Raw genomic sequence first — 131430 nt, 5'->3', positions numbered from 1 at the left:
CCTGGCCAGTGGGCAACGCTGGCTTGAGGAGGTTTAGTTTCCAACCTCACTTGGAGGGCTGAGGTCTTCCTCCACTTCCCCACAGGTATGCTGTTTTGAATAATGACGGAGACAGCTGCATCTGTTGGATTTCTGCCTGCCGCACAGGTGTTCACAGCTGCCTGGCGTCCTCCTTTCTCTTTTGCTGCTAGGTCTCCTGTCCACCCTTTGTCCTAACAACATTTATTGAGCCCTAGTCAGTGTGGCCAATTATCTGAGGTTGATGGGAGTTGTATTCCAGCAAGTTCCCCATCCCCGCTGCATAGGATCTGGGCTGAGAGATCCTAGCTGGGCTGAAGCAGCTACTCATTATCTCAGGAAAGGTAAAATTTGAAGTTGGAGCTCCCTGGCTCACAGCTCAGTCTTTTCAGCCATTTTCACTATACAGACTCTCCTTGGTTGACCAGGGCCACTTTCTGCCTAGCGTTGGGAGTGATGGAGAAAGCTGCAACTGCTGGTTTTCTGCCTGTTGTTGCAATTATCAAAGTCATAGGTGGCCTATCGGGAAATTGCTGCATTAGGGTTTTGGGGGGGGGGTTGAACACCAGGAATCCAGTGCAGTTTAGACCCCCAAATCAAGCTCTTCCAGCTGAAATGACTTAATTGTTTGTTTCCCAAGGCACATCTTTTAAGTAAACATTGCTTAGGGTTACAACAGTGCACCTCAGTTAGTGCTCAGATTGCAGGGAGGGGGCAGCAGTCTTGGCTGCTGTTTTTAGAAGGCTGGAGGCATCAGGGTTGTGTAATATTTGATTAACACCTCCATGTACCTTTCACTCCACAATTCAAGCAATGAGCCCAGTCACATTAATGTTTGTGAACCTGTGCATTAGAGTGGTGAAAGCCCACACTGCAAGGACCCCTGGGAACATGCCCCATCTCCCAAGCATTGCTTTTACTCACTACATTGCTAAGGGAGGAGAGGAGAGGAGGTAGATCTAGGATCTACTGGTGATTTGCAGTAGATCTGCAGGCATTTACCATACTAAACACAGTGAGAGAGACTCTCCCTGCTTTGCATGCAGAATGTCACAGCAGGCAGGATAGTCAGGGCAGCAGCCCTAGTAGGCCTTGTCAGGATATGCCGACCCCTGCAAATGCCCCAGCATGCATGGTGCAGATTCTGAGCCTGGAATGGAGTCTCTGTTTTGCATGCAGAAGCTCCCGGGTTCAATGCACAACATTTCCAGTTAGAAAAATTAGGCAGCAGGTGAAATCTTGGAGAGCTGCTGCTGCTGCTGCCAGTCAGGGTGGACAGAACCAGCCTGGGTAGCCAAATGGCTTGAACTGGTATTAGGTAGCTTCCTAGGAAGAGGGTCTTTAAAACGGGCCTCATCAAGAGGCTTGGCAGCTGTCTGTGCCAGTGGCCTTATCGAGCATTCTTGGCTGATGCAAATCACCAAAAGTTTCCACTTAGGAACAGGGCCCTGGCACGCCCTGTTACTCTGCGATTTCCGGGGAGGCTGTTCTGCCCTCTCAGAGATCCAGACTGGGCCAGACAGGACTTGAAGCAAGATGCTGGAGATGGTTCCAGGAGGCAGGAGCATTGTGCAATCCCCGTCCTGTTGCAAAAAGCGGTCGGAGCTGGACCAGTGCATAGCCTCAGGTAATAGTTAGACCTTGGGTTAAACAAGGTGAGGTCTGCAGATTTTTCTAAAGAAGAGGTCCATTAAAGAACCACCTGTGCGGCTGGGGATGCCCCTTCCCCCTCTTTTTCGCAGCCCCTCCCCTCCACCTCTTTCCCCTTGTTTCCCTAGGGCCACCTGCATGCCTGTGTAACAGATCTTTTGCCACTGAGCAAATTTGCCAAGGGCTGCAGCAATTCCCCTATTATACAGTGGGACAGACCCCAAAGAATCCTGGGACCTGTAGTTTGTTAAGGGTGGTGAGATTTGTTAGGAGACCCCTATTCCCTTCACAGATCTACAGTTCCCAGAGTGGTTTAAAGAGTCAATCCCTCTTCCCAGGGAATTCTGGGAATTGTAGCTTTGCGAGGAGAACAGGGGTCTCCTAACAGCTCTCAGCACCATTAAGAAACTACACTTCCCAGGATTCTTAGGGGGGGAATCCATGTCTGTTTAAAGTGGTATGATTCTGCTTTAAATATGTCATGCAGATGGGCCTGTACTTAAGAGCATTCATTCTTGTTGCATTTAATATCCCCCAAATAACCAGAGACATAGGAATAAGCACAGATGGTTTGAAATGCAGCGTGGAACACTTCCCTAAATAGCACTCGATCTTTCCCAGCTTCATGAGGGAAAACAGGCACAGCCAAAAACCCTCTCATGCAGAAATCTGATCTTCCTATTCCGGCTTTGTGCAGGTCGGCGTCACCTTCGCACTGATACAATCACAGAGGTAATGAAGCTTTCCAAGAACTGAATTTGCTACATCAAAGCAGGCGGTTTTGCATAAAAGCTCCTCTGGAAGTTGAAGTATCCATATTAGTCTGTTGCAACAAAACCAACAAGGCGTGTTGTGAAGCCTTAAGGGCAAAGTGGTCTATTATGTCATACACATTCACGGACTACAATCCCCTTTATCAGATACATAAAGTGTTGTAAACACACAGAGGCCTCCTGGGTGCAGAAGGAAGGAAATGAAAACAGTGAAGTCAGATGGCAATGAAACATAAAGCGTCATCTGTGATAAAGCAACTAAACCTTAACAGTGAGCCAATGCGAATAAGCCTTGCAAAAAGCTCACTTGAATGTTATCTAATCCTGTCACACCTTCTATATTACTGCTGTTGTAGGACACAGCTAGCATTTTGCAGCTATAAAATCAACACATACCTGGTGGGCACTGGGAATCACCCAGTCTGTGGCAACCCTAAGCAAAGCTTAAATGTCTACAATTTAAGTAACCATTTACAGCACCAGTAATGGGCAATGACAACAGCATTCTTAAGCTTTGCTTGGTTAACTAAAGCCCCTGATGCGGGAGAGGAAGCCATTGTCTCCATTCAGGTCTAAACAAATAGAATCAAACTTCTGAAGTCCCTTTGCTGAAGAAAAGGTGACTTTCAGGTCAACAGCAGAGAATGAAGTAAGATACATGGGATTACCTTCCAGCGATCTGCTGCTGCCGCCTATATAGGATAAACTTGTATGTCTGGACAGAAAAGAAGAAACAGGCACAAGTCTGACATGGAAAAACTGGAAACGTTCAGAAACCAGTGGGAGAAAGCTCCAACAAGCACATGCACAGAAATACGTTTCTAGTCCATAAGATTCCTAGTGTCCCCTCCCCGCTTTCCTGAGTCAGGAGTATTTGTGCATAGAGGTAAACTATTGGACTGGGAGGAGGGGGAATCCTACAGTGCATTGGCACTTAAGGAAGATCTTTTTGAAGTATGGGTCGATGTAACATAGTAATTCAACTAGATAAGGCTGCAATTTGTGTCCCTTGGTTGATTTTGTTGCTTCTGTAAACACTCTGGTGAAATGATAGGCTGCAGAAAATCCAGACCACGAAAAAACTGAATGCAGTTTATGGATGACCTGCTAAGTGCCAACATACAGATCCACCTCTGGGGATCTGTTAAGTCTGGAGAAAATAACCTGTGGTGGCAGGGAACCTCTGGGAGCTGACTATTTTTTTATTTTATTTTTATACCGCTCTCTTCATCCTGCATTTTTCTATCCAGTATTTTTATCTTGTGAACCGCCCTGAGATCACAGCCTGCTGGGCTCTCACCAGGGGGGTGGAAGTACTGTAATAGGAGACAGGAACACTTCCATCATTCTGTCAATTTCCATGCTTTGGTGGGGGAAATCACAAATGGATCTCCCCTCTCATTGGGAACAATATGGGGGGAAATCGAAGAGAGATATTTAGACCAGAACTGACCTAAATCTTGGCCCAGCTCGGGGCCATGTCAGGTAGCTGAGATGCAATCTCTTCTTTTCCAAGCTCTTTACCAGTTGTCTGCACACCTGTTTTGACCTTTACCAAAGGTGGGCTAGGTAGCAGAAGGGAAAGGGGTTGCTGGTATCAGACTTTCCTCTCCAGTATCAGAGTGCTCTCTCTCTCTCTCTCTCTCTCTCTCTCTCTCCCTCCCTCCCTCCCTCCCTCCCTCCCTCCCTCGTTCTTCATCATTGGAGAAGGAACTCCAACCTTTCCAAAGGACCACTGGGATGCCCTCCCAGGGGCTTTCAGACTGTTATCATGAGGATGCTGTGGGAAATTGCACCAAAGTCAAAGAAGCTTTTAAGGCCAGTTTTACAGGAAGACACAAAGTTATATATGAAAAAGGGGCGAATATACAGTAAAGAGCTGGGGATGTGAAGAAGCTTTTATTTCTGATTCCTGTAAGTGTGTGTAGAGCCTTGCACAGTGCTTTAGAACAGTGGAAGGAACTTCAAGCCCATGGGCCAAGTGTGTGTGTGTGTGTGTGTGGGTCCTAGCCACACACACACACACACCTGTCTATCCCTACATCCCTCAGGGCTCTCTCTTCAGGGTATACCCCTTCCAGTGCTGCACCCATCGCTGGTTGTGCTCCCCCTCCTCCTTGGGTGCTTCTGCCTAGCTGAAATGTGTTCCTTGAACTGTGATAAAACACCTCTTCATTGCCCAGATGGGGACAGAGGTGTGCAGAAATCTCCCAATCAGGGCCGTCTTAAGCGTATCTGGCGCCATGGTGCAAAGATCCCTCCGGCGCCCGCCCCGTTTCCGGGTGTCTGGCGGGTGCAGCAGCGCGGTGCCCCCTTGGCGGCCTGGCGCATTGCGCCACCCAGCTTTGCCTTAGAGCCGGCCTGCTCCCAGTGTTACATGGCTTGAATGGAACCCTTCATACCAAGGCAAGCATCTCCTCTGTTGCTCCACCCACTTTTGGGTCCTAGCCACACCCACCACTGGTGTACGGGCCCCTGGGGCATTGCCCTTTGCGGGAACATGGCCCCGGACTGATAAAAGGTTCCCTGCACCCCTGCCTTAAAGCAGTGTTTCCCAAACTTGGGTCTCCAGCTGTTTTGGACTACAATTTCCATCATCCCTGACCGCTGGTCCTGCTAGCTAAGGATGGTGGGAGTTGTAGTCCAAAAACAGTTGGAGACCCAAGTTTGGGAAACCCTGCTTTAAAGAAAGACATGATCAGAGAAGGAGGGGGGATGACAGTTGCAGCTGGACGTGGATCTCATCTCAGAAACAGCGGACGCTGTTAGGATTGATGGTCTCAGAACAGCCTGTCCCTCCAGGGCGGTGGCTGCTTCTTGGATCGCCTTCCTTCACCTCTGTATTGTGTGTATAGATCAGCATATAAACAGCTGAGGTGGGGAAACCAAGCCCAGAACACACTGTACCTGATGTACATACAAATGAACCCCTTGGCAGAGGAGCTAGGGCTGTCTGTGCATGCCTGCAGAGAGCATCTTAAGTGTTTGGCCTGGGCACAGCTGCCAGGTCCTGATATCTCTAGTCTAGAGACCTGCAGGGAACATCAGCTTTACTTGCCAATTAGAATGGCATGGAGGCAGGCAGATTCACGCCCCCCCCCCCTGCTGAGTCCTGGAAAGAAACTGGCTAATAATGCTTACCTTTGGGGCTACCATGCCTCCTTCCTCTGGATTTGTTCCTAGCTGCTGATCCATCACTCCCCATAAGCTCCATGGAGATGGTGCTGCTGGTTCTCACCAGTCCAACTTGCGAAAATATAACCAAATACAGTGGTACCTTGGTTCTCAAACGCCTTGGTACTCAAACAACTTGGAACCCAAACACTGCAAACCCGGTAAGTGTTCTGGTTTGAGAACTTTTTTCGGAAGACTAATGTGCTCTGTTTTGAGTGTTACACTCGTGATTTGAGTGCCACACTTCTGTTTTGAGTGTTACGCTGAGGTCTGTTTTTGCTATTTATTTTGTGTTTTTGTTTTTGCAGATCTTTTTGTTTTGTTTTTGTGACTATGCAGAACCCAGTTCGGCTACTGATTGATTGATTGATTGATTGTGTGACTGCAGTACATTGTTTATTGCTTTCATGTTATGGATCAATGGTCTTGTTAAATAGTAAAATTCATGTTAAATTGCTGTTTTAGGGGTTGTTTTTAAAAGTCTGGAACTGCTTAATCCATTTTGCATTACTTTCTATGGGAAAGCGCACCTTCGCTTTGGAACGCTTTGGTTTTGGAAAGTACTTCCGGAACGGATTAAGTTTGAGAGCCAAGGTACCACAGTATCATAAAGACACCATGGTCTCCAGGGACCTTTGTTCCAATAAAAGAAATCCCTAGGTAAGTGCTGGAACCCCTGGAGCAGGCTTCCCCAAACTAAGGCCCGGGGGCTGGATGCGGCCCACAAGGCTCTTTTATGTGGCCCCTGGCAACCCCCACTGCCCGCTGCCACCGCCCGCTCTTAACGGCGTGGTGCGGTGCGGCTGCCCACCTCCGGGTTGCCGGAGTGTCAGAAATAGCTTGTGCGCATGTGCAAGCATCATTTCTGGCGCACTTCCATGCTGGAGGAGGCCCATGCGCATGCGCACAAGCTATTTCCGGTGTTCCAGCGACCCAGAAGTGCACCGGAAATCGGCTCCCGCACGCTCCGGCCCGCAGCGCAATCAGCACTGGTGGCACCGGCCCTCGGCGATGTAATTTTGGGGACCCCTGCCGTGGAGTCTCTCACCACTTGGAGACCAGGGTGTGCACAGCAATAGCTAATCAAATAGTCAACCAACAGTTAGGAACAATCTGGGTAGGAAACCTGTGGCAGGGGCAGACTTTGGTTTCAACTTTCAGTGGCGCCTTGTGCACGTCCAAAATTGGGCACACCCCTCTCACCTCTTTGCGTTCCTTCCCTTCCCTGCTTCATAGTTGCAACCTTTTGTTTATCAATACTCTTCTATGCTGTTTCAAAACGTGTTTTCTGCAAACATATTTGTTTCAGTAACACATGTCCTGTTTCATTTCTTGCAACTTTATTTAGTCCATATACATTCCAGCTCAATTTTTAAAAATCCATCTTAATTTCTTATTTGAATTTAATCTGTTTTCTATGTTTAAGAGTCTTGTTCCTTCTGTTCTTGCTCTTCCTCCTCCCTTTCTTCTGGATAGTTCGCCCCATGTGATAGTTCCTCCCCGCCCCCAAGCTCTTTCCTGTATTTCCTCTGAACCTATCTGCTTCTGATAGGTCTCAGCACCTTGGTTTCTTCCCTTTGTACGTAAATGAAATGCCTTCAGGAAGTTGCCATCTGAAAGCATCAGTCAGAAAGTCATAATTGCTCCTTTTCATTAACAATCTCATTGGTATCTCAGGGCTATGATCTTTTGGTCTTCGATCTGGATGTGCTTCTGGTAGTAAAAAAGTAATAAGGTAAGAGACCCCTGGACGGTTAAGTCCAGTCAAAGGTGATTATGGGGTGCAGCACTCATCTCGCTTTTCAGGCCGAAGGAGCTGACGTTTGTCCACAGACAGCTTTCTGGGTCATGTGACCAACATGACTAAACTGCTACTGGTGCACAGAGGACCATGATGAGTGCCAGAGCACACAGAAACACTGTTTACCTTCCCACTGCAGCAGTACCTATTTATCTACTTGCACTGGCTGACCTTCTGATTGGCAAGCCGAAGAGGTTCAGTGGTTTAGACCACAGCGCCACCTGCACTGGTAGTGCATCTACAGTGCTCAGTGCCGTGAAACCAGTCCCATTGCCCTAGCTCCACCCCTCTGAATGTAGCTGAGCTGCAGCTTCCAGTTATCCCTGACCATTGGCCAGGCTGGCTGGGGCTGATGAAAACTGAAGTCCAACAACATCTCTTGGGCCACCACACAGGATTCCCCATCCCAACTCTGTTTCTTTACTTTCTCTGACTCGCGCTAGCTTTTTACGATGTCCGAAGGCGCTTCTTGCTGCAGCTGCTGTTAAACTTTTTTTTTTTTTTACTGCTGTCTCCTGATCACTGTTTGTTCCTTCTATTGGTGGTGTGTGTTTTATTGCCACTGCAGTTTACTGCTTGGTAAGCTGCCTTGAACTACAGGAGAGAAGGCAGGGTATGAACATTCTAAACAAGCAAAATGCTTATGAAGGGCATCTTTCTCGGGTGTTTTGAGTCCTTTCCTGAGTGCTTTGAATGGGAGAGTCATCTGGCCCTGGAGGGAAAGACTAAATGTACGCACCACACAACCAAAGCCCATGGCTTCCTCCAAAGAATCCTGGGAACTGTAGTTTGCCCCTCACAGAGCTGCAACCCTCAGCATTCTTACTGAACTACAGTTCCCATTATTCTTTTGACAAAGACGTGTGTTTTAAATGGATGGTGTAGGTGTGATTATCTTCAGAGGAGGAGGCGTGTTTTTCCATGTGAGAGAAACTCCAGTTTTAAGAGAGAAGGCAGAGCTCTCCCTGATAGGCTGAAAGTATCTTGCAGTGTGCATGGTCCTCTCTGTCTATCTGATATGGTGAGGGAGTGAATTTGCTGCCCACCTAGCAGTTTGAAAGCACGTCAAAGTGCAAGTTGATAAATAGGTACCTTCCAGCGGGAAGGTAAATGGTGTTTCCGTGCGCTGCTCTGGTTCACCAGAAGTGGCTTAGTCATGCTGGCCACATGACCTGGAAGCTGTCTGTGGACAAACACCAGCTCCCTCATCTATAGAGCGAGATGAGCGCCACAACCCCAGAGTCGTCTGCGACTGGACCTAATGGTCAGGGGTACCTTTACCTTTAGGAGCATCAAAGTTGTGTGCCTATGCTGAACCTATGTACTTGTGAATACATTCCAAACTGCCGTAAATCTCCTTCTGGAGGAAGCCAAACCCAATGAGCCCTACCATTCCTGGCTAACACAACCCTCTTTTTATCTTTGTCAATGCTGAAATGGTACCTTTTGAAGGCTCTTTGACACATCTCTTGCAGCAGTGGGGAGTCAACATGGGACCACAAGGGCAGTGCCAGTGGCAGCTGTATTCATGCCGATCAGGCTGGTGTAAGACAAGGCAGCAAATGACGAGCCTCCTCTCTGAAGGGCTATCCAGTCCAAATCTGACCAGAAGATCATAGAGCCCAAGGAGGGAGAATAAGACAGATCTTGAAGTCACCCCTGAGAGTTAGCACAGCACCTGGACAGCAAACATATCACCTGGCCACAGACTTCTGCACCTGTAATGTGATGTATTTCTCTTCGAATCACAGTGATTATTCTAAATTTGCATCCACAAACATAGATTAGCATGTTCAGTTTCCATGCCTAGCAGTGTCCTCTTTCGCCCCTGCCTTAATGAGGCATTCAGTGGTCACCCTGATTCTATGCCAGTAGTTTTCCAAATCAAGCTGTGGGTTGTATCTCAGTGGCAGAGCATCTGCCTTGCAAGCAGAAAGTCCCAGGTTCAATCCCCAGCATCTCCAGGTTGGGCTGGGAAAAGCTCCTTCCCTGGTACCCTGGAGAGCTGCTGCCAGTCCGTGTCTGCAGCACTGAATTAGGTGGACCAGTGATCTGACTTGGCATAAGGCGGTTTCCCATACTCCCAAACCTAGAGGAATTTATTGTATTGTCTCAGGGCGATTCATAGCATAGATTCTCTCTTAGGTGCAGCTCTTAAAGATGCCTTTGGGCAGGGGCTCAGATCAGCTTCCAACCCGATGGCTCTCCGAGTGCTCTGGATGCCTTTGCTCCTCCTTCACCTTTTGGGGTTTGGCTGTAGCCCAGTGGCAGAGCATGAAGACCTGGGGAGGGGGGGGGTCACAGTGGCCTCTGGGAGGGTGCCTGCCTGCTATCCCCCCCCCCCCGAGCTTCCCTTCGCTCTGTCATTTCCGCTGACTTGAAATTCACCAGTGACCCCGGCACTTCTGAGAACAACCCCAGGCCCCTTTCTCGGCTGCTCCGGGCACAGACGGGACATTGTTACGGAGCTCGATGGAGAACAAGCGTTCCATTGACTCGGATGTGAGAACGGCAGCCCCGGAGGGAGGGCAAGGGGGCTTGGCCTTTTGTTCCGGCTCCAGATGAGGCACTAGGAGCCAGCAACAAAAAAACTCCCCAGAAAAGACAGGGTGGGGGTGGCACGGAGCCTTAGGACTGCTCCCCCTCCCCGTCAATCCCTACTTGGGTGTGCGTTGACTGGGGGATGCAGCAGCCACCATGCCTAATGAGAGCCGTGTTGTCTGGGTGGCTTTCAAGAAGGACTGAGAGAAAAGAAAGGGGGGGTGTTCTGTGTTCCAGGGTGGGGAGATGAGTCTTCTTCAGATCTGGGGGAGAAGGAAGGAGCAACGCCAGTTTGGAGGAAAGCAAGGGGATTTGGCATTGCCTGGTGTTGTCCCCGAGTCACACACAGACCCTCGGAAGGGTAGGGGGTGTCTTTGCATCTCCAGCCTTGGAGAATGGGGTGATTCAACTGGTGTTTTCTTGAGCCAGCGCAGCTGCATCATGCGGTTGAGCCAGAGCAACGACCTGTGATGCTCCCCCCTTGGCAGTGTGCCAGTTCCTGCGGGGCCTTTTGCACAGATGTCAGCGAGAGTTCAGCAGGGTGGCATGCTCCAGGAAGCAGGATGCCTCCCCCCCCACCCTTTGCAACCCTGCCTTTTATAACCAAGTCAGACCATTGGTCCCTCTTTTGGCCATATTTGACTGGCAGTGGCTCTCCTGAGTTTTCAACTCCCAGCCCTGTCTGGAGAAGCCGGGGATTGAACCTGATTCTGCACACACAGCAGCAGATCCTCTGCCACCGAGCTACAGCTGGGAGCCTGACACAGCCCTCTTTCATCTTTTTAAAAGGCTATGGCAGTATTTTCACAGCACAGCTAAAAATGTGTGGCAATAGGCTGTGCCACCAACCTTTGACTCATCCCATCTTTTCTTTGGTTGAAAAACATGGATACAGTGGTTTTGTGCCCTAAATAGCTGTTTCCTCTCCTTTCATCTGCTTTGATGCTGGCAGGGGGGCCTCCCAGGTTGATTTCTGCTGGGTAGACAAGAGATGTTCAAGGTGGCTTGTGTCCATTTGAAAGGAAGCAGTGCTCAAGTGTTTCTTCCTACAAGGAAACCATGGTGATGGTCTGAACCGTTTTGGGGGTTGTATTCCAATGGCACACATATCAATCTTTAAAGTACATAGAAGAGCCTGGGTCTATTTTGAAATTGACGGGGTTTCTCCCTCATGGCAAATCAGTGTTTTCACCACTCCCTTGGCTAGGCTAGAGGTCTCTGGCATGCAATGTGACGTTTGCTACCTGTGCTCAGGGCAGGCACAGAATACCTAGCACAAACTCGGGGCAGCTCTTGTCTGTTTTGAACCCCTCTCACAACATTCCAAGACCTCTAGTGGGATAGGGCTGGACCTACACAGAGAGGTTGAGCCTCTTTGTTATGTGCTTGGCATAGGTTGCAGAATCCCTCCAGACTTTCACATCAAGGGTGACTGGATGTGAAAGAGGAAAGTTGTTAGTGGTGCAGAAGGGGTGTCCACCTCAATTCCCCTCTTGTGCACACAGCTGGTGGAAATACCAGAGTCCTATCCTCTTTTGCACCCACAATATTCTCTGGAGTTTTTTTTTTTATCGTTTCAGAGCCTCTCCAATTGTCCTTTTCATTGTGCATTCATGGTGATTTGTGCTCAATAAAATGGTAGCGGGTTCATTTATACACAAACCCACTTTCAATACTGCAAAAGATTCTGGAGGTGGGTGTACCACTTCATTTCCAATCAGTGCCTGTCTTGTAGTAACTTCCCACTGACATCCTATTAACTTTCTATACTGCTAATGTTCCCAAGTAAATTTCCATCCCACTTTTGTTGCAAGAAGACTGTCCTTTCAGATGGCAATCATGCAATAACACTGGAGAAACACCAGTCTGGGGAGCCCCTTTGAATCCAACCATTGTGATAGCAGGAAGCGGTGCTCTGTGTTCTTCAGCGTTCAATTCCTGCAGCTGAAGCAGGGTGTTGTGTTCTCCCGCAGTAATTCTGCTGCTGTCTGAGAGCAAATCTCAGGGGGGTTGTTCGTGCAAAGTATTTCTGGAGAGCCCAGAGGCGCAGAAAGTGCATGCAGAAATCTTTGGTGCCAGGGGATTTCTGTTCCCAAAGTGTTGGCTGAGGTTTCCTGGACATCATTCCATTAAAACCAAAGCAAGACTCACCCACATGTGCAAAGGAACCCCATCACAAGGAGTAGAAGGGGGAGATAGATGGACCCATGGTCGTAGCCAGGATTTACAGTATGTTGAGGGTGGGCAGTAAATTCACCCGTTATCAACCTCTGTTGGACTCTGTTAAGCAGATTCAGAATGAAATGTCTCAACAACAGTTGCTTTAAATTACTTTCTTTTGACCCCAAGTGGTTAGAAAAACCTGTCTAAATCTTTCTGCAAGTTCTACTTTTACTTAAGTATTCTTATTTACTTACTTGATTGGGAGGGGGGGTAGCTGCCCCCTGCCCACACCCATGGGTGAACCTGATGCAGAGATAGTAGGGATTTTGTAGGGCGCAACAAAGGGGTGCTAGCAGACCTCAGAAGTGCAAATTGTGAATTTGAGATTGCACGACATTTGCCTGCGCTAGGTGTCACCTTTAGAAGCTGCTCTGGAGAAATTCCTCCAGGCACTGCTTTGCCTGTGACAGCTCTGCGATTTGAAAAGCCCTTCTGGTAATGTGTATGTTATAACTCACTTCCTCCAGCTCTGGCACACTGGTGGTTGCATCTAGGCCTTGAACTTCGGCTCCAAAGTGCCCTGCACTGATGGTGATACCTCATACAGCCGTGCAGAAAAATTATTCTTCATGTCGTTTCTATACCGCTTCACAGTATATTTATTTATTTTAATCTCTGGGCAGCAGTTAGGCAATTTGAGGCACTGTATAAGTGATCATCAATACCAAGAAGTCATCATCAAAGCTGGGTGCTACGTTTGGCAGCCCCTGTTTATAAGCCTCATAAGAAGATAAGATAAGAAGCGCTCTTCTGGACTAGGACAAATGTCCACAGAGTCCAACCTTCTGTTTCAACCCATAATGTGCCAGCCAGAGGCCCTGGGAAGCCCACAGCGCGAGCTCCCCAGTCCTGGGACTCCCAAGCTCATCTGGTCGCTGCACCTGCAAGATTCCTGCCTGTCTTAAAGGCACAGCGCTTGGGTCAGCGGGGGGGGGGGGGATATGCGCCTACGACGAGCGAGAGAGCCGGACCCGTCTCTCGCGCTGCAAAGGCCGCCTTTCTGCCTTGGATGGCGCCATAAATCAAGGCAGAGGCGCCCTCTCCGCCTTCCCTTCCCAGGAGAGGAATCCCGGCTCGCTCGCCCACAGCGTCTCCATCTTCCCGTCGCCGATCCTCTCCGGCTCCGCTTTGCTGGGAAGCGGCCCAAGGCACAGTTACGCAACGCGCCGGCAGCCCGGTTCGGGAGCCAAGCGGCTGAGGGACGCCCTCTAGTGGGCAGCGGAGGCGCCGCGCCGCCGTCGGATCTCTTGGGGTGGGGGAGACAGGGCTGCCTGCGCCTGATCTGATGACAGAGCGACACGTGCTCCCCGTGTCCAAGGACTGTGCGGGAGATTAAAAAAACAAACACCTTTCCCCCTTTGGAACTGGCCGCCCTCAAAAGAATCTGCCCAGAACGTGGTGGTAGAATGGCCTGTACTATTTGAGAGCCGGGGAGGGGGCAGAGAGAAAGAAAACTCCTCCCTATATTTTAAGGTAGAGAGGTTTTCAACTTTTCTGGGTCCACGGCCCCCTTGACCAACTGTATTCTTTCTGCGGCACCCCCCGTTGGGGCTCAGGAGCTCAGTTATGTCACCCCTTGCCCGCAGAGCTGGCAGCCTCTCGCCCTTTTTCAAACACCCTCCCAATAAGGGATAGAATGGCAGAGAGGCGCTTTTAAATCCAATGTGCATTTCTGACCACTGCAGGATCAGCATTTGAATTACCGATGCAGGGAAATGCAAAAGCAAAATTGAACTCGGTCTAACCCCACACTGATCTGTCAGTTGTGAAAATGACTTTCAGGATTTCAACCAGGGCTGCAAATGTTTCACCTGCAGCAATTAGAAGGTGAGCTTGTTTAACTTCAGCAGTTAAAAAAACAACAACACAGAAGCACTGGAACAATCCAGGTGAGTCCCCCCCCCTCCCCCAAGCCAGTTGGCAGCTCATTCCATTTGTAGTGTTACACATTAAAACAAAGCAAGAAACCCCTTTGAAAGAGCAGAGGCACTTGGATTTGCTCACCGTTGTCTTCAGATAAGGGCCAAACTACTGTAGATATGACACCATTTGCACAAGTTGCAATTGTTTGTTTTGTTTTCAGGGTTAAAAAAAAACACCAGAGGTAGGCAGTGTAATGCAGATCATGACTCTGGCAAGTAGGGGTACAGGGGCTTTATCATTCTGCTCTTCACTGTAATCCCAACTGGATCAGGGCTGTTATTTAAGTGGATAGGCTACCCAGATTCCAAAAAACACATCCCACCAATACCTGCTTAGATATATTTTTTAAAAAGCATCATCAGCATGGTTGCTAATTGCTTGGATGGTATTGCATCAAGTTTGGCTCCAAAGAGATTGTGTAAACCAGGGGTGGGGGCATTTTTCAGGGCTGCATTCCCTTCTGGGCAGACTTCTGCAGGACACAAGCCAGTGGAGGGCAGAGCAACAAAAAAACCAAACACTTAAGGAATATGTGAAGCAGGGCTGGTGAAATGTTTGGCCCAGGAAGAGCGTGTGCGGCTTGGTTGGAGTCCCGAGGGCCTGAGGTCCCCCACCCCTGATGTAAACAATAGCAGGCTTCTATCTCCACTAATGGGCTCTGCCTTCACAGCAGAAATTGGGAGGGTGTCAGCATGTGCGGCAGAAATCCCGTTGGGATGGTGAATTTCAAGATCCACCCCCATCTCTCCATGGGACATGTTCCCAACAAGAACCCTGTCTGGGATTAAAGGCGTTAGCAGAAAATGTTGCAGTAAACGATGGCACTGAGCAGCACTGGCAGAATGGTGGAGGGGGGTGCAGTGCAGCTTCTGGCGGCCAGCCGGAGCCCTGCAGAGAGGAAGAGATGGTTATTATCAATCAGCTTCCCTGTCCAGTTACTGACAGATAATTTGAGGCAAGCCTCACAGGGGAATACTGCTGCATCGCACTTAGAAAGTGCTTCAGAAGGTACAAAGTGTTTCAGGTCCACCCCTAGGTGTACATTTTGACAGGAGTGTTTGACAAATCCAGCTGTGATTTGTTTTAACAGCACTTTAACACCTAGGTTTCTTAACTAACCATAGTTAAAACTAACCAGTTTCCCAAATTTAGATGTCAAAAGAACTATCCAGTTCCAGATTTACATATAAGCTAAACAAGCTATATCTTAGGGTCCCACTCTCTTAGGGCCCCCCAAAAAAATTTAAAGGAAAAAAAACTGGATGTACATTTCCAAAATATAAGATAAAAAACAAATAAAATAAAACCTACATACAGAAACAGGGACCCAGGTGGCGCTGTGGTTAAACCACTGAGCCTAGGGCTTGCTGATCAGAAGGTCGGCGGTTCGAATCCCTGTGACGGGGTGAGCTCCCACTGCTTGGTCCCAGCTCCTGCCAACCTAGCAGTTCGAAAGCACGTCAAAGTGCAAGTAGATAAATAGGAAGGTAAACGGCGTTTCCATGTGCTGCTCTGGTTTGCCAGAAGCGGCTTTGTCATGCTGGCCACATGACCTGGAAGCTATACGCCGGCTCCCTCGGCCAATAATGCAAGATGAGTGTGCAACCCCAGAGTCGGTCACGACTGGACCTAATGGTCAGGGGTCCCTTTACCTTTACCTTACATACAGAAACATTGTTTTGTGTTGTGTAGGCTGATTTTTGTTATGCGCAAATGGCTTTAGATCGGGGTCCCCAAACTTACCCAGCTTTGGGCCGGTGGCCGCAGCGCCGATCGCCCAATGGGCCAGAGGGCGGGGGAGCGCATGTCCATACGTGTGAGCACATGCTATTTCCGGCGCACTTCCGGGTCGGAGGAGCGCCGGAAATAGCTTGTGCGCATGCGCACGGGCCTCCTCTGACCTGGAGGTGTGCCTGAAATGGCATTTGCGCATGTGCACAAGCTATTTCCGGTGCTCCTCCAACCCAGATGTGGGCAGCCGCGCCGCTAAGAGCGGTGGGGGTTATAGCGGGCTGGATAAAAGAGGCCTTCAGGCCGTATCCAGCCCGTGGACCATAGTATGGGGATGTCTGCTTTAGATACCTATTAGGTCCATTAAAACTGTTATAGGAATTTGGGAGTCGGGTGACCCACAACAAACAGGCTCTGATCCAGGAAGAGTCCGAGAACCTGACAAGGAAACCAATTTATGAAGCTCCTTGTCGGAGAAAATGACAGGGACCAAACCAGGACGTCTAGAAAGCAAGGCAGTTTATTTCCAAACAAAAGAAACTGTTGCAACAGGGTCCTTCACCCACGTAGCAGGACGGAGCGAAGAACCCAGAACAAAGGGAGCTTCCAACTTTATATAATATTCCTTCCCAATGTTACTCAATTACAAGAAAAAGGCGGGAGACAGTTGGGTGGAGGATAATCAGGTAAGTACAAAGGTTTGATAGGTTTTTCGATGTGGGGACCTTAGCAGGACAATTGGGGTGATGGTCCTGATAATGAGTATGCATACATTTTATTTGTTCACAGGATGGGATTCCCGGAGGTGCCACTGAGTTGTGTATTGGTGTCGTTATTATTAGACAAGCTAGATGACCCTGTGGTAAACTGTCACAGCGTAGGGAAAACACAGGATCCTGCAAGGATCTTTAACATGGGGAAACTTGGGTGAATGTGAAGATATAATATAGATTAATACACAGGGTTTGATACTTGGTAAAGAAACAATAACATCTAATGGCTACATAAAAGGAATACAGAGATACAATAAGTAGTGACATGGGAAAGGTTACACTTTAGCAATATTAATATATACAGTTTAGAATGACGTTTAAGCAATTTGAAAGTTTGAGTTTTACAGAAGCACATATAGGAGGATACATTTAAAAGAAACCCCTGTTCCCTTAATATAATGAAATAGATAAATTCATACAAGAACATAGCTTTATTCAGACAGAATTAAAGAAGGATTTTAGATTCAGCAAGTCTCCTTCCTGGGAGGAAAAATGCTTGGGGCAGAGATAAAGAAATGCGCAATTGCTGTTGCGCCAGACCTTCCTGAGTTAAGGCATTATTATGTATGTTCCTGGAGGAGTTTGTAAAAGAGCTTAGGCGATAGCTATGCAAAAGAGGCGAGGCGTATTCCGGTGATGGTCTGGGGTCAAGCGGGGATTAATTCACCTATTGCGCAAGGGATAACCCTGTCTTGACCTATGTCTCTGGCAAGGAAAAATGGCTCCTCTTAGGTCAAGGCATCATTCCCCTCTCTGTATATTTGTGACCCATGGTTGTAGTGTATGGTGCACACTCCTCTACAACAATTACCATATAGCATATATTCAACACACACAAAAACAGCAACAATTTGTTGTTGACAAAGGACAGCTGGACATATAAAGGGCCCCATTATTTTCAGTAGCTTAGGGCCTCATCAAACCTAAATCCGGCCCTGACCTTGTCTTTACAACTGAAAGCAACCTATATCAAAGGCTCGGATTTTAAAGTTTTGCATTCACAGTTTGAATGGCAAAATGACAGAGCTGAATATTTGCAAATTTTCTTTTTGGTTCAAGCCACAATGCTGTGCTCTCCTAAGATAGGGTTGTGATATGTCCAGATTTTCCAGACGTACTGCAGTCGGCAGCAGTGTCCAGGCGTAAATTGGCAATATCTTAGGGAAATTCTGGATGTAGGGCAGTCCATGCCGGCAGTGCCTTTTTTGCAAATTTCTCTTTAAAATGCCTCAGAAATGGCAAAAAAGCTATTTTGCAAAAAATAAAAATAAAAATATTGCAATAACTTTGAGGGGGGAAAAAGCTCAACTTTTCTGTCCAGATTTTCACTGTTTGAACGCTATCCTAAGATGTAAGATGAACTCCTGCCACTAATGCACATTGTTAATGCTATGTCTGCTTACAGGAAATGGAAATTGCACATCTGCTGAGTTATTTAAAATCAACATGCTGCATTTCTTTGGCACACAAACACCCCAAAATTATTACTACTAATTCAATGTATTAAATGAAACTTTCTGTTCCTCGTGTTCCTTGCTGAATTAATCTAATTTACAACTTTGGGAAGAAAACAGCAGCACTCCCGCCCTGCCCCGCAGTCATGGGAGAGGCAGAAAGATTCTCTTAGCGTTGTTTTTGAGAACAGTCAATGCCGAGAGGAAAGTGTCTTGCCTTGATCAAGAGAATCATCATATCTCAAGAAAGGGCCAGCTGAGACAATGCCCGATGGAGGCTTCCTTCCAGCAATCGCAGGGCCTGGCTTGTCACAATTCTGAAAGAAAGGGAGGAAATGGAACCTCACTGTTTTGTCTAGAGGATTCTGCATAGGCTAGCTCTGTAGTCTCAGCACTCCCATGGGTACCAAGAAGACAGCCAGGCTAATTTCCCAGCGCATTGCCAGTCCGTTTTCAGTCCAGGTTGATGCAGGTATATCAGGATCATATCTAGATTTTAACACAAGTCAAGACCGCCTGGGTAATTTTCCACCTCTCTGATCTTAATCTCTCTCCAGATGAACCTATGAGGGCTACCACCAGCTCTCAAAGCTGTTGCCTTGGCCTGATCTGGCTCAGAAACCTTGACCCTGCAACATCCTTGGGCAGGCATCCCCAAACTTTGGCCCTCCAGATGTTTTGGACTACAGTTCCCATCTTCCCCGACCACTAGTCCTGTTAGCTAGGGATCATGGGAGTTGTAGGCCAAAACATCTGGAGGGCTGCAGTTTGGGGGTGCCTGTCCTTGGGCAGCTGCCAAGGACCCAGGCTCCAGCAGGTAACCACTGCTGATGCCTGCCCTAGGTACCCCTTTAACCGGCACTCCAAGCTGAGCACTGGAGTTGCTCAAGCTGAGCACTGGAGTCTCTCAGCTGCCATTTAAATGCCCCTGATATTTTCCAGGGAACTATGAGAAACTGACCACCATTTTGATTTCCCACAATACCCCAGAATGACACTATGGTGGAGGCATTATGGGACACTTTAATGGTTCTATAGGAGTGGAAGGAACTCTGCTTCCGCCGCCAGGTAAGTCTACAACACCAGGGCAACCCGTTGGCATGGGAAGGGCCCACTATGCCCCCCCTCAAACCTGGAGCCAGCTTTGTTTGCGGCAGGGGCGAATGAAGGCGTTGTGACACTGGGGCGGGACGTCGCTACGTAGGGCACATGTGCGGCATCGCTACGTATTGGGCACACTGCACATCCGCTGTATATAGTGGTTTGCCAGCGGCGGCGTTCCAGCACCATATAGATGGTGCTGGGATCCTCTGCTCGCGGCTGCAGCCGTGAACGGAGGATCCTCCACATGTGGCTGCGGCGGCACAATGGCTGCTTGTGCCGCAGCGGTGGGGTGAGCCCCTGCGGGGTGCCTTCTTGTCACCCCCCCCCCCAGACATGGCACCCAGGGCGCACTGCCCCCTGCCCCCTATTGCGGCACCCCTGGTTTGCGGTTCCTTCTTCTTTTCCTAACTTACCACGGTGCACCTGGCGGTAAGGAAGCTGCAGAGGCGGATACGACAGTGCAGGTACACCTCCTCCAAATCTGGGATGAAGGCAAAGACACTGAAGGAGAAATTGCCAGTGAGGGACACGGCATCCTTTTCAACTACCACCGTGCCGTCTCGAGGGTTTGGACACCTGCAATGAGAAGGTGACATAGGGCAGGAGATAGAGAGTTGCAGAGGTTTTGACTGAAGCATCAAACGACAACTTGCAGGTGTGAAAGACCCATCACAAAACTTTCATATCCATCCAGGGTCATCACAACGATTTCCCATTAAGACAGTCCTGTTTTTCAGCTAGGAGTCGCTGAGTGTCGACTAATCATCGGATGGGAAATCACATTAGGCTGGTTCACGTAGAGCCGTTTCATACTTGATCTCTGCAACATCAAGGAATGACGGGCAGAGGGGCCCTGCAGATGTTGCATCACAGTTTCTGAGGCCCAGGCCTTAATAAGGAGCATTTTCACCCCTTTCATCCCCTGGGCTGCGTTTTCCTTACCCATAAATATTATACGTGGGAGCCAGAAAGGGATCAAGACCACGACATGGACAGGGAGGAGAGAGTCTTTAACCCTGCGGTCTGAATTGGGGAACTGCAGCTCCCCTTTGCAATGGGAGGGGAGATCTCTGCATTGAAGACACCAGGTGTGTAAGTGTGGAGGGCTCAGTTCTGATCAGGATCATAGTGGGGGCAAGAGTTAAAGACTCCCCCCTCCCTGCCCAGCACCCGGTTTGAGGTCCCTATATCCTCTACTTATATGTTTTGTTTTTAAGAAAAACAGACACACAGGGAGTAAATATATGAATAACATCATTTCTAGTTTGATCCTCAGTTAAGAGAATATTCAAGTTAGGTTCTTGTCTCACTACACTGCAGTCCCTCTACTTCTCCCCTTCTTCATACCTATTCAGCTTGAACGCTGTGGCTTTCTTCTCTAGCTACCCTTTCATGCCGGGTGTCCTGGCCCTCAGTCCATGGTCGATGTCTAAAAGGCATCAACAGCCAAACCCAAGTGTCCTCCTGATTCTCAACCCCTGTTCTATAGTGCTATGAATTTTCTCTTCTCCCTGATCCTGGGTCTTTGCCTGTCTCCTCCAGTTAGTAAGCCCTGTTCCCTTTCGAGCAGACCACGCAAACAGTAAGAGGCAAGCAGCTTACTGGTTGGTGATGATATCCCACCGAATGCTGGAGGAGGCGTCTTTGTCCGGTGTGGCCCAGCACGATGACAAGGTCAGGACAAAGCGGGTGGCGTCTGCCCCTGAAATGCTGATGCCCACATAGGCCCTGTGATTGACAGTGAGTAGGATAGGGCTCTGGGTGAAGGGCCGGCTGTACTGAGGGTCTTGGTACAAAGTCATGGTGGTCTGGTAGCTCGCTTGGCCGGAGGTGAGAGTGGTGTTAATGATGCTATCAAAGGGGTAAAACATAAGAGAGTTACAACGCTTTTGTTTTGGAGCAGGCAACAGAGCAGCACTGCACATTCTTGGGACCAGGAAGAGGACTGATGGGAGATGAAGAGCGAGGAAGAAGAAAGATTTGAAAAGCAGGAGGTTGGAAGGACACAAGAGGAGCATTTTGAGGGTGGGAAAACTCTGCTTGGCCTTTGTTGGAGTCAAGAGTACTGAACTGGGAGGCTTTCAGAAAGTAGATTCTTATGATAGAGGAATGCAAAGGTACCTAAATTTGAAGCGAATAAGGGACAACGTGAGCAAAGGAACAAAGAACTTTGGAGCCAACATGGTGAACATAGGTGAAAGGCCTGGAGTATTTGAAGCCATGTGAGTGGAAGAGGGCACAGGAAAGCCTTCCACAATTGAAGATGCATGCAAGGAAAGATGGGGAGGAGCACAGCGAGAGGATACAAAGACAGGGGACCTCTCTGCAGGGGACCAGGTGCTGCTGGAGCCAACATAGAAAGATGCAAATATTAACGAGGATGTGAAATACTGCATTGGGGCGTTTGGCTTCTCTGTCCTGTCCTTCCAGCCGAACTCACTCCTGGATGGGATGGATGGCAGATGCCATTGAAAGGTTGAGGTTCAGTGGGTAGGCGCAGGAGAAGCGCAGGAAGAGAAAGCGATCCCTGCTGATCACCCCTCCGTAGGTGTTCTCCACACGGCCCTCCACTGAGTTGAAGTAGATGGCATGGGTTGTGTTGATCTGGAAGGAACGCAAGGAAAGAACTTTGTGAGGCCCACTGCAACATAAGCGGACACAGAGGGCAGATTTTCCTTCCTTGCTTTGGCAGCGTCCCTCCTCCCAGTCTCCAGGAGTCTGCAAATAATACCAACATTTCCCTTAGTGTAAGCCAGTTAGGTATCAGAGGCTAAAGGTAAAGTACCCCTGACAGTTAAGTCCAGTCGCAAACGACTCAGGGGTTGCAGCGCTCATCTCACTTTACTGGCTGAGAGAGCCGACGTTTGTCCACAGAGTTTTCTGGGTCATGTGGCCAGCATGACTAAACCGCTTCTGGCGAAACCAGAGCAGCGCATGAAAATGCTATTTACCTTCCCGCCAGAGTGGTACCTATTGATCTACTTGCACTTTGACATGCTTTCGAGCTGCTAGGTTGGCAGGAGCTGGGACCAAGCAACTGGAGCTCACCCCGTCACGGGGATTCGAACTGCCGACCTTCTGATCGGCAATAATAATAATAATAATTTATTATTTATACCCCGCCCATCTGAGTTTCCCCAGCCACTCTGGGCAGCTTCCAACAGAATTTTAAAATACAATAATCTATTAAACAAGCCCTATGCTCAGTGGTTTAGACCACAGCGCCACCCACTAGAATCTTGCTTTTTAGGAGGTCTATTTGAGGCAGGGTCATAGCTCATTGGTACACACAGAAAGTACCAGGGACACAACATCTCTGGTTAAAAGGATCAAATAGCAGGAGATGGTATAGACCAGGGGTCCCCAGACTTACCGCGCAGTGGGCCGGTGCCCGCCGCGCCGACCGCGCGGCGGGCCGGAGGGCAGGAGAGTGCGCGCACAGCGGGCCGGAGGGCGGGGGAGTGCGCGCCTGTGCGCATGCGCACACGCACACGGGCGGGGGAAAAATCGCCGAAAATCGCTTGTGCGCATGCGTATGGGCCTCCCCCGACCCGGAAGTGCATCGGAAATGACCTCTTCTGGGTCGGGAGAGGCCCATACGCATGCGCAAAAAGGATTTTCGGCGATTTTTTGCCGATTTTTCTGATCGTCGCCGCGCCGCGCGCTGTAAGAGCGGGCGGCGGCAGCGGGCGGCGGGGGTCGTCGCGGGCCGGATTGGGAGGCCGATTGGGCCGCATCCGGCCCGGGGGCCGTAGTTTGGGGACCCTGGTATAGACATAGGAAACTGACTTCTGCTTAGTCATATTATTTGCTCATTTCATCTGTCTACTCTGACGGCAAGCAGCTTTCTAGCATCTCAGTCAGGCAGAGATATTTCACATAACCTTGCTGCTGCCTATTTCAGCAGAGAGACTTTTTTTACTGGAGCAGCAGCTGCATGTTGTGATTTGTCAAGTGTTTCTACATGAGTGGGGTAGGGAGAGGGGAGGCTTTATGCTGGATAATTCTCCCCACCTCCATTGTGGTCCCACAGGTCTTCCGCACAGTATCAAAGTAGAAGAGGAGCCTGTCTCCGACAAGCGTGCCAGTGCAGGTGGGATCTGCCAAATGCAGTTCCTCAGCAGGGAATCCATCGGCGAAGAGCAGGCAGCGGGAAAGGGACACAACACTGTTGTTGCCACTGCATGTCAACCGGTAATCTGGAGGGAGAAAAGGGATTTGGCAGCCTGGCCTTGTTTCTGACAGCTGGGTTGTTGCAGGTGACAGCTTGAGACATAGTTACAGGTAGGTAGCCGTGTTGGTCTGAGTCGAAGCAAAATAAAAAAATAAAATAAATAAAAATAAAAATAAAAAAAAATAATAAAAAAAATTCCTCCTGCTACTGAAGGAATTTTTTTATTTAGCTTGAGACATAGTTGCCGGAGCTAGAGGCCCCCCCCCCCCCAGCGTGTGGCAAGACGAGGGCTGCTCTGGGATGGTCAGGACCCACACAGGCAGTTCTCGCTTTGACGGCACTCATCAGGGGAATATGTGAATACCAACATTCTGTAACACGAAGGAAGTCCATGTTTCAAAGGCAAATGAAAAGACAAAAAAGGGAAAGCAGCGGTCCTTGTTTACCATAAGCAGCCTGTTTGGCAGGGCTGTAATCTCTGTGGCAGAAGCAGCCCCATTTCCCATTTTTCTCGCCACACCATTCATTCTCTCCGCATGCCAAGTCAAGGCAGGGGTCCGTTGCGGCTAGAGAAAGAGGAACAGGTTTAGTTGCAGGAATCATTGGTGGCCTTAGATAATCACAGACTCTGAACTTCACACGGAGGGGTCTTTTGGGATCATAGTATGCATTACTTTCCTTGCTTCACAAAGTGGTAAGCCAGACCTGGGTGGATTGGGGGGGGGCAACTTCCTTATACTGCTGAATGGGGCCTTCTACCTTTGCTCCAAAGTCTTCTCCTGATGGTTCCACATACTGAGGAACCCCCTCTATTCCTGTGAGCTTGTGTGTATTGAAGAAGCAGGGGGAGGAGGGCGTTGAAACTACGCAAGCTACAGAGAGGAACATTTCAAATGTTTACAGTTTTTAAAGATACCACACAGAAAGAGTTAACACACACAAACATACCTCTGGCCAGTAATTTAAAAACCATGATGTTTGTTACTGTTTGCAATTGCTGAGGGAGAAAGGCAAGGCAATTCACAGAATACTGATAAACATTCCAGCTTCCGGGGAGGAAGTGAAAGCCAGTTTGGCTGTAGGGGAAATCTCAATAGATCCTAAGGATTAGAATGCAGCCCTCCTTCTGACAATGGTTAGTCCCCCCTGCTCTGAGGAAGTCCGAGACCTCTGGGACACAGAAGTAGGGGAAGTCTGTCAGAAGTAGCACTAACTGAAGAAATTATGAGCCTCACTCACACCAGTACAGACGACTTTCTGAGGATTGGTTTTACCTACGTTTAAATACCCTGTGTGGTCACATATGTTGGTTTTCCATCTCTTTCTAGTTAATAGACTTAGAGTGCTTCAAAAAAAAAACCACCTCTCTAACAAGTATTGATCCTGTTTTGTTTGAAGGGAGATCACACAATGTTCACCATTTATTCATTCATTCATTCAGCATTCAGATTTGTTTGTGGGGAGGTTAGATGAAGTTGCATCAAAGCAAGTCTTATCCCACACCTTCCAGTGCATTTTCCCATCACTTTTCTTGTTGCAAGAAGTCTGAACATTTGGAATGTGGATAAGGCTTCCCAATCCACTATAATTATAATAGTGAGAATCTGGGAGCCCCTTTAACCCCAGTTGCCCCAAGATGGACAGGCAGCTGATGAAATTGGAACTCACGGCACTGGGCAGCTGCTCTCCAGCCACTGCCATGGACCCCATGAAGAAGACACAGTTCCTCGTAAGCGCTGAGGGCCATACACAGCATGCCATTAGCCACCCCATAGTGGCACAAGTCATATAAGCAGGACAAATAAAAAGAGGAAGGGTCCACATGCCAGTGGCATTCAGCAAATGGTCCTGATTGGTTAACCAGGGCCCCACAGACCTCTTCATATTCCTGGGGATCTTTGCATGGCTCTTGTGCTACAGTGTCATCCAAGCACCTGAAAAGTAAAGACAGGAGGTTTTAGTTGCAGCAGGCGCCTTTCTGTGGCCACCAGCCAGAGTTGGGCATGAAAAGGAAAGAGCCTGGGCAAACCTTGGGCTTGCATGTAAATTACATTGGCATTGTGGGATAACCATGTCGGTTCTATGAGGCTGGTTAAGTTTAATTAATGCACGAAGGGGTTAACACCATAGAGGAAGCTGTCCTGCCAGGCTTAGCTAAGTCACTTCCCTTACTTTGGGAGGAAATAGATAATCAAGCTCAGTGTGTGAAGGGTTTTGAGCTAGTTGCTCCAGCTCAGCCACATGGCTCTCACTAGCCACTTTTGAGTTTCTATACCAATAATTTAGGAACTTTCACCACTTTGGAACTAAGCTAAGTTTTACTGCCTATGGAACTTTTTTTGAACGCTCTATAGAAAAGCACATGAACCTGACCTTTGGAGAGTTTGTAAGTAAACAATTTTTAACTTACCAAATGTGTGGTCTTTTCCTATGCTGGAGGAAGTGGAAAACTTTGAAAGGAATTTTTAAATGCACATTTTCTATGCTTTATTTTGCTGGATATTTTGTGTTTTTAAATCCCTGCTGAAGTCTTCTCCCCAAAAAGTACTTGCCCCAAACTTGGACTTTGACAACCAGGAATCCTCTCTCTCTCTCTCTCTCTCTCTCTCTCTCTCTCTTGCCCCAACATACATTATGTTGTTCTGTTCATTTCAGTGCAAAGGGAATACAATGCAAATAGGGGTGATGTAATCAATTACGTATTACTTGACTTAAAGCAGCAGTTTTAATGTATTTTTAATCTTTGTTGGAAGCCACCCAGAGCAGCTGGGGAAACACAGCCAGATTGGCGGAGTATGTATGTATGTATGTATGTATGTATGTATAAATATTAATACCAATCATATTCGCCAGGTAGATTTTCATTCTGCACTTGGGACAACTAAGCCAACACTGGCCATTTCCACTTATGTTTCCATTTCCACTAGAATTCTCAGACATCTTTACTTCAGTGTGACCAAGAGAAAAGCTTTGTTAGGATTCATTTTATTTCCTACTAATCTTGTTCAGAGGTCATGGTTTAAAACAGATTCTAGCTAAATAAGCCGTCTCTGCTACATGTGATTTAAAGTTGGCTTGTTTTGAAACTGACTTGAGAAACGCTGGATGTGCTGAAACATTTGGTGGCTTGAGAAGAAGAAGAGGAGGAGGAGGAGGAGGAGGAGGAGGAGGAGGAGGAGGAGTTTGGATGTGATATCTCACTATACTTTATCACTACACTAAGGGGTCTCAAAGCGGTTAACATTCTCCTTTCCCTTCCTCCTCCACAACAAACACTCTGTGAGGTGAGTGGGGCTGAGAGACTTCAGAGAAGTGTGACTAGCCCAAGGTCACCCAGCAGCTGCATGTGGCGGAGTGGAGACACGAACCCAGTTCACCAGATTACGAATCTACCGCTCTTAACCACTACACCACACTGGCTTGAGCTGAATGCTGAGGATGTGCTCAGTGCAGCTCACCTGAACGCTCTTATTGCCTGTGCCTTACGCCACACCACCCCTTGCTGAGCAGAGAGGAAATGGATGGGAAGAGATATTCTTTACATTGCTCCACTCGCACCAAGGCATCAGCGTTCATCGGACTGTAAAGATGATGCCAGGAAAGACCAACAAAGCTTTATAAGTGTTAAACGCTGCAATGTCAGCCCCTCTTACCCTGCTGGGCTTGTAACTGTTTTCCAGGCATTCCCAAACTGCGAGTCATTCTGGGCTCTGTTTCCATCAGGCAGGACTTTATCGTCCCTACGGATGCCATTGAAATTCCCACACATTCCACAGAGTTTCCCCTGGTATTCTGGTCCCACATGGATAAAGAGTGTGTGGCGGCTGTTGTATTGGATCTCCACACCGGCTACTGTTTTTATTGTCACCATGTTTTTGACCTTGGAAATAGCACCCAGAACTCCCAGGCTGTGGGGTAGTTGCACTCTTTCCTGGTTGACCTGTGATTGGGGCAGTAAGCATATCAGATGTGGTTTGTGGCCATCTGTGATCATTTCACAACAGAGTACAGATTTTTGTCATCCAGTGAATTGTTTTCCAGGACCTCATTATAATTGTGATTGACTAAAGCAAGCTTCTTTCCCAGCTTTCCATCTGATAAATGCCTAAGGTAGCTGACAACAGAAGTGTAGCTAAAAAAGAAAATTAACCCGTAACTATTTGAATTTCTTAATTTTTTTAAAAAAAACCTACACAAAATGCAATTGCAAGGGCAATTAAAGCAAAATTCAAGAGGGGCACTTAATAAAATACCAAATCTGACTAAGCAGATAAATAAAATGGTGCCAGCATAAAGTAGCCTTAAGGAGGTGGTGGAAAACCAACAAGGAAAGGGTGAGATGGTCAGGAATTGCCACCTAAGTAATTCTGTTAACATTGTGCAATTGCTGTTCCCGATACCAAACTCAGACATCATTTTTATTGCATTTTCTTAAGCAGTTTTGAGAGCCTCTTGAGGATATAAAGCAGGATAAAAAGCATTACAAAAACCCCAACCCACAAATAACTATGTACCATATCCAGAAATCTTCCACATACCTCTGCTGTTTGGCCACTCCCTAGGATTATATGAAAGCTCAGCATTTCACTCTTCAGCCAGACTTCCACTCGGCTCACAAAAGACACCCGGGGGTTTGCCTGGTGCCTGTTCTCTGCAACGACCCGGTAGAAGAAGGGAGGGGAGGGGTGGCAAGTCCTGGAGATCTCATAAGCACAAGTGCCCTGGAAATGCGCCACAGCCCCATCAAAGGTGAAGTAGTGAGGGTCCCCAGTGACTGTGCAGGTTCCCCACTGTGTATGGCAACCCAGCTTCCCATCCTTTGCAGCACACTTCTGGCCGAGGTTACAGCTGGCTGGGACACAGCGGAAGTCGGAAGGGCCATCACAGATGCACCTCTCACGGCAACCAGGGAGCCAGACCCGCTCCCCAATCTGCAAGAATAAAGGGAGGTTGTGAGCTAAAAGACTTGCTACACAGCTTGAAGTGACTGGATGCACACACAGAAATAAAACCCCAACCCTGATTCCTTTTAGAATAAACACTGTCTGGACACTTTTGTTTGATTCAAAACTTTACTTGCAGAACTTTCTTCAAAACAGAACAAAAACATCAAAGTCGTTTTGTACAATACAGTACCTTGATATTCAAATGCCTTGGTTCCCAAACTCCAAAAACCCAGAAGTAAGTGTTCCAGTTTTCGAACGTTTTTTGGAAGCCGAACGTCCAATGCGGCTGTCAGCTATTGTTTCCGGAGCACCAGTACCATTCAGAAGCTGCGCCTTCGTTTTTGAACATTTCAAAAGTCAAACGGACTTCTGGAATGGATTAGGTTCAGCGCTTCAGCGCTTTTGTTTTTGCTATTTATTTTGTGTTTTTATTCTTGAGGCTTTTTTGGTTAATTTGTTTTTGTGACTGTGGGGAACCCAGATCAGCTACTGATTGATTGATTGATTGTGTGATTGTGGAAATGAATAAAAGCTCCCCATCCAAACAATGACCATCATCAGTGCAGGTGAGAAAAAAAATTAATTGTAATTTTTATCATCTACAATACTGTCTTATTTATTTTATAGTACAGTACATTGCTTGTTTTACGGATTAATGCATTTTGCATTACTTTCTATGGGAAAGCGTGCCTTGGTTTCGGAACGGACTTCCGGAACGGACTAAGTGGATTAATCCGTTCCAGACTTTTAAAAACAACCCTAAAACAGCAATTTAACATGAATTTTAGTATCTAATGAGACCATTGATCCATAAAATGAAAGCAATAATCAATGTACTGTACTATAAAATAAACAGACATAGAAGCAGAGGTTCTCTTTCCTAAAGCCTCCATCTTGCCCAGGGCCGTCTTAAGCATATCTGGCGCCCTGGCACCGTGGTGGGACGGATCCCTCCGGGACCCCCCCCCCCGTTTCCCAGTGCGTCGGGCGGGCTCAGTGTGCAGCGTGGCTGCCGCAGGCACTGCTGTGTGGTGGGCAGGCGGGTGGGCTCAGCGCGCTGCGCAGCGGGCGGGCACAGCTGCGTGGCAGATGGGTGGGCAGGCGCAGCTGCGCGGCACTCCCCTGGCAGCCCGGCGCCCTGGCGCCCTGCACCACCCAGCCTGGCCGTAGGGCCGGCCCTGATCTTGCCTGGAGCTGTTTTCTCTCCCTTCAGGAAACTCTTTCACACATCTCTATTTCCACTAAGCCTGAGAACATAGGACTAGAGCCACCACCCTTCCAAGATGGCAAATTTGCATTTCAGTAGCCTCCCATGTTATCTAAAGTTAAACTCTTCCATGATAGCTAGCAGAGAACAACAACAGTTAATTAATTATCAACCCATCAAGGAGCCCAGAGAACTTAGTACACTCCAGTGGAATTTCCCCATGTTAAAACTTTTCAGCAACATACACAGGCATCCTCAATTTCAGTGTCAATTAAACAATTGTACTTAACAACATATGGCCACGGTCAAGCTGTGTCTACTCGGTGAAGAGCCTGCTCCATGGTTGAGGGGGCACTCAGCAGAATGCCCTCTGGTGGGCTTCCTTATTTATGCTGGTGTCCTCCCAGTGGGCTAATGAAGCACCAGTTCTCCTCCAATCAGTGCCAGGCAACTGCCATTTTAATTTACTACAATATCCCAGATATAAGCATCACTCCAGAGCACTGTAGGTAAATGGGAGCCATTTGAGGGTGGTGGATTAAGGGCAGCAGGAAGAGAAAAAGCCCGTTGTGGCTACATCATGGCTACATACATTGGAAAGGTGGGACGTGGGACCCTCACCTTATAATGCAGCCCTTTTTGCACACAGCCACACTGCTCTTCTGGGATGCAGCTGTCTCCGCTGTGCAGGTACCCTCTGTCACAGAAACACCCTTCAATGCACATAGGAAGGCAGTGGGGCTGAATCCAAGCACTGAAGCAGACGTCCTGGCAGGGAGGCCCACAGAGCTCGTAGTGGCTATTGGCAGGGCAGTCAAAGCCTGCTCAGGATAGAAGAGACATGGAGTGAGAAGCCCAGTGCCGTTAAGGGAAGGGAAGGTCCAAAGCACAGGTGGAAACCTCAGGCACAAGGGCAAAATTCAGCCTTTTAGGTCTCTCTCTCTCTCTCTCTCTCTCTCTCTCTCTCTCTCTCTCTCTCTCTCTCTCTCTCTCTCTCTCTCTCTCCCTCTCCCCCCTGGAACTCTCTCCAGGCCTCACCCCTCACCAGCCCTGTTGTGCACCCTCTCCTTGAGTGTTCTTGCCTGGCTGCAATGTGTCTTTGAACTTTTATAGAACCATAAAATCTTAGAGTTGGAAGGGACCCAAGGGTCATCTAGTCCAACCCCCTGCAATGCAGAAATCTCAGCTAAAGCATCATCATGCTTTCATAACACCTTGTGCTTGTTTGGATGGAGGGCAGAAAAAAGAGGTGGTGTTTATCCATATGATGAAGATCACAGGCCCCAGACCAGGGGCTTATTGGCCTGTTTGATATTCTTGCCATGGTCGAGAGCAAATAAAGTGCAGGGGTAAGTTTAGATATTATTGATTGTTTTTCAGTCTTTCTGCAGAGCACCTGCATCACTCTTGTAGAACACCAGTTTACAATTTGAGAACTCTTGGTTTTAAGTCTAATTTGTTACAGGAAAGATATACATCACATAAGCTATGCTGCGGTCCAAACTGTGAGGCAACAGTGGTTCCGGCTTACCACAGAAAGTCTCTGTCCTCCAAGGTGAGATGGTAACATTGGCTCTCTGGCAAGCCATTACGTATGTCTGAATGGACCGGCACAAGGTGTTGTTGTCCCCGACAGAGAGATGAAAGTAAAAGATGCAATCAGTCAGATAAGGCTCTGGATCAACTTGGGAGTGGCAAGAGGCAAATGGCCCATCTGGATTCCGGATGATCCAGCACATAGATTTTGACCGGATGAGATCAAACATGGGGTTAGAGGCACGAGATCCATTGATGCTACCCAAATGCAACGTGCTTTTTGTTGCGGAGCCATTTTTCAACGGGAAATCATCACCAACGGCTCCATTAAAGTTCCCACACAGCCCACAGGTCTGGCCTCGGTATTGAGGGGGAAGTGTGACAAGGAGACCGTGGGCCAGGTCATAGGTCACCATTAGCCCAAAGTCTGCTTTTAAAGTTGTGTAAAAGCCATGCTGATAAATGGCAGTTCCAAGGGCCTGGATTTGCACCGGGAGGTTTAAAGCCACGCCACCAATCTGTATGAAAGGAAATAACAAAAGCAGGTTAGTCCTGCCAACAGAAACCTCAATGGCCAAACTACGCAGAGTGAAGATGGGCCAGGGATTCCCAGTTACCACATCTTTGCTGCAAAGTGGCCACAGAGAAGGGATTTTGCAGCAGAGATACATCCAATGTGGGAATGTGCTTAACCCTTTCCTCACCACCTTTCTACTGTGGCTGCAACCATGCCCCTTGAAACAAGCCACGGCCCTCCTCTGGGCATCTTGGAGCGGAAGAACAAGGGTTGGGGTTCACAGTGGCAAAGAAGCTGAGCAACAAATGGTTTGAATCTCACCTCTGTCACAAACTCATGAGGGAAGCCACTCTCTCTCTCTCTCAGCTTCAGCCATCCCATCTTCCGTAATTAAGACTAGCTAACCGCTGCCCTAATCCAGGCCTAATCTGTCTCCCTCCCCATAGACATTTGTCTCTCCCCACCCCAATTTTGATGGTGGTAGCAAAAAAAGGAAGGGACACTTAGGGAAGACATGGTCTGGGGGTGGGAGGTTCCTAAATCTCTCTGCCCAGCTCAGCCCAGCATCCTAATGAGGACACAAACCATTCCATCCTTGGTCATCAGATTGATCATTTGAGAAGCCTGGAGGGGCCAATCACATCCCCCCCTCCTCTTCTTCCTCCCTCTCTTATAAGAACACTGCCCACTGATAAGGGGAGGCGGTGAGCAGTTTGTGTGCCCAGCATGTCTGTATATTGTGCATATGTCTAGTGTTGTCAAAAGTTGCTGGTCTCCCTGTCGTGCTGATGGAGTGGTCCTCCCATGTCCTTTCTGATTCCTCCTCTGCTACAACCTGATGCCAAGGCTGCAGCCCTATGACAGCCGAAAGGGCCGGGGAAGGAGCCTGGTTTCTCAGCAGAGTTGGTGGTGGACCGTCATCTCTTCTCTCCCCTCCTTCGCACCCTGACTTTTCTGCTCTGCCGAGTCTGGGGATGAGTTTAGGCAGAAGCTCAACACGGGCCCATGCCTTTCTTGTTTAACCTCCAACATGGCTCCTACGTTCTTACCTTGACAGTGCCCTGGCGTTCTCTCTGCAGAGAGATCTGTGTATTATTCACTAGCACGAGCACTTCTGATATCACGGGTAAAGGATTTCCAGCCACATTCTCGCTCTTCACCTCAACTCTAAAAGATGGCAAGGACTCCGGTGCCCCACACAGTTCAACCACGACAGTCGTGGAGGCACCATGGAAACCATAATGCCGCCCATCAAAGGTGATGTAGCTAAGAAACCTGGAAACCCAACAGGTACCGTCTGACAATGGGTGACACCCGTACACCCCATTCTGGCTCCCGCAAAACTGCCCGGGGCCGCACAAGGACCCTGCGCCACCGACGGCATGGACCGATTCGTCACACTGGTATAGCTTATTGCAATTCTCTCCTTCCTTGAAGAATGTTTCCCCTTTTAGGTAGTATCGGCCCTTGTAGCTGCAGCCGCACTGCTCCTGAAGCACGCAGGTGGTGCCACTCAGCACTGAGCCAGGTTCACACAGGCATTCTTCTAAACAGACAGGTGAGACACTCCTGGGCACAGGTGGTTGTGAGCAAGAAGCAGGGGTAGCAGTTCCACAGAGTACGTAATTGCTATTTGATGGGCAGGTCAGCTCTGAAAGACACATCACAGTGCAACACTTCCAGCAATGTTAAAGAAAGATATATAGGAACATATGAAGCTGCGTTCATAGAATCATAGAATCATAGAGTTGGAAGAGACCACAAGGGCCATCCAATCCAACCCCCTGCCAAGCAGGAAACGCTATCAAAGCATTCTTGACATATGGCTGTCAAGCTTCTGCTTAAAGACCTCCAAAGAACCAGACTCCACCACACTCCTTGGTAGCAAATTCCACTGCCGGACAGCTCTTACTGTCAGGAAGTTCTTTCTAATGTTTAGGTGGAATCTTCTTTCTTGTAGTTTGAATCCATTGCTCCGTGTCCGCTTCTCTGGAGCAGCAGAAAACAACCTTTCTCCCTCCTCTATATGACATCCTTTTATATATTTGAACATGGCTACCATATCACCCATTAACCTTCTCTTCTCCAGACTAAACATACCCAACTCCCTAAGCCGTTCCTCATAAGGCATCGTTTCCATGCCTTTGACCATTTTGGTTGCCCTCTTCTGGACACGTTCCAGCTTGTCTGTATCCTTCTTGAACTGTGGTGTCCAGAACTGGACACAGTACTCCAGGTGAGGTCTGACCAGAGCAGAATACAGTGGTACTATTACTTCCCTTGATCTAGATGCTATATTGAGTCAGACCAATGGTCCATCTAATCTCAGTATTATCGACACCGAATGGCAGCAGCAGGATTTTCAGACAGGGGATGCTCTCAGTCCTACCGTGAGATGCTGGAGATTGAATCTGGGACCTTCTGCATGCAAAGCAGATGTTCTGTCACTGAGCTATGGCCCTTCCCCAATTAGGGAATACTCTCCATAAAGGAGAGATGGGGAACATAAGAAAAAATGGGAGGAAACTTCCATTTCAGCTGTTGACGACACAACAAGACACATTCAAATTCTATTTTTTGGAGCCTCACTTACCACAGCCTACAGTCTTCCTCCATGGCTGAATGGTGATGCCATGGGCCTGGCACTGCCAAGCATAACTCTGAAGGGCCAGGCACAGGGTCTTATGGCTGCCCTGAGTGGCACACAGGTCTTTCACACAGGTCTCCATGTGCATTTGAGGATCTGCAAGGTTGTGGCATTCTTTAAAGGGTCCGTCTTGATCGCTAATCATTCCACAGTGGCCTTGAGATCTGAACTGGGCTGCCTCGGTTTCGCTGCATGAGGACGGGACCCCAACCACTGTGCAGTGGAAAGGGGAGTTGGCATCCTTCCAGCTGTCCCCAAAAGCGAGAGCATCCTGAGCCAAGGAGCCATTGGGGGTCCTGAAGTCATCGTGGTGGTTTCCATTGAAATCTCCACCAAGGCCGCAGAGGAACTTGGAATAGGTTTCGGGAACAGAAACGGACACATAGTAAGACCAGTCGTAGGAAATGGAGAGGCCAAAATCAGTCTGGATGATGACGGATGAGCCCCTGAAGTAGGCGTTGATCTTCCCTGATGCAAGAGTGAGGGGCAGGTTTGCCAGGAGGCCATTTACCTAGGACAAAAGGGTGGTGCCAGAAACCTTTAGGAATTACTGAGACCCTCGTGCCAACCACAATTACCCCCATGCTGACTGGTGTGATTTTTAATATACTGAAATCATTGCTCATTTTAGTTTACCATTTTCATATTCATTCCTTAAGCTGCCATTCTACAAGAATGGGCAACCTTTTGGATATTGCCGGGCTTCCTATTCTGATCCGCTTTATTGCTGCATGGAGGGGCATTCCTGAGCCGTAGTGCAATGAAAGAAAAAGACAGCCCGCCCACCCTCTCCCCTGAACATTTATGGTATGAAAAGCGACAGGATTGCAGCAGGCCATTACAGGACATGCACCAATGGAAAAGCAACATACATGACTACTTCTGTTACTTCCAGTTTTGACCTATGCATGACAACTAAGGCTGCAATCTTTTAACGCACTTGCCAGGAATGTGATGGGACTTACTGCTACCGGTAAGTAAGCATGCTTAGCATTCTGCTGCATGTTTGTTGACGAGCAACTCCTTTAATTCTGACCTCCTCTCCATCCCCTCTTGGGACAGGAAGACACCTGAACCGCTTGCTAAATTTAGATGGCGATGATTCCTCAAACATCCCGCAGACTTACGAAAATGGCTGTATAGGCAGAGTGTATTTGTGTACGAACGTGCCAAGCTAGCGACTCTTTGGGGATTCCAGGTTCTCTACTAATCAGTTCTGCAGTGTTCTCTGGGTGTGTGTGTGTGAAGTTCTTCCAAGCTTGCAAAGAGTTCTCCTTACCTGCACTTTGCCCTCTTGCCCTCCTGCTACAGCAATGTGTTCCCCATAGACATCCAGCTCTATCCGTCTCGTCCAAGATGTTGCGATGGAGCCCATGTGTTCATTGGTCACATGGATGGTGAAAGCAGGAAGCTGGCTGGGAGGGCCGCAGTACCTAGTGAGTGTGTACCTGCAGACGCCTCGATAATCAAATGCAACTCCGTCAAACGTGATATAGCGGAGGTAACCGAATGCCCACATGGTGCCATATTTCACAGGGTGACAGCCCCGGATGCTGTCTATGGTTCTGCATCTCTCTAGAGGCCCACAGGTGTGGTCCCAACATTCCATGGGATGGCCGGGCTGCTTGCAGGAGCATTTCCTGCTGCAGGTGTCTGTCAGAATCACCTCTTCGCCCACCTGATAGCTGTGGCCATTCAGCCTGCAGCCACACTGTTCCAAGGGCACGCAGACTCCGGACTTCAAAACATGGCCTTCTCTGCAGAAACAACCTGCCACACACGGCTTGGGGCACCGGGCAGAAGCATTGAGGTTGGTGCAACTGGCAGGGCAGGCTGTGCCACAGAAATCATAGTAAGCATTGGCTGGGCAGGCAGTTTCTAGGGTAAAAGAAAACCAATTATCCCAAAAGAAGAGGACATGACTGCCCTCAAACAAAGAGTCAACCACAATGTTATTTTGCAACCCTGGTTGCAATTTTAAGACAAAATAGATGCAAGGGACCTGTGATTTGGACTTTCCTTCCTCCCCAAACATTTAAAGGCAGCCACAGAAGGCTTTGTAAATAAACACTCATCCATGCTTATTTAAGCTGTTTTCCCTGCAAAAACCTGCTCTTCACAACTGAATCAGAGCAAACGACTATCCGCGGAAAACCCGAATTGCCATTTGCTCTGATTCAGCATTAAAGATGTTTTCTGGGGAAAGCAGCAAGGCAAAACAAAAACACTCTGACCCAGACCAGGAAAACACACATCTGTGCCTAGAAAGCACGGGGCAAAACGTAAGTGTGTAGGAGCCCTAATTTCAACTGATTTAATCTGGATCCACCCCCCCCCTTTTTAATGATATTTTTTTCTGCAAAAAGAATAAGAAAGAGGGAAAATAAGTAATTCAAGCCCCTCCTCCCCCTGCTGTGGGAACAGAACCTTGACCCTAGGGCAGTTCTATTTTGTGTGTGTGTGTGGGGGGGGGGTAATTAGTGAATTATTTGTCCCTTATCCCCTAGGTGAAATACCCCCCCCCCTAAATGTTAGTTCTACAGAGCAAAGCCTTTGAAATTAATGAACATGACTAATGCCCATTAAAGTATGTGCATTTACTCTGGATATTGTCCTAAACATTTAACTAAAGATAGCAGGAAGCTTTGCTGAATAGAAATTACTTGTGAGAGTAAATATTGTGTAGGAAGATATTGTCTATTAGAAAGGGCATTTCTTCATAATACAGCACTGAGGACACAAACCTCTTCAGGCAAATAGGCATACTTAAGAGTTTTGAGTAAGTGCTTTGGGCACCAATCACAAAATGGCTGCCACGGGGATGTGGCACAAAAAAAGGGGCTGCTGTAGGGGTGTGGTGTAACACAAATGCTGTAACCTTTCCTCATAGGGGAGAAAAAGAGACGGTGAGAGATGGAGGGACTGTGTGTGAGAGAGAGGGAGAGGGAGAGAGAGGGAGAGGGAGAGCGAGAGAGCGGTATGCAAGCCTGCAGTGCTGCAAACTCCACCTCTCATTTTTGGCTTTTGCCAAAAATGGCTCTCCCCCTGCCTCCAAGTGCTGGCATGCAGCCCCATACAGATTACCCCTGTCGGAATGTGGCTCACAACAGAAAAGCTCCCCTGAACTAAAGACATAGAAATGAATGTGTGCACATTTGCACATTATAAGTGGTGATGTCATAGATAGCTCAAGAGGAACCATGCTCACCACACTTAAGTTCTTTCCTCCAGTTTGGCACCATCACTCCCAGCGTCTCACACATCTCTTCATAAGCTTCTATGGCTCCACAGAGCATGGAATTGCCTGGTCCGAACCGGCAGAGGTCATAGATGCAGGATTCATAATAAGAAGTTGGGTCCTCATGCCAGTGACACTCTGAGAAAGGCCCAGAGCGATCTCTTAGAATCCCACACATTTGCTCAAACTCTTGCTGCTTTATGCAAGGCTCAAACCCTCCGGTGTCGTTTCTGCACCTGAAAGTGTTAGTAGCGGTTAACTGGAAATACTGTGCATTCAGAAATTCTGTACAAAACTCCATAGATCAACCCAAACAGGCAAGATTTAAGCCACGTTCAAGATTGGGCTCTGGTGAATCTCCAGAGGAGTTTTATGAAATCTCCACAATTCCAAAACTTCCAAGCAGGACAACAGCTCCTTTCCCATATCCAGTAATGCCCAATCCTCCTCAAGTATCTATTTTTGGCTAGAAAAAGAAGATATTGACAGCCATCACTTATACTAATAGCAAGTGGAAGTAAAGAATTATATAAAGGTAAAGGGACCCCTGACTGTTAGGTCCAGACACAGATGACTCTGGGGTTGTGGTGCTCATCTTTGCTTTACTGGCCGAGGGAGCCTCCGGGTCATGTGGCCAGCATGACTAAGCCACTTCTGGTGAACCAGAGCAGCACACGGAAATGCTGTTTACCTTCCCACTGGCACTGGAGCAGTACTTATTTATCTACTTGTACCTTTTGGGGGGGGGCGTGCTTTCAAACTGCTAGGTTGGCAGGAGCAGGGACCGACCAACAGGAGCTCACCCCGTTGCGGGGATTCGAACCACCGACCTTCTGATCGGCAAGCCCTAGGCTCTGTGGTTTACTACACAATGCCACCCACGTCCCATTATGAATTATATAGCTGTAGCCAAAATGCAATGACCGAAAAAGGAGGCACCAGCATACTTAGTGGAACCTCAAGATTTACAGTAGTAGAAAAATTCTGAAGGCAGGCAATCCAATGAGGACTAAGCATGTTCAGGGACCACTTAATGCCTGTTGTGTGAGGAATGGAAAGGGGAATGGAGTATCCAATAAAGGGCATGACTGACTGGCACGCTGAACAAGAGCACTCCACTCTGCAAGGTTCCGTTCCAGGTCCCCATTGTGAACACTAATTCTGAAAAGGTGTGGACCATTCTCCCTGAAACCAATCAAAGAATGCTGTTTCTCAGCAGAGATCTTAGGGCACACACAGACGCACATAAATTTAGTGGTCGGGCTGCTATGGAAACACATTCATCATATTTATAAAAAAGATGCCAAGTGCAAGGGAAAGAGCTTATTTCTGTTTTGTAGCAGATTTGCTTAGAGCTGATTGACTGGCCCATTTATCAGTCATGAAGCCATATCCACACCCTACATGAAATAGTTTTTTTTAAAAGCAAACAAGCAACAGAGCAGAGAATATATATATATATATATATATATATATATATATATATATATATATATAGCCAGACATTTTAAGGAGATAAGCAAGTGAACGCTTACGACCAGCCCAAGACTAATTGCTGCCTGAGGCAAAGGATAATATGACACCTGATCCATGTAGAGAAACTGACCAGGCTTAGGAAGCAGAGAGAGGCCACGTGTCACACAGATCAGTCCTCCAACATTTCCCCATCACTTCCCACCCACCAACATCTGCTGCCTAATGGAAGGATCAGAGGACCAGTGGCGAGGAGGAAAACAAAGCAGACAGTCAGGCTGGAAAATGGGGGCAGGGAGGGATAACAGCCTGCATTTGATTCAGATGCATGAGGAGCAAAGGCAGTTGGAGAGCATGTCTTGCAGCAAAGAAAGCCCTCACCAGCTCCTGTTTCCATGCACGTGTGAATGCACCAGCACCACCATAAATGGCGAAGGAAAGATGAAGGGTATAAACCTACTCTGAGGGGCTTCTGTCCGACATCCAAGCGTTGCCGAACTCTGCATCATTCTTGGCTTTCTTGCCATCAGGCAAGACCTTATCATCCCTGCGGATGCTGTTGAAGTTCCCACACATCCCGCGCAGCTTTCCCCAGTATTCTGGGCCTACACGGACAAACAAAGCATGGCGGCCATTGTACTGGATCTCCAGGTTGGGGGGCGCTCTCAAAGTCACCACGTTCCTCCTTTGCGTGATGTTGGCCAACTGCTTCAGCTCTGTTGGCAAGGGGGTCCGCCTCCCATCAACCTGAAAAGGGCACGGAAGTCCAAATGGGAACCAGGAAATAACTGTAGTGTCCAGAGGGGAAATTGTGGGTTACAACATCACAAAGCAAGGCCCAAGGAGGATGCCTCTCCCATGGTGGGACACACATGCCAGGCTGTTGAAACAGCCGCTGCTTACAATTGCTGGCACCGCTTCTTCCTAGACTTCACCACCACCACCTCCACTCTGAGATCTGGGTGGGAAACGTAGGTGGGCAAAGTTGCCATCTTATCACCACCACAACGGTCCTCAGCAGCTATCAGGATTTGAAGGCAACTTCACAAGAATATAGGCAGGTTCAAAAAGATCTAAAGAAAAGGGCCCCCGGGAATTAACCCTCCACATATTTGAAGAGTATTATCACGTCCCTTTTCAGATTTCTCCTCTCCAGGTTAAGATGTGGGGTGTAACATAAGCAGTCAAGTACAACACTTCCTGTTTGCCCAGAGTGGACACACAGGGGGACGTTACTCCAGGTGGGTGGGTGTGACCCTGTGAGACCCCTGTAAAAGGGCCGTCACACAGCCATCTTCCCTTTACCCTTTTGCTGCTTTCTTCTGATACTGATGTATTTTGCTGTCTGCTGGCTCTCAGCATGGGCTCAAATCCCTACATGGGATGAACCCACTCTCTTTTCTGTAACTACAAGCTAAAAGCCTGACTTCAGGGAACCTACTGTGAACTAAATGTAAGTAAACTTCTTATCATTACTGTGAGGGGGAAAGGGTACAGAGAGCCCCCCCCCATCCTGAGGAGCAGCTCCTCCACCAGCAGTAGCGCCAGCGGGGAGGGGGAAGAGTCCAGTGAGGAAGGAGGAAGGAGGAGACGGGGCTCTAACAGCATAGGAGAGCCCCTGCTGCACGTGGGAGAGGAAGAGAGAGAGGGGGAAGAGGGGGAGAAGGAAAACATGGAAAGGAGACCCTTTTCCCCTCCGGTTCCGGAATTACGCAGGAGGAAACGCGGGAGGAGATTTGGGGTGCCCAGACTCTTATGTTGGAAGAAGACGCGGAGCGTGCCATTCCAGGGTTCTGGGTCAGACTAAGCGGATGTATCCTGTATAGCTCTAGCACTGTAAATAGCCTGCACTTAATAAAAGCATGAAAAGGCAAAGGTCTGGAGAGTCGTTACTCTAGAGTAGTCGCAACGCACCGCCTGTGACAATTACTTTTAAAAGAAGACTGTTGTGTCTTTATTCTTTTTAAGAGGGGTAAAATGGACAAGTACCAGGATCAAGCCCAATCTGGACAAGCCAGATTGGATTGCTCAAGATTGGCCATGCCTGGCTTAAGTAAAGAGATTCAAACGACTCTACCAACTAGCTTCCTGCTATATACTGGGGGGAATGTACTCTGCTACTGACTCACTAGCACGAGTGAGGAAGGATAATATTGAATCAATTTATCCTCTCCTACTATCCACAACATTCTCACATAAGATAGTTCCTTCCACCTTTCCTCATAGGATGTTTTCCTTAAGAATGACTTCTGGTTATGCTGCTCTATAATGTATATTTTCCAATCTGTGTTTGACTCCCACCCCACGGCTTCTTCTTTGAGCCCAACAAGTTCTGCTCACCTGCACACCTTTGCCTTGCTCCAAAACAACATGAGAACGGAACTGCTTGGAGACAAGCCATATTTCCACTCGGTAAAGAAAGGACACCAGGGGACTCAGGAAATTCTTGTTAGCCGCCACCACCCGGAAGGAGAGGTCAGTAGAAGAGCCATCAGTCTTTGAGATCTCATAGGCACACGTGCCCTGGAAATGCGCCACAGCCCCATCAAAAGTAAAGTAATGTGGATCTCCAGACACGGTGCAAGTGGCCAGCCGAGGCTTGCAACCCAGCTTGCCATCCTTGAGGGCACACTGCTGTCCGTGGGCGCAGCTTGCTGGGACACAGCGGAAGGAGGAAGAAGCATCACAACTGCACCTTTGTGTGCAACCAGACAGCCAAATAAGGTCCCCGACCTGATAGGGAAAGCAGCCATGAAGAGAGAAAGAAGGCCATCATGAAAAGATCATGAAAATAATAATAATAATAATAATAATAATAATAATAATAATAATAATAATAATAGCATATCTCTGAAATATGGAACTATATAAACCAGCAAGAGCTCAGTCTTTGCAGAACAAAACCTAGAGAAAATGGAAAGTAGATTAGAGGGCAGACATAAATAGTGCTCTCTGCTGGCCCTTTTCCAAGGCACAAAGGGAAGGAAGAACATAGGAATCACCTCCTTTGTCACATCAGATGATTGTTCCTCTAGGCCAGCATTTTATCTCCCGCTTAGACTGCTGCAATGCACTCTACATGGGGCTACCTTTGAAGGTGACCCGGAAACTACAATTAATCCAGAATGCGGCAGCTAGCCTAGTGACTGGGAGTAGCCGCCGAGACCATATAACACCGGTCTTGAAAGACCTACATTGGCTCCCAATACGTTTCTGAGCAAAAGTGTTAAAGTGTTGGTGCTGACCTTTAAACCCTAAACGGTCTCAGCCCAATATACCTGAAGGAGCTTCTCCACCCCCATCGTTCAGCCCGGACACTGAGGTCCAGTGCCAAGGGCCTTCTGGCGGTTCCCTCCCTGCAAGAAGTGAGGTTACAGGGAACCAGGCAGAGGGCTTATGGTGCCCGCCCTGTGGAACACCATCCCATCAGATGTCAAGGAATTAAACAACTCTCTGACTTTTAGAAGACATCTGAAGGCAGCCATTTTTAGGGAAGTATTTTAATGTTTGATGTATGATCGTGTTTTTTAAATATTTTGTTGGGAGATGCCCAGAGTGGCTGGGGAAACCGAGCTAGATGGGCCGGGCATAAATAAATAAATAAATTTGTCTTCAATCAGTACGCAGCCAGAATCCCAGAAGGGGAGGGGGATGAGTGGCAGAGAGAAGCTGCCCCTGTGAGTATGTCCTGACACATCAGGACTTCCAAGACAAAGGCATTTGCTGAGAGGACAAAATAACAAAGCTCTCATTTTGTGTGCATAACATCCCAGGTTCAATCTCAGTCTCCCCCAGACAAAAAGATGTTGGGAAGCAGAGCTGGGAAGCCTTCTCCCTCAGCTTTTGGAGGGCTGCTATTGATAAAGGGAGCCTAGGGCCAAACCATGGCTCGTCCACACTTCTGCTTGTCCTGCAATTTCTAGGCATGGGTTTTCCTTTTGCCTCATTGCTTTCCCTGGGAAAACCTCAATTTGAACAATAATCAATTAATGAATAATAATAATGAATAATATTAACAAGAAAATAATATAGCATGCATATTCTTGCTGCCTTAGGGTGCATCTTGTGCTTTTAAGGATGCCTCCAGGGACTTAAGAGCAAATTAGGGGATTAAAGTGCTCTGTCCCCCCTAGTGCAACAAATGCACTTTAAAAAGGAAACAGGTTTTCTGTAGTTAGGAAAGAGATGAGGAGATGCATTGAAAATTAACGGGAAGACGAGTTTACACTCTGGAAGCAAATCAGGATGAGTGTTTATTTGTCGTAGAACCTCCCCATAAACAATTCAGGATAAATGCTCAGTGAAGACTGGACATGGTCTAAACACTGCATAAGCTTTGCTTAAGCAAAACAGGAAGAATGCCTAATAAACAGGTCACTTGGAAATGTTCATATTGGCTTTGTATCTAGCAGAGTAATCTTAATTCTCTCTTTAAAAAACAACAACAACACAGCATTGCATGCCAGTATTTTTAACAACATCAAGGAGGGCGAAATCTACTCACATTGTAGTACAGCCCATTGTGTTTACATCCACATTGCTCAGGCTGAACACACTTGTCTCCATTCCACAAGTATCCATCATCACAAGCGCACCCTTCTGAGCACAGGGGGCTGCACAGGTGTTTAAATGTGGAGCTCAAGCACAGATCTTGGCAAGGCGCCTTGCAGAGCTCATAGTGACTATTTGCTGGGCAATCTGCAGCTGAAAAGAAGAGGATAAACAAGGATGAAAAATGGTTTGTTTTTCCACCACCAAAATACAGTAACAGGGATTTTTCAAAACCTGGAGTGGTTGTTTATATTTTTCACTGCTTACAAAAGCCATTGGTCTCACCCATGGTTTTAGGACTCTTAAAAATGTATTATTATTGTGCCACCATCATTGTAATGCAGGATTTACATAACAGTGACTGAGCTTATCAATTAAAAAATTGCCCTAGTGATTATTCTGACAGTGGTGTACTTACAAATTCTCCAATGGTCAGGTTCATGTGTTTTCCCGTACATCAGTCAGAAGGTTGCACAGGCAGTATTTATTATTACTACTACTACTACTACTAATACTACTGCGGGATGTGCCGAGTATCACAAAATGGACCTACCACAGAAAAACTCCGTCCTCCAGGGCCGGAGGGTTACACTGGCTCTTTGGCAGGCCGCTGCATATGTCTGAATGGACCAGCACATGACATTGTTGTCCCCGGCAGAGATGTGCAGGTCAAAAACACATTGCGTCAGATAAGGCTCTGGGTCAACTTGCAAGTGACAAGAGGCAAATGGCCCATCAGGATTCTGTATTATCCAGCACATAGATATAGATTGGACAAGACTTCCCCACCAACCAAATACAGCAGAAGAGGCGCCATGGAGAATGTCTGAGGAATTCCAGTGTAGGGCAGCGTCCAAGGCATGCTTTACTGTAGATCCATTGCGTGTCTCTGAGTCGTTGTCAGCGACCCCATCGAAGTTCCCACACAGCCCACATACCTGGCCATGGTATTGAGGGGAAAGTGTGACGAAGACGCTGTGGGCCAGGTCATAGCTCACTGTTAGCCCAAAGTCTGTCTTTAAAACTGCATAAAACCCATGCTGGTAAATGACAATTCCTTGGTTTTTTAAATGCACTGGGAGGATTGCGACCATGCCATCAATCTGTGTGAGCAAAAGAAGAATGTTTAACCTTTCTTCCCCTAAACCCATCATTCTAGAAAATGGCAGGCAGCTGTATCTAGAGCAGGCATGTCAAACCTGCGGCCCTCCAGATGTTTTGGACTACAGTTCCCATCTTCCCCAACCACTGGTCCTGCTAGCTAGGGATCATGGGAGTTGTAGGCCAAAACATCTGGAGGGCCGCAGGTTTGACATGCCTGATCTAGAGGGTATTTCAATTCGCCACAGTGCATGTGAGAGACAGCAAGTATTAATTGCCAGAGGAAGTGAGGTCTATTTATTTACAGTGCAATCCTACAATGTCCACTTAGGAGCGAGTCACATTGAGTTCAATGGGGTCTGCTGCCAGGTAAATGTGTAGTATTGCAGCAGAAAGTGGGCTTTTTCAGGATCCCAATTTAAAACGCATCTGTTGCTGTTTTAACGGTGCTCAATTTCATTGTGAGCTGAATTGTTTGGGTTGCATCTACCCTGATTTTATGTCAGCCACCTTGAGTTGCAGAAGGTTGTAAACAAGGTAGGAAATCGAAACCGTGATCATTAAATGTTTTAAATGTTATAAGCCGGTGTGGGAAAATGCTGCATTTCAAACAGAGGCCAACACTCACAAAACAAAGTAGCACGAGGCTACTCTGCACCAATGGAATGTCAGCTGCACTCCATCTGCCCAGGCTTTGGGGGTGGTGAAGGAGGAAGGTTTAAGACTTAAGACTGGCAGCTGGACTGGTGACTGGGAGCGGCAGCCGAGACCACATAACATCGGTCCTGAAAGACCTACATTGGCTCCCAGTATGGTTCCGAGCACAATTCAAAGTGTTGGTGCTGACCTTTAAAGCCCTAAACGGCCTCGGCCCAGTATACCACCCCCATCGTTCAGCCCAGACACTGAGGTCCAGCGCCGAGGGCCTTCTGGCAGTTCTCTCACTGTGAGAAGCCAAGTTACAGGGAACCAGGCAGAGGGCCTTCTCGGTAGTGGCATCCACCCTGTGGAATGCCCTCCCACCAGAGGTCAAAGAGAATAACAATTTCCAGACCTTTAGAAGGCATCTCAAGGCAGCCCTGTTTAGGGAAGCTTTTAATGTTTGATGGATTTCTGTATTTTAATATTTTGTTGGAAGCCGCCCAGAGTGGCTGGGGGAACCCAGCCAGATGGGCAGGGTATAAATAATAAATTGTTGTTGTTGTTGTTGTTGTTGTTGTTGTTGTTGTTGTTGTTGTTAGAGTTTAAAATTTTACAAAACAAAGAAAAGAAAAGAAAGTCTTTGCCTTCTTTTTGAGGCAAAGACTTAGTGGATTCAATAGAGACGAGCGTGAGATGTCAGCGACCCCTCAGTCATTAGACCTGTTTTATTATTACACTGCACTGGCTTATATGCAATATCCTGATTCTGATTTTAGTTGTAATTGAAATATAACAGCACTTCGTAAGCACCCTATACAATAAATAAATTAGCCAAGCTGTGAATACGTAAGAATGTTCTTACCTTGACTGTGCCCCTGTGTCCGCTCTGCAGATGTATCTGGGTGTCGTTCACCAGCACAAACACCTTTGATGCGGCAGGTAATGGGCTGCTGGGCTGCTTCTCACTCTTCAGTTCAACTTTAAAAGTTGGTAAAGGCTTGGACACCCCACACAGTTCAGCCAAGACGTATGTGGAAGTGCCCTGAAAGCTATAACGCCACCCATCAAAAGTGACGTAGTGGGAAAACCCAGAAACCTGACAAATACCATCTGACAATGGATGGCACCCATACACCCCCTTCTGGGTACCGCAAAATTGTCCAGGTCTGCACAGGGACCCAACAGCAATGATGGCATAGGTAGGTCCATTACACTGATACATCTTTTGGCAGTTTTCTCCTTTCTGGAAGAATGTTTCCCCTTTCAGGTAATACTGTCCCTTGTAGAAGCAGCCACACTGCTCCAGAGGCACACACTTGATGCCACTCAGCACAAACCCTGCTTTGCACTGGCATCCTTCGACACATGCAGACCAGCTGCAGTTCTTGGGCATAGCTGGTTCGGCACAAGAGGCAGGGCAGGGAGAACCACAGAGTACATCATGGCTATTTGATGGGCAGGTAAAGCCTGGAGAGAAAAAATAATTGCATAGCATATTCATTTATTTCTAGCGAAGACTGAGCCTTTGCACACGCTCCCAGGCATCCAGTTCACCCCCACTGCTAGTTTGGGGATTGGACTATACACAGGAAAAGGGTAAAGGAAGGTAGAGGACCCCTGGAGGGTTAAGTCCAGTCAAAGGCGACTATGGGGTTGTGGCGCTCATCTCGCTTTCAGGCCAAGGGAGCTGGTGTTTGTCCACAGACAGCTTTCCGGGTCATGTGGCCAGCATGACTAAACCACTTCTGGCGCAATTGGATACCATGACGGAAACCAGGGCGCACAGAAACACTGTTTAGCTTCCCACCACAGTGGTACCTATTTATCTACTTGCACTGGCGTGCTTTCAAACTGCTAGGTTGGCAGGAGCTGGGACAGAGCAACCGGAGCTCACCCTGCCGTGGGGATTCAAACCGCCGACCTTCTGATCGGCAAGTCCAAGAGGCTCAGTGGTTTAGACCAGTGCTCTTCAACCTTGGTTCCCCAGATGTTTTTGGACTCAAATACCCATAATCCCCAGTCAGCTTAGCCAATGGTCAGGGAGGGTGGGAGTTGTAGTCCACCAACATCTGGGGACCCAAGGTTGAAGAACGCTGGTTTAGACCACAGCGCCACCACAATGTTAGCCACAACCCATGTCTATTCTGTATCCATCTGGTTGTTTATTTATGAACTGCAGGATTTTTTTGTATCCCCCCCCCCAAAAAAAACCCAGCTACGATCCGAGTTGAGAAAAAAGAATAACTTGATTGCATTTCAAGCTGGTGATGTGCACACAGCCAGATTTTTTTTATAAACTGGTGCAGAAAGAAGCAAAGCCCACCATGTATACCTGAAGGAGCATCTCCACCTCCATCATTCTGCCCAGACACTGAGGTACAGTTCCAAGGGCCTTCTGGTGGTTCCCTCCCTGCGAGAAGTGAGGTTACAGGGAACCAGGCAGAGGGTCTCCTCGGTAGTGGTGCCCACCCTGTGGAACATCCTCCCATCAGATGTCAAGGAAATAATTAAAAAAAACTATCTGACTTTTAGAAGACATTTGAAGGCAATCCTGTTTAGGGGAGTTTTTTTTAGGGGAGTCTGATGTTTTATTGTGCTTTTAATTCTGTTGGGAGCCGCCCAGAGTGGCTGGGGAAACCCAGCCAGATGGGTGGGGTATAAATATATTGTTGTTGTTGTTGTTGTTGTTGTTGTTGTTGTTGTTGTTATTATTATTATTATTGCTTCCTAGACTTCCTCTGAAGAGTTCTACCATACCTTCAACATCAGACTTAACTGGTACCATGCTTGCACAGCAGTTCAAAAGCAAAAGATATTTGCAACCTTATTTAAGGCTCAAGCCACCGTTAATCTGTGCTGAAGCAACATTCCTAGTTTATGCTCCCCTATGGAGCTGTCCATCTTGAACACATCCCAGTCACCAGGAGCAGAACACCTGGAGGGATGGCTAAGGGTAGGCAGATGAATATTGGGAGATTTAAAATCATTCCAACACCACACTAAATGGGAATATTTCAGGATGGAAGCAAGGGGAAACAACACTTTCTCTAGTCCAGAGATCTGCTGCTCATTCTATAGCAATAAAACACTTGCTCTAATTTTTTCCTCCATCTCTAACGCCTTCCATATCTCCCTCTCCCCATCACTCTCTGCATGCCCCAAATGGTGCTACAAGGCTTCTGTTCCAAGCGAACTGGGGACCTGAACCAGAATGTTCCTGGACAGAGGATACAACACTTTGGTGTAGGTCTCAGCTTGTAATGGCTGGATGGCACAGGAGATAATCGCCCACCTTGCTTGTAAAACCGTTTCCCATTATTGTTTTGTCTCTAGGAGGTCCTTTTGAGGACAAACACAATGAAGCCTGCAAGTTGCACTTTGCAATTAGAAAATTAAAAAGCCCTGTCTCAGAAAATGCATTTTCTAGGCCTTCTGCTTTCTGTGATACTCTGTAGGGGCTGAAATGTGAAAATTAAATAAAACTGTCTGACTGCCTTTTAGCTCAAAAGGCTTGTTTGGGTTGGGAAGACAAAAGGAAGTTCTATTCTCTGACATAGCCAAATGTTACAGAAATACTCAGTATTTTTTAGCTTTTCAGAAAGTGGCCAAGTCAGATTTCAGTGTCAAAGAACAAGATCAGGCCATGCTGTATACCGTGTTTCCCCTTTTTTAAGACGTAGTCAGAAAGTAAGCCATGGCAGCATTTTTTAGCATTAGTGAAATCTAAGACACCCCCCGAAAATAAGACATACCTCCATGCGAGACCGCCGAGCGCCCCAGCCAGCCAGAGGGGCCTGGAACCGGCTGCTGTTGCTGCAGCGAACGCATGGAGCGCCCTGCAGCGCCTGGCCTCTTCTTTTTTTCCCTTTTTTGGGGGGCTGCCCGAGGCCTGCCGCCCCGCCACCTGAACCGGCGGCTGCAGAGCGGAGCGCTCCGAAGCGCCGAGCGCTCGGAGCGCCCTGCAGCGCCTGGCTTCTTCTTTTGCGGGGGGGGGGGAGCTGCCCGAGACCTGCCGCCCCGCCGCAGTAACCGGCGGCTGCAGAGCGGAGCGCTCCGAAGCGCCGAGCGCTCGGAGCGCCCTGCAGCGCCTGGCTTCTTCTTTTGCGGGGGGGGGGGAAGAGCTGCCCGAGACCTGCCGCCCCGCCGCAGTAACCGGCGGCTGCAGAGCGGAGCGCTCCGAAGCGCCGAGCGCTCGGAGCGCCCTGCAGCGCCTGGCTTCTTCTTTTGCGGGGGGGGGGGGGGGAGAGAGAGCTGCCCGAGACCTGCCGCCCCGCCGCAGTAACCGGCGGCTGCAGAGCGGAGCGCTCCGAAGCGCCGAGCACTCGGAGCGCCCTGCAGCGCCTGGCTTCTTCTTTTGCGGGGGGGGGAGAGCTGCCCGAGACCTGCCGCCCCGCCGCAGTAACCGGCGGCTGCAGAGCGGAGCGCTCCGAAGCGCCGAGCGCTCGGAGCGCCCTGCAGCGCCTGGCTTCTTCTTTTGCGGGGGGGGGAAGAGCTGCCCGAGACCTGCCGCCCCGCCGCAGTAACCGGCGGCTGCAGAGCGGAGCGCTCCGAAGCGCCGAGCGCTCGGAGCGCCCTGCAGCGCCTGGCTTCTTCTTTTGCGGGGGAGAGCTGCCCGAGGCCTGCCCCCCGCTGCCGGAACCGGCGGTCTGCAGCGCCGAGTGCCTGGAGCGCCCAGCAGCGCTGGGCGGAGCGCCGAGCCAGCAGCCTGCCGTCTCGGTGCCGCGCCGAGCGCCCAGCAGCACCCCGAGCCAAGGAGGCCTTAAGGTACAAGACATCCCCTGAAAATAAGACACCGTGTGTTTTTTTGAGTAAAAAAAGTTATAAGACGGTGTCTTAAAAAAGGGGAAACACGGTATATGCACTCTGTGCTAAAATAATTAAAATTCTGTCCCCCCAAAATGTGACTATTATGACCTTGTACAGTGGAACCTCGGTTTATGAACACCTCGGTTTATGAATTTTCGGTTTATGAACGCCACGGACCCATCTGGAACGGATTAATTCATTTTCCATTACTTTCAATGGGAAAGTTTGCTTCAGTTTATGAACGCTTCAGTTTATGAACAGACTTCCGGAACCAATTACACCCATGCTTCAGTTTATGAACGCTTCAGTTTAAGTACTCTGCGGACCCATCTGGAACGGATTAATCCACTTTCCATTACTTTCAATGGGAAAGTTCGCTTCAGTTTATGAACACTTCAGTTTAAGTACCCCTGGAACAGATTAATCCACTTTCCATTACTTTCAATGGGAAAGTTCGCTTCAGTTTATGAACGCTTCAGTTTATGAACAGACTTCCAGAACCAATTGTGTTCATAAACCGAGGTACCACTGTAGATGGAACCAGCATACATATCCCCCCCTATTTTGCACAAATCATCCTGCATTTTAAATTTATTTTGCCCAATTTATTTATGGTTCAGCTAGTCATGGCAAAAGCCATACACATTTCTAAACACCATCCTTTGACCTCCTAGATCTGATACTTAGTAATTTCCTCTGTTGTGATTTCAGTAAGTATCACCCACAGGCTTTGAAAGCACCCCTTTCTCAGCCATGAGCTCTAGGAGCCTCATTTAAAGAACAACAATAAAAAAGAATAGGAAGCTGAGTCTATGTTGAATCCTGTGCCCAATGGAGCCCACACATTTCCTGCAACCCTGCAGAAAATAAGAGTCTTGTACCCTAAATATATTTTTCTGTACGGGAAAATTGCCTACCACATCCAGGGATCTCTCTCCACGGCTGAATGTTGATGCCTCGAGCTTGGCACTGCTGGGAATAACTCTGCAGCAACTCGCAGAGAGTCTTGTGGCTGTCTTTGCTTGCGCACATGTCCCTCACACAGTTTTCCATGTGGAGCCGAGCATCTTCTGGGCTGTTACAGTGTTTAAACGGCCCGTTCACATCGCTTATAATTCCACAGCGGGCCTTCGATTCGAACTTGGCTACTTCAGTCTCGTTGCACTTAGACAGAGCCCCAACTGCTCTGCAGTAGAACGGAGAGCTCTCATGCACCCAGCTGTTTCCAAACACGCGAGCATTCTTAACCAGAGTACCATTGGGGGTCCTGAAGTCATCGAGGCGGTTCCCGTTGAAATCTCCACCGAGGCCGCAAAGGGAGCCGGAATAAGTCTCGGGGAGAGAAACAGACACGTAGAAAACCCAGTCGTAGGAGAGAGAGAGGCCAAAATCAGTCTCAACGATGACAAAGCGGCCAGAGACGCTGCAATAGGCGTTGAGTTTCCCTGATGCGAGGGTGACAGGCAGGTTCATCAGGTACCCATTTACCTAGGACAAAAATGGGGATGCGAACATTCTGTGACATGTGTATGTCAGGTCAAGGGTTTAAGCTTGCCAGCAATGCATTTGTTATTTATTTATTTATTTATTAACAGCATTTCAAAAGGTTGCCACACAACAGGAATTCTCTGGGCAGTTCTCAATTTCTTTTAAAAAGGTACAATCAAACCATACAAATACAAATACCGCATTAAATTAGGTGGCAGGGAAACAGAGCCTTCCAGGTTAGCCTCATTGAATGAAGATGGTACCCTGGACAATCATCAATAGGCATTAAGTATGTATACAGTCATACCTTGGTTGTTGAACTCCTTGTTACTTAGATGTTTTGGCTCCCGAACACCGCAAACCTGGAAGCAAGTTTGCAAGCATTTTTTGGAAGCTGAACATCCAATGTGGCTTCTGCGGCTTCTGACTGAGTGCAGGAAGCTCTTGCAACCAATCGGAAGTTGCGCCTTGGTTTTCGAACCGTTCCAGGAGTCGAACGGACTCCCAGAACGGATTAAGTTCCACAACCAAGGTACGGCTGTATATTATGTAGAAGGCAGATAGAAATAAGTTCTTCTCCCTCTCTCATAACACTAGAATTTGTAGGCATCCAATGAATGTTGAAAGATTGGGTGCCGACCCAAACTGATAGCCATCACTATATCTTGTCAAAGCAAATCCCAAAGCTTTATCTATGTGCCTTGTGAAGAATACTTACTTTTTGTCTGTCTTGAATGTCCCAGGTTCTAGTATGATGAGCCCTTTGCATCCTACATTTGGGGCAGAAAGGGGCCCAGAGAAGCAAGAGATAACCTAGCAAAGCCATTTTTAGAAGACATCTGAAGGCAGCCCTGTTTAGGGAGGCTTTTAATGTTTAATAGATTATTGTATTGTATTTTTCTGTTGGAAGCTGCCCAGAATGGCTGGGGAAGCCCAGCCAGATGGGCGAGGTATAAATAATAAATTATTATTATTATTATTATTATTATTATTATTATTATTATTATTATTATTATACCACCTGTATTTTGTCTTCCTGTCCTGCTTCTATAATAATTTGCTCCCCATAGATATCGAGCTCCAACTGCTTCACTGTCGTCATCTCAAGGGAGGCCTTGTGCGTATTCAGCACTTTGATTGTGAAACCCGGAAGCTTTCCTGGGGGGCCACAGTAGGTAGTCAGGGTGTATTTGCAGGCACCTTGGAAACCATAAATGTGATTATCATATGTGATGTAGCGAGAATGGCTGTATATCCACATGGTGGCGTTTTTCATGGGGTAACAGCCCCGTTTCTCATCCACAACTCTGCATATTTCCAGAGGCCTGCAAGCATGTTCCTGGCATTCCATGTGGTGCGCAGGCCGCTTGCAGGAACACTTCTTGCTGCAAGTGTCCGTCAGGATCACTTCCTCTCCCAGCTGGTAATAGCGACCATCCAGCATGCAGCCACACATCCTCCGGGGCACACACACCCCGGAGTGAAGAACATAGCCTTCTCGGCAGAAGCAGCCTGCCACACAGGGCTTTGTGCAATGGGAGGGTGCATTGAGGTTGGCACAAGTGGCTGGGCAGGCAGGCCCACAGAAGTCGTAATACTGGTTGAATGGACAGGTAAAACCTGTGGGGGAGAAAAACATGAAATGCTTTGGAAGCGGTCAGGCTCAGACTTAGCATATCAAGGCAAAGTCCTGGTAAGGTCTTTGTTTTTTTGCATTTGTATCAGTCAAACATTTTGGTGCACAGATCATCATGGTTCCTACAGGAGGCAAAGGTAAATTATGTTCAAGAAGTTAGCCACAATACATCACCTTAATTTGCCTAATCTGGTGCCCTCCAGATGTTTGGGAATGCAGGTTCCACCAGCCCCAGTCAGCATGGCCAATAGTCCGGGATGATGGGAGCTGTAGTCCCAAATATATGGTGGGCTGATCTTGATTATGAGACTCTCAGCAGCTTTGACAGAGATATCAAGAATATTACAGAGGTGCCTCGCAAGACGAATGCCCTGTAAGACGAATTTTTCGCTTAACAAAGAGATTTTTCGAGCAGAGGTTGCCTTGCAAGATGAATTCGTTTTGTGAAAAAATCGTCTAGTGAATCGTGGTTTCCCATAGGAATGCATTGGAATTCAATTAATGCGTTCCTATGGGGGAAAGAATTCAGTGCATTTCTATGGGATTCGCTAGACGAATTTTTCGTTATACGAATTGACCTCTGGAACGAATTAAATTCATCTAGCGAGGCACCACTGCACATTGATATGCATACTGCATGCATGTCAGGTGCATATTATTGTTCTATAAACACACAGCTATTAGTAATGATTATTCTTCCCCTCTTTTCTATTTAGTGCACACACAGAATGGTTGAATCTCTGTGTAGGAGAGAACCTGCTTGGGGTCCTTATGACTCACAGCAGTAGCACCAGGAACAACTTAGAAACCATCTTGTATTGTCTACAGGAGGATAAACAATGGGGTGCCCTCCAGATGTGGGCTCTCCTTCCTTGGAGGTTTTTAAGCAGAGGTTGGATGGCCACCTGTCATGGATGCTTTAGCTGAGATTCCTGCACAGCAGAGAATTGGACTAGGTGACTCTTGGGGTCCCTTCCAACTCTATGTTTCTGTGTTGTTGGACTACAACTCCCATCACCACCAACCACTGGTGATGCTAGCTGGGGCTGATACTGGTAGGAGCTGGAGTCCAACAACATCTAGATCAGGCATCCTCAAACTTCGGCCCTCCAGATGTTTTGGACTACAATTCCCATCATCCCTGACCACTGGTGTCTGTTAGCTAGGGATCATGGGAGTTGTAGGCCAAAACATCTGGAGGGCCGCAGTTTGGGGATGCCTGATCTAGATGGAACCACATGCTGCTTAGTGACAGCTGTATGGTGACTGGCAGGAGTTTAGACTGAAATCTTTCCCAGCTGCAGCTGGAGAAACTGGGGCTTTCTGCATGTGGAACATATGCTCCACAATGACTGAGCCTTCCCCCAGCAAAAACCGATGGCAGACTTGAACCAGAGATTCTGGCAAGGTGTCCAGGCATCTTACTGGGGAAGCTCTCAGGCAGAAGTAGTTATTGGTCTAATGTGCGAGCACTTCAACATGAAAGCAAATACCCCTTTTTGCTTACTGCATCCAATCTCCCAACGCCAGTTTGTCACCTTCACACCAATAATGGTGCACATCTCGTCATAGGCTTCAATGGCTCCACATAGCATGCGGTTGGCCTGTCCATACTGGCAGAGGTCATAAACACAGGACTCATAATAAGGGTCGGGGCTTCTGTGCCAATGGCACTCGGAGAAAGGCCCAGGATCGCTGATTAGGATAGCACACTTCCGCTCAAACACATGTTGTTTGGGACATGGATGAAGAAGCCCAGTGTCGTTCTGACACCTAAAAGAATCATGGGAAGAGCAAGGCTGGATCCAGGCACATCCAAGAAGCGTTTCAGTCTAAAGCGTTGTAAATTTAAATAGGGAAAACAGGTAGGGGAAAACAGGACTCCATCTCGCCATCTGGTGGCACAATGTTATATCGCATATACAACGCATATAAATCGCTTTATCAAGAATCGCGCCAAGACTGAAGGAGAACTAGCTGTTTATTAATTGAAATATTTTGCACCACTCTGGTTAAAATGTTAACGGAAAGGTGGTTTATAATGTATGTTACACTGTATATCCATGTGAAACAATCAGGAAAACCAGTTAAACTAATATCACCATTTAAATGACAAATCACAATCATATCAGAAAGTTCTTCTGAACAAAAATGTGCTTGCCCTTGCTAAATATGATGGATACTCTGAAGATATTTGAAATTCACCCTCTTGCCAAATTCTGCCGTTTCACATTTTGAATAATCCACGATATCAAAACATCCTCTGGTGGCCATTGGGGCACGGAGGAACCACAGATGGGAGCTGGATGGGAGCTCACCAGAGGGTTTCTCGATCTTCTCTCATCTTAGGGGAAGACAATACATCAACAGCCTCTCTAGCGGCAATTGGAGGGGGGGGCTGCCTTGTGGGAGAACTGCTTATCTTCTGTCACCTTTGCTGATAAGGTTGGGCAGTTGTGCTTCCCTAAGAAAGGGTTTCATACAAGACTGGCTCCATGTTTTTTGCTGCCTGAGGCAAAAAAAAAAAAAAAGCTCCCCCACAATTCCATGCACAGAATCTCAATGGACTAGTGCAGGCATAGGCGACCTTGGCTCTCCAGATGTTTTGGAACTACAGCTCCCATGATCCCTGACCACTGGCCCTGTTAGCTAGGGATCATGGGAGTTGTAGTTCCAAAACATCTGGAGAGCCAAGGTTGCCTATGCCTGGACTAGTGGTTGAATCTTACTTAAACACGCAGCATCTGAGGCCAGCAGGCTATTTTACAAGGTGAGGAGCAGGCTGTATGAAAACACCATGGCATCTCCTGTCTAAGCTGGTTGATTCAACTCTGCCTTATGGCAGGACCAGCCCTGTTTGCATGGACTATAGGTCACAGGAGAACAGAGCAGGTTCCATTTTAGCTCTGGGAGGAAGAGAATACGCCTACCACTTGGGGCTGGTGTTTGATATCCAGGCATTCCCAAACTCTGCATCACTCAGATCTGTCTCTCCACCGAGCAGGACTTTATCATCAGTGGCATCACCGTTGAAATTTCCACATATTCCGCACAGCTGATGCTGGTACTCTGGGCCCACACGGATGAACAAACTGCTGGCCCCATTGAACTGGATCTCTAAGTTGGCTTTCGTTCTTACGACCACCATGTGCCTCAGTCTGAAGATCAGAGCAATGGATCCAACATGGGCTGGCAACTGGGTCCTTCTGCCGTTAACCTGTATATTAAAGGGGGGAGGGGAAGAAAAGCAGTTTCTGTAGTACTAGCTTTGTTTTTCCTGAAGGGTTGGCTGTGTTGCTAACAGTAAGGCGGGGGTGGGGGGCTTTTCAGTGCTCATTTCTTCTCTTTCCAAAATAGATTTTTATCTAGAACAATTGCAATGGCAGTAATAAAGAGTCCACTTGTGATATACCAGTGTTCAGTGCTCAGACGTCGTTCCGGTAATCTGACGTTTCGTCGCTAAAGAGATTAGTCATCGAGCTTTGTAGTAAATAATATATGTACAAGAAAAGACAGTATGTAAACGACTTAAAGCAGGGATATATCTGTTTCATTCTGTGCGTTTCCATCGGGAGGAGCATAGAAAGAGGACAGTGTCCTTCAGTTTGTTATACCTCCTGTTTAATAGATTTCCAAAATCTTTTTGGGAAAAAGAAGAAATGAGCACCGAACCACTGATATATTACAAGAGAACTCTTTATTTACTGTGTTTGCTATTGTTTAAGATAAAACCTATTTTGGGGGGGGGGAAACTAATTCTGCCATTTTTATGGATGCTTGTTGTTTGTTTACAGATAGTGGCCTTGTGTCAATATTATCTTGTGTCGATTGCAATAGTCATTGTTGTTGTTTAGTCATTTAGTCGTGTCCGACTCTTCGTGACCCCATGGATTGTATCACCACCCTGTTCATTGTTTTATTGCCTGGTAACCAGTCATGTTCAACAGAGGGTAGCTCAGTAGGCACTGCCACACCAACCTCAGCCACCACCACCCCAGCTGCCTACCTTAATTACAACAAGACAATGCCAGCCAACCACCTCTGCTTTAGTCTGTTTTGCTCCGGCTGCACAGCAGGAATCAGGGTGGGGGCCAAACTAGCATTAGTTGTTTCCTCCTATCATTGGTTCTAACTCTGCCTACCATTGTCCGGCCCCCTACCAGTTGCAATGGACCCCAGCCCCCACTGGCCACACACCCTCCAGTTCCAAATCCAACATCAGGTCCATCCATGGCCCTGCCGACTAAATCAACACAAGCTTGCAAGCCTGATAACAATGAGCATCCCGCCTCAACTCACATGGGCAGCTTTGCCTCGCTCTAGGATGATGTGGAAACTCGAGTGGCTGGTGAGGAGCCAGATTTCTACTCGGTAAACAAAGGATATGGTGGGTTTCCAGAAATGCCTGTTGGCAGCCATAACCCGGAAGGAGAAATCCAGGGAAGAGTTGCAAGTGTAAGAGACCTCATAGTCACAGCTGCCCTGGAAGTGCACCACCGCACCGTCAAAGGTGAAGTAGTGAGGGTCCCCCGTCACAACGCAGGTGGTCAGGAAACTCCGGCAGCCCCACTGTCCGTCCCTCAGGGCGCACTGCTGGTCCTGGTTGCATTTAGCTGCGAAACAACGGAAATTGCCCTGGGGGTCACAGATGCATTTTTTAGCACAGCCGGGCAGCCAGATATGGCCTCTAACCTGCATGAGGAAGACAAAGGGAAATGGCCATCATATAGTACTATAACTCCTCCAATATACCCACAGCTGCCCCAAGACATTTTCCTGCCTTAGGCAAAGGCGGCAGGGTAATAACGTGGGTAATATTAGGAAGCAGCCTTAAAGCAGAAGAGACTTCTTTAGCAGTCCTCTAGGATCTCAAGCCCAGGTGTTTCTCACATCCTGCTGCCTGGTCCCTTCCATACAGAAAGCAAGGGCTCCGCTCCTGATCTATAACACCTCCCAAATTACGCATTATTCGGGAAGCTTTTAATGTTTCATGTTTTGCTGTGTTCCTTTATATTTTGTTGGAGGCAGCTGCCCAGAATGGCTGGGGCGAATCAGTCAGATGAGTGGAGTGCAACAGACAAACAAACATTATGTTATAAGAATTTTAAGGTCTCAAATATAGAATAAATATTCATAAATGCACATATCTAAATATATGAACCATGTGTCTGAAATAGTATGGGAGAGCAATCCTGGAGCCATTTTGGCTCTCCCAATGACTTCAAATATTCCTCTGCAGTAAAGGAGGCAAATGGGGAAAGCCTTCCCACTGTCTTTTCACTTGCAAATCCCATGTTAAGGGCATATTTGTGTATGAATAGGGTGAACCTGTGACCTGGGTTCAGGAACTAAAGCAGGCATCCCCAAACTGCGGCCCTCCAGATGTTTTGGCCTACAACTCCCATGATCCCTAGCTAACAGGACCAGTGGTTGGGGAAGATGGGAATTGTAGTCCAAAACATCTGGAGGGCCGAAGTTTGGGGATGCCTGAACTAAAGTATTAACCACCATAAAAGAATGGCCAGGCTGTCCAGGTAATGCAATCAGTGACCATTACCAGGTATCCTGGCAGACAGGATTTCTGCTGTAGACCACCTCCTTCTGTGAGGTATGTAGGATGTTTTGGGGAGGTGGTCTTGGGCTACAGGGTGGGCAATTTCAAAAGCCTATAAAAGGGTTTGTGCACCATTGTTCAGGGTTCTCCTCCCTCCTGTGTGTGGTGAGTGGGGACCCTGTTGCAACAGTTCTTTGAATAAAGATCAGGCTTACTAGCCGCTTTGCTTCTCAATATACTCTGGTTGGCCTCTGTTATTTTCTATTACCGACAGGGAACCCACTTAAGGACTCTATACGGGCTCTGGAATACCTCCATAAGGGAAAGGGAGCAGTTTTTCTTATAACAATTATTATTATTATTATTATTACAACATTGGCTTTGACTGGAGTGGACAACCAGCTCACTTTGTAGTGGCGCCCATCATGCCTGCAGCCACACTGCTCAGGCAGGACGCACTCATTGCCATTCCAATAGTAACCGTCGTCACAGAAGCACCCTTCGGAGCAAGCAGAGGCAGAGACGTTCTGGAGCCAGGTCCCGAAACACAACTGATGCGAAGGACTGCCACAGAGCTTGTAGTGACTGTGTTGTGGGCACTGGAGATCTAGGGGTAAGGAAGAAGAAAATAATTTTCTGGCAAGTTTTGGATTTTTCTTTTTCGACCTCCTCCTGAACCGTTACAGAGGATTTCAGTCCTCCCCTACAGAGTACTTGGCAAAATGGTTTCTGCACTCCTGGCGTTAATGTTGGTTGCAGCTGTGGATCAGTTGCCAGTACGTTTCCGAGCACAATTCAAAGTATTGGTGCTGACCTTTAAAGCCCTAAACGAGCTCGGTCCTATATACCTGAAGGAGCGTCTCCACCCCCATCATTTAGCCCGGACACTTAGATCCAGCGCCGAGGGCCTTCTGGCAGTTCCCTCACTGCGAGAAGCAAAGCTACAGGGAACCAGGCAGAGGGACTTCTCGGTAGTGGCGCCTGCCCTGTGGAACGCCCTCCCATCAGAGGTCAAGGAGATAAACAACTACCTGACATTTAGAAAACACCTAAAGGCAGCCCTGTTTAGGGAAGTTTTTAATCTGTGATATTTTAATGTATTTTAATCTTTGTTGGAAGCTGCCCAGAGTGGTGGGGGAAACGCAGCCAGATGGGCGGGGTATAAATAATAATAAATAATAAATAATAATAATAATCAATTAATATAGAAGAATGTTGTGTGGATAAGCCCACTGCTAATGTACTATTTGTGCATCGGTAACATTTTGCAACACAACAGCAGCAACTACCACCTGCCTGGAGTAGCTCAGAGTTTCAACATTAAATAAACCAAATTTTAACACAAGACAGTTTTCAGAGATAAGGTGTTGGAGAATTTCAACTCCCTCTCCAAGGATATGAGTCCCCATCACACACACACTTTGTCACCCATTCTTTTAATGGAAAGTGTGCGTTAAGATGCACATAGTAGTGAAAATAACATATAAAGTGCACTATATGAGTTGCTTTGCAAAAATGGGTCTATTGGGTAAAATACAGCACAAAAATGTGTATATTGTGGGGAAGTGTGCAATTACATTTTTGCAGGTTTTCATGAGCATTTTTTTCACAAACCATTGCAAAAATGTGGAGAACTGAACTGAAGACTGGGGAAAATGAGGAACGATGAGAAACCAACACCGACAGATTTCTCCGCTTCAAGTGTAACACAGCTCCAAGATACGTACTGCAGAAAGTATCGTTCCTCCAAGCTGAGATTCTCAGGTTTTCTCTCTGGCAGGCTGTGGCGTACTTCTGAATGGACTGGCACAGGACTCTTCTTTCCCCTGGGGAGGCACAGAGGTCAAATATACAATCAGACAGATAGGGCTCAGGGCTAATTTCAGACTGACAAGCAGCAAAGGGCCCAGTGGGGTTCTGGATGATCCAACATTCGCATTTTGCCTGGAGGATCTGCTTCTGCTCCAGGCACTGAGGGTAGGGGTCAGCAGAGCCACCGTCACAGCCCGGCACAGTCTCAGATTTCCAACCCGCCGCGAAGTAGGAGACATTCTTCCCCAAGGAGCCGTCTTGCATCATAAAGTCATCCGCGGCAGCTCCATTGAAGTTGCCACAAAGCCCGCGGGTACGGCCCGTGTATTCGGCAGGGATGGTGACAAAAAGGCTGTGGGCCAGGTCAAAGCTCACTGCCAGGCCAAACTTCGCTCTCAGTGTTGTGTACACTCCATGCTGATAAATGACAGCTTCTCCTTGATTAACACTGGCTGGAAGGTTTGCAGTTATCCCATCAATCTGATTGAAGGAAGCAAAAAGTCAGAGACTGGTTAATCTGAAGGGTTACCTTCTCTTCCGCAACAAGGCTTCTGGGTGGTAAAGTTACTTTGGCCCTTAAGAAACCACTCCTGTTCTCCTTACTTCACAACAAAGTCCAGGAGTTGAGTGTAGAGTTTTCAATGTGCAAATTTGATGCAAATTGGTGCCCCCACTTTTAGTGATGCATTTCATGTGGTGCTTAAGCGGCCACGCTAAGGACAACTCCAAAATCACAATTGTCCGGGAATCTTTACTAATCTGGCCTTGGTGAGATTGGGTAGCTTACCTGGACATCAAGAGACTCATTGATGTGACTTTGCCTTGACTAGGCTTGGTTCCAGGGTCTCTTGTTGACTAGTTTCCTGTTTCATTGAGGTCTCTCCTTGACTTCTGCATGAGTCTCATACCTGCTTTGCTCTGACTCTGCATCTTAGCTCCTGTTGCAAAATAATCCTTGCCTAACTATGAGCCAACCTGATTGCTCCCTCAGTACATTCTTCCCCAACCTGGAGCCCTCCAGCTTCCCCCCCCCCCTTTTTTTTGAGTACAGCTCCCTTCAGCCCCAGCCAGGATGGCCGATGGCTAGAAATGATAGAATTTGCAGCCCAAGATATCTAGAGGGCACCAGGTTGGGCAAGCCTGCCTTAAATGTTCACATGATAACAGAAATCGCTAGTTTAAAGGTGAGTGAAAGTCCAGAGGTAGTATTATTATCAATTTATGATACAATGGAAGGTTCGCAGGCTATGAAGGACTTGCTTACAAATTTATTGACAACTGCACGAATTATTATAGCTAGGAAGTGAAAGGGCAAGCAGAATATAAAGTGGAAGAATAGTGTAGGATAAAGCTATTAACGATAAATTAACATGTGCCATTAAGGTAAGATGGGGAATATGCAGGAGAAATGATTTTGAGGAGATATGGGGGGTGTTTGTAGAATTTGTACTGTTAAAACAGAATGGGGTCAAACCAGGCATCCCCAAACTGCGGCCCTCCAGATGTTTCGGCCTACAACTCCCATGATCCCTAGCTAACAGGACCAGTGCTCGGGGAAGATGGGAATTGTAGTCCAAAACATCTGGAGGGCCAAAGTTTGGAGGTGCCTGGGTCAAACCATCGCAAGAGGTGTTGAAATTTTGGGAGTTTGGATAGTTACAATGGAATGATCTCAGTGGTGGGGTGCACATTTTTATTCTTTTTTATTTGTGATTATTACTTTGTCAAAATAAAATAAAATAAATTCATATGCCCCTGGCTATGTCAGTTCTCTTCTGGCGTTGCCCTGCTTCTTCTTCATCCTTAAAACCCCTCCCCACGCCCCGTTTCTCTGAATTTTGTACCTGCATCTCATCTCGCTACCAATCATAGCCCCAGATTCTTCACAAGAGCGGCTGAACCTTACCTCCACAGTTTGGTGTACATGTGGGCAATCAGTGAGCCACATGTGGCCCTCTTGACCTGCCCTCCTGGGTGGTCCCTCTGCTATCACTATCTTTACCCATTGGGGGGGGGGGCTAACAAATTTGCTGCTCTGCCACAGTATAAGCCATGGAACTTCAGCCACTGCAGGCGATTCTGCAAATATGCCACTAAGACTGCCTCCCAGTGGGGCTGACTGCACCCCCATTGTATTCTTCTGCACCACAGCACGGAGATTCTTTGTAACTGAAAAAAGTTGGCCGTCACCAATGCAACCCTTGCTTTCAAAGGGGATTCTCTCACCCTGCCAACGTGGGGCAGGCACTGGCAGAGGAAGAGGAATGCGGGCAGTGCGCCACATCCCTGGGATGCGCGCAAGCCCTCCCACTGCCTGCTCTCCGCCCCCCCCCCCCCGGTGCCGGAGCATGAAGTTCTGCCACTGGGGGCGGGTCTTCTCCTCCCCTTCCCCCTACATGGCAGGGAAAGCCTGTATGCAGCTCCTTAGTGCAGCCCCACTACTGCCAATGCTGCAGGAGCAAAAAGGCTGCTTGCCCCCCGCTTCAGAGCTTTCCCCCATGCTTTTTACCTTGACAGTTCCCTGGCGTTTGTTCTGCAGATGTATTTGATGGGTGCCCACTTGCACAAACACCTCTGAGGTCACAGACAAAGATCTGTTGTGCAGCTTCTCGTTCTTAACCTCAACCCTGAAGAAGGGTAAAGATGTGTTTGCCGCACACAGCTCTGCAAATATGTACTTGCAGGTGCCCTGGAAGTCATAATGCCGCCCATCAAATGTAGTGTAGTGGAGATGCCCCGAAGCCCAACAAGTTCCACTTAGCAGCTTGTGGCACCCATAAACGCCTTTGCGAATGCCGCAGAACTCTCCAGGACCACAGGATGAGAGGGTGCACGTGACGGCATGGGTGGTGCTATCGCAGCGGCAAAAGCTACTGCACTTTTCTCCTTGCCAGAAGGTTTCCTCAGTCAGGTAGTATCTTCCGCCGTGAGTGCAGCCGCACTGCTGGCGAGGCACACACTCGGTGCCACTCTGCACGAAGCCAGGGTTGCACTGACACCCTTCGACACACCCAGTCCGGCAACTGGAGGGCACAGCTGGGTGGGTGCAAGAAGGAGGGCAGGAAGGTCCACAGAGCTCATAGTGGCTGTTGGCAGGGCAGAGCAACTCTGAAACAAGCACAAACAAAAAGATATTGAGAATGCAAAAGTGCAGCTCCTTCAACACTGTAGAGGAGACGGACTTCCGGGAAGGAGCTAAGCAGGTCAGTCGCAGCTTTCGGAGCTCCCCGAAAGTTGTAATTAAGTGGCGAATAATTATGACAGAGTTATCTGTTGTTCTTATCTCCACGGACAGAGATAACAAGCTGATGAGGGATAGAGAAATCCTTTCAGAAGGATGCATGAACCAGGAGAGAGGTGAAATTACAGCATTTGCTGAAGCACTGCTTATGGCACTGGAGATGAATCTCTAGGGGAAAGACCAGCTCTTATCTTTAATTACATTTGAAACTATTACAAACCACTAAAGTAATTAAAGAAACTATTCTGGTGTCAGTAAATATGTCAAAACTGTAGAGGAGTCGATTGCAATGGGCACCTTGGCAGATACAACTTTTTTGTTTTTTTAAAGGAGAATTGCAGAGCAGACCTCAGTGGTGAACTTTGTTTTGGTGCTGGGGCTTTAGCAGGCACTGATGCTGTTTTTGCCAGCCTTAATTTCTCAGTCCCAACCTCACCCCCCTACCTTATAGGACTGTTGCAAGGATGAGTGAGAAAATGTGTTCAAAGTTCTTTGAATACACTAAAGCAGTGATTCTTAAAAAAAATAAATCTCCTTCTGTAAACCAGTTGAAAAAATTGCTGGGGGATCCCAATGGGATATTTAATAAGCTTTTCTTTCTCATTCTAGAAATCATAACATCATAGCTGCCAAGTTATCCCTTTTTTACAGGGATTTTCCCTTATGCTGAATAGGCTTCCTCGCGAGAAAAGGGAAAACTTGGCAGCTATGCATAACATAACTTGTAGCCTTGTCTTTAACTGACATCTCTTTTTTAAAAAAAGAAGAAGTAGTAGTAAATGGACCGTGCCTGCAACATATTATGACAATCATTGGCCCCAGGCTGGGGCCTTATTAGCCTGTTCAATAATCCAGCCCTAAAAGATCTCAACTGTCAGAAATAATAAATCAAGTGCCTAGCCCAAAACATATATTCTTGACAGTTCTGCAACCGTTTTTTTGTGAGCCACCTGAATAGAGTTCGCAGGCCACAGTCTGAGAGCCACTGCTCTAAAACACTGTGACCAGTATTGCTATTGCAGTTCACATGCCAGTTGGCAATCCCTTACCACACCCAGTGATCTCTCTCCAGGGCTTAATGGTGGCTCCGTGAATTTGGCACTGCTGGGCGTATGTGCCCAGGACCTCGCACAAATTGCTGCCGTTCGTGACACACATATCCTTCACGCAGCTCTCGAAGTAGACCTGAGCCACATCGGGGTCACTGCAGAGTCTAAATGGCCCATCTGGATCGCGGATGATTCCGCAGGAGCTCACAGAGGAATACCGGTCTAGCAGGTCTTTGTCACAGTGTGGCGGAAACCCAACCGCTGTGCAGTGGAAAGGTGAGGTGGCCTCCTTCCAGCTATTGCTAAAAGCGACAGCATCCAGAAGCACAGTGCCATCGGGGCTTTTGAAGTCGTCGCTCCGGTTCCCATTGAAGTCTCCACTGAGGCCGCAGAGCAGTCCGGAATAGGACTTGGGGACAGAAAATGACACATAGTAGGACCAGTCGTAAGAGACAAAGAGGCCAAAATCGGTCTGGATGATGGCAGAGAAGCCACTATAGTAGCCATAGATCTTCCCGTTTCCAAAGTCGAAAGGCAGCTGGAGGAGGATGCCATTCAGCTAAATGGAAAGAAAGGCAGGGAGATGTCTTTCTCAAACCATTATGGCGGCATTCACATCCCCATTTAAGTAAAAATAATAATAAATTTTTATTTATACCCCGCCCTCCCCAGTCAAAACCGGGCTCAGGGCGGCCAACACCAATAAAATTACAATAAGACATAAAAGAAAAGAAAACAATTAATTAAAATACAGATTCAAATACAATATTAAAATTTAAAATGCAGCCTCATTTTAAGTAGTCCATAAATCCAAACCATGAGGGAGGAAAACACAGGGGTCAGACTGAATCCAACTCAAAGGCCAGGCGGAACAGCTCTGTCTTGCAGGCCCTGTGGAAAGATGACAAATCCCGCAGGGCCCTGGTCTCCTGTGAGAGAGCGTTCCACCAAATTGGGGCCAATACTGAAAAGGCCCTTGCCCTTATGGCTCAGGATCTCCAGAATATTGTTGTTTGTGGACCTTAAGGTCCTCCGCAAGGCATGCCAGGAGAGGTGGTCCTGTAGGTTCAAGGTTCCCAAGCTGCATAGGGCTTTAAAGGTCAAAACCAACACCTTAAACCTGATCCTGTACTCTACCGGGAGTCAGTGCAGCTGGTAAAGCACTGGATGAATGTGATCCCGTGGCCTCCTTAGCTGTGGCTGCAACCTGCGCCTCCATGGAAAAGGAGGCGTCGAAGGTTACACCCAAGCTCTTGACAGAAGGCACTGGCACTAATTGAGCCCCTGCAAGAGATGGGAGTTGACCCCCCAACCCCATGTAGTCCCGACCCAGCCAGAGGACCTCTGTCTTCGAAGGATTTAGCTTCAACCGGCTCCCACGTAGCCATCCAGCCACAGCTTCCAAGCACTTGGTCAGTGTGTCTGGCGCCGAGGCAGGGCAGCCGTCCATCAACAGATAGAGGTGGGTGTCATCAGCATATTGATGACAACCCAGCCCAAAACTCTGGACAATCTGGGCAAGGGGGCGCATAAAGATATTAAAAAGCATCAGGGAAAGGATTGCACCTTGCGGGACTCCACACACCAAGGAGTGCCGCAGTGACAACTCCATCCCTAGCGCCACCCTCCGCCCCCGACCTGAGATAAAGGAGCGCAGCCATTGTTGGACTGTGCCCTGAATCCCCACGTCAGCAAAGCGGTGGTCTAAAAGTTCATGATCGACCATATCAAAGGCTGCTGACAAATCTAAAAGAATCAGCAGCCCCGACCCACCTTGATCCAGCTGTCTATGGAGATCATCTGTTAAGGCGACCAGAGCCGTCTCGGTCCCATGACCAGGGCGAAAGCCGGACTGAAATAGATCTAGAGCTGATGTCTCATCCAGAAACCTACCAAGCTGTTCGGCAACCGCTCTCTGAATTATCTTACCCAGGTACGGAAGATTTGAAACCAGACGATAATTGGATAGATCTAAAGGATCTAGAGATGTTTTCTTTAAGAGCGGACGCACCACTGCTTCCTTCAACTCCTCTAGGAAAGTCCCTGTGCCAAGGGACAAGTTGATGATCTCACCCAGGGGGGCCCGTACCTCATCTGGACACGCTCTAATCAGCCTGGACGGGCACGGGTCAAGGGAGCAAGTGGTGGGCCTTCCAGCTCGGAGGAATCTGTCTACATCGGCAGGGAGTATCTGATCGAAGTGGTCCAATACTGGACTTGAAGACAGTCAAGGGGCCTCCAGTTCTGTTATTGTATCCAAATTGGCAGGGAGGACACGGCGGAGTATCAAGACTTTCTCCACAAAAAAAGCTCACAAATGCCTCACAGCTATGGGTAAAATTCGTATTTAAATCTGGCTGTTCCTCTAGGGTTGTTAGAGACCTAATTATTCTGAAAAGTTGTGCCGGGCGAGAGCTAGCGGATGCGATGGAAGCTGAGAAGTAAGACTTCTTTGCAGCTTTCACCGCCATCTCATAGGCTTTCAAAAGTGTCCAATAAGATGTTCTTGAGGCCTTTCCCAACTCAGTGCCCTCCAGACGTTGATGGACTCCAGCTCTCATCATCCCTGGCCATTGGCCATGCTGGCTGGGGCTGATGGTAGTTGGAGTTCAGCAACACTGTCCAGCCACAAATTCACCCATCACAAGTTCTGGGTGGGGCATGTGGTTTCAGACAACTTAATTGTGTTTTTAAAATGGGAGAAGTATGGAACTACGTAGAGGAGAGGCAGAACAAAATGTTGTAACAATACTTCAGCACACAGGGGAAACACAACACAGCCTAGATGGATACAGGCCATAGCTTCTCCATCTATACATACTTCACATGTAGAAGGTTTCAGTTCAATCCCTGGCATCTCCGAGTAGGGTTGACGTCCCGGAGAGCGTCTGCTTGTCACTACAGAGCATCCTTCCCAACTATGATGATCGTCAATCTTTTCGGAAGCCCTCCACCATCCATTACTTTTTTGGTAGTGGCAGTAACTCAGTGTTAGAAGATGCAGAGGATCCCAATTTCCACCCCCGCCATCTCCACCTAGGGCAGGTAGGGACTCCCAATCTCAAACCCTGGAGAGGCACTGCCAATCAGCATGCACGATACTGAGCCAGGTGGAATAGCAGTCTGACTCATTAAAAGCAGCTTCCAATGTTCCCAGAGGGAAATGGCTCTGTTGCAGCCCAGTCCTCCCCCCCCCATTTCCCAAACAAGTATAGTAGAGGTGCATGTGATTTGTCTATCAAAGCACTTTTTAAGCTGGTGCAGCATACATTCCTCAAGCCGAATTGTGGTTGGACGTAGCCAAGCCTACTTTAATGAGCAAACCACTTTATTGATTTCAATAATAATAATAAATTACTGATGTGGTTTTCTCTGCCCACATTTCTGTCAGATAGATTTGTGCTGCATATTAGTGGTTGGACCACAGAGTGCTCTTGGGGGATTACTGAATAGCAACCAATTTAACCCAGAGTTACATTCCTTCCACCACTTAACAAAAGGGTGCAGCACACTTACTTTACATATTAAGCAATCCAGAACATTCGAGAACTAAGCTGTTCGAAAACCAACTGTAACCCCCCCCCCCTGATTAATAAGCAAGTAAACATTTCAGTTGTGGATGTAATACCTTCTGAAGGTTTTACCATTGCACCATTTCTCACTGGCCAAACCTTGGCATCTTCAGAATTTGCTGGTTTAGTACATCCTAGCACAGCTACAATAAATAGCTAGAGCCAGTAGTTTTTTTCCTTGAAAAATGTTTAGGGGTACTCTCATTTTCCTACTGATATTGAAAAACAAAACAAAAAATGTTTAGGGGGTATGTGAACCCCTGCATCCCCCCCAGAAAAAAAGTACTGGCTAGATCCAAAATAAGACTAGTAAGTAAGATATTGTACCAGCCAAATAAGAGCCACCGGCTTAAGTTGCAACATGAATTCAAAAGTATAGGTGACAACCATTTGTAGCAAAGGGTCATTCATACGCAGGAGGAGGGTTTTATGTGTGCGCCCCCTGCTGATTCAGGATCCACATTTGCAAGAGAGCCAGGATGGACACCAGCCCTTGGACTGCACAATATTTGTATAGAAAGGCAGTGTCTAATTCAGATAGATGCTGGAGGTATAGTGCTGAAAACAACGTATCTTTTTTTTTTAAATGATTTTATTTATATGTTTTTTGGGAGGGGAGTAGGTTAAATGACTTTTACTTATAATCTTAATGTGCATTTTATTTTCTGTAAACTGCTTATAAGAATCCGGACCGTGAAAATCCAGAGTGAAAAGTCATTGAGTTTTTTGTTTTGTTTTGCTTTTGGCCAAAGTTGTTGATGTTCTTTTTTGCAAAATCACACACACACAAAAAATGATGCTTTTGAGCTACTCTTAAGGAAAACAAGTGAAAATGACACTACTGACATGGCTTGCCATACGACTAGACTTGCCTGGACACTGCTGCCGAATGCAGTATTCAGGATGGATCCGGGAAGTTCCAGACATATGGCAACCCTACGATCAACTAGTATACAAATACCATCAAATAAATAAAAAACACAATTAAGAACATGCATCCCGTTGAGCGTGACGACAGGGATCCAGGTCTGGATCTGCGTTCAGCCCGTGTTCCTCCTCCTCTGCCAAGCCTGCTCAAGAGTTTGTGCATCCAACCATTGACATCCTTCTCTGCCATGCAACACAAAATAATGCCAGGTGGAACCAGACAAGGAAAGAATATGGACAAGGTCCTTACCTGCACTTTGCCGTACTGACCAGCCGCTATGGCAATGTGCTCCCCATAGACATCTATCTCTACCAGACGTGCCCATGTTGCGGCCAAGGAGCCCCGGTGTTCGTTCTCCACTTTTATGGCGAAGTAAGGGAGGGCTCCCTGGGGGGCACAGTACTTGCTCAGCGTGTATTTGCACGTTCCCTCGTAGTCAAATGCGACCCCATCAAAAGTGATGTAATGGGGGTCCCCAAACATCCAGGAGTTGCCAAAGGTCGCCGGGTAACAGCCCAGCACGCCGCCCACAACTCTGCATGTTTCCAGAGCCCCACACTCATGCTTCTGGCACTCCATGGGGTGAGAAGGGCGCCTACAGGAGCATTTCTGGCTGCAGGTATCTGTCAGGATCACGTCATCTCCCACCTGGTAATACCGGCCGTTCAGAGTGCAGCCGCAATGGTCCAGGGGCACACAAGCTCCTCCGCTAAGAATGTAGCCTCTGTTGCAAAAGCAGCCCTCCCTGCAAGTAGGGGACGGGGAAGAAATTCCATTCAGTTCACATTTAGAGGCAGGAGCGTCAGCTTGGCACTGCAACCATGGGAGCCTGGGGCCGTGAGTGCCATGTAGCATGCACAGCCCTGGCACCAAAATTTGTGGGTGCCTGGCCCCTTCATGGAGAATTTTGTGGGTGCTCGGGCACCCAGGGCCCAAGGAAGTTGGCACCCATGTCTAGAGGCGAGTCCACCTAATTTGAACTACCAGTATCAAAACCGAAATTCCTGCAAATTTTGCACTGCAGTATTCCAGCCAATAATGTGTACAGAAATGCATATGCTTTTTATGAGTTTCAATTTTATACATTTCAATAATTTTACAATCATTTTAACATTTCAAAATGTGACTTCCTTCCCCCCTTTTTGCAGTTCCTTACATTTATTTTTGATATTTTCTGCATATCCAAATTAACTTAATTTGCTCATTTATTCATCTACTTTAAATGTATACTCTTATAAAACTGCAGGTTATTACAACAATCCTGCCAATGTTCTAATCTGTCTACAGTTTGTAAATATTAAATAAACCATTTCCATTCTTTTATTAAAAGTTTGTTAACTTGATTTCTTATTTTTCCGGTAAGTTTTGCATAGGGCCTTCTCGGTGGTGGCGCCTACCCTGTGGAACGCCCTCCCAACAGATGTCAAAAAGGAAAAAAACTACCAGACTTTTAGAAGACATCTGAAGGCAGCCCTGTTCAGGGAGGCTTTTAATGTTTAATAGATTATTGTGTTTTATTCTTCTGTTGGAAGCCACCCAGAGTGGCTGGGGAGACCCAGCCAAATGGGCGGGGTATAAATATTAATATATTATTATTATTATTATTATTATTATTATTATTATTATTATTTCTGCAGAAAGTTGCACATTCCACAAGTTTTTGTATCCATTCTTCTTTTGCTGGGACTTCTTCTTCTTTGCATTTTTTGGCATATGCTGAGGTAAAGTGTGCATAAAAATGCATACATTTGTGAAAATAAGATACAAAAAAATGCATTTTATTAGCGGGAATTACATTGCATAATTCTGTCTATTAGGGGAAATTGTACACAAATATGTGTCTATTGGGAGAAATTTGCAATAAAATGCTGATGGATTCTCTTGAGGACTTAAAAAAAATTCAAACTAAGAATGTAGAGAATGTGACTGGAAAACCAAAACTGATGGATTTGCCTGTCCTTACCTGCAAGGCTCGTTGCAATAAAGTGGGGCCGTGGAATCCAAGCAGCTGGCTGGGCAGGCAGTAGAGCAAGGCTCATAATGGCTGTTCTCTGGACAAGTGATTCCTGATGGAGAAAGGATGTATGAAGAGGGGTAGAGGAAATCAGTGCTGGCCCAAGACATTTTGCTTCCTGGAGAGGAGTGCAAACATACACACTCTATTAAGCCCAATTTTTCATAAAGTTGTGCTGCACCATTCGAACAGCCATTTATGCCTTTACCAACTCTCTCCAAGCTGAAGAAGGTTGCTTCACCCTACTGAATAGCATGGCTGGGCTTGAAAAGAAAATTAGGTTCCTGAATCATGCAAACGGTACCTGAGTTGATACCAGGGTTTCCCAAACTTTGGTCTCCAGCTGCTTTTTGAACTCCAACTCCCATCATCCCTAGCTAGCAGGACCAGTGGTCAGAGATGATGGGAATTGTAGTCCAAAAAGAGCTGGAGACTCAAATTTAGGAAACCCTGGGCTACACACACACACACACACACACACACACACACACACACACACACCTGTTCACCCGAGGAAACCAGGGGCTGCCTTCTTCTGGCCCTCTCTCATAAGATAGCAGTGGGAAACCTATGGCCTCCCAGGTGTTGTTGAACCCAAAGTCCCTTCAGCCCCTAGAGAGGCTGCATTTAGCTGCTAGGCCTCAGGCTCCCTACCCCACCAGGCCGTCCTCGCAACAAGCCTAGACTGGAAAACAGGGGCTCAGAGGTGATTGTCACCACAATTATTATTGTTGACTCACGACAAAATTCATCCGATCTCCACTGCCCAACTGTGGCGTTTGCTGCCTGACAACTTCCAGCATAAATATGGAGAAATTCGCACAGTACCGTCCGATTGCCCGCAGATGTGCAAAGATCATACGTGCAGCTTTCCATAAAGCTGGAGAGAGGCAGAGCCTTTGCACAGTTTGCAAAAGGACCCGGAGATTCCTTCAGGATGCCGCAGTACTCTGGGCTGGAAAAAAGAGCCAGTTCAGTTGAAGGGCAGCTTGGCAACTCTTGGGTGTCCCCACACTGGTCCTCCGCATAGTGCACCTGCCAGCTTTTAGCAAACAGAGCTGCTGATGCCGCGAGGGATCGGTTTGGAGTCGAGAAATCATCAGTGGGGTTTTCATTCAGGGTTCCACAGAGGCCACAGGTGGCATTATGGTAGCTGGCAGGAACAGCAACCTCCACATGTTGACTCCCCTTGTAGGAAATTTCCACCCCTAGATCAGTGGCTATCGTAGTTGAGAATCCACTCTGATGCACTCGGACCTTGCCACCAAGGAGGGTCACAGGAAGAAGGCTCTTGATTCCATTGATCTAGAAGGGGGTTCAGCAGAATAAAGCAGAGTTAAAAGCCATAGCTTAGCTCTGGCTAAGATTGTAAGATTGTACTTAAGAAAGTGATGCTGGTGTTTAAAGCCCCACATGATAACAGTTCTGGATAGATCTGAGATCTATCCAGACAGACATCCGAGATCTGAACTCATGGAATTATGGACACTATTATGTTCCTGTATCTATTCCAGTATTCACCTGCAAAGAAAGCAGGATCATAGCTCAGTGTGGTGCAGGATTCATAGGCTAGCTCAGGGGTAGAGAATCTGTTTTGCAGATTCCCTTGAGCGAAAATGGTGTGGGGAGAGGGGAGGCTGCAAAGAGAAAAAGAAAAATAGTAAATAAGGGAAGAAGAGCAGAGGGAAATCTGGAGAGTTTAGGATTTATCTTGGCTGTTGAATTCAAAGCACTTACCATGACATGCCCAGCAGAATTGGCTATTACAGCAATGTCCTGTCCATAGACCATCATGCGCAAGTGCTCTATCTGTGACACTTCTGGGGTTTTCCCTGAAATCCCTGCTTCCACCCGATAATACTCCAGGCTGCGGTTGTCTGAGGGTGCACACATCTGAGACAGCACATAAACACAGTTGCCTTGGAACTGATATAGTCGGCCATCAAAGGTGGTGTAGTGTCGCCCACCTAAGGCGTGGCAGGTGGCCTTATGGGTGGGCCGGCACACATGGTACCAGGAATTCGGCTGGCAAATCTCATCTGCAGAGCACCCACTGGCCTGGCACGTCACCCTGGGATCTTCAGACGTGCACTGGCACTTCTCCTCGCAAGCTGATTCAGTCCAGAAGGTGGCACTGACTGGCAGGAAATTAGCTATCAAGACAGAATGCAAGTCATAAGCAACTTAAGTGACCAGAAGGGATTGTGCCAATAGCTTGCGCAAGAGCATTCTGGTTTAATTATAGTCACATTACAAACCCAACTGAAGCAATAGCCAATGCAAACCTCACACATGAGGTTAGAACAGCACATATTAGTCAAAGCAGGAAAGAGATGCTAAAATTTAACGGCAATAAGATGGATATACAGAAAATCTGCCTTATACAAGGTCCACCTAGACAAGGCTCTCCAAGACATTTCTGCCTTCATCTGGCCACTTCACTGAAGATGTGAAGCATCAGCTGTACCACCGACCGATGACCCTTCCCTTATGGCAGAGGTGGGGAACCTCCAACCCACAGGGCAACTAGGCCTGCTCATTTGGCTCCCAAGGGAGTTGGGGGCAAGTCAAGGCACATCCACCTGTCCTACACCTGATGCCATATATGATTTCAGGTGTGTGATAGGTAAAGACATGAAAGGACCCATGGCTGTTAGTAGGCACTGCCAATCAGCTGATTGGTGACACCTGCAAAGCCCTGGTGGTCAGCTGACTGTCCATGCGGGCATAAATGGGTCACCCAACATTCTGACATTGGGTGATTGATAGCTGGGCAGGATCATCCATGGCAGGGGGATAAGGATCTGGCCCATTATCTGGATCCAGTTTCCCTACCCTAGGTCTTACCCTGTTGCCATGCTGCTGTCTGCATGGCTACCAACAGGTGGTGTTGCAAATCACAGCATGGTGGCACATTTCTGAGAGCTGCTGGTGTCCAAGGAGAAGGGGCGCAGAGGAGGGAGACAGAGGTAGGTGGGCAGGGCACAAAACAGGATTAGGCAACTGCCCAGCTACCATCCTGCTATGCTGCCTCTTCCTTGCCCTCTGCCATTACCATCCTGCCATTTCCCTCTTCCTTGCCCTCCACCTCTGATCTGAAACAGCATCCTTGGAGTGAAGCAGGCAGTATAAGCAGGAGCAGTGGGAGGAGGTCTAAGGGAAGTGGGTGAATTTGGTGAGGCCTGGGAGGACAGGGGTTGGTGGGTGTGGAGCTGGTAGCAAAGCAGATGTTCTATTCTTCCCTTACAACTCTACCCAAGATTTTAGAAGAATTTGATCTGAATCCTTCATAGCTCTTCTAGATGAATCGCAATCAACATACCTTTGTAAACACAGCCATTTGGCACTGCAAAGACATCCACCTCAAAGATCCAGCGCCCAGGGTCCATGATGTTACTCGTGGAGCTGACGTTAATGATGTTTGGAGTCCAAGATCCAGGGATGTTGAAGTAGTTGTTTGCATCCCCATTGTTAAATCCAGCCTAGAAGAGAGAAATGGAACATGAGCAAAGGATGAGAGTTCTGCTCATGTGTCTCCAGAATACATGGTTTGCTAGGTAACTTCACTTCCTCCTGGTGACATAACATACAGTGAACTGCTGAACTGGATCAACCAGATCATCTACCTTCATCAATCAGGTGCCCTTTTGATGTTTAGGACTACTACTTCTTTTCAGCATGTAACCACAGGTGGGACTTACCTGAGCAGGTGTGCCCTCCAAGCCGGTGTGAGCATCTCCACCACTTGCCTGCCCTGAGATCCACTGGATGTCCTGATAGTTCAGTATAACGAAAGACAGTTTACCATTGGAGGTTAAAACAGCCTGGAATGTGTTCACCTATACAAAACAGGTGTCAAATGTGGGATATGTCAGTCTCATGTAACCAACATGCTTAACTCTAATTAATGCATTAAGGAGTTAAGGTAAAGGTAAAAGGTAAAATGACCCCTGGATGGTCAAAGGCAACTGTGGGGTGTGGCACTCATCTCGCTTCAGACCAAGGGAGCTGGCATTTGTCCACATACAGCTTTCTGGGTCATGTGGCCAGCATGACTAATCTGCTTCTTGCACAATGGAACACCATGATGGAAGCCAGAGCGCGCGGAAAGGTTGTTTACCTTCCCACCGCAGTGGTACCTATTTATCTGCTTGCAGTGGTATGCTTTCAAACTGCTAGGCTGGCTGAAGCTGGGACAGAGTAAGAGGAGCTCACCCTGTTGCACAGATTCGAACTGCCAACCTTCCAATTGGCACGCCCAAGAGGCTCAGTGGTTTAGACCACAGCACCACCCACGTCCCTGCTATTAAGGGGTTAATATCATAGAGTAAGTAGTCCTGCCAGGCTTAGCTGGGTCCCACATCCTCACCTTGGAAGGAAAGGTTACCAAACTCTTTGTTCTTTCTCTTTCACTATGTGAACCCTTTATGTAAGGATGTCTAAGCTGAATGCTCCAAGCTTAGACCACATGGCTTTAGCAAGCCATCTTTGTGTTTCTATACAAATAATTTAGAAGTATTAACCACTTTTTGAAACTAAGTTGTGCTGCCTGTCTTTTCTAGCTGCTGTATGGAAAAGCGCATGAATCTGACCGTCAAAGAGTTTGTAAATAAACTATTTTTAACTTGTCAAATGTGTTTTTTATGCTAAGTGGGAAACTTTAAAAGAAACTTAGAAGGGGATATTTTAAATGTCAAATGGCCTATATTTCCACACTTTAGTTTGGTGTATGTTTTGTTATTTTAAATCTCTGCTGGGACTCTCTCACCAAATAACACTTGCCCCAAACTTGGATCTAGGCATCCAGGGAATTCGCCTTTTATTCTCTAACCCAATTACTAAAAACCAACACCAAATGCATGATCAATGGGTAATATCAGCACCCTCTTCCCTACAGCAGGTGTATAATGACTGGTTGTCTCTCATATCCATATGCTTTGCACTTTTTCCTGTATAATGTGGAATAGCATCAGCAATAAAACTCGGTACCCAGAGCAGAGTTTCTGTGAGGCCACAGCTCAGTGTTAGAGCTTGTGTTTTGCATGCAAAAGGTCCCAGGTTCAATCCCTTTATATACAGGTAGAATAATGCAACTGGAATGTAGATGGGTACAGCTTGCCTTTCAGTGGTCAATTCCTTCTTCTGAAGCTCCCTAATTTACCCATGTACTGTATAAGAGGCAGAGGAGCATCCATAGCGTAAATCCACCTTCCTGGATGGTGAGGTATGTATTGTTTATAGCTTCTCTGGCCACTCCCAGACAACCCGTTTATTGAGCAGTTATCCTGGTTTGTTTGCAGGGAGGTTAGACAAAGTTGGCTAATCAATGAGCATCCAGTCTCATTTGTTTGCGGGAAAGTAGTAGGAGGATCCCCTTCATGGATCAATGCCTTGTCGTGGCGAAGGGGCTTGAATAACTCAGAGAAGCTATGAGCTATGCCATGCAGGGCCACCCAAGATGGACAGGTCATAGTGGAGAGTTTTGACTAAACGTGATCCACCTGGAGAAGGAACTGGCAAGCCACTCCAGTATCCCTGCCAAGAAAACTCCATGGACAAAGACAACAGGCATATAAAAGTTATGACGCTGGAAGATGAGCCCCTCAGGTCGGAAGGCGTCCAACATGCTACTGAGGAAGAGCGGAGGACAAGTACAAGTAGATTCAGAGCTGATGAAGCGGCTGGGCCAAAGCCGAAAGGACGCTCAGTTGCGGATATGCCTGGAAGCGAAAGGAAAGTCCGATGCTGTAAAGAAAAATATTGCATAGGAACCTGGAATGTAAGAACCATGAGTGGAGGTAAGCTGGATGTGGTCAAAAATGAGATGACAAGAATAAATATCGACATCCTGGGCATCAGTGAACTAAAATGGAAGGGAATGGGCGAATTCAGTTCGGGTGACTATCATATCTACTACTGTGGGCAAGAATCCCGTAGTAGAAATGGAGTGGCCCTCATAGTCAACAAAAGAGTGGCAAAAGCTGTAATGGGATGCAATCTCAAAAATGACAGAATGATCTCGATACGAATCCAAGGCAGACCTTTTAACATCACAGTAATCCAAGTTTATGCACCAACTACCGGTGCTGAAGAAAGTGAAATTGACCAATTCTATGAAGACCTACAACACCTTCTAGAAATGACACCAAAGAAGGATGTTCTTCTCATTACAGGGGATTGGAATGCTAAAGTAGGGAATCAAGAGATAAAAGGAACAACTGGCAAGTTTGGCCTTGGAGTTCAAAATGAAGCAGGGCAAAGGCTAATAGAGTTCTGTCAAGAGAACAAGCTGGTAATCACAAACACTCTCTTCCAACAACACAAGAGAAGACTCTACACATGGATATCACCAAATGGGCAGCATCGAAATCAGATTGATTATATTCTCTGCAGCCAAAGATGGAGAAGCTCTATACAGTCAGCAAAAACAAGACCTGGAGCTGACTGTAACTCAGATCATCAGCTTCTTATAGCAAAATTCCAGCTTAAACTGAAGAAAGTAGGAAAAACCACTGGGCCAGTAAGATACAATCTAAATCAAATCCCTTATGAATACACAGTGGAAGTGAGGAACAGGTTTAAGGATTTAGATTTGGTGGACAGAGTGCCTGAAGAACTATGGATGGAGGCTCGTAACATTATACAGGAGGCAGCAACGAAAACCATCCCAAGGAAAAGGAAATGCAAGAAAGCAAAATGGCTATCCAACGAGGCCTTACAAATAGCGGAGGAGAGGAGGCAAGCAAAATGCAAGGGAGATAGGGAAAGATACAGGAAACTGAATGCAGATTTCCAAAAAACAGCAAGGAGAGACAAGAGGGTCTTCTTAAATGAGCAATGCAAAGAAATAGAGGAAAACAATAGAATGGGGAAAACCAGAGATCTGTTCAAGAAAATTGGAGATATGAAAGGAGCATTTCGTACAAAGATTACCATAATCAAGGACAAAAGTGGTAAGGACCTAACAGAAGCAGAAGACATCAAGAAGAGGTGGCAAGAATACACAGAGGAATTATACCAGAAAGATATGGAGGTCTCGTACACCCCAGGTAGTGTGGTTGCTGACCTTGAGCCAGACATCTTGGAGAGTGAAGTCAAATGGGCCTTAGAAAGCACTGCTAATAACAAGGCCAGTGGAAGTGATGATATTCCAGCTGAACTATTTAAAATCTTAAAAGATGATGCTGTTAAGGTGCTACACCCAATATGCCAGCAAGTTTGGAAAACTCAGCAATGGCCAGAGGATTGGAGAAGATCAGTCTACATCCCAATTCCAAAGAAGGGCAGTGCCAAAGAATGCTCCAACTACCGCACAATTGCGCTCATTTCACACGCTAGCAAGGTTATGCTTAAAATTCTACAAGGCAGGCTTAGGCAGTATGTGGATCGAGAACTCCCAGAAGTGCAAGCTGGATTTCGAAAGGGCAGAGGAACCAGAGACCAAATAGCAAACATGCGCTGGATTATGGAGAAAGCTAGAGAGTTCCAGAAAAACGTCTACTTCTGCTTCATTGACTATGCAAAAGCCTTTGACTGTGTCGACCACAGCAAACTATGGCAAGTTCTTAAAGAAATGGGAGTGCCTGATCACCTCATCTGTCTCCTGAGAAATCTCTATGTGGGACAAGAAGCTACAGTTAGAACTGGATATGGAACAACTGATTGGTTCAAAATTGGGAAAGGAGTACGACAAGGTTGTATATTGTCTCCCTGCTTATTTAACTTATATGCAGAATTCATCATGCGAAAGGCTGGACTAGATGAATCCCAAGCCGGAATTAAGATTGCCGGAAGAAATATCAACAACCTCAGATATGCAGATGACACAACCTTGATGGCAGAAAGTGAGGAGGAATTAAAGAACATTTTAATGAGGGTGAAAGAGGAGAGCGCAAAATATGGTCTGAAGCTCAACATCAAAAAAACCAAGATCATGGCCACTGGTCCCATCACCTCCTGGCAAATAGAAGGGGAAGAAATGGAGGCAGTGAGAGATTTTACTTTCTTGGGCTCCTTGATCACTGCAGATGGTGACAGCAGTCACGAAATTAAAAGACGCCTGCTTCTTGGGAGAAAAGCAATGACAAACCTAGACAGCATCTTAAAAAGCAGAGACATCACCTTGCCGACAAAGGTCCGTATAGTTAAAGCTATGGTTTTCCCAGTAGTGATATATGGAAGTGAGAGCTGGACCATAAAGAAGGCTGATCGCCGAAGAATTGATGCTTTTGAATTATGGTGCTGGAGGAGACTCTTGAGAGTCCCATGGACTGCTAGAAGATCAAACCTATCCATTCTTAAGGAAATCAGCCCTGAGTGCTCCCTGGAAGGACAGATCGTGAAGCTGAGGCTCCAATACTTTGGCCACCTCATGAGAAGAGAAGAATCCTTGGAAAAGACCTTGATGCTGGGAAAGATGGAGGGCACAAGGAGAAGGGGACGACAGAGGACAAGATGGTTGGACAGTGTTCTCGAAGCTACGAACATGAGTTTGACCAAACTGCGGGAGGCAGTGCAAGACAGGAGTGCCTGGCGTGCTATGGTCCATGGGGTCACGAAGAGTCGGACACGACTAAACGACTAAACAACAACAACAGTAGGAGGATGTTGCATCAAAGCAACAGTTATCTCACACCCACACTACCCACTGCATTGTCTGGTCACTTTCCTTAGCACAAAAGGTCCAATATTCTGGGGAAGTGGATTTCTTGCACAGGACCTCCCCATCAACTACAATTGCACAACCAGAGTTTTGCTGGTATGTGATTGAATCCCAAACCATAAACAGCACATTCTGGAAGCACCCTATGATTGAATGGTTTGTCGCGTGTATATGAGAAAAACAAACATGAATTTAAAATTCAAAAGCATTCATTGCATTTGTTTGGCCCTTAAGGGTGTACCATTGAATTCATATGGACAATTTTTGAATGTGTACACGAGTGGGAGTGGCATCTTCCTCCTTTATTCCAGTGAATATTGTTTGCTTTTAGACTGCGGTTAACTGGAGCAGAAAGCAATAAGCCGTCTACTTACAGTTCCCTTGATTTTGTCAGCTGGTAGAACTATTACTCTGCTCTGTAATCTGGTCACGGTGTCCCAAGGGTTTAAAATTCTTAACCAGGCATTTAATCAGGATTTATTGTGACTTTTATGGCACATTAAATACATGCCAGGTTACAGTTAAACACAAGTAAAGCAGGGCCCAGGTTGCAATGGGAGAAAACAGCCTTTATTTTCACCAGATGAAGACGGCGTTTTCAATAAAACCACCCCTTCCTTCCCACCCCTCCTCTTGTAATATTTTTTCTGCTTTTTTCTTTTTTAAAATAAAGCCTTATTATAGGCTAGAGCTGGGTGCTATGGAGTGAGTATTACTGTAGCGTTCAAATCAGGAAAGGTTTGAGCAAGAATAGCCAATGTGGAGTCTTCCAGAAGTTGCATGGCTAATGGTCAGAAGAAGAAGAAGAGTTTGGATTTGATATCCCGCTTTATCACTACGCAAAGGAGTCTCAAAGCGGCTAACATTCTCCTTTCCCTTCCTCCCCCACAACAAACTAGGGATTATGGAAGTTGTAGTCCACTGACATCTGGCAGGAGCCCCTTTGGTAACCCCTGGGTTTGCAGCTGTTTGAACCAAAGTTTGAGATTTATTCATTGGCCACCTGAAGTTCACAGCAGATGGTGACACTAACTGTGCGAATGCAATTAATGTTCATCCATTTTGTTGCATCAATAGCAGCTGTAGGAAAGCCTGGGCAGCCATTATATTTGCTCCATATTGGATCCATGGAAGTGAATGGTTTAGGGCAGGCATCCCCAAGCTTCGGCCCTCCAGATGTTTTGGACTACAATTCCCATCTTCCCCAACCACTGGTCCTGTTAGCTAGGGATCATGGGAGTTGTAGGCCAAAACATCTGGAGGGCCGCAGTTTGGGGATGCCTAGTTTAGGGCCAAACTAGAAGGGATGTTAATTGTGGAAATGCAATCAACACACCTTTTTTGGTTCTGTAAGTAGCAGCTGCAGGGGAGACTAGGATAACCAGGTGCAAAAATGGGACAGGGCTCCTGCACCTTTGATAATTATGCCAAAAAACGGATTTCAGCAGGTGCATCTGCTGAAATTCCCTTGGACTCAACTATTAAAGGCGTAGGAGCTCTGTCCTTGTCTGCGTCTGGCAGCCCTAAGAAAGACCAAGCAGGGGCATGAGTAATTCTCCCTCCCTCCCTGCTGTGGTCCTGGCAAATATCACAATACTGAACATGTTATTTGCATTTCCAGCAAAGTCTCACATGGTACCACTAGCACATTCCCTTGAAATGCAAATAGCAGTTACAAGAAGAATTTGGCAGGGAGAGAAAAAATTAAATTTCTCCTCCCCAATCCCCTTGGTCCAGAAGCTGCTCAGTCTTCCCCACAGCTGCTATTTGCATGCCAGTGAACTGTACTCAGGCAGCCAGTGTTGTCATGTATACAGCTGTTTTTGGTGTGTTAGTGAAATGCCGTCATGAAGAAATGATCAAAGAATCGTACCTTGGAGGACAGGGATCCATAGAAAGCCACTTGGTCCCAAGTGGCTATGAAGGCCCAGGTAGCCGTGAACTTTTCACTCGGGAAGTAAGTGTTGATGTCACCTGTGACTCTCTGCAGGAGATGCTTTTCTTGACTCTGCCTGTAGTAGACCTCGCCGGTGATGCGGTTATCGACATCAGCCCAAAAGGGAGCGACAAAGGCCCGTCCATCCGTCAAGGGGAAAGGATCAGGAGTGAACTGGCTGACCGGCTTACCAAATGACACCACTCCATTATTGTTCACCTGGGGGGGGGGCGAGGTAAAGGTCCAGTCCACAATCATAACAACATAACATAACATAACATAACATAACATAACATAACATAACATAACATAACATAACATAACATAACATAACAACATAACATAACATAACAACATAACATAACAACAACCCAATGTACTTGGAATAATGCCCTAGCTTCTCTGTTAAATATCAAGCTAGCTAGCTAGCTGTCCCATTCCAAGCACCCTCCAAAGACACAGAGCAGAAAATTACTCAATGTTTCTAATATAGTTCCTCTTCATTAGGGTTGCCATATTTCAAAAAGTAAAAACCCAAAAGCTTTTTCCTAAGATCCAGAACAAAGCGCCACCTTTTGGAAATTCCCCCCGGACGTCAGTTCCGCCTTTGAAATCCTGGTAATGTCCAGGAAAATCCGGATGTATAGCAGCCCTATAACCAACCAGGCCTTTGGCTGATGAATATTCTCCAGCCTTTTACATGTGTCTGTGAGAAGGGGCGGGGTGGAGTATGTTTTTTTCTGTTTTGTTTTACTTATTTACTTATTTCTTTCCTCTATTTTATTCTGTGAACCACCCTGAGATCTTATGATGAAGGGCAGTATGTGAATCAAATTAATTAAGCAAAATAAAATAAAATGTCGTATTAAAAAAATAATGAAATATAATATAGTCCTCCATGCATACTCTCACTTTTCACTAAGAGTGGTCAGGTGAAAAAGAAGACAGGGGCCCCCACACTTTTGATAGTTGTATAGCTGCTCTTCTGTAAGACTCTTAAAGGAGTCCTGGGTTGTTGCAAGGTGTCAGTGGCCCATCTGCCAATATGTAGATCAGAGATGGGGAAGCTGTGCCCCTCTAGGCGCTGTTGGGCTCCAGACCAAACCAACGTGGTCAGAGATGATGGCAGTTGCAGCAGCAGCTAGAAAGACACAGATTCCCCTCTCCTGATGTACCAGTTGGACTATTTGTCCAACACTGCTGCCTTTAGAGGTGTGATCAAGCAACATGGCCATCTCTGATTAGAGCAGGCACCCCCAAACTGTGGCCCTCCAGATGTTTTGGCCTACAACTCCCATGATCCCTAGCTAACAGGACCAGTGGTCGGGGAAGATGGGAATTGTAGTCCAAAACATCTGGAGAGCCGAAGTTTGGGGGTGCCTGGATTAGAGAATCCCCCTCCCTCTGCCAACTTCTCCCCTGATTCTACAGAACGTTTTTTTATTTAAAAAGTAGATTATCCCAGGTGAAATTTTTGTCATCTTTGGAACATCATGGATGGTCCTTGCTTTTTGAAGGAAAGTGTGAAAAAAATTAACCTGCCAGTCCTGGCGTTCTTCCTGGAAGTCTGTGGACGAGATAGCCAATGTGATGCTATGCAAATGTTGCTGGACTACAGCTCCCATCACTCCCAGCCAACATGGCCAATGGTCAGGGATGATGGAAGTTGAAGGTCACCAAGATCTGAAAAGCACCACTACCCCTGGTCTGGGGTATCACAGGCTGGTTTTGCCTTCTAGACAGTTGGGGAATCTCCAGAGAGCTTTCTGCTGTAAATGGAAAGGGCTACAGAGGGTCATGAGAACCATCAGGGTGATACTTACATAAAGAGACTGATACCTCCTGGCGTAAAAGTAGAAGCTCTCAGAGATGGGGATCTGAGGAGATGCCCCGTCATCTGCCTTTGGGGTGGTTCTGTCCTGGTGTTTGGGTCCATACGGGTAGAGCAGTTCGTCTGAAGAGAATCGGGAAAGAAATCGTGAGTAATAGTAGGGAGGAATGTTGTGAATACTACCATGCAATGTCACAGCTTCCAGAAAGAAAATTGCACTTCATTTTAATATTTCAATACAGTGGCCATGTGGAAAAGAGGGCAGGGAAGAACTCCCAGTTTCAGAGACTGGGAGAAGAAAGGAAAGCTGGGAGGGTCTACCACTTTCTGTGAGAGAGAAGAGCTGCATTTGAAAGAGGACTCTGCCTTTTCTCCCCCCCTCTCCCATTTCTGTTTTTATTAGATTAGTTTATTTCATCTTATTGTGTTATGAAAAAGTTTTAATAAAATCTGGGGGGGATCACAAAAGTGTGACCACATCTTCACCTCAGCACATATTAGTTGAGCCCAGTGCAAAGAAAATAAAACACTTCAATGTAAATTGAGGCCCATTAATAGTTGCATAGAAAAGAGAGCCGGTCGTGCGCCGAAGGGCTGAAGCAACTCCTTTGTGATCTGCTAAAACTACTCAAATGTAAAGCAACTAGAGGGCATCACGTTGGGGGAGGCTGTTTGATGGGCTTTGGAGTACTTGAATTCAACTTACCTGCCTCAGCTACTTCTCCCAACAATAGCATCTGTAGTGCTAGAATTAGAAGCAAGTTAGTCAATGGAATTAGCAAGAGCTCAGGCACCTGCTGAACATCTCTAGTGCTATCCCTTTAACTCTAGGCTGCACCCAATCATCAAGAGGTCATGTACCATGCCTGACCTGCATGCCCTATGTTTGTTTCAAGAGTTGTGACATTACCAGGCCCTGTCTCAATGACACCAACACCTAGAGACATCATTAAACCCACTACTTGAGCCTCAGGCTTTGGGCTGCAAAAGATCTGATAGCTTCCTTTCCTACATACAGGGCTTCTCTAGGATTTGAGCTTAGGACCTATCATGCCCTATGCGAGAATCATCCCCAGTGCTGGGGAACCTGCAGTCTGTGGCCCTAATTATGCCTGCCAAGCCTTTTCATTTGGGACGGGAGGTTGTTTTAGGCAAACCACGCCCACCTGCCCTATACCTGACATATACGACCTCAGGTTGAGGGCAGGTAAATATATGGATGAACTGGAAGGGGGGTTGTAGGCACTGCCAAAAAGATGATTGGCAACATCTGCATAGCCCTGCACAGGCGCTGTGCTTTGCAAGCCCCAGCATACCTGCCAAGTTGCTGTCAGAGAAATAAGGGACCGGGCGGAAATAGCAGACCGGAAGTAGCGCTGCCGCCATTTTGGAACTGGGCGGAGCATGCTCAGAAGTGACTTTTGATGCTGCTTTGCCCAGTTCCAAAATGGCCACCGCGCCAGAAGTCGCACTGCAGCCATTTTGGAACTGGGCAAAGCAGCATCAAAAGTCACTTCTGAGCATGCTCCGCCCAGTTCCAAAATGGCCACCGCGCCAGAATAAACCGGGGAAAAACAAAAAAATCCGTTTTTTTCAGCTAGGAACAGCTAGAAAAACGGGGATTTCCCAGGGGAAATGGGAGAGTTGGCAGCTATGAGCCCCAGCAATCAGCTGATCCCCAGGGCTTTCTAAGAACAAGTCACCTGATGGGTTACCTGCTGGCCAGATACACTTCCCCCCATCTGACTATGGCCAACAAGTCAAGAAAATCTCTATCACTTGGCATGCATTGCTTCAGAGCAGAAAAGTCTTATTCATAGCACCTCTAAAAGCATATAACATAGCCCACAATGGCTAATACAGTACTGAACACAGGCTTTTTCATTGGCTCTCTGATCCTTTGGGTAGGCTTGGGGAGGGTGGAATTTTTTGAAGAAGAAGACATACTTACCCAGTGCTAGTTCTGTGAACAGTAGGGGGCGTAGTCTCATTATTCTTACCCTCTCCGTCACTTTTTATAACATGAACTGGGTTGGTGACCTATTAATTAATAAGTTAATTTGGATTTTTGCTTTGTTTTTGCTTGTTCTTTAAAATAGTTCAGTGGCGTACTTGTTTTTTAAACAGCAAGCCCCTACTTTAACCGAAATCCTGGGGTACACTGTGAAAATATAGCATAAGAATACACAGCCAGCAGTCTAAAGCATAGGATGTGATTTAACATAGATCAACCAAAAGATATGGATGTTTGCAGAACTTAAGGATTGTTTTTTTCTTATTCATATCAATAAAACAGTACTAGCCAGTTATAAATGAGTCTTTGTGTTTCTGTCCCTTAGCTAATCACATTTTGTTGGTCAATTTCTCTGTTAGGGCCAGTTTCCAAACTCTCTTGAGTCAATTCAGTAAGGACGTCCCGTTCTGGCATTATATTGTAAATGTTACTTTGAATATATTAATTTAGGCTGCAATCCTCTGGCCATTTTCCTGGGAGTAAGCGGAACTGAACACTGTGGGGCTTAACTCTGAGTTGGACTGCACATTATTTTATATGCTCAGGCTGTAATCTGAATCTTACTTGATGACATAGAAGTTTTACAGTGTGTCCCGACTCAGAGGTAAGTCCCATTGCACTCAATAGGGCTTCAAATTAGATATCAGTAATTATAGTAACAATTAAAGCAATAAAGTAAACTATGGTTGGCACAAACCAGAGTTGAGTGTGATTTGTTTTATTTAAAGTATTGATTTGCCCCTCTTTCCACCTAACTAGAGGCCTCCAAAATGCATCTTGTATTCTTTGCACAAAACCCTTTACAGTCATACCTCGGGTTAAGTACGCTTCAGGTTGAGTACTTTCAGGTTAAGTACTCCACGGACCAGGCAGCGTTTACTTCCGGGTTCCGCCACGCACACATGCGCAGAAGTGATCTGCGCATTTCGCACATGCGCAGAAGCACTCTATCGGCACTTCGCGCACGCATGCTATCGCCACTCGGGTTAAGTACTTTTCAGGGTGCGAATAGCACCCTGGAACCAATTAAGTACTTAACCCCGGGTACCACTGGAAATGTTAACTTTTTTCATCTAGATTACTGTCTTATTTATTTTATAGTACAGTACATTGATTATTGCCTTCATTTTATGGATCAATGGTCTCGTTAGACAGTAAAATTTGTGCTAAATTGCTGTTTTAGGGGGTGTTTTTCATCGTCTGGAATGGATTAATCCACTTTCCATTACTTTCAATGGGAAAGTTCGCTTCAGGTTAAGTACGCTTCAGGTTAAGTACAGACTTTTGGAACCAATTACACTCATACCTTGGGTTAAGTACACTTCAGTTTAAGTTTAAGTACTCCACGGGCCGTCTGGAACAGATTAATCCACTTTCCATTACTTTCATTACTATTCCTAGCTAACAGAGCCAGTGGTCAGGGATCATGGGAGTTGTAGTTCCAAAACATCTGGAGAGCCAATGTTGCCTATGCCTGGTCTAGAGGCAATCTAAATCATCCAAATATTGCCAATGAGTCATTCACAACCGTTTTAAAACTTAGCAGTTTTTCTGTGCGAAATGGAGATGTTGGCTGGCATTCTGATGCCAATGACGTCGTGTGGATGCTCTGGAAAAACCTGCACCCACGAGGAGCCCTGATCGAACAACAAATACACCTCTGGAGGCACCCTCAATCTCCAGATCCAACACTCTAACCACTACACAACATTGCTCCTGGTTAAAAACAGATAAAGCAGAAGACTTTGTATGACCATGTTGTTGGTTTTTTTGCAAGCAAGTTGGAGAATTCCCCCACCTTCTACCCCAAAAGTGAAACCCTTACCAGCCTCCCATTCGTGTTTGCAGAGCAAATCCTCCAGAACGCTTGAGTCACGCTGATCCCTGTTGCCCGTATGGTCTATAGCTCAGTGGGGGATTTATACATGATCTCCCAGTAGGTGCAACTCAGAACAAATCCTGGACGCTTTAATAGGAATGAATAGATTCATTTGTCAACCCAAGCTGCCTTGGGGTATTTAGACAGGGATATATTGTCCTATGGTCAGCCTCCCCTAATGCAGCCAAGCCCAATTGCTGGCAGTCTCAGGGGTATAAATATCAAACTGGGCAGTTTTTAAAAAATAAAAAAATAAAACAATCCCAATGCCCTTGGCAAGGATAAAGGGCAATAACACTGAATTGGGTAGGGAACTGGAAGTAGGCAACAGTACCAAGAAACAAGTGCACAATTATTTTTGTAGTGAGAAAACGTTTTTAGCTTGAGGGCCAAATACTTATTATTATTATTATTATTATTATTATTATTATTATTATTATTACCCCGCCCATCTGGCTGGGTTTCCCCAGCCACTGTGGGCGGCTTCCAACAGAATATTAAAAACATGATAAAACATCAAACATTAAAAACTTCCCTAAACAGGGCTGCCTTCAGATGTCTTCTAAACGTCAGATAGTTGTTTATCTCCTTGACGTCTGATGGGAGGGCATTCCATACCCAGGTGCCACTACTGAGAAAGCCCTCTGTCTGGTTCCCTGTAACCTCACATCTTGCAATGAGGGAACCTCCAAAAGGCCCTCGGAGCTGGACTTCAGTGTCCAGGCTGGACAATAGGGGTGGAGATGCTCCTTCAGGTATACTGGCTCAAGACGTTTAGGGCTTTAAAGGTCAGCACCAACACTTTGAATTGTGCTCGGAAACATACTGGGAGCCAACGTACAGGTAGGTCTTTCAGGACCAGTGTTATATGGTCTCAGAAGCCACTCCCAGTCACCAGTCTAGCTGCCGCATTCTGTTCTGGACAATCTTTTAGGGGGCCACACGCCACTGGTGGGCAGGGCCAGAGGCAATAGTGGGCGGAGCAACTAATCTGAATTTTTGCTTTGTACCTTTGTTGCTTTAGACTAGTTACTATTTCCCCTCCTTGCAAGTCAGAAGTATTATTATTGTGCACAGGAGAGAGGCAAATAAGTTGGCAGGGAAGGGGAGGTCTCCACTCAATTGTGTGCAGCAGAGGAGGATGCAGAAGACGGGGAACGAGTGAGGGGCGGGGTGCCCCTCCCAAATATTTTGCTCAAGTTGGTGCTGATGACAGGTAGATTGTCTCCCATAGCTGGACTGGGTTGGGTGAGTGCTTGGCTGGGGTAGAAATTTGCAGTACAGTGGTGCCTCGCTAGACGAATGCCCTGTAAGATGAATTTTTCGCTTAACGAAAAGATTTTTCGAGCGGAGGTTGCCTCGCTAGACGAATTAGTTTTATGAAAAATTCGTCTAGTGAATCATGGTTTCCCATAGGAATGCATTGAAATTCAATTAATGCGTTCCTATGGGCAATTTTCCCCCCAGTGCATTCCTATGGGATTCGCTAGACGAATTTTTCGTTATACGAATTTACCCGTGGAATGAATTAAATTCGTCTAGCGAGGCACCACTGTATTTGACATGAGGTAAAAGCCACTTAGAGGCTGGTGTCAGCAACACCATTTCTTCAGAAACTGTTGCCAAACACATTTAAGCAACCACAATATAGCTATCATTATTCCCTTATGCGCATAATATCCCTTTAATAAACCTACAGTCTTTGCATGAAGTTTATCATGTCTCACTGTGAGTTGCTGTTCATCTCACTAAGCCTTCTATATCAGCTGCCAGGAGGTGGATTAAAAAGAAAGGAAGGAAGATTCTGAATGAATTGACGGCAGCAGAAAATTAAAAGAAGCACAAACACCTAAACATCTGTTTATACAAACGAGGCTGAGGGAACCCGTATCCCTAGCACTGTTTTCAATGTTGTAATTTTAAATTGCCATAGCCCACCCTGGAACCTTGTGATGAAGAAAGGTAGGTAAGAAACAACAGTTTTAAACTATTTAAATTTAATGTTCAGATTATGACTGGGGAAACCAGCACATTTCAAGCATTGTTCAATGAATGTTGCTGTTAAAAGGGAAGAGAAAGAATTATGAAGATTTCTCTCCTGCTAAATATCTCATATTGCTGCTGAAAGGTGCTGAACTGAATTCAGGGTGGTAAAAATAAGAAGCCGAGAGATCTGAAATGGATAGATCCTTCCATTTCTAGCTTCAACTTGCACAGCATCCATGCAACAATGGCCTTTGGATTTCTAAATCTGATGCTGGGGATATTACAGCTGAACATCAAGTAAAGATCAACAGTTGTAGTGTTTTTCCTGGCATGGAGACCAAGTTTCACCTGCTTAATTTCTGAGGTTGGAATGAAGTTCAGCCACAAGTGGAATGCTGGTGGAGGGGGGAGTTGACTAGCTTCTTAGAGAAAAATATAATAAAAATCTTGCATAGCTGATCAAAGACTTGGGCATGCCAAGGTAGGTTCCTTCTTCTAATGTGGAGTTTGCATTAGGGTCATCAACATCCTGCCTTACAGAGTACAAGACTCTGTTTGATGGAATCCTCTGTCTGAAGATCTGCCTAGTCTGGTTAATATCAGTTTTCCTCTGTGTTGGTCTAGGAATTGCAACCATGTATGTTTTTATGTATCTCTAAATTGTTTAATGGTGTTTTATGGGAAGTGATTCACAAATCAGACAGTGAATGACTCTCTCCCTCTCTCTATTGTTAAACAATCTATGGCTTTTTAAACTGCATGTAGGGGTTATTGTTTTTGTTACTGTGTTATGCGTTTGGGTGTATTTATATTGCAAGCTGCACTGTGATCAATGGATGGAAGGCAATATAGAAATTCAATTCTTTGTTGTTGTTGCTGCTGTTGTTATTTCTCCTATCAACCCTGTGAGGTAGGTTAGGTTGCTTGTTGGTGACTGGCCAAAGATTCATGGCTGAGTGGGGATTTGAACCTTGGTCTTCAGGACGCTATTCCAACACCCAAACCAAATGGGCTGTCCTTTAAGGGCATGCCTGCACAACTCTGAATGATACAAGAGCTCTGTTGATCAGGACCCTGGCAAGCCTATCCCATCACCCACAGACCTCCACAATGGCAGCATCCAGCCTGGGTTCTCCAGGCAGACTGGGTGCGGATTTCTTGGCTCTTGGAGAGGGCAAGGGAGGAGAGAAAGAGTAGAGTTAACCATTAACAGGCAGTGGGCCTCTAATCCTTTTCCCCAGGCGGATGTGTCATCTCACTCTTCCTACGGTGCCATTGTTCTCACCCAGCTGTGTGGCCTCAGCATATGTCAGGTCCCATTATTCTGCCACTGCATTATACTGCCGCTTCCATGAAAGAAAGAAAAGAGACTCATTAATCATCCAAAGCTGGGAGATGGAGTGACCTCCACATCCATCCTGGGCCAGGTGAGTGGCCTTAGTGGTGGGAAGCTCTTCTCTAGGCACCATCTGATTGGGGAGAAAAAGCAATTAAGTGCATGGGCGTACCCAGCATGGGGCAGGAGGGGGCAGCTGCCCTTCCCTAGAGAAGAAAAAACGGGGGGGGGGGAGCTCCTGCGCAGCAAAAAAAACAGCCGGCAGTGGAGAGCGAAGTTGCAGTGTTCATCCTCAGTGTGGACCATTCCCTGGGACAGGGAAGGATTGCTGGGTCACCTCTGTTGGTTTTTGCATCGTAAAGGTTCCCTCTAAGTCCCTTTCTAGCCAGCAGCTAAATCACTCTAATCCTAGTTACATTGTTTTGCTTTTGTTATTGTTGCTTGATTATTTTACTCTCATAGCTGCTAGTTTATGCTCGCATTGCATAAAGAGTAAATAATGCTCTATAATAATCAGTAGTAGTAGTAATAATAATAATAATAAATATTTAATATAGAAAATAAATAAATAAAATTCTATCAATAATAAATTATATTCTTCAAATCTCCAGTAAATTGTCGGGATTACTAAATGACCTTTGGCCTAATTACTTAACCTAATCTTAGAGCTGTACCACAGTAAAGATAGCCTGCTTTGCATGCAGAAGGTCCCTGGCATCTCTAGGTAGGATTGGGAATCTTCTTTATGAAACTTGTAGGTTCAATCCCCATATGGGAGAGCCACATATTATTGCATTACAGGGGGTTGGACTAGATGACCACTAGGACCCCCTCAATCTCTGAAGTACTTTTCTGGGCAGAATAGTAGTGCTATTAACACCAAGGTTGCAGGTTCTATCCCCATATGAGAAAGCTGCATATTATTGTGTTACAGGGGGTTGGACTAGATGACCCCCAGGGTCCCATCAAAACTTTGAGGTACTATTCCTGGGTTGACAGGATAATAGTGCTGATAACCCCTATGATGCAGGTTCAATCCCCATGTGGGCAAGCTGCATATTATTGGTTGGCAGGATAGTAGTGCTGATAAAGCCAAATTTTTGCAGGCCAAAACCCCATATGGGATAGGTGCATGTTCTTGCATTACAGGGGGTGGGACTAGATGACCACCAGGAGCAGATGTAGCTTGGGGGTCGCTTAACACCATAATCTTCAACATTTTCTGAGGGAAAGAGGGGCACCCTACCATACTCTCCTCCGGTGAGAGTACTCCTTAATTTTCCTACATCTTTAAAAGATGTGGTTATTGAATTCAGTTTTGTTCCCGGTGAAGAGTTTGTGTAGCAAAGTAGTCTGCTTTAACCAGTGTACATGGTGGCAGGACTGTATATGCATTACTATACCACACAACTGCCGGTTTGTTTAGTCCAGGTACATAAAAAGGCCGCACCAAACAAACCTCAATATTTTCTTCAAACCAAAGAAAAAGGATACTAGTATAAGACATGTAATTAGAATAGAAATTTTAAAAAATTCAAGCAAATAATTGTAATAACTACCGTATAACTACCGTAATAAAACACTGCTATAATTATATATAATAAAATTTTTGTTTCATTCACCTTTTCCATGCTGAAATGTCACAACCTGGATGAACATGGCTTGCCCCCCCCCCCTAGATTTGTTCCTGGGTACGCCCATGATTAAGTGGATTTGGGGAGAGCAATTAGGTGCTCTTGGGGGCCTGCTGCAGGCAGGAACCCAAACCAGGTACAGTACTTAGGAGGAGTATTGGTCCAAGAGATTGATTGGTTTAAGTGGTGGAGTTAGGGAACTTGAGAGTCTGGACTTAATGGTCTTACAGGGAACCCTCTCTAGATGATAATGGGTTTGAAAGGCAGATGAGCAATTTTTTAGTCCTTTTACTGGACTTTCGGCTCACTGGCATCCTCTTCAAGCTCTGGGGAGCATAGCTGCAAAGTTCTCCCTTTTTAAAATGGAAATTCCTTTATGCTGAATAGGCTTCCTCGCAAGAAAAGGGAAAACTTGGCAGCTATGCTGGGGAGGGTCTCCTCACGAGCCGCAATGACTTTCCAGTTTCTTCCTGCCATTTCAGGTGGGGGGGGATGTCTGTCTAGTGGCTTGGAAGTATCTAAATGAGACAGTGTGACTTCTTATTGTCTTGGAAGGTGTTTAGTAGGGCCAGTTCTTGGGTGACTTCTAATACTTGCTTAGTTATTTTGCATATTTCTTGCATAATTGATGTCCAGAAGAGTTGAATTTTGGGACATTCCTGCCACATGGGGAGTTATGTGCCTGTGGAGGTACATCCTCCCCATAATTTTGGTGAGGTTCCTGGGCCTATTAGTGTTAGTTTCCATGGTGCTAGGTACCACCTGTAAGTGAGTTTCAGAGTGAGTTCTTTTCTTTTCGCTGATATGGATTTAAAGGGAGGTTTAGACCACATTCTGGTCCATTGGGTGGGGTTAATATCATAGCCTATGTCGTCTGCCCATTGTCTTTTTTTTTTTTAAGACACTGTGACTTCTGAGAAATGTTTTAAGAGGTGGCACCTGTTAATAGGAAATGGTTCATATTGCTCAGTGGCAGAGCAGGTTCAGTTCTCAGCAGTTCCACAGAGGACTGGGAGAGACCCTTGTCAGAAACTATAGAGAACTCCTGCCAGGCAGTGCAAGTGATGCTGAACTAGGTGGACCCAAGGTTTGATGTATAATCCAGCTTCCTATGTTACTAATTTAGAAATTAATCTCCCCACACCCTTATATATGCAGTCATTCTCTCCCTGTGTGTGTGTGTGTGTGTGTGTGTGTGTGTGTGTGATTACACACAGATTCCCCCCCCCCCCGCTCTTGAGATACATAGCACAACTACAATGCTAGAGGAGCTTAATATTTTATTGCTACACTACAATTAAGCTGCAGCTGCAGAAGGCCTCTAGTGGTCAACAGGGGGATGGATAGTGATCTACAGTACATCCTGGCTGTCACTCTCTTCTGACGGCAACAGCAAATGTCTTCTGTGACGAAAGTGGCTTATCTGGAGTGGGGGAAAGAGGCAAGATGTTTGTTTTTACTGAAAAGAAAATCAAGTCATTTTAAGGCCCGCCCCACAATCCCAGCTTGAGTTTGTCCCCTACTTTGTCCATTCATACTGCAATAAATTGCAAGCTCAGGACAAACAGTGTGCAGTGTGCAGGGGGATATCACTTCGGACTTGCAACAAAGTATTTCTTTCAAGGTTATCTACTGAAAGTGTTTGCATTTAGCAGTCGCTGAAAACAATACAGTCTACTCTGCAAACATCTACTTTGTGTATGAGTTAGCTGGATCTCACCCAGTGTCTCTGTAAAATAACATATGGAAGTGACTTCCCTATAGTATTGAAATGGTAAGGAGGACCACATTCAAGGTGAGATTTTGCAAAAGCTTGAAAATAATGTGAAATGATTCTGCAGTATCTCCTGGGGGGAAAAGATGCAGGAAGGGCGTGTAGCTGAGGGCATGGTCTCTGGTTCCATACAATGCCCTGTGAAGCTTTTTCCTGTTGATTTCCAGGAAAAGCCAGCTAGTTCCAACCCTTCAGGCCTTGGCTTTCATACTTACCATTCACAGTGATCACTTTCCTCCTCATCCCTGTCCACATGTGACTGTTCTTCAGGAACCTCCTGGGTGTCCTCATGGTTCAGGTGTCCTGCTTCTTGCTCAGGGAGGTCTTCTTCTTTCTGGGGGACTTCTGGCTCTTCTTTCTTAGGCTTAAGCTCTTCAGGGTCTCCAGGCGATATGAAATTGTCCACCTGGAACACCCAGCGTCCTGGCACATGCACATTGCTAGTTTTTGTAATGTTGATGACTTGAGGAGTGCGGGAGCTAGGGATGTTGTAGTAGTTCTTGTCATCGCCGCTGTTGAAGCCGGCCTGAAATAACCACAATACCAGCTTTGATACATGCACAGCAGTCAAATGCTGCTTTGTGGCAAGAAGCAACAATACTCTGGACTTCCAGGGAATCTTCCCATGGTCTCTCCCTCTCAGGGAAGGAATCCAAGTACCTGCAGGATGGACAGGGTTCCTGAACTACTGTAGGAGCTATCAACAAAGTGGTTGCTCTGCTAGAGAGTTCCACTAAGGTGGGCTCCCTCAAGGAAAGTTGCTTTTTGCTGCAGAACTACTTAAAGCAGGGATGAGGAACCTGTGGCTCGCCAGCTGTTGTTGGGCTCCAACTCTCACCCCAGGCAGCATGATGGGCTTTGTAGTCCAACAATATCTGGGCAGCCACAGGTTGCCTATCCCTGACTTAAACTCTCCTTTGGTTCCAATACTCAGGTCTGGGAAACTTGGACCAAGCTGGCTGTGGTGGGAATTGTAGTTCAGCAACATCTGAAGGGCCAAAGATTCACCAATCCTGCAATATCCAAGTTCCTCGCTTGTCAGATATTTGGCCCAGCACTGTTTCCATGCACATAGTGAGATATCCTGGGCAATCATTTGCTGCTTTGCCACACCTGGTCAGAAATATCCCTTAGCAAGATGGAAGGAAGAGACAACCCCGACCAGAAAAGAATGGCAAACCAAGTTGGCGGACTATGCCGAAAAGGCAAAATTAACTGGGAAGTTCAGGAACCAAGAAGACAAGAACTTTTTAAAAAATGGGAAAAGTTTATAATTTATATACAAGATCATTGTAAGCAGGTTAAAACATTGGCCAGATTTTAAACACACTTGTAATGTAATAGAATGTACGGATATTTTAGAAATGGAAAAAAGTGGAGAAGTATTGATATGCAGTGGAAAATAGGATCAACAGGACCCATGGAAGGGATGGGGAGAAGTCAGGAGATTCAGAGTAATCTCAATATTTGGATTCGGAATTGATTTTGTTGTATGTTTATATTCTTGAAAATAAAGTATAATTTTATTTCAAAAAAGAAGAAGAAAAATATCCCTTAGCAAAACTCATGCTAGGATTGCTGGTTTGCACCCAGGTGGCTTTGGCTTGGTTTCTGCAATGAGAACAGTAAAATATTTTTACTGGGAGACCCCCATGGCTCAACTTGCAGAAGGTCCTTGGCATCCCAAGTTGGAAAGGACAAGTAGCAGCAGAGGTGGATTTGGGGGAGTGTGGCTACAGTGGGAGCAAAGACTTTGGGTGCCACATGATTTAGCAATGATTTAGAATGGAGCACTATTTTGGCATCACAGGGCTGAAATTTGAGACCCCAAGATCCACCGCTGCTAGCAGCTGTCAGTGTGGAAGATCTGTCCCTGAAAGCCTGGGCAGGGCTGCAGCTCAGTGGTAGAGCTTTGCAAACAGATAGTCCCAGGTTCAACCTCCAGGTAAGGCTGAAACCCTGGAGGACCACTGTTAGAGCAGACAACAGTGGGCTCAATGGGCTAATAGCCTGACTCAGTGTCAGCCATTGCCTGTTAGAGGAGACCATTGTAGACCAGACCAACGAAATAAGTGAGCTAGCTGTGTTCCCGGATTTGAAGGGGAAAGCATTTCATTCACTCTGGCACCATAAGGGACTCTGAGCAGCTCTTTTGAGAAAACTGCCTGGAACCAAATTCTCAGCTCACAGTGTGGGCCTACCTGTGCTGGGATTCCTCCTAAGCCCGTTCTGGGATTTCCCTGACTTGCTGCCCCTGTAGTCCATTGGATGTCTGCATAGTTGAGCATCATAAAGGCAACATGGCCATCAGTACATAAGATAGCCTGGAAGGTGTTTACCTGGAGCAAAAACAAGCAGAAAGAGTGACGTCGAGAAGACACGCAATGAATTTCATTAAATTTTCCTTGGCCTATGTCTTTTCCTCTTTGCTGTAGCTGTTGGCTGGCTATGCTCTTCCATGTTAATTTGGCTTCTTGGTGCTACAGCTGCATTTAAGAAAGGGATGCATGTTTGACAAAGTTGGGAGTTGCTTATGATGGGCAAAATATCTATAGAAATTAGGGTTGCTTTGCACCTTAATTTCAAGGGTAACTTCCTGGGGGAATGGTTCCTATTTCTGTTAACCCTAAAAGGCCTACTCAACTCTTAATTTTGGACTCCGGCTTCTTTCATCCCCAACCATAATGGGTGGATGGGAATAGTAGGCCACGACATCCAGAGGGCATCATGTTGGGGAAGGCCGATGGATAGCTGTGGGTATTTTGTGTGCTATACGTTTAGTGACTCTGATTTCTGGTGACTGTGAAAAGTGAGTATGCAAGTAAAAAATTGGTGGTTATGTTTGAAACAAGTACTCCAGATGAGGCTTGCACAGTAGTGAGCTCTGGAGTCCAAGGCATCTCTCCTAGCCAGCCTTCAGCTGATGGATCCCAGTCTTTCTTCTCCCCTCTTCTTCTTCCCAGAATACTTTGCTAAAAGACTCCCTTTGCCTGTCACCTCACACCCACTTACCATGGCACCCCAGGCCAAAGGATTCCTCTTGTTCTTTCATCCATGTCAGAGGTTCTTGCGACTACTCTAGTGTAACGACGCTCCGCATGCTTGTCTTTAAACAGTTTTTATTAGTGTAGTCTATTTACAGTGAGACTGGTGTGTAAAACATGTCTGCTCAGTCCGATGCAGAATCTGGCACCCTTGACTTCCTCCAACATAAGAGTATTGGGACAGCAAACCTCCTTCCCCTTCTTCTCCTGCGTAATTCCGGAACCGGAGGAAAGGGTCTACGCTCCATGTTTTCCTTCTCCCCCCTTTCCCCCCTCTCTCTTCCTCCCTCCTGTGTAGCAGGGGCTCTCCCATGCTGCCAGAGTCCTGGCCCTCTCTCCCCACTTCCTGACTGGTCTCCTCAGCGTCCTCGCTGCCATCGCTGCTTGGGGAGGAGCTGCTTCTGATGAGAGGGGGAGGTTCTCTATACTCTCTTCTCCTTACAATCCATATCCCAATTAATCAAAATCTTACCATTTATTAATTCCTAGGGTTTAGGAGGTCCCCCCTCCCCAATCTATAATAACACTCAACTCAGCTAGAGACCCAAATGTGAGAAACACTGCTATGTGGTAATCTAGTACAGAGACCTCCAATGCCTGTATCAGAGCATATTAGGCTCTTATCTATGGTATATGCAGAATGACTTACCTTCCTGGACAAAGATCCGAAATAGGCTACACGGTCCCAGGTGGCAATGAAGAGCCAGGTGGCCTTGAAACGGATTTCAGGGAAGTAGTTATTAATGTCCCGGGTGACATTTCTCAGCAGCTCTGGTTTCTGCGTCTGCCGGTAATAGACTTGGCCACCTAGCATAATGTTGGCATCCGCCCAGTAAGGGGCAACAAAGGCCTTTCCATCTACCATGGGGATGGCTTTCGGGGTGTACTCTGGGACAGGGACGGAAAAGGAAACCACCCCATTGTTGTTGACCTGTGAAGAGGCAGAGAGCAGCAACGTAAGCAGAAACAGAAAAAGTGCCCCCAAGCAAACCATCCCGAGGGCTATTTCCTTCTCCCTTCACTGCTAAGAATTTTCAGTTTCTGATCTGAATCCTCCGGGTATTGGCTCTTAGACTCTGGGAGCAGCACAGCATAACAGGCAAAGGGGGTCAATACAATGACTCGGAAGTGAGACTGTGCTGTTGGCCCTACCCCTTGGGTCATGTGCTCAGGCTAGCTGCACTCCTGATGACGTTCTGAATGCACATATCTGAACGAGAGTCCCTATTCAGCAGCTGGTTCATGCATCATCATCATCATTAATTATTTATTATCATCATCCTTCATCTGAGGATCACAGAGCGGTTTACAATATAAAAACACAAAAATAAATGCCATAGTAACAAACCAAAGCAATAACTCCCACATACGTAATTTAAAAGGCCATAGATCAATTAGCCAAAGGCCTGGGAGAAGTGGAACATTTTTGCCTGGCACCAAAAGATATCTAATGAAGGTGCCAGGTGAGCCTCCCTGCATTGTTGCCCCTTGGCTAGGCAATTGGATCACCGAGAGTCGCTATGGAAACAACTGATGGTTGTTTTCAGTCGTCATCCCCCCCCCCATCTTTCTGAGAACCTCCGTCAGTGATGGGCATCGTCCTGCATCATTTATCTATTTGTACACTATTTATAGCCTGCCCTTTGTCAAAAGACCTCAGGGAAGATCCCTTGTCCATGGGAACTCTGTCTACCAGCAGGGGCATACCTAGGTTCCCTTGCACCCCTGGTAAGGAGATGTTGGCCACCCAAAGCAGTGAAGGAGTGGCCTGAGAGGTGGTCAGGCATGTGGGCCAGAGTGGAGAGACTCATTTTCGCACCACACCCCCCTGGGCCTGCAACCCTTGGCAGGGGCCAACCTTACCAACCCCTAGGTACACCCCTGTCAAAGCAATGATTCTTCAACATCAACTTTGTTGCACTGGTCATGTTGTGCGGATGCCTGATTATCAACTTTCAAAGCAACTACTCTATTCCGAACTTAAAAATGGAAAACGTAATGCTGGTGGTCAACAAAAGAGGTTTAAAGACTGTCTCAAGGCAAATCTTTAAAAATGTAGTATAAACACCGCCAACTGGGAAACACTGGTCTGCGAGCGCTCCAGTTGGAGAACAGCCTTATTGAAGACAATCTTACTCAGCTATGAGTGATTGCCAAAGAAGAAGACACCCCTGTGTATCGTTTTAGCATTCCCTGACAGCCAGGGCTTATCTACACTAACCTTTCCTCCAGGCTTTAAAGCTCTAAGTGCTCTTTTTATTTTTGCTCCAGACCAGAACTTTCCCCGTGAAAACCCACCCTTTAAACGCTCTGAAACGGAGCGTCAAAGCGTTGGTTTCTGCCTGGGAGGAGCGGGGCAAAAGATAATTGTGGATAAGCCTCTAGTCACAGTATTGGCTATCTGTTTTTCCGACTACAAGAAGATGGAAGTTTGTAGGGTAATGGGCATCCTGGGAGCTGAAGACTCGAGGTTGAAGTGGGAGAGTGGTCACGTTCCCCTTTCCTGTGATTCATTCTTGCTTTGTGCCAAAAGGGATCATACGTACGTAAACGCTGTCATAAGTCTTGTCGTAGAAGGTGAAAGGTACTGAAATGGGAATCTTAGGGGACGTCCCGTCATCTGCCTTGGGGTTCTTCATATCTCCTGCAGCTTCCCCATAGGGATACAGGAGGTGCTCTGGACAGAAAGCAGAGAGAACACTTTGATGCCTCAAACCTGACACAAACTTATGAAAATTGGGGAGTGGTGCTGTTGTGTGGCATAATAGAGCTTCCTCACAAGGAAGGAAACTGTTCTCTATGTTCTCACAGCTACCAGATTCTGGAAGGAAGATTTGCACAATAGTGGCTGCCAAAATACTCTGCTTAAAGGTTTTTGCTAGGCGAACCTCCATCTTGGCCAGAACATGCTGTACACCACCATTACTCTCAGCAGTTATTTTATGCAGACCCTCCAAGTGTCCCTATTTTCCACTGACAGTCCTGGATTTACAGAAGCCATCCCAGTTTCTGATTTGATCCCAGAATGTCCCACTTTTCCTTAGGACGTCCCTATTTTCATCAGATAAATGTTGAAGGGTATGGAGGTATGCCCTTAGGCAAGGAGAAGAATGACTATACCACCTTTAGAAGACATCTGAAGGCAGCCCGGTATAGGGAAGGGTTTTTTAAATGTTTTATTGTGTTTTTACATATGTTGGAACCTGCTCAGAGTGGCTGGATAAACCCAGTTGTAAGAGGAGGGTATAAATAATAGAACTATGATGATGGTTCATATGGAATATAATGTCTCTATTTTCATCGGAGAAATATTGGAGGGTATGTAGAAGACTTCAGTCAGCCCATCATGATCTAAATCAGTGTTAAATAACTCAGGTTCCTAGAAATACTTTTTCTTTGGAGAAAGCCCCATCGACACCACATGAGGGTCAGACTTTACCATTGGTTTCTTTAGTTTCATGCTCCACAGAAGTCGAAGCTGAACCTATAACAGAGAAAGGAAAGACAATGGTGAGTCTTCAGGGGAAGAGTGCTGTCTCTTCTGGGATCTAGGAAGCTTTCTGGGTTTGTGGATTCCCCTGGGGGATCTCACCACATCTATCTGTCAATTTAGCAGCTCCCCGTTTTGTGGGCCTTCCCCACTTCTCTGCACTTTTTACTGTTTTTTTTTACTTGTTTTTTACTTGTTTATGCCTCTTTCTCCAAATACCAGCTTCTGGTGAGACTCACATTGCTGCCTCAGTTCAACTTACCTAGCAGAAGTAGCAGGAAGGCAAATGAAGTCTTCATATTGGCTTCTCCCTTCCCAAGCAGCAGCATATGTCAAGCAACATTCCAGGAATTGAGGAGAAAGAAGGAGAGGGCAGATAAAATTGAATTAAGACATAAATGCAGGAGGGAAAGATGCTTTTCCCAGTTGTGTGTATGTCCTCCCCCCCCCCCACTCACCCACATTCCATTAAAGCAGAGGTGGGGGATCTGTGATCCTCCAAGTGTTGTTGGACTCCAGTTCCCATCAGCTCCAACCAGTATGGCCAATGGTCAGGAATAAGAGTTATAATCCGCAAACAGCTGGACCGCGGAGCCACAGGTTCCCCCTTCCTGCATTAAGAACTCCTAACAATGGATCATACTTTTTGGATCTGAGACCTGCCTGTCAGTTCCACTCTTCCCCATTGCCTATGTGAAACTGGCCAAAAGTTGGAACAGGAAAAATCTAGCGCTCCTCTGAATTTTCGTCACTTGATGTGGAATATTCTCCAGACGATCTCTGACCGTGTAGCTCTAGGCATGTTTACTTGGGTGTAAGCACCAGGTAAGTGGACAGGATTACAGCCTAAGTGTCTTTACATATCTGCCTAAGTTACTTGATGTGGATATCTGGATTTGACACCCTGTGATATTTTGTTTCAGCATTTGATGTTTGACTAAAGAGGTTTGATTTCAGAATCTGATCTTTGCCTGTATCTGATAGCTGATGCACAATTCTATTTATTTATTTAACTATCTAAGCACTTTGTATATCCCAACAATTTACCGTAGAGTTTGAATTCTGAAGCAAAGGATGTGGCGGGGGGGGGCACGCATTTTCAGAAATCAAAGCAATAGAATTGGAAGGTTTGGTGCGTTTTCAAGCATTTCTGCCTTAGGAAAACGGAAGATATCATGAGGAGGTCCTGAGCGGCATTTAACTCTTGCATTGCAAACCTCCCAACAACTATCAAAAGTGCACAAGGTGTCATACATGGACTCATTCTGTGAATGCAGTAGCCCAATATACAGTGGTACCTCAATTTAAGAACAGTCCTGTTTACGAATGATTTGGTTTACGAACTCGGCAAAACCAGAAGTAGTGTTCCGGTTTGCAAACTTTAACCTCGGTCTAAAATGGAAGCCAAACAGTGGAAGGGCACCGGCGGCGGGAGGCCTCATTAGGGAAAGCGCGCCTCAGTTTAAGAGCGGTTTCAGTTTAAGAACAGACTTCAGGAACGGATTAAGTTCTTAAACCAAGGTACAGTGGAACCTCGGTTTACACCTACCTCTGTTTATGAACGCCTCCGTTTATGAACGCCGTGGACCCAGAAGAGTTTACATCCGGGTTCCACAGCGTTGGATGCGCAGATCACTTCTGCGCAGCTCATGTATGCGCAGAAGTGATCTGTGCAGCACGTGCGCATAAGCGCTCTATTAGCGTTTTGCACACGCGCAGAAGCGTGCCTTCGGGGAGCGAATGCCTCCGTTTACGAACACCTCCGTGGAACGGATTGCATTTGTAAACCGAGGTTCCACTGTACCACTATATTGGAGGGTGGGTGGGTGTTCCATTGGAAGCACACGTGGGGGGGTCACAGTGTTGTGCCACCCCACCAAAGATGTGCTCACTGCCCATCCCACCTACCCCTCTCCCCATCAGCCACATTTAGGAGCCTCTGTGGTGATTTGGTCATTTTAGACTCTGGACTTTATGGTCTTACAGGCATCGCCATCTTAAGATGACAACATTTATCATTTCACTGCCTTCGAAATGTAGTAAGCCAGCTCTCCTTTGCTTGGGGACCTTCCTGCTCATTCTGATTGCTGGGTGGGGAATAGACCTCTGCCCCCAAAGTCCTGCCTTGATGGCATAACCGGCCAGTTTTTGTGCATGTTCTGATTGATGCAGCACGCTGGACAGTTTATTTCACAACATTTATATACGCCTTGGTTGCAATAAAACCTCAAAGTGGTTTACCAAAACAAACAAACAAACCAATGAAAAGAAAGTGAAGACAAATATTTTAAACCATCCAAAAATAATTAAAATCCAGGACAAAAATGCTTTAGCAGACACCAAAAAGAGTACAATGAAGGCACCTGTCTGACGTCAACAGTCAGAGAGTTAAAAAGTGTGGATGCCTCACTTGCACAGGAACGGAAAAAGTCGGGTCTCTCCCTCATGCTGAGAATCCCTAGGCATGTTCACAGTTTCACATGTATAGATGCTACACACACTGCCTCACATGCAAATGTTGGCTTGTGGGGCCAGCATGTATGTTGGCAGAGGCAGGTTGGGGGGGGGGGTAAGCCAGCTAATGCACTGTACTCACTATTGTCTGTCCTCACTATTACAACTTGCCCCTTCCCCTTAAACTTCATCGCTGAGCCAGCATTTGAACCCAAATCTCCGCAATCCAATATCAACATGCCACCCCCTGCAAGTGTCCCAGGGGAAAAAAACGGGACATCCTTTTTTTCGCGCAAGAGCACGGTGGCCATTTTGAGCACTGTGACCTCACACAGGTCATGTGACTTTTGTGTGACACACACGTCCTGGTTTGGGGACATGCCATTCACCGAGCTATTTCAGATGTGCTGATAACCTGGAAATGGCCCAGGAAGGCTGTGTCTCAATGCAAATAGCAATGAGGGAAGGGCGCTTTTTGTTGGTATCATGGCAGGGGGAGGAAAGGAGTAAAGCCTTTCGCCCTGGAGTAAAGCCTTTCGCCTCCCTCTCTCCCCCCGCCCTCCATCTCCATCCATTGCAGTCCCAGATGTTGCTAAGGCTCACCCATGCATCAAATGCATGCAAGTTAATTGCATTCAGTTTCATGTCTAGCTTGGCCCTATTATGTGTGTGCATATGTAAAAATACCCGTGTGTGTTCCTGCTCCTGATATCTTGAGGATGCAGAAATTTCCACTTGCCTTTTTGCCCCTACCTCACTTACCTTTCTGCTCCTTTCTTCCTCCACATCTGTTGTCGCCCAGGCTCAGGCATCCTTAAGGAGTCTCTTCTGGTTTTATATATACAGCCCTGCGATATTTCCACACCCAAGTTCCCCTGTAAAAATTGACCTGCCTCCTGGCTGCTCTTCCCTTCCCTCTGACCTGGCCTGATGCCCCAGAGGGATTCCTAACTCAATGGCAAGATGGAAGCTTTCAATCCACTCTTAATCCATTGTGTATGTTTTAGGGGTGTGCGCAGGCCCTGAGATTTGACTTGTAGCTGAGTTTGTGCATTTTAAAATTACTGATCTGTTTTTCAGACACTCTACTTTTCCCACTTCGATCTTTAATTTGGGTTCTGACTTGTATCAAATGAAGCTCTGTGGTTCCCCTTTCACTGTAATGGGAAATCTAAAAACAGCTGTAACTCCCCCCCCCCTTTTTTATTAAAGGTTTTCTTGGTTTACAAAGATAGGTGCAATGTCTCTCATAACATTTTTACAAATCAGTTTTACATTTATGAGTCCCTTCAGAGTGGATTGAGCTTGCCAAATTGCAGTGGAATGGGTTCGGAAGCTTTTTGTAAATAAGAGAGATTCACTTTCCTCCATAAGTCCAAACCATGGGGGTTTCTTGCTCTTTCTTGCCTTTAATATAATTAAGAGGTAGCCAAGTGGTGTGCATTTTTGTCTTCATATTTTTTTTCAATTTTGGAACCTTCACACTGGCCATTCTGCACATGCTTCCTGTCTAGAACACAGCCTGTGAAGTAATGTGAGGTATATTTGCTTTTCTTAAAAAAAAGAGCACTATGGGATTTAAAACAAAACAACAACAACAACAACAACAACTTAAATCAAGCTTGTAACTATCAAAAAAATATATCCAGAGCTGTGCTTTTACCATAAACTAATGGGACCCAGATGGTGCTGTGGTTAAACCACTGAGCCTAGGGCTTGCTGATCAGAAGGTCGGCGGTTCGAATCCCTGTGACGGGGTGAGCTCCCGTTGCTTGGTCCCAGCTCCTGCCAACCTAGCAGTTCGAAAGCACGTCAAAGTGCAAGTAGATAAATAGGAACCGCTACAGCGGGAAGGTAAACGGCGTTTCCATGTGCTGCTCTGGTTCTCCAGAAGCAGCTTTGTCATGCTGGCCACATGACCTGGAAGCTATACGCCGGCTCCCTCGGCCAATAATGCGAGATGAGTGCGCAACCCCAGAGTCGGTCACGACTGGACCTAATGGTCAGGGGTCCCTTTACCTTTTACCTCTTCAGTTCTTTGCAAGAAAATTGTTGAACAGCCTCATCTTTTAAAGCTATTGAAACATTGTGATGTATAGGAAAACACACAGCCCCCAAATGGATCTTCTCAATTGTAGATATTCTCAATTTTGCACCCCCTCGGCTCAGCGCCCAGTGGGGGGTGATCTGCCCCCACACCCCTAAATTTGGTACTGGTGGGGGCCAAGAAACACAGTTGCCATGATGTGAGGGCACAAGCGAAGCTGTACTATAGACTAAGGTGCCCATGATTCACAGCCTGTTTCACAGGCTGATGTGTCTTCTAATGCACATGTAGGGGACGTGTGGCCCTCCAGATGTTGCTGAGCTACAACTCCCATCATCTCCAGCCACTGGCCATGCTAGCTGAGCTTGATGGGAGTTGGAGTCCACCAAAATATGAAAAGCTACCATTATTATCGACTACTCTGTCCTAAAACACCCAGCCTGACTGTGTGGTTTGAAAGAAGCACCTTCTTCAAGACCTCCCTTCAGGGCGCTTTATCCCAACTATGAAAATCAGTATTAGCTGTCCTCCACCCAGCGTCCTTCTGACAAGGAGATCTAAGGGCCCCAATCTAGCAGTCCCAATTAAGAAAGCAGAAAATGACTCATTGCTGAGAGGGCAAGGCGGATGTGGATTAGGCCTTGATCCTCTTGTTTGCTCCTTTATTGAGAGAGGGTCAACAAGGATTAGGTGAACTCTGCGACAGGATCATCCCACTTGGCTTGAACTCCCACATGTTTGCAAAAGGAGATATGGATTGGGGAACAGGATCTTGCCACACCCCTGGGAATTGGTGTAATGCTATTCCTTTTAATGGCTGTATTGCCCTCCGTCTCAGCAGTGAGCATCCACAACAACACAGAACAAGCAACAGGGCAAATGCACTAACTCTCAGTTGCCCAGCCTTGTAAATCCTGTCTATATAACTTCACCAGGAGGCAGCTGTATCTCTTAAAGCAGAGCTTTCCAAACTTTGCATGTTGGTGACACACTTTTTAAACATGCATCATTTCACGACACAGTAATTCAGTTTTGCTAGCACGTGAAGGAAGTAGATAGCCTTCGGCTATAGATAAGATCATCACATACCTAAACTGGTATGACTTCTGGCAGATTTCTGACACTGCGTTCCTCATTTCACACAGACATGTTAAAGAGTCTCCCTCTTGCTGCTGTCCACTTCCCTTGTCAACCTCTCTCTGGTACCGTGGTGTAGTGGGGGGGGGGGGGCTGGGGTGTGTGGCCCTGGGTGCATTTTTTGCGAGGAGGCATGACCAGGTGTCCCACTAGCAGGCTCGCTCACCTGAGAAATATTATAGAGGGGATGGAATAGGACGTCCCTATTTTCACCCTATTTTTCCCATGGACTGCAAGAAGATCAAACCTATCCATTCTGAAGGAAATCAGCCCTGAGTGCTCCCTGGAAGGACAGATCGTGAAGCTGAGGCTCCAATACTTTGGCCACCTCATGAGAAGAGAAGAATCCTTGGAAAAGACCCTGATGTTGGGAAAGATGGAGGGCACTAGGAGAAGGGGACGACAGAGGACGAGATGGTTGGACAGTGTTCTCGAAGCTACGAACATGAGTTTGACCAAACTGCGGGAGGCAGTGCAAGACAGGAGTGCCTGGCGTGCTATGGTCCATGGGGTCACGAAGAGTCGGACACGACTAAACGACTAAACAACAACAACATTTTCACCATAGAAATGTTAGAGGGTATGAAAAGAGCATTTGGAAAACTGAAAGTTGGGTATCAAGGGGTTGCCTTGCTTCTGTGAATCCCACTTTCAGATGAAATAAGAACCCCTCGTCAGATTTTGACCTAGAGGTCACTGGCATGGTAAGGGCTCATCTGTGTCCATTCATGTTCTGCTTATTTGCCAGTGTTTCTCAGAAGATGAGAGCCAGAGTCTGGTCCAAACCCGATCTCCTTCCTGACTGCCAAAGGTCCTGCCGTTCAGGTCTTGCAATGCACTCACATTTTAAAGTTGTTTGCCCATCCCATGTGCATATCTACGGCTCAGTGAATCTGCCTGGAGCGGATTCATTTGCTGGTGCACTGATCCCTGTGTAACTATTAGCAGAGAATAGGACTTGGGTGGGGCAGGACAGCCCTAAGCCCTTGAAGAGCTGTCTGTTGGCATCTGCCTGGATTCAGTTGTAAGAAGAGGGTAGAGCTCTAGATTGTTGCACAACACTGCAAGCTCCAAGTGGCTGCAATTGTCTGAAAATGACAATCTTTGTTTTTTGAGATCCATTCCCCAGATCTGTTCGGTGGCTTTTATCATTCCAGATACCACCTTGGAAGGCAGCCAGGCCTCAAGTGGGAAAAGTAGGAGTAGGAGTTGTTTTAGGAGTCACAGAAGATGGTGGGCTGTCCTGTGTTGGAGACATTTATGCAGAAGCTGGGTGGCCATCAGCCCAGGGATACTGGAATTGCACCTGTACCACAAATCTTGAGTAGAGCAGGGGGTTAAAATAACAGAACCACAGAGCTGAAAGCGACCACAAAGGTAACCCCCTTTTACAGCACTACTATAGCCTGGAATAGGGACGTGGGTGGCGCTGTGGTCTAAACCACTGAGCCTCTTGGACTTGCCAATAAGGTCGTCAGCGGTTCGAATCCCCGCAACGGGGTAAGCTCCCGTTGCTCGGTCCCTGCTCCTGCCAACCTAGCAGTTCAAAAGCACGCCAAAAACTGCAAGAAGGTAAACGGCATTTCTATGCACTTCTCTGGCTTCGTTGTTCCGCTGCACCAGAAGCAGCTTAGTCATGCTGGCCACATGAAAGAAAACTGTCTGCGGACAAATACCGGCTCCCTTGGCCTATAAAGCAAGATGAATGCCGCAACCCCTGAGTCTGTGACTGGACTTAACTGTCAGGGGTCCTTTACCTTTACCTTTATAGCCTGGAATAGAGGTGGCCATTCAGTAGCTACTTAAGAATCTTGGGTGAAAAATCACCCACCACTCCCTGAGGCTGAACAGCTCATATAGATACCAAGTCTTTTAGCTGACGTCCTTGGGGTTGTAATTTGAACTCACTGGTATATTCAAGGAATGCTGACCCAAATAAAAGCTTTCTTTTGTTGGAATAAAAATGAAGGCACAAAATTATTGGGATGTGTGGCAGCATTATTAATAATCCATTCATAACTCCCCTCCAGTTCCTCCCCTGGTTCTTTTATAATATCTCATATTATACATGCCTATAATTTCTTTATCCTTAATTATTTCCAATTTTAAACATTCTCCTTAATATTACAATTGTTTTTAAAGACCTGCTATTGTATTAACTTCTTTACAATGCTTTTGTAAATATGCAATAAACATTTTCCATTCTTTTTTATATTTGTTGTCTTGATTTCTTAGTCTTCCACTTAATTTAGCCATTTCAGCATATTCCATTAATTTAAGTTGCCAATCTTCTTTAGTTGGGACTTGTTCTTCTTTCCAATGTTGAGCTATCAATATCTGGGCAGCTGTTGTTGCATACATAAACACATTTTTGTATTTCGGTATATCCACTCCAGTTATACCTATTAAGAAAGCTTCTGGCTTTTTAACAAAGGTGATTTTAAACATTTTTTTTCAATTCATCATGAATCATTTACCCAAAACCTTTTTATAACCTTACATTGCCACCACATATGGTAAAATGTACCTACTACTTCTTTACACTTCCAGCACTTATTATCTTTTGTCTTATGCATTTTGATCATTTAACCAGAGTTAGATACCATATGTACATAATTTTCATATAGTTCTCCTTAAGAGCTGTACATGCTAGAAATTTTATATCATTTTTCCATAATCTTTCCCGATTTGTCATCTGTATATTATGTCCCACATATTTTGCCCATTTTATCATAACACTTTTTACCTCTTCATCCTTTGTTTCCCATTCCAACAAAATATTATACATTTTTGATAGTAATTTATATTCACTTTCCATTATTTCTCTCTGGAATTTTGAAATTTCATATGCAAATCCTTTCTTTTTATCATTTTTAAATGTTTCATTTAATTGAAAATATTGTAACCAATCTGTTACCTCTCTATATGTTGCCCAATTGGGTTTCATGTTTACTTTTTTCAACATAAAGGTCCAGGAAACATTATCAAATGCTTTTTCCACATCTACAAACATCATTGCTGCCTGTTTTTCATTCCTTACTTCCAGGTATTCAGTAATATAAATTACATTCCTTATATTATCTTTCATATGTCTTCCTGGCAGAAATCCTGTTTGGTCTTGATGTATTATTTCTAATAATATGTTTTTTCATTCTACAGTAGTGCTTCAGGTTACAGACACTTCAGCTTACAGACTCCGCTAACCCAGAAATAGTACCTCGGGTTAAGAACTTTACTTCAGGATGAGAACAGAAATCATGCGGCAGCAGTGCAGTGGCAGCAGGAGGCCCCATTAGCTAAAGTGGTACCTCAGGATAAGAAGTTTCAGGTTAAGAACGGACCTCCAGAACTAATTAAGTTCTTAACCCGAGGTACCACTGTATTAGCTAATATATTTGCATACAATTTATAATCACTGTTTAATAATGAGATTGGTCTATAATTCTTAACTTCCATTTTGTCTGTCTCTTGTCTTTGGAATTAGAGTAAAAAAGGCCTCTTTCCAAGTCTTTGGTATTTCCCCAATCTTTAATATTTCGTTCATTACATTTTGTAGTGGGTGAATTAAGTAATTTTCTAATTTTATTTGTAGTATTTTGCTGTTAGTCTATCTGGGCCTGGTGCTTTTCCTGTTTTTGCTTGTTTAATGGCATTTGAGATTTCTGCTATATGAACTGGTACATTTAAAATATTCAATTTTTCATTTGGAATTTTTGCAACTTATTTAGTCTTATATATCTTTCAATTTCTATTTTATCTTCTGGTCCGGCTCGGTATTGGTCTGAAAAATATTTGGTAATATTTTCTAATCTCTCTCATGTTGCAACTCAAAGAGTATGTAGATAACTACCGTCCGGGATGGACCCGAGTTATGAGTCAGAAGAAGAAAACAACCACTAGTGTTCCTATGGTTGTTATCTACATACTCTTTGAGTTGCAACACTGTGCAGAAGTGATGAAACCCACCCAAGAAACATGCAGCATATACTACATAGAAGCAGGGGTTGTTTCTTTACAGAGATCAGTTCTATTCAAGGAATCCTCTCTATGAAGGATTATCCAAGTCTGGATTAAAGGTCAATAACTGAAAAATCTCTCATGAAAAATAACTCCCATGATTCCCAGCTAGCAGGACCAGTGGTCAAGGATTATGGGAATTGTGGTCTCAAAACATCTGGAGGGCCGAGTTTGAGGAATCCTGATGTTGCCTATCAATTGTGAGCATGTGGAATGAGCAGCTGGTGCATTTCAACTTTTTTGGCGATGAGTTAAGTGGCTAACTTACCCATAAGTATCTTCCGTGTAGGAAATTTGTCTTGTATGCAGTGACCTACACATTGCAAGGAACCCTATTAGGAATGTTTACTTACTCTCCATCAGCCAAAGCAAAAAGAAGAGGAAGAGGAAGAGGAAGAGGAAGAGGAAGAGGAAGAGGAGGAGGAGGAGGAGGAGGAAGAAGAAGAAGAAGAAGAAGAAGAAGAAGAAGAAGAAGAAGAAGAAGAAGAAGAAGAAGAAGAAGAAGAAGAAGAAGAAATCTGGATGAGCCCTTAGCTTCCTTGGAAGACTGCAGGTTCTTAGATTTATGCAAGAGGGAGAAACACTTTTCTTAACTTTCTCTACCCTGTGCATAATTTTATTGTACCCTATCATGTCTACCCTTACTTGCTTTTTTCCTAACCTGAAAAGTCCCCACTGCAGCAACCTTTCCTCACAGAAGAGCTGCTCCAGCCCCTTGACCGTTTGCATTTTTCTGCACCTTTTTCAGATCTACACAATATCCTTTTCGAGGTGCAGCAACAATACCAATACACAATATTCAAAGTATGTGATCACACTGTAGACTAGCATTAGACTATTGGCAGTTTTATTTTCAATCTCTTTCCTAACATGAATTTCACCTTTTTTCACAGCTTCTGTACACTGGGTCAATGTCTTCATTGAGTGATCCGCTATAGGATTTCTTGCTTCAAAGTACATACACTTACATGGAACAATATTTTCCATTTTAAGGCCCATTCACCCAGTTTGCAGCAATTCTTTTGGACCTCTTCACAACCCCTCCTTTATTTTGCCACACCGAATATTTTAGTTTCATCGCTTGACCACTTCACTATCACTCCCAACTCTATTATGAACAAGTTAAAAACACTGGCACCAATACAGATCCTTGGAGACACCCCTCCTTACATTCATCCATTGTGAGAACTGTTTCCTGTTCTTAACCAGTTACAGATCCATGAAATGATATGGCTCTTATCTAATAACTGCTAAACTTACTCAGGTGTTTTTTTGGTGTGGGACTGTACCAAAGGTTTTTTGAAAGTCTAAATACACACTGTGTACCCCTATATAGTTATGGACCCTCTCTATGAGCTCTAAATGTTGATTAGACAGGAATTACTTTCACAGAAGTCATGCTGGTTCTCCTTCAGCATGTCTTCTTTTCTAGATGCTTCATAATTTCATCTTTTTTTTCCAGAACAGATGTTAAGCTAACTGGCCAGCAGTTTCCCTGATCTCCTCTGCATCCCTCTCAGTGTGTTCTGATTTCGAACACCAACATTTGGTTGAAGTGGAGCCTGACACTTTTGTAGAGGCCCAGTTTGTCCCCCCCAAATTCCCCCATGCCTAACAAATCAAACTCCTCCTACTGACACCCATCATCTCATCAATGCATTGAGAGTCCTCATTGTTTCCTGTCTTACTGGCCTTGCATGTGGATCTGGTAGCAGTTCTGAGAAAGCGACCTTGAAGATGCTGGTTTTCAAGCCCCTACCTAACACCTGAAATGTTGCTTCCAGAACTGCATGTCTACACTTCCACAGGTTATTGAACCACCAACACTTCCCCATCATTAACAATCAAGCTCTCTAGATGATGTGTCACATTCTCAACTATTGCACCTGGCAGGCAAGTCACCATGAAGTCCACACACCCATTCCAAACCCTAATGATTGAATCACTCACTACCAGGAAACTCCCACCTCCTGGAAGGGTTTCTTTGGCATGAGGGGATATTGCTTCAATCACAAGGAAAAAGCAACCAGAACAGGCTCTGTAATGGGTGGGGTGGGGGAGAGAGAGACAGACAGACTGACTGACTGATTGACTAACTGACTGACTGCCACCTTGGGAAATAACTTTGGAATCCATAACATCACCCTGACAGCATTACCACCTGTTGTGTTGGTATGGGTAATTGAATACATTTAGCTGTGCATCAATACAATTATGAATACTATAAGATACAATACAATTTTTATTACAGAATAAAAAACAAACAACATACAGCAGGGATGGGGAACCTGTAGCCCTCCAGATGCTAATAGATTCCAGCTCCCATCAGCCCCAGCCACCATTGTCAATGGTCGGGGATGATGGGCGTGCAGTTCCACCACATCTGGATGGCCACAGGTTGCCTACCTCTTGCATACCATATTTGAAAATACAAAAGACAATACAACGATACCATTCACTGACCAGCCTCTTCTGATCACATCTGAAGAAGAGCGATAGAGCCTGGTGGTTTGGTAGGAGGGACATGCATCATATGAGAGATAAAAGAGTGTGGGGATGCGAAAAAGCAACCCTTCTTCAGTCCCAAGGGAAACGCACACCCACACCCTGAATGTGAGGTGGATAACAACTGTCAAAGCGTTCGTTCTGTGCCACTGTGATATGGTGCTTCCAATCCCCGGGGAGCCCTGAAAGACCACAAGAGGGACTCATAACCACAAAGATGTTCAGCCAGAATTATTTCAGCACCGGCTTCAATTCCTGATTAACTTTATCCATTGGTCAATGGCACTTCACAGGGAAAGACTCTCCACCCGAACCGCCCGCCCCCCTTGCCTAATGGCCTTTATCTATGGACTCCACCATAAGCTCTATTGTTACCTGTCAGCGCATGTTTACTGGGCATTAAACTACTTCGCTTCCGAGATGAGATGGGCATGGTCTCATGCTTCACTTTCTTGAAGCAGGGGCTTTCCACCACAGAGTCTATTTGCTGGCTGTTCAGCTCCTTGCCGAGGAACTGGCAGATCCTCTCCACACTCCCTCGAAGGTCCTGCAGAAGGGAAAAGCAAATTACTGTGAAGCTGATTAAGAGGCACACAGAGGGCATTGCTGCTAGTTTGTAGGGTGCATTTAACAACAGTGATTCCATGAGTGTATTGACCTCTCAGCCACCATAGTGCAGAAGCCAGAGTAGAATCCTGTTCTCAAAAGACTGCCTCTCTTTTTGTCTCAGACTGCCGCTTGGCCTGCTCAGCACTGAAGGAGCATCTGAGACAGCAGCAGAACTTGGTTGTGTCCACACTAGGGCACTAACATATGCATGGGTCACTGAGTCCATGTGCAAATTTGTTTGTCTTCATCCACATATGAGCAGTTTTGATTTTATGCCTCCAAAATCCGTCCTGTTGCTTCCTGTCTATACTAGTGGGTGATGCTTGATGGAATGTTTTCATGCTGTGTGTCTCCCCATTAGTATTAGTATATCCTTGTCCTTCACAAGTTCTGGAAATCTGAGGTCGATTGTAGGCTATTTGTTTATCTGTGTGCACACCTTTAAAAAAATCGGGGGTGGGAACACAAGTTTTTTGAACTATCAGATTTGCACAAAATAGCATAGCAATCAATAAAAAATTCGTGTGTTGTTCCACATGTTGTGGGCATGCATGCAAGTATTTGTTTCCCTGTGCACAGACACCTAAAATAAAGTCTTTTTTTAAAAGTAAGAATTTGAAGAAAATACAAGTAAAAGGAGATATTGAAATAAATACAAAATAGTTCATCTGAGGGCATTCCTGGTCTGATGTGGGACAAAGTAAGGGCACTCTGCACATGATATAAAGCTCTTTTCCATTAAGTGACTTTCATATTAGGTTTAATCATGTAGAGGGGCAGAAAGGAATACTGCACATATTCAAATGTATCTAGCAAACAATACCAGAATTTACAAAAATGAAAATGGTTGTAACCTTTTGTAAACTTCTTTGAGGTTGTTGTTTTTTAAATCAAGTGCTATATAGATTTTATGAAATAGATAAGCAATAAATAAGATGATGGTAACTATGGATGTGTGAATATAACAATGGGCTCATCTACACTTCTGCTTCTCTGCCACTTTCCCCCCAGGAAAACCCGCTGTTTATAGCTGAATTGGAACAAACATCAATCAGGTTTTTCTCCAAATGGACGTTTGCTCAGACTTGGCCCTAAAGAGCAGGTTTTCCAGGCGGAAGCAATGGGGCAAACGCAAAACGGCTTGGACTCATGCCTAGAAAGTATGAGTTACAAGCTGGACCCGGCTGGACCCGTGCTTCCTAGCTACGGGACAAGCTGAAGTGTGGACAACTCCAGGGCAAGCGCTAAGGTTGGACCACACCTGCTTCAACTCTTCAACCGTGATGAACAAGAAGTTTTCCCTTTTCTTCATCTGCAGCCAGCCTTTCACGTGGTCAAACCAGGAGCCATGGGACACTGGAAGAGGAAAACAGAGGCACCAGTAAGCATCAACGGTAAGGAGGTGTGTCAAGGAAGACTCGGGGAGAACAGACTAACCAAGAAGGTAGCAAGGAACGTCTAATGCTTTTCTCAAACAAAAGCAGAATAGCAACAGGAAGCTCCTGAATCCTATCCAGGTACTGCCAGTTAGTTACTAGACTATATAATGACACAGAGTTTGGGGTGAGACAACAACTTTACCACTTCTCTTGGACCACACCTCCCATCAGCCCCAGTGTCAGGGTGTTGTCGGTTGGTTGCCCAGGAAAGTATACAGGCAAGGGAAAATTTCTTACTGTCCTTTTTCATTTCAATCTTTACAGAGAGAGGCTATGGAACCCAGCCTCTTGGAAAATGGCATTGTCCTGAATGAATCTCCACCCCGCCCCATCTCTCCCACTTCCTCATTCGTCACTTCTATGGGTGCTGCTACCTGCCCTCTGTCTTCATGCTCTGTGCTCTCCTACTTTCAAGGCTTGCCAGGTTCCATGAGATGGAGGGTCTGGGATGCTTTCTAATGGCAACGTGTCAGCTGGGTGTTGTCCCGACTATCCCATGATTGTTGAGCTTCTCCCCTCATCTGCCTCTGAGCTGCTACCTCCCTCAAACCCCTGTTGTAAAACTATACTGTCTTCCTCTTCCTCCTCCCTGGAAGGGTCAAGATGCGGAGGCGGGTCTCCACCATTCCTCCTCTGCCCAGTCCCTGACACCCAGCAAGTATAGTCAGGGATGATGGCATTTGTAGTCTAGTAACAATTCCAGTGTCACACATTCCTTATAATATTGCCACAAAACACTGGATTTGAGACCCCACTATATCCCCTCCCCACACATTTGGGCCATTCACTACTTAAGGACGTTATTCATTTTAAAAGGAGTTTAACCAGGCATCCCCAAACTTCGGCCCTCCAGATGTTTTGGACTACAATTCCCACCATCCCTGACCACTGGTCCTCTTAGCTAGGGATCATGGGAGTTGTAGGCCAAAACATCTGGAGGGCCACAGTTTGGGGATGCCTGAGTTTAACTATCACGGCACCTCCCACCTTCCTTCTGATTTATCCCTGCTGGAATTACAGTTCTACGATAGGGCTCTTGCAATGGTTAAGAAGAGAGCCTCCGTGGTGTCGGGGAGCAGACCTTTGGGCTGCAACAGAGGGAGATGAGCCCAGGATGCAAGGGGTGCAGGGCACCCAGGTGCCAAATTCTGGGGGGCACCAGGTGCCGCACCCATCGTTGAAGCCGCCTAAGCTTCAGAACTATCTACCTGTTATGAAATAATAAATAATTTTGATCAAGCTAGACAAACAAAATACATATATACCTAGGTATTGCCAAAATGTATACCTACTGTTTCACTAAAGGACTTTTGACTTTGTGCGCTCATTTACTAAAGAAGCGCGTGCCAGCAGTGGCGCTTGTCATTCACAACGGCAGCGCTTGTCATTCTCAATGGCGCTGTGCATGCAAAATTAACTAAATTTGGGGGCACTGGGTGGATCTTTGCACCCCGGCGGCACATATGCTAAAGACGGCCCTGGGTGAGCTGATTTGCCTCTTTCCATACCATTCCCATTTAAGAACTCCTCCAAGAACTTATCCAGACTTCCAGGGTCCTTCCATTTTTTATAGGCGTGGTAGAACAAGACCAGCACATCCTTGGGGTTACGTAGGGTGTAAATAACCTGAAAGAGAGCAGCGGGCACATCTTAAGGGAGGAGCAGCATGACACATTCTAACATTAGGTAGAGTGTGGCGGCCAAGTGGGGTGTCAGGAAATTAGCTATTTATTGTAGTTTTATTATGTGGTTGTTATTTATTGTTTGTAAGCCGCTTTGAGATTCATTTGAATGAAAAGCAGCGTGGAAATAAATCAAATCAAATAGCCGTATTGTTACAAAGGTTGCATGCCACCCCAGTCTGCTGAGCAGTAGCAGGATCCCAGAGGGTTCCAGGTTCTCTAGCAGAATTGCTTCAATTGGGAAATCGAGGCACAGCAGAGATGAGTGTTTTTAAGAAATATGGAAATGGAGCACAGCCTCCGTTGTGTCTCATTTCCAAAGAAAACACAACCCTGGTTAAGTGCCAAGACCACAGCGCCACCCCCATCCTGAACCTTAAGTAGGTGTTAATAGTGGAAACCTGTGATATATTGTCTGTTTGAGATTTATACAAGAGCAGGTGTCTGGTGCCTGCTTATGGGACAGAGGAAATGGGACTGGTGTGGGGTTTAAAAAAAAATCATTTTCTTTCATTCATTTCCCCGTGAAGATTCCCACCATTGAGGAAAGATACATGAACATTGCCAGTGGCATGGATTGAAAAAGTCAGTCCCTGCCTCACTATACAGATATGGCTTCAGAACCCACCTGCATGACTTCCTACTTGCCAAATCATCACGCCAGCTAGTCTGGCCCTCAGAAGTGAAAGCCAAAAACACAGTTTGAACTCTGACATTTTGCCAGATTTTGAAAGTGAGATGTTTCATTGCGACTTCCAGCTTCAGAGAGAGCTTTGGGGGCAGCCTAGCAAACTGGGGCCACAGCAATCCTCCGCTGAGGTCATGGACTGAAGAGATTGAGGTTGAATCCTGACAAGACAGAAGTACTGTTTGTGGGGGACAGGAGGCGGGCAGGTGTGGAGGACTCCCTGGTCCTGAATGGGGTAACTCACAGCTGTCCATGGAGGCGCAGGTCAATTCTGTGTCCAGGGCAGCTGTTTAGCAGCTCCATCTGGTATGCAGGCTGAGACCCTACCTGCCTGCAGACTGTCTCGCCAGAGTGGTGCATGCTCTAGTTATCTCCCGCTTGGACTACTGCAATGTGCTCTACGTGGGGCTACCTTTGAAGGTGACCCGGAAACTACAACTAATCCAGAATGCGGCAGCTAGACTGGTGACTGGGAGCAGCCACCGAGACCACATAACACCGGTCTTGAAAGATCTACAATGGCTCCCAGTACGTTTCCGAGCACAGTTCAAAGTGTTGCTGCTGACCTTTAAAGCCCTAAATGGCCTCGGTCCAGTATAGCTGAAGGAGCGTCTCCACCCCCATCATTCTGCCTGGACACTGAGGTCCAGTACCGAGGGCCTTCTGGCGGTTCCCTCGTTGCGAAAAGCCAAGTTGCAGGGAACCAGGCAGAGGACCTTCTCGGTGGTGGCGCCCACCCTGTGGAATGCCCTCCCATCAGATGTCAAAGAGAAAAACAGCTACCAGATGTTTAGGGAGGCTTTTTAATGTTTAATAGATTATTTTATTTCATTTTTCTGTTGGAAGCCACCCAGAGTGGCTGGGGAAACCCAGCCAGATGGGCGGGGTATAAATAATAAATTATTATTATTATTATTATTATTATTATTATTATTATTATTATTATTACCTATTTATACCATTCTGGAATTAAGATGATGGTTAAAGCATCTTTCCTATAGTGCTTTCTAAGCTTGCACTATTACTGCTATTACAACAAACAACCCTTGTGGCACCTTCCTGGAAATGGGCTGTGCCAAATATTGACAGTATGGAATTCCCAGTATCTTTACTGCAGACAGACATGATCAGGCTTTTGTGTGTGAATTGTTTCTCTCTTACCTTGGCCTTGGACTCAATAAAGGTCTTAGGGAGAAGGTTTATTGGAAGGTGAGAAGCCAAGATTCTGGGTGAAGGAGATTTCAAGGCAGTCTTCATGCCATCAAAAGTCTCGATCCAGGTTATTTTCTCAATGAAAACCCACGAGGGGTCCCATTCTTGCTGGATCGCTGACAAGATCTCTACCATCCAACGGCCACCTAGGAGGGAATATAGCAATCATAGGGCTACCTTTTCTCCCACAGCCCTTTTGGTTCTGCAATGCACACCTTACAACTACTTTGACCACCAAAGCAAACCTCCTGGCAATATGAAATTATTAGTGGTGAGGGTATGTGACTGTTTTAAATGTTTTTAAATTGTCTGGTGTTTTCATGTGCATTAATTTTTTTAAAAAAAATATCTTATTATCACAATATTATTGCTTTAACATTTTAGTGTTTGCTGCCCTCGGCTCCTATGGGAGGAAGAGCAGGATGGGTATTGTGAGGGACAGGGGATATCGCGAAGTCCCTCCCCTCCTGAGTTCAAGCCCGTCCCCGAGCAAAGGGGAAAGCAGGGAGAGTTCCGATTCCAGTGGGGAAGCAGGAAGTCGTGTCCGAGGCTCAGGCAAGGTAGAGGAGCCAGGGTCCCAGGTGGGACAGGAAGGGGCAAGCAAGGGGGGAAGACCCATCCCTCCAACTCCAGAATTACGCAGGAAGAGGAGGGGCAAGAGGATGGGTCTGCCAAAGCTTTTGTGTTGGAGAAAGACGCGCCAAAAGCCATTAGGAGGTTCTGAAACCGACTGACAACATCGCTCCGTGTAAATAGCAATGACTTGAGCACTGTAAATACGCAGCACCAATAAAAGAATAAAATGCAGAGCTGCGTAGCGTCGTTACTCTGAAGTAGTCCACTCCGGCCACTGTGACAGCAACCTCCTAATCATTTTTGGGCTACTTCGGAGTTGCCGGGATGAGCGTGTCCGAGGCGGAGAAGTGGCGGCAGATCGCTGAGCAAGCCCAGCTAGAACTGCAACAGCTGTCGCTGCAGGCGCAGGGAGAATTGAAGGCAGCTAAAGAGGAGACTAAGAAGGTCCAGGACGACCGGCTACAACTTGCGGAACAGGTGAGAGAGCTCCAGGAAAAAGAGCAGCATTTAAGGGCGGTGGCGGTAGACCTCCAAAACAAGCTGGATGCAGAGAAAAACAAGGCGGGAGGGGCTCCCCAAGTCCAAGTGCTGCCAGGAAGGAGAGCAGGGACCCTTGTAAGCAAGTTCAATGGAGACCCGAAGGAGTTTCAGGGCTTTGAGACTGAGATCGTGTATGCTCTTGAGCTGCACCAGAATGAGTTCCCCGATGATGAGCACAGAGTAGCGTTTATTGTGGAACATCTCACCGGAGCAGCCAGGGAGTGGCTAAGACCATTAATCGCAACCAAGAATCCTTGCATGAAAAATGTCCAACAATTTCTAGAAGGTTTGAGGACGATGTATTCGTCCGATAGTCATTTGGACCAGACTAAGGAGGAACTGCATAATTTACGCCAAGGAAATATGACAGTTCGCGCATATTGGGCGAAATTCACCATGCTGGTGCACAGACTGGGGTGGGTTTTGGATTCGCCTCCCATGCAAGCTGCGTTTTACTTGGGTTTGAGCGAGGAGGTGAAGGATGAACTCTCGAGAGGTCCAAAGCCCAGTACTATGGATCAGCTGAGCAAAGCAGCTCTGGCGGTGGGGGTGAGGCAGGAATCCCGGTGGAACGACAAGCAAGCGACGCGCGCAAAGCGGGCTTGGTTCCCACGGTCGCAGGAGAAGCCACTCCCTCAACAACCCTTTCAGGCCACGCCTGGAGCCAGCCAGGACCAGGAGCCCATGCAGATTGATAGCGCGCGCGCGCGGGCTTTTCAAACCCCAGCGGCGCCAAGACGCAAGGAGGGAAGGGGCGGGAATTGCTTTCTCTGCAACTCACCCCAGCATCTCGTCAGAGACTGCCCACATCGCAGGGAGTGGCAAGGAAAGGCGGGAACGGTGGTGCCCTCCCCCACTGACGCAGCACCACAGCAGGGAAACGGGAAAGCCTGGCTGCAGGAGACAAGGGGCAGCAGCCAGGCACAGTCAGCAGACAACAGCCCCAGCCCGCCCACCCGCACAGAGAGGTGCAGAGCCAGCCCACCCCTCCCAGAGCAGGAGTGGTTCTAGAAGTGACGCTAACGCTCCCAAATGGCTATCCCCTGACGGTCCTCGCCTTAATTGACAGTGGGGCGTCCGCCAACTTCTTCTCGAGAAGCTTTGCAGAAGAGCACCAAATCCAGCTTTTGCAGTTGGATTTTCCTCTGCACGTAGCAACCATTGACGGCAGGGAGCTGCTGGGAGGGGCCATCACACATCAAACCCCCCCCATGAGAATGACGGTGGGAAGGCACTCAGAGACACTGGCGTTCAACGTCACCACCATCTCAGACCCCCCCATCGTCTTGGGCATGAGCTGGCTGGCGCGCCACGACCCCTCCATAAGTTGGCATCAGAGATGCATCACTTTTGGATCGGACTTTTGCCTGGAACATTGCATGCAGCACCAACCAGGGGAGGGGCCTCCGATAGCCACGGTGGCCACCATGCACGTCAAAGGGGGTGAGGCGATACCCAAGCCGTACTGGGACCTGCAGGAGGTCTTCAGCGAAGCGGAGTCCGACCACCTACCCCCACACAGGTCTTTTGACTGCCAGATCAACCTGGTGCCAGGGGCAACTATACCCCCAGCCAAGCTGTACGCCATGTCAGACCAGGAGCTGGAGGATCTGCGCGCTTTCATCGACAAGAACCTCAAGCGGGGGTTCATAAGGGAAAGCAAGGCAGCAGGGGGCAGCCCGGTCTTCTGGGTGGACAAGAAAGACACGCAACAGCGCCGTCTTGTGGTGGACTTTAGACGGCTGAATTCGGTGACAGAGCCCGTGGCTTTCCCCATGCCCAGAGTGGATGATCTCCTGACAGCGGCACGCAGGGGCAAGATTTTCACCAAGCTGGACCTAAGGGGGGCGTACAACTTGATCAGGATCCGGGAAGGAGATGAATGGAAAACCACGATGTTCACGCCTCTGGGCTCTTTTGAATATCTGGTGATGCCCTTCGGTTTGCAAGGGGGCTCAGCATGCTTCCAGGCCTTCATGCACCACGTCCTGGGGTCCCTCCTCTTCAGGAAATGCTTGGTCTTCCTAGATGACATCCTTATCTACTCGAATGACCCAGTGCAGCATGTGAAAGATGTCAGAGAGGTGTTGCAACGCCTGAAGGAGAACCACCTGTATGTGAAGCTGGAGAAGTGCAAGTTTCACACCAAGGAGGTGGACTTCCTGGGCTACAAGCTGTCAGACAAGGGGCTGGCGATGGACAAGGACAAGGTGCAGGCCATCCTGGACTGGCACAGCCCCAGGACGCGCAAAGATGCCCAACGCCTACTAGGCTTCGCTAACTTCTACAGGAAGTTCATCAAGAACTTCTCTCGCGTTACGGCTCCCATCACGGACTGCCTGAGAGGCAAGCAGAAGTTCAAGTGGACACCAGAGGCGCAAGCAGCGTTCGAAAGCCTCAAGAGAGTGTTCGCCTCAGACCAAAACCTGTTCCATGTGGTGCAGGACGCGCCCCTACGCATTGAGACAGATGCTTCTGAAAAAGCTGTGGGCGCAATTTTGTTGCAACTGGACGCCAACAGGGAGTGGAGACCCTGTGCCTTCTTCTCCAGGAAGCTGACACAGCCTGAACGCAACTACACAGTGTTTGATAGGGAACTTCTTGCGATCTACGCTGCGTTCCAGCACTGGCGACACTTCCTGGTGGGCGCGAAGCACCCCATCCAGGTGTGCACAGACCACAAGAACCTGGAGTTCTGGAGAACTGCCAGGGTGCTCAACCAGCGGCAGATACGGTGGGCAGAGTTCTTCTCGAACTTCAACTTCTCCATCCACTACATCCCGGGGGAGCAGAATGTCAGGGCGGATGCCCTCTCCCGCAAGCCAGAGTACATGGAGGAGGAGGCGCCACCAGCCCCAAGGCACATTTTCCCCCCGTCGGCATGGTCCTGCGGAGCAGCTGTGGTGAGCGAGGCAGAACTCACAGCACTGACGGCAGCGGATGAATTTGCCAACCGCATCTTCAGAGAACTGAGAGGGGGGAGGGAGCAGGCAAAAGACTTTGCAGAACGCAGAGGGCTGCTTTTCTACAAGGGTGCGCTGTACCTACCCACCACCCAGCTTCGACGTACGGTCCTCAAGCAGATGCACGACAACCCTACAGCGGGGCATTTTGGAAGGGACAAAACCGCTCACCTAGTCATGAGACACTTCTGGTGGCCAGGGGTGCGGGAAGATGTTCGAGACTATGTAAGGGGCTGTACCACCTGCCAGCGGGCGAAGGTGGTCAGAGCAGCGCCACCAGGGTTGCTGGAGCCCTTAGCCACACCACACAGGCCGTGGGAAGTGGTGTCCATGGACTTCATCACAGATCTGCCTTCGTCCAGGGGTAAGACTGCAGTGTTGGTGGTGGTGGACCTTATGTCCAAAATGTGTCACTTTATACCGTGTGCCAGGGCAGTCTCGGCAGAAGAGACAGCCAAACTGTTTGTTGATCACATTTTCAGACTGCATGGATTACCTTTAAGGGTTATTTCGGATCGTGGCCGCCAATTTGTTTCCAGGTTCTGGCGGCGGCTCATGAACCTCCTGCAGGTGGAGGTCAGCTTGTCGACGGCTAGACACCCGCAGACCAACGGACAAGCGGAGAGGGTCAACGCCATTCTGCAGCAGTACCTGAGATGCTACGTCAGCCAGCGGCAAACGGACTGGGTGGATCGCTTGCCACTAGCAGAATTTGCCTACAACAATGCAGTGCACGTCTCCACAGGGGTGTCGCCCTTTAAGGCCAATTACGGGCGCGACCTCAGATCTTTCCCAGAGAGGGAGAGGGAGGAGGAGGAGGAGGAGGGCCCACAGGCTGAGGATTGGGCAGAGGAACTGGAGACGGTGCACCAGCAGCTCAGAGAACACTTGGAGAGGGCCAAGGAAGCGTACAAAAAGGGGGCAGATCGCCACAGGCGACAAGGGGAGGTCATCAGGGTGGGGGACAAGGTGTGGTTGTCCTCGGAGGGCCTTCCCACCAGAGGGAGGTGCAAAAAGCTGGCACCCAAAAGGCTGGGCCCCTTCACGGTCACGCAACAGGTAAACCCGGTGGCATACAGGCTGGCACTGCCAGAGGACATGAGGGTGCATCCAGTGTTTCATAGATCGCTGCTGTCGCCGTACAGGGAAAGCAGCAGGCTCCGAGACAGCGAACAAACCCCCGAGGGAGGGGGGGAGAGGGAAGGCAGGGAGCAACTCAATGAGGCCACGGCCATCCTGGATTCAAGGTGGGGGGTGGGGGGACTGGAGTACCTCATGGCATGGGAGGATGCTCCACCGTCCCAGAATGAATGGGTCCCAGCCACTCAGATACAGGAGGAATTCTTGGTGGAAGAATTTCACGCCCTCTTTCCCCACAGACCCAAGCCCTGGCACATGGAAAGGGAGGGGGAGGAGGAGGAGGCACGGGAGAGCAGCTCACCATGGCGCTGGGAAGCGGAGTTTGAGGAACCAGAGGATGAGGTATGGGTGTCACCGAGATCCACCCAGTCAGAGGAAGGAGCAGATTGGCAGAACGTTTTTACCCCCACCAGCTCTGACGCCACGGACTTTTTGGGATTCCCGTCAGCCCAGGCGGAAGGGGGGGGCTCGCAGGACTGGGGGGAGGTATTCACACCAACGGGCTCGGAGAGCACTGAGTTCTTAGGCTTCCAGTCGTCACCGACACATGGGGGGGGCCTGGGGAGGGGTGAAGGAGAGCTTGGGAGGGGGGTGGATGTGAGGGACAGGGGATATCGCGAAGTCCCTCCCCTCCTGAGTTCAAGCCCGTCCCCGAGCAAAGGGGAAAGCAGGGAGAGTTCCGATTCCAGTGGGGAAGCAGGAAGTCGTGTCCGAGGCTCAGGCAAGGTAGAGGAGCCAGGGTCCCAGGTGGGACAGGAAGGGGCAAGCAAGGGGGGAAGACCCATCCCTCCAACTCCAGAATTACGCAGGAAGAGGAGGGGCAAGAGGATGGGTCTGCCAAAGCTTTTGTGTTGGAGAAAGACGCGCCAAAAGCCATTAGGAGGTTCTGAAACCGACTGACAACATCGCTCCGTGTAAATAGCAATGACTTGAGCACTGTAAATACGCAGCACCAATAAAAGAATAAAATGCAGAGCTGCGTAGCGTCGTTACTCTGAAGTAGTCCACTCCGGCCACTGTGACAGGTATTTAATAAATAAACAAAATAAATGATTTGCCAATGCCACTTCCAATGACCTTTCCCTGTTTATTCTGAAAATGTTCCACAGCTCTCATACTACACACTGTCTTTCCTACCTGACTTGGGGTAAGAGACACTCAGTATATCATCATCCAAGAAGCGAAATTCTTTTTCCAGATAAGCGAGCGATTCTGCTGAGGACAGGGCTGTGGGTAATAAGATCCCATTGTAGACGAAAAATGGTGATGACATTGAAAAACGCTAAAGACATCAAAATAAATAGATCAGTAACCTGGACCAAGAAAATTGTGCAACCTGTTACAAAGCATTTTAATTCTGATGGCCCTCAACCTTTCTGGACCTTTCATAGAAACATTTCTGCATAAAGATGAGCAACGGGAAAGTTGGTAGATAGATCAATTGTCTGATATGGTATAAGGCAAGTTGCAATGTTTAATTAAACATTCAGCCCTTTATTCCGAGGCATGAATGGGAATCTTACTAGAGGGCTAGCATGGCATAGTGGTTAGTGTCAGACTGGAACCTAGGATGCCAGGGTTCAAATCCCCAGCCAGCCACTGGGTGACTTTGGGCCAGTCACTCACTCTCAGCCTAACCTACCTCACAAGGTTGTTGTGAGGATAAAAGAGGAGATCTATGTATACCAGCTTGAGCTCCTTGAAGAAATGTAATACAGATATAAAATACATATTTTTTCTACGGGGAAACCATCAAATCCACCATTATAAGAAAGAGGATTTCTGAATCAATCACCTTAAGACGCGATTAATCAACAATGGTTTTCATCTAGAATACAATGCTTGTTTCCCATATAGCCTTTTCCTTTTCAATTAAAAACAACAACAATGTATTGTGTATGACACCCTCCTTAGAATTATTCCATCACGAGTGTTCTTAAAACTGTCATCCAGGCTAATGGTGTTCATTTGAAATCCCAACTGTATCCCCGAGGAAGGTAGAAGTCTAAACATTTAGCTACATAGTCTTACATACTGTATGTCTACCCCCCCAAAAAATCTCTCTCTCTCTCTCTCTCTCTCTCTCTCTCTCTCTTACACACACACTTAAATATATATTGATACACTTATAGTGATTTAGAGATAGATATGTTATCATGCCTTAAGTCTCAGTTTGCATTTCTTAGTGCAGAAAGCATTGATCCGATATCCAGAGATCTATCCTATTCTAATTAATTCAAGAGAGTTCTGGAAGCTTCTCTGTGTGAAAGAAACAAGCTTAAGGTTCATGATGTTTGGCTTATTCCTACAGAGAAGCTGAGTACAGCTGGCTTCAACTGGTTGCGTTATCTCTTTCTGTAAGGCCAGAAGGAGCCTGAGTTTCACTTTCTCTTTCTATCTCTCTTCTGGTGTTCTGTTCTATATATAGTGTTAAGGTTTAGTCTTATTATAAGTTATTGTAAGTTTAAGTCTGCCGCAACTGGATTTCTTATGGACAGTGCCAATCTTGAATGTATTGGATTTGTGACCTTTATGCTCATTTGCCTTCAGTAGCTGTAAAGCTCTGCTGGGTGAAATATTAATTGTGTCTGGTCTATTTATTGGTAATCCTGCAATGTGTTTTTAAGTTTTTTATTCTGCTAACTATATGTTGGAGTTCGGCTCCAGATCAATATGAGTAGAAGCTGGGTAGATTACTTATGAAATGCCTGAGAATGGTGCTTTGCAGATAGATAGATAGATAGATAGATAGATAGATAGATAGATAGATAGATAGATTTTAATGGGCAGTCTGTGGCACCTACCAACAGAAGACCAGGCAAGTGATCTGTCCAGTGATGAGGCAGGTGAGTAGGGAGGCAGGCCAATGATGAGGCAGGTGACTAGGGAGAGGCTTCTCTGCTGCTCCTTCTTCTACTGTCTCATTCTGAGGAGGAGGAGCCAATTGTGGGACATTCCAATTGTGAGACATTCCAAGTGAGGTGGCCAGGAAAACTGCCTGTGCTAGGGGAAGAAACCAAGAATAAAATATAAAATATTGGTAGATAAGACCGAAAGAGGCGGATTCTCCATGCCAGACTTGAAACTATACTTTGAAGCGTCATGTCTCTGTTGGATAAAAGAATGGATAACATTGGAAAATACGGACTTGTTGGACTTGGAGGGATTTGACAACAGAGCAGGTTGGCATTCATATCTATGGTATGATAAGAAAAAAACCCATAAAGGATTTACGAACCATGTTATAAGAAGATCGTTATTTGAAGTATGGGAAAGAAATAAAGCCTTGTTAGAGACTAAGACGCCATGGTGGATCTCACCAATGGAAGTGATCATAGTGAAAAAAGTGAATATGGAAGGTGAGAGACCAACATATGAAAATTTTCTAAGACAATCGGAACAAGGTTGGAAACTGAAACCGTATGAAGAGGTGAAAGTATATTTGTCGAGTTGGTTGCAATATCATCAAATTAATGATGTATTTGTGCAAGATAAAAAAATTGGTTTTGAGGAGAGAAGGTCCAAATTTCAAACAGAGTTGCTAGGGGGCAGAGTAAAATTGTTGTCCAAAATGTATAACTTGCTGGTAGAGTGGTATACTAAAGATGAGTTGACGAAAGAGGTAATGATAAAATGGGCTAAGGATTTTGGGCATAATATTGAATATGATGCGTGGTTGAAATTATGGAACCAAACAATAAAATTTACAGCATGTACTGCTTTGAAAGAGAATGTTTGGAAGATGATGTATAGATGGCACTTAACTCCAGTGAAATTAGTGAAAATGTATAGAATGAGTAACAGAATGTGCTGGAAATGTAATGAAAAGGAAGGGGACTTTTATCATATGTGGTGGAAATGTGAAAAGGTTAAAGGATATTGGGAAATGATATATAACGAACTGAAAAAGATATTTAAATATACTTTTCCCAAAAGACCAGAGGCCTTTCTGTTAGGACTGATAGGCCAAGAGATAACTAGGGAGGATAGTACCCTTTTCTTATATGCGACAACCGCGGCGAGGACATTATTAGCCCAAAAATGGAAAACCCAGGACTTACCGACAATTGGAGACTGGCAGACAAAGATGATTGAATATGCAGAATTAGCGAGACTGACTAGCAGGATTCGAAACCAGAGGGAGACAAGGTTTCTAAGGGATTGGAGTAAATTTGTGGACTATATGGAAATGAACTGTAAAGGTTTAAAGACACTTGCAGGCGTGAAATAAATCTGATTAGAAAACCTTTTGAGGGGAGGGAGGGAAGTCAAGCTCGGCGGAGCATGTTTTTTGGGATGTTTGTATTTTTGAATGTTTGTTTATGTGTTTGTTTGTCTTGTATAATGTTTTAAATGTGTTTATTTTGGAAAATTTAATAAATAATTATAAAAAAAACTGCCTGTGCTGCCCACCATGTTTTGGTGCTCCTCAGCACCATCATAATCAACAACAATAAAATTCTACCCCACCTTTTCCCCTGACAGGGACTCAGGGTGGCTTACATGTAAAATACGAACAATTAAGAACAAAAGAGGGGCAGAATTTTTTTAAAAAAACAACAATCAAACCTTGTATATCTATTAAAGACATACGGATAATGGACAATGTGGGTTTGGGCTTTCCAGATGTCTTCTTTCCCCCAGTGGCATGCTTCAGTGAACCAGTTACCGTTTATCAATTAACCATGGCAATGGTGATCAGTAAACAATTTTCAGTGTGGTTTAATAATCTATTGTTCTTCACCAGAAACTCTGAGAATTGTAGATCTGGCAAGGGAATGGGGGGTCTTCTAACAACTCTCAGCACCCTTAATAAACTACAGCTCCCAGGATTCTTTGGGGGAAGCCACGACTGTTTAAAGTGCTAGTGTAGTGTTTTAAATGTATGGCATGAATGTGGCCTGAGTTGGCATGTGGGTGTGTTGCAGGTTCTAGTTCCCGTGTTTGCTTCTCTGTTATGCTGTCTGTTGTTGATAGTAGTAAGCTGTTTGAGGCTGAGTTGTGAGTTTCTCTTTGTTAGATCAAAATAAATCAGTTTTGTCATATGAGCCCTCCATCCCATTTGTGTGGGGTGGAGGTCTCATAAACCTGTCTGGTAGAGTGAAAAGGAGTGACTGTATTGAAGTAAACAACTTAAATAAATTAAAATTACTCCTGTGACTTTCTGTAGTTTGCCAGATCTTGCTGGAACACCCATGAAAAACATCTTGTTCCCATAGTAACTCCAGCAAAAACAGCTGAGCGGATGAACTACAGGGAGCTACAGCGGATGAACTACAGGAACTACAGGGAGCCAAAAGGGACATTTGAATAAATTCCAGTAGGTGCTGAAAGGCCAGAAGCTTTAAAAAAACACCCTTAAAAGGAGTCACACATGTAAATTAAAAAAAATACAACAAAACCATACAATTTCTATTCAGAAATCTGTTTATTTAGCAGTACGTTTATTTAGCAGGAAGAATAATCTGACATTCTTTAGTCCCATGGAAATGCCATGCGCAGACCCTGCATGTTCTCACGATAAACACGGTCAAAGTGTTCATTCTGTGCCACAGTCAGGTGGTTCTTCCAGTCCCCAGAGATACCTGGAACAACACAAGAGGGTGTGAAACCACTTTGTAACCACAAAAAAGATCCACTAAAATTACTTCAACTAAAACCAGGACCCCATTTTGTCTTGCTCAGGACTTGTGTTTCCACTGGATGAAGCAAGGCAGCTGCCTCAGGTGGCTTTTTTAAAGGAATAGCAGGACCTGCTCCCTGGCTGTTCTTCCCAGGCCCTCCCTCAACTGGTACCCCAGTACTAGTCATGCTTCCATGTTGATGGCCTAGACTTACCTAGCTGCATTTTCCTAAAGCTCCACAAGTAAGAATGGGCAAATCTGTCAATTTTGGTTTTTCTCCTTTTCTCTCTTTTTTTCAAATCTTAAATTCAGTTCTCTACATTTTCACACCGGTTTGCATTTTTTATTTAAAAAAATTGTTCCCATGAAAATCCATCAACATTTTAATACAAATCTCTCCCAATATACACATTTTTGTATGCAATTTTACACAATGCACATTTTTGCAAGCCATTTTCCCTATTATGATTCATTTTCATATGCTCTTGTCACTAATATATGCATTTACTTGCCTACATTATGCAAGCAGTTTCATTTTTGCACTGATCAGTTGTGTGGAAAATAGCACGAAAAATTCAGAGAAGTGAGAATTTCAAAGAACTGTTGAGTTTTAGAACTCAGTACAGGAAAGTATGGGACGAGTAGGCTTACTCAATGTGAACTGAATCAAATTTCTTCCCCACACTACTCCCATTCTCTCTCTCTCTCTCTCTCTCTCTCTCTCTCTCTCTCTCTCTCTCTCACACACACACACACACACACACACACACTTCATAGGTTGCACAAGCCACGGCCTTTGTTTATCACTGGGTATTTTGTTACCTTTCCTCATGAGCTTTCCTTTTGTGTGATCATAATAGGTATCTGGAAACTGAGTAAAGTTGGACATGTTGTTGCCTTTCATCTTGTGGAAGGAGGCATTTTCCACCACAGAGTCGATTTGCTGACCGCTCAGCTCCTTACCAATAAAATGACAAATCCTCTTCACACTTCCTCGTAGGTCCTGCAGAAGGGAAAAGCAAATGACTGAATTCTCATATTGACACTACCATAGGGGGATCTGCCCTTTGAGAAAAAAGAATACAGAGGCATTCTTGCAGGGAGCATTGAGCAAGAATGCTTCAAGGCTACCTCAAATTCAGTACAGGACCCAGGAAATACTGGAGACAATGTTTGAAGACATTGAATTAAGTACAGAACAGCAGATTGTAGGCTGCACCTGGTCTGTTGTAGAACAAAGGAATGCCACCACGCATTGGCCTTAAGTCATTTTTATTTTATTTTAAATATACTGGAGAAGAAGCAAGGAACTCTGAACTCAAAATAGAAATGTTGGGGAAATCAATGGAAAACTCAGGGCTATGAAACAGGTTCGTTCCATCTGGTCATTCAAACCCCCATTGTAGCACAGACTTGCTGTAAGCACTAATCACCTTAGTTCTCTACAAAGGACACTTTCCTTTTTAAACACACATACTTTGTATATAGATACATAAATTGCTTTGAAGTATGTTGCTAATATATTAATTGATGCATAAAGGTGCCGCATTGGAAGTGTTATTATGTGTTTAAAGGATTGTACTGCAATCCTAACCATGTCTACTCAGAAGTAAACCCCACAGAATTCAGAGATGCTCATCCATAGGTATGTGGTTTTAGGGGGCAGATTAAGGATGAAATCCTATTGTGATTTTCCCCCCTATAACATTTTAAAGACCAAAGGAACACATCAATCATTATTGTTCTTTTCACAAGGAAATAAATAATCTCTTCTGAAAATTGCTAGTGTTATCACTGCTCCACAGTTGTTTTTTAAAGAGGGGTTGAACTATCTGGATTTGATTGCCCATTCTTACCTCCTTAAATGTTTCTTTCAATAATGAAATTAAATTTAAAAATCCTTTACATCCCCAC

At 46.5% G+C, this 131430-nt stretch overlaps 6 protein-coding genes across 9 annotated transcripts in view; all 6 read right to left on the bottom strand.

The window, feature by feature from the left end:
* Positions 1 to 14896: 14896 nt before the first annotated feature.
* LOC118086739 (IgGFc-binding protein-like) lies at positions 14897 to 71407 on the bottom strand. The gene is made up of 32 exons (XM_035118732.2): positions 71247 to 71407; positions 69533 to 70028; positions 64784 to 65342; positions 63003 to 63601; positions 60409 to 60973; positions 59089 to 59288; positions 57427 to 57819; positions 56058 to 56344; positions 54635 to 54900; positions 52513 to 53111; positions 50921 to 51491; positions 46060 to 46664; positions 44008 to 44557; positions 43408 to 43607; positions 41244 to 41636; positions 39364 to 39650; positions 37401 to 37666; positions 35472 to 36070; positions 34139 to 34703; positions 32595 to 33196; positions 31024 to 31546; positions 30114 to 30313; positions 27878 to 28270; positions 26993 to 27279; positions 25008 to 25273; positions 23786 to 23905; positions 23180 to 23364; positions 21606 to 21769; positions 20768 to 21016; positions 19579 to 19741; positions 18279 to 18378; positions 14897 to 14991 (listed from the first exon to the last, which is right to left on the bottom strand). The coding sequence occupies exons 1-32, from the start codon at positions 71405 to 71407 to the stop codon at positions 14897 to 14899; spliced, it is 11508 nt and encodes a 3835-aa protein (XP_034974623.2).
* Positions 71408 to 71947: 540 nt separating this feature from the next.
* Positions 71948 to 84673, bottom strand: LOC118086738 (alpha-tectorin-like). Its single transcript, XM_035118730.1, has 9 exons — positions 84637 to 84673; positions 84433 to 84471; positions 83719 to 83849; positions 81833 to 82114; positions 74999 to 75136; positions 74620 to 74779; positions 73035 to 73450; positions 72126 to 72602; positions 71948 to 71977 (listed from the first exon to the last, which is right to left on the bottom strand). The coding sequence occupies exons 1-9, from the start codon at positions 84671 to 84673 to the stop codon at positions 71948 to 71950; spliced, it is 1710 nt and encodes a 569-aa protein (XP_034974621.1).
* Positions 84674 to 94527: 9854 nt separating this feature from the next.
* On the bottom strand, positions 94528 to 100287 carry LOC118086737 (alpha-tectorin-like). Its single transcript, XM_035118729.2, has 4 exons — positions 99940 to 100287; positions 98043 to 98324; positions 96551 to 96688; positions 94528 to 94875 (listed from the first exon to the last, which is right to left on the bottom strand). Exons 1-4 carry the CDS (start codon positions 100285 to 100287, stop codon positions 94561 to 94563), a joined length of 1083 nt encoding a protein of 360 aa, XP_034974620.2. The 3' UTR covers positions 94528 to 94560.
* A 12346-nt stretch (positions 100288 to 112633) lies between these two features.
* Positions 112634 to 113786, bottom strand: LOC132592299 (sulfotransferase 2B1-like). Its single transcript, XM_060275700.1, has 2 exons — positions 113419 to 113786; positions 112634 to 113225 (listed from the first exon to the last, which is right to left on the bottom strand). The coding sequence occupies exons 1-2, from the start codon at positions 113687 to 113689 to the stop codon at positions 113116 to 113118; spliced, it is 381 nt and encodes a 126-aa protein (XP_060131683.1). The 5' UTR covers positions 113690 to 113786; the 3' UTR covers positions 112634 to 113115.
* A 923-nt stretch (positions 113787 to 114709) lies between these two features.
* LOC118086736 (sulfotransferase 2B1-like) lies at positions 114710 to 125165 on the bottom strand. The gene is made up of 4 exons (XM_035118728.2): positions 125030 to 125165; positions 118623 to 118819; positions 116600 to 116717; positions 114710 to 115008 (listed from the first exon to the last, which is right to left on the bottom strand). The coding sequence occupies exons 1-4, from the start codon at positions 125163 to 125165 to the stop codon at positions 114806 to 114808; spliced, it is 654 nt and encodes a 217-aa protein (XP_034974619.2). The 3' UTR covers positions 114710 to 114805.
* Positions 125166 to 129316: 4151 nt separating this feature from the next.
* Positions 129317 to 131430, bottom strand: part of LOC118087278 (sulfotransferase 2B1-like) — an 8980-nt gene continuing 6866 nt past the window's right edge. For all 4 annotated transcript variants that reach the window (XM_060275686.1, XM_035119787.2, XM_035119788.2 and 1 more), the window contains 2 exons: positions 130339 to 130519; positions 129317 to 129477 (listed from right to left, as the gene is read on the bottom strand). In XM_060275686.1, the coding sequence (XP_060131669.1) occupies positions 129368 to 129477; positions 130339 to 130519 (291 nt within the window). In that variant the 3' untranslated portion in view covers positions 129317 to 129367. The remainder of the gene's footprint in view (positions 129478 to 130338; positions 130520 to 131430) is intronic.

This window comes from Zootoca vivipara, chromosome 6 (genome assembly GCF_963506605.1).
Source record: "Zootoca vivipara chromosome 6, rZooViv1.1, whole genome shotgun sequence".
Lineage (NCBI taxonomy): Eukaryota > Metazoa > Chordata > Lepidosauria > Squamata > Lacertidae > Zootoca > Zootoca vivipara.
Note: the sequence above shows the minus strand (reverse complement) of the source record. Positions and strands in the feature narration are given on the sequence as shown.

Bases quoted from the DNA above. Each gene is read 5' to 3' on its own strand.
- LOC118086739 (XM_035118732.2), bottom strand. From the start codon at position 71,407: ATGTCTTGGGCCAGCACTGATTTCCTCTACCCCTCTTCATACATCCTT. The intron at 60,974-63,002 runs GTAAAAAGCATG...TCCTTCAATCAG, and splicing joins AACGCCAGGGAACTGTCAAG to ATTGATGGGATAACTGCAAA. The intron at 25,274-26,992 runs GTAAGAGGGGCT...TTTACTTTTCAG, and splicing joins ACAGTTACAAGCCCAGCAGG to GTGCTTGGATGACACTGTAG.
- LOC118086738 (XM_035118730.1), bottom strand. From the start codon at position 84,673: ATGTCTCTAGGTGTTGGTGTCATTGAGACAGGGCCTG. The intron at 74,780-74,998 runs GTAAGTCCCACC...TCTCTCTTCTAG, and splicing joins TGGAGGGCACACCTGCTCAG to GCTGGATTTAACAATGGGGA. The intron at 71,978-72,125 runs GTACTGTGCGAA...TTTCCAGTCTAG, and splicing joins CATCTGCGGGCAATCGGACG to GCTTGTTGCGAGGACGGCCT.
- LOC118086737 (XM_035118729.2), bottom strand. From the start codon at position 100,287: ATGGAGGTTCGCCTAGCAAAAACCTTTAAGCAGAGTATTTTGGCAGCC. The intron at 98,325-99,939 runs GTACGTATGATC...GCCTCTTCACAG, and splicing joins AGACTTATGACAGCGTTTAC to GTCAACAACAATGGGGTGGT. The intron at 94,876-96,550 runs GTAGGCCCACAC...TGGTTATTTCAG, and splicing joins TAGGAGGAATCCCAGCACAG to GCCGGCTTCAACAGCGGCGA.
- LOC132592299 (XM_060275700.1), bottom strand. From the start codon at position 113,689: ATGGAATCACTGTTGTTAAATGCACCCTACAAACTAGCAGCAATGCCC. The intron at 113,226-113,418 runs GTAACAATAGAG...GTGGTCTTTCAG, and splicing joins CAGTAAACATGCGCTGACAG to GGCTCCCCGGGGATTGGAAG.
- LOC118086736 (XM_035118728.2), bottom strand. From the start codon at position 125,165: ATGTCATCACCATTTTTCGTCTACAATGGGATCTTATTACCCACAGCC. The intron at 116,718-118,622 runs GTAAGAGAGAAA...GCTCTCTTTCAG, and splicing joins TTATTGAGTCCAAGGCCAAG to GTTATTTACACCCTACGTAA. The intron at 115,009-116,599 runs GTATGGAAAGAG...TTCCTCTTCCAG, and splicing joins GGAGTTCTTAAATGGGAATG to TGTCCCATGGCTCCTGGTTT.